General features: G+C 27.8%; 1 protein-coding gene across 2 annotated transcripts; it reads right to left on the minus strand.

Moving 5' to 3' along the window:
• Window positions 1-14,600: 14,600 nt before the first annotated feature.
• On the minus strand, window positions 14,601-115,229 carry LOC107445732 (delta and Notch-like epidermal growth factor-related receptor). Of its 2 annotated transcripts, none has more exons than XM_016060211.3 (10): window positions 114,575-115,229; window positions 44,915-45,015; window positions 28,616-28,791; window positions 27,155-27,291; window positions 24,775-24,928; window positions 20,468-20,692; window positions 18,896-19,132; window positions 16,949-17,077; window positions 16,623-16,869; window positions 14,601-15,073 (listed from the first exon to the last, which is right to left on the minus strand). In XM_016060211.3, exons 1-10 carry the CDS (start codon window positions 114,740-114,742, stop codon window positions 15,031-15,033), a joined length of 1,617 nt encoding a protein of 538 aa, XP_015915697.1. In that variant the 5' UTR covers window positions 114,743-115,229; the 3' UTR covers window positions 14,601-15,030. The 2 variants fall into 2 exon arrangements, with proteins under 2 accessions (XP_015915697.1, XP_015915696.1); XM_016060210.3 differs by having other exon boundaries at window positions 14,601-15,078; window positions 114,575-115,218.
• Window positions 115,230-144,179: the final 28,950 nt, after the last annotated feature.

A 144,179-nucleotide genomic window follows, 5' to 3' on the forward strand; every position in this document is an offset into this window, starting at 1 on the left:
GGAAATTCAAATAGTTGACAATATATAGTTTTTTTTTTAAGATGTCATTATTTCGTAGTTTTATTTTTCAGGAATATCAAGTAAACGCCTTGTTTTAAAACAAATTCCAAACGTACACAAAAAAATTCTTTCTAAAATCATCGTCTGCGATAAATCTAAATTTCTCATGAGATACTCGTAAAACTATTAAAAACAAATATTATCGTATTATATTCTATAAATTTTGACTGATAATATTAAATATTATAATATTTTGAAAGTTAATAATTTTTAAATTACAATGATTTTCTTTAAAAATATGTGAGCAATATTTAAGCTTCTGTCTCAATTTGATTGAAAATAAATTCCTAAAAAAATATCGTTTGCAGACATGCATTACATAATACATTAAAATTGAGTGTTTTCTTTTCATTGGATCAAAAAAATTGATTTTTCTAATATTTTGCATCAGAGTCGTATAAATGCAATTGATTTTAATCAGAAGCAATTAAATCCTTGTATTATACCTGCATGAAAATTTTAAATCGGTAATGATTGGTGGTATTATACATGCTTTCGTTCATAATAAAATGATTTCAAGCAAGTTTCGCAAGCTTGTATCTAACATATTTCCTATGGCTTAAGAGTTTGTCAAGATTCATAAAGTAACTATTTTCTACATAATAATATGGAATGAGAGAATATACATATTTCCTACAACTGATGGCCGAAGATTCATAAAGTAACTATATTTTCTACATAAAATAATGAGACATGAGAGAATAATATGGTAAATTGTAATTAATGTTTTTATTAAAATATAATTTGTTTTACACAAAAATTGTCGCGTTTTTAAATGAAGATTGAAATTAATTTTATATTAACTATGTAAAATAAAAATTATGTATTGTATTCTATTTAAATTGCTTTGGTCATAAACAAAAGTAATTCAAATCTCGTACATATTTGTGCAAGCATCTAAAAGAAAATTATGCTTGGCAATTTTTTATTTGTTTTGGTTCTTAATGAAATGATTTAATGTAAGTTTAGAAAGTCTGTATTTAAGAAAATCAACTGTTAAAAATTTATTCTATCAAAAACTGACTGTTGAAAATTTATTCTAGGCAATTTTAGGTTGTCATATCTTATATTTTAAATATTTCTCAAACATAATTATTCTAAGGTAAATTATAAAGTAATTAGAAATTTATTTCAAACTTTATGTATGGAATGCTCGATGAAAAATTTATTTTTATGCTTTAAATTTTACCAGTTCTGATATTATAACTTAATTTAAGCTTAAATGTTGAAAATATTTAATAAATGTTTTAGAAGTAATGTTCATTGTTAATTGAAAAGTTTTATTTCCTTTCATTAACTAATGAATATTTGTTACGAACTTGAAATGAAATCCGATTTTTGAATTGAAAATACATTTCCAATTTCAATTATCTTCTTACCAATCGCTTAAATGTTAAAAAAATGTAATGCGTTTTTAATGTGTTTTTCTTTTTTATTGAATACGATTATTCTATTTCTTCTTTAGATCCTGCAAAAGCAAACAGCTTCTTTATCAAAAATAAGTTAGAATATCGTTTTTTTTTCTTTTTCTTTATACATGTCATTACGATGTTTTGTTATGCAAATTGCTGAAAAAACCAGGAAATGAAATTTTATTCATAAGTTTAGCCTGTTATTTAAAGAAATAAATATTTAAAAAAAATTCAAATAAAGAATGACTTTTCACATATTACAGATTTTACAGCATTTATGAAGTTTTTAATCTGTTAAAGGAACACAACGCAAAATTGAAAATAAAGTTTATATTTAGCAGAGGCTTTATTAATAAATTTTTTTATTCTAGTTGTCTTAGGAAAAATATTTAAAAAAAATACTATATGTTCATCTTTAGTAAAAACAAAATATCCAATTCACGTTTTTATTATACTTTTATGTTTTATTTGTTTCATTTAGTTTTTTCCTATTACGTTTCTTAATTTTATGTCTAACTAGAACTAAAAAATGTTGAAGATATTTGTTCAAACGTTTTTAAATGTGGTACTGTAAATCAACTAGTAAAGGAAAGGGATATGCTATTTTTATATTTTCAGTAATCAACGAGTAATGTTATTTGTTTGAACAAATTCCTGCTGATTTTAGTAACATGAAAGAAGAAATAAAGTGTACAATATAAGAGAATTACACCCTTAATTAACCTTCGATTTTATAATAAAATTTTTACAAACCAAAACAGAATCTTAATAGTTTGAAGGCTTAATTTTCATTTTGCCAATACATTAGTGCCGACGGTATTTTAAATTACGAAATCTGATACAATAACATAGTTTCTCTGAGTAAGTCTGTCTTTTTTTTTCAACTGTTTTAAATTCTTGACAGCTAAGTTACAGGGGGGGTAGACACAATTTTAAAAAAATATGTTCAAATAGTTTAGTCAGGAGAGTTGCTAAAAATGCAGACCTTTCAATGTTAATTTCACTCTTTATGAATTTCTCTATACCTCGAAAACATACAAAGTGACTTGAAAACGTTTTGAGCACAGTAAAAGTATTCATTAAGTATCATTATTTATTAGAAATAATGTATAATTATTAGTTAATATTTTTACTATTTGTTTAACACTATTTAAAAAGTTTTAAGTTGCAATGCACAAAATTTTTGAATCATTTCAAAGAACACAATTTTACATAACAATAATTGTTTAATTTTTATTATTGTATTCAATATTAATAGAAAGAAAATAAATGTAAGGTTAGAAAACTTTTATATTATTTTAAAATGCTTTATTTTAAATTATAAAATACAAAATTTGAGCATTTCGGGTGAATAATTTTCGAGAAATACAATTCTTTTAAAATATGATTTTTAAAATTCAATCACTTTGAAACTATTCTACACATTTTGTTCAAATTTTGCATTTTTTTAATTAATTTTTCTATAATTTCCATCGCTAAAGCAAGTCTGAACTATATTTGTAAATATATTTTACATACATCTTCCAAAAGTAATATGATCATTAATCAAATCAGTAAACTAAAATTTTTCAAGAGACCACTTTAAGAGTGTTTAGGTGAAAAAAGTTAGAATCTTTAAGTAGACAATAAACTGATAACGTTGCCTTACATAGAAATTAAGGAAACATATGAAGTACCTATGTGGTAACAATATTAATAAACAGTTTGCTCATAAATTTCACCTTTGAAAAAAAAGAGTGTTTTATCACTATATTGATTCAAAAACTTTCAAATTTTTTAAAACCATATTACTATTGCTTATTTTTTTGTTTACTTATTTTACATAATATTTTACATTAAAAATATTTCTTTTTTTTTCACATTATTATTAATCAATTTACGTCATAATACAATATTTAAATATTTTTTTTAAATTTTAAATAGTATTTTTTTCACATTAAAAATATTTCGATTCATTTAAAAAATTCTTTGAAGGCATTTGTCAAAAATCTACGACCTTGATCTTTCTTTAAGAACTCAAAAAAAATGTCAGAGAAAAAAAATATATTAAATGTCTTGTTCAAGCGTGATTGAGTTGGAAACCGATATGTCTTTTTTTCCCGTTATGCAAATACATTTAAGGTTCAACAAAGAATATTAAAATCTGCCCACACAAATATCAACTCGAATTAGTTTTCGGTCGAACTACTCGATTCTACGATCGCTGCTCATTCATGCATGTAAAATATCAGTTATTCAAACAGTCATTTTCTCAGGGGAAAAAAAACGTTTAGGAATATTTTTTCCCTCTCCGTTACCGAGATTTTCTTTCCACTTTTTCTCTATTTTTAAACTATCTGTTTTGAAGACTAAAATATTTCATCATTATATATCACTTACTTAACCCTTAGTTCTTTTTTAAATTTTTTAATCGAAATTTATTTTTAAAAATTATTTTTTTATCAGATTTAGAAAATTTTATCATGTAGTTAAGGTAAAATATTTCCTTCTCGTATTTACAATTATTACTTCTTAGAATTTTATTCCATTGCATTTAATAATTTTTGAAGCATTCAAATGCTTTTTAGATTACAAAAATATAGCTTTGAAATAAAATATGTTGTGTTTGTTTACGAAAATTATTATTTTCCAAGAATTAATTTAAAAATACTTAAAAAAAAACCAAAATGAATAATTACTTTTAGAAATAGCTGTGCAATTAATAAAACTGAAAACTATTTGATGTTCAAAAAAATAGAAAATATCTATTTTACGTTTATTTTTCTGCTGCTTAAATTTTTGGATGATCAAGACAACAAGCGGAAATAAACACGCAGTGAAAGTTTCTCAAAAAATATATATATACTAAATTTTGTTATTTAACTTATATAGTACTTAATTTATATACTTACAAAATTTACAGACGTAATTAAAATAATCCAAAATATAAGAATTTAAAATCATAAGACTATTCAAAAATATTCAAAGTATATTAAAAAATATTCAAAACATATTCAAAAATTTAAAATATTCAAAAGTATATAATCAAAATATTCAAAATATATTCAAAAATTTAAAATATTAAAAAGTATATAATAAAAATAGTTTCCAATATTTAGTCTTAAATACAAAAATATTTTAAATATATTCAGAAATATTCAAAATATATTGAAAACTATTCGAAATACATTAATATTTAAAAATTTAAGACTACTCAAAAATATATTCAAAATGGTCCATATTATACCATTTTATATTCAAAAATATAAGACTAAAAACATTGGACTACAGAAAAATATAAGACTATTAAAAATATAAGAATAAACGTGGCATTGAAAATTTTAACTTAATCAACGTGTTCAGAAAGTAGAAATCTTTCAAATTGTATTTGTAAAGAGAAAAAAACATGACATTTTCATCGTAAAATGCTTGACTTGTTTAAGATTAGAATCATATACTGATAGGCACTTTATGATATCCATCACACAGTATTATGCAAATAAGCAATTACATCGTAGTGTTGCCATTAGATAGCTTCTACTATGTATTTAACTGTTTTGTAGCTGATATATCATAATGAAGAGGGATGCTTTCCACATGAGAATTCCATACTGCTTCTAATGAAAAGGATTAGTTTGAATATCCTGATTGAAACTTCACTCTGTTACTTTCACCACCCCAATCTCCAGATTTAATCTCCGTTCTATTGTGCATTGGTAGAATGACATTCTAAGAGACATTCGTCATCTTGATCCACAATTATCTAGTCTCACACTATTGAAAAGCGCTATTATTGAATACAAACGATCTATCAATCTCTCGTAAATGCCATGCAAAGAAAAACTAACTTTGTTTTAAGCTTTTATAAGGCTATGGGAAGTATACTTCCAGCCAATTTCATTCATTCTTAAGTTTTAAGAAAAGGCTATTTTGCTCCCTATGATTTAAGCTCCATCTGCTGATAACATCAAAAAAATACAAAAAAAGGAAAGACGCTATTTACATAAAAGTCAGTAACAGTAAAGGCTTGTAAGTGGTCAAGAAGAGAGGCCAACAACGGCCAACTATTTTCTCTTGTACGTTATGCTTTCGTACATTTGACCATTTCTTATAAAAAATCAAATTACGAAATCAGATTTCTTTTAGATAATACGATAAGATAATTCTAGATCATCTAGATCTTTCTTTTAATCAATCTCAATCAGAAAAATGTTTTAACATAACATTACTAGAAACAAAAGGCTCTATTAAAGTGAAAGAATGTGATAATGAGAATAAGGTCTAAATAAAACGACCACCCAGTGTATGCGTCCATTCAAAAAATAAATATTTCATTCATTTTTTTTTTTTCAATTTAAGAAATTTTAGTGATTTTGAGAAATTTTTCTCAAAGAAGAATGTTTCCGTATTATGTGGCAGAATAATCAATTTCTTGAAAATACACAGTCGAGTTTTAAATTTTAAATTTTATTATTTACCCTTATAATTAAATTTTTTACGAAAAAAAACTTTACAAAAGTATTAATATAGCATAAAAACACTAATGTAACATAAACCCTCACTATTGCATGCATATTTTTAAACATTTCAAAATCTATTTAAGCCACATTTTTTAATTACCTATTTTGAGCCGTAGTGGCTAAGGGTATAGATCTCTCGCCTCTCAATGAGGAGACTCGGGTTCAAAGTCCCACTATGGCTGGTCGATTCGAATTCCACTCCTGGCTCGCACCGGCCACAGACCTAAAATATCCTCTATATTCTCGCACTGACTTAAAATATCCTTAGTTGTGGATGGATCCTAGGTTAGAAACCCCGTGCTGTCAGGCTTAACGTGAGTGATTTTCGTGATTTTCCTCTCGATGTAACGCAAATTCGATTTAGTTCCTTAAAAAAGTTCTCCGCGATCTCAAATTTCTCCCAATATTTGATCCAGGAGTTCCCTTGTCTTCTGGGCTGGGTCCAAAATTTCAAGACTATGGAGTTGAACGTTAATAGTCGTAAACTCAGAATTGATTCAGCTGTTCAATAATGGTTATAAAATAAAATCTAAAAAAATCTATATTTTAATTTATTTAGTTAAAATGTAAAAAAATCAAATAAACATGTTGCGTTATTACGTAGTGAAAAAAACAACTTTGAAAAAAAAACACACAACCGAGTTCTTTCCATTTTTAATTATAAATTCTATTACTTGACCTTATAATTAAGATTTATTAAGGAAAAAAACTGAACAAAGTATTAATTAAGCGTTAAAAAATCATCAATTATATCCCTTAAACCCATAATATTTAACCCATATTTTTAAACATTTTCAATATCTTTGAAAGACCGTAAGACACAAGATGCTCAAATTCCTAATCTCAATACTCGCTAACCCTTTTTCATTCATTTCTCCGCCTTTTTTTTTAAAAAAAAATGGGACCTTATTTGAACCCCGTTTAGCAAAGAATCTTTCTAGCAATCACGGTGAAAGCTCCAAATCCCGAGAGAAATTCGAGAAACATGGCGAAGAATGCCCAGCCTTATTTCTTCTTCGTTAAGCATCTACGGAACTATAATTTTCTGCTGCCTTTGTTTTACCCAGCTCTTTGGGCATGAATTTTTACTGCTCTCTGCAATTGCACTCCTGAGGATCCATGAATAAAGTGGAGATGGTTTCACTTAAGTACTGGAGTTTGAGCTTCAGAATGATTCTTTTAGAATTTGTCTTAAATTTTGACCGGGAACACATTTACTCTTAAAATATAAAAATGCCAGAGTACTGTTGACTTTGTTTTCATTTGTGAGAAGTAAAGAATGTTGTCTTTTTATAGTTTTAAATAAATATGTGAATGCAAATTTGATGTAAGTCATTAAAAACCGCGCGTAAAGTATAATACTTCAGAAATGTTATTCATTTATTTCCATAACAAGAGCTGAAACACTATACCTCATTAAAAGCTATACCACTGTACTAATATTAAAAGTATAGTTTAAATTTTTATGAATTACGATCTATAACCTTAGTTGGAAATATTTGTCTTAATATTATGTTCAAGAAGAGGCTTCAGCACTAACTCGCTGCACTCTATTCAAACAAACTGCTTTCTCAGTTTTTTTGTTTTATTTCGGATTTATTCGTATTCCAAACCAGTTTTTCTCACTCACTGGATACTAATGCCTTTTAGTCTAGAGTTATATGAACAGTGATATTTCAGTGTAAATAATGCAAGTATGAAATACATATCCCGCTTTAAATAAATTTTGATTTATATATCTTATGGTACTATACAGTTTCGTCAGGCCATTAAAAATTGTTACGGCAGTACCTATTTTAGTATATATTAGGTTCCTATTAGCACAGAACTAATGGTAATTATGGCGTCATTATAGTTTAAAATTTTTTTCTGGCCTTTGAAATATAATAGTACCAACATTTCTCTTGTAAAATGCATATCACATGAAATTTCTACATATTTCAAGTCAGGTATTCTACGTATCCATTACGTACTTATTAATACGTATTTCTACGTATTTCAAAACAACCGTGATATAATGGGGCATGTAAATGTTAATAAAACCTATCGTAACTTAATCAACCAGAATGTAAGGATAAAAAAGGGTAGTTTTTGATGAGGGTTAATTAAGTGAGCGGGCCTATTCCACAACAGTAGAAATAGAACTAAAACATCATAGAATCAATTCTAGCATAATAATAATTTTTGCTCTGTGAGCGTATTATCTACTCTTTAAACACATTTCCGTTACAAAACAGTATTGCTACAATTTGTTTCCGGTAACCTAATTTATTTATAAAAAAGTGTGCATTGAAACGAATTTCATTAAAAAAAAATTTCAGAGATATTGTCCTGGGATTTTAATTACACAGATTTTTTCACTTACATCTTCCAAGACACTGAAACATTAGAAACTCAGTTGGGGTCACTTTGCCATTCGTGTTGTTTCAGAAGGTATGCCTGTGCTTCAAAGCTATTATTTTTTTTTCACTTTTCCTAAATTGTTTCTAAGAACACTGTATCATAATTCCATGAGCTTATCTTGATTATTAAAATAAATAATCATAGAAATACACAAAACATCCAAAAGAGGGCGTTTTGACAGTCATTTTTTCAACTGGGTTTTGTTATTACAAGGTTTTAAATCTTGTTAAGATGATTTGTAGAACAGAAATTAAATCGTCGTGCTAGAAAAAATGTCACGCAATAGTTTCCGCTAAATCATATGGTATCCTAGATTCGATGTTCGAAGTAGCTTAATTAACCTCTTATTTAAATACACATTCGTTATTACGCCTAAAAGAAACCATGCACATGCTGATTATAAATAATTATTTTTGTTATAATCCTGAACCAGAAGGAACTGTTGGTAAATAGTTATTGATTGTAAGTCAGGAAAAATTCCTAGCTTGATGAACAAGGTACGTAACTTTAATTTCAATGTTTTGTTTTCAACTGACATAAAATTTAAAAAAGAATATTTTTGAATGGCATTTTTATTTGTTGAAAAATGGTTACAAATTCAAAAATGGTCCCAACTGAATGACGACTCGGGAGGAAATATTGTGCTCTAAGTATGGAATCACAACTTAACTCCAAACACAGTGGTACTACTGATAAAAAAAATTACCTCAGTAAAACATGCACAGGACTTTTTTTCTGTTTAAAGAAATGCCCATATAATTGGTATTGCATGTCTGAATAAATAAAAAAAATTCTTGTGTTTTGATGGTCACATTTTCGCTAAAAACACTGAATGTATATGAGCAAAATAGAAAGAATATCATAATTCTAAATAGAATTTATGTGGACGTATTTTCAAACAAAAGCATAGAGTAGAAGCCAAGTACTGTCAATAACTACAATCGAACAAAATGACAGACTAGATGCAAAGGAAATATTCTACAGGGTGAAATAGGTCACACTTATTTAACAACGTTTGTGATGTTGCTACCTTCAATTCTTGGATAGTTATCGAGAAATCTTGAAGAGCTACAAATTACTGTTTTGCGCGGCAGACTGCCTCTAAATCATATATTTCGATCTATAAAATAAAAGAAACGTGCCTTTTAACATCACAAAGGACAGTATAAGACTAAATCTCTCATAACTATGAGAAATGCTAGAAATCAATTCGTCAATGTTTTGTTCTCACTTTTACGTCGCGCAGATATATTATAGTACGCCAGAGCTAATGCCTAACTAACAATGGAACTTTCGCATTTTAAAACCTCTTGCATTCTGATGCGTACTGTTTCGTATCGTATCTTGACGTTGCATGACTTGACTATTCCTCGCATGACTTGAGCTGCTGCCAATAAATAACCTGTAATATAACATTACACTATATTGTTATATCGTAGTTTAGTTAATAAAAAATTAACTAAGAAAAATTCGGCTGTACTAGTGTTTAACAATATCCTTGATACAAAATGTATAAGCTAACATTTCAACTTATTTTAACTTTTCTGCCAACAGCTGCTACAAAGACAAGATTTCCCCGAATTAATTTCCTTTCCCGTAACTTGATTCTTGTCTGATATGTTCCGTATATAGCCAAACATAATAGGATTCAATAAAGAAATATGCTTATAAATATTGCAACTATCCCTCTCTCTTTATTTATGGAATATTGTAAATGGTAACTTGGCTTGGTCCTTTAGGCCACAAAGCTTATAATCTAATAAAGGAGTTTTTCTTTATCTACTTTTATCACGCTTAATGAGGTGTAAGCGATCAGTTTTCGTTCAAAAGAAAAATACTGTGAGTGATTGATGATGGTATAAGAGCCTGTAGAATGGATGGAAGATCATTTTTGAAACTTTTTTTTAATTGTTAGATGGAGAAAATATGTTCAAGTATAAATTTTTATCTAAAGACTTTTAATAAGGATGTAACCAAATACTTACATTTTATACTTCTAGCAAGTAAATAAGTTTGTTTTTTAAAATTATGTATATTCCTTAGTTGTAGAATTCGTATTGACATTTCTAATTTAAATGTCTTTCCCGCTAATATAAAAAAAAATTTTGATGAAATTTTTGAATTTTGCTTGATTAAATAAATTTTAAAATATGTCCACGTTTAATATAGTGTTTATCTTTGAATAATCTATTTAACTGAATGAAATAATCAGTAAGATGTTAGTGGACCTTTAAAATCTTTGAAAGAAACTTATTTATTTTAAATATTATTTGTATTGAGGCTAGAAACTTAATTAATTTGGTATGAATTAAAAATAGTTAAGTTTAAAAACTCAATTAATTGTCACAATTCAATTCGTTTAAATACTCCTCACAATATAATTTTTTTTGAATTTATTAATTTTGTATTTTTCGGTCATAAATAAGGTTTCCAACAAATGCTACTTAAATGAATTAAGCAATTAAAATGTAAACTGCATATTCTTTTGTATTTTTAATTTTTGCATTTCTTTGGTCACAAAGCTATGGTTTTGAATAAATGCTACTTAATGAATTAAATAATTAAAATCTAAAGTGCAAATTCTTTAAAAAAAAGCAATTTCTTATAAAACATTTATGGAAAATTAAAATTTTATTATTTTAAAGCATATAAAAACCATTTTAAAATTATTTGTGGTAATTTTTGTAATAAACTTTATTCCATATCAACTTTTTAAAAAAAAATTAATATGATATTTAAAGATTTCTAGTGTGAGAGACTTTTTTAATGAGATGTAAATTAAAAATTTGCTTCTATTTAAATTAATATATTCAGCTTTTTTTAATTATCTCATTTGACGCTTTGTACATACATAACTAACGCACGAAAAATGAGGTTATTGGCATCAAGTATAAGAAAAATCATTTAAAAGGTTCACTTTCCCATTAAGATTCAAACATTTCTCATAGTAAAAACCAAAAAAAAAAGAAACATAAGAGGAACACCTAGATTTGCTAGTGCTACTTGCTGCAGACATTTTGCATAGAGTTTCTATTACGCAAGACGTAACTCTAACATTATTTCTAAGGAAATTTTCGCGCATGTGCTGTGTTGCTCAAACCACGTTAGCGTTAGAGTTATTGTGAAAGGTAGCACATCGCAAAATCTCTCTAATGCCTAACAATAAACACTAGAGTTTACACTACTAGTCAAGAATAGGACATAATTTTTCTGTCATGTTGTTGCTGCTTTAGTAGTTCTTGCTTTCATTTATGAGAAAAAAAATTCTGTTAAGTTGCCAAATTTATATTGTTTTTCAATTTTTATCGCATTGTTTTTGTCAGAGCTTCTCTTGCCAAAACAAATATTTTTTACCTTTGTCTTCGTATTAACATAGTTAGTATTTTTACCAGTACTGCGCAGGTTTTGTTTGCTACTCAACCATCTCACTAAATTACGCCACGCTACATAAAGTGTATGATCACCCATGACCTATAATTTTAGAAATTTTACTCCGGTGGTAAATTTTACAAAAGACAAAAGTTATTGTAAAACAATGCATTAGTGTGCGGCACTCTGTGGATCACTTTCGTAAAGAACATTCGGTACATTTCGGTTAGATTGGCGCATGTGAAAAGTCGCCAAAACCCAATGTCGCCAAACTAAAATAGAACCAACGTATTTTTAAATGTTTTTTTTTAATTTTAAACCTATAAAAATTAAATGAAGTATAAAAATTAGTAAATAAAATAATAGTTGAACTTCCTTGCGCTCAGCTAATCGAAAAGTACCGATGATTCGATGAATTTTTTGTGGAAAATATCAAAAAAGACTCATAAAACTTAAGATGTATTTTATTATCCAAATACAAGCTGCATTAGTTTAAATTAAAATACTAAACGAAGTAATACATCTATGAAATTCAAACAAATTATGAGCATAAAAAGCATCACCATATACCTTTAACTGAGTCATTTTAAATACATCTATTAAATACTTACTACATTCATGTTGACTTTAAGATAAACGAAATTCATTTTAATAACTTGATTCGTATTCATTCTCTTTAACGATTACAATTAAATACAAAAGTTTACGAATGGTATTGTATTCTACGTGCATTCTGTAACTAATTAATAATTTTCTTCGTGAGAATGGCCAAAATAATTGCGATCAACATGCGTTCACTATGCAATTGTAAGCAAAATAAAAATATATACAGATATAAAATATTTAAATATCATTTCCTGTAAGATGAAGATACTTGAGAAAGTTGTACCAGGTTTGTAAATGCATGATTTTTCGCTATCTTGAGAAGATTTTGCGAAAGAAATCTCTGAAACAATTATTTCATCTGCTTTTTTTCCCTCATAGTTTTCAGGCTACCAAAATTTTAAAAACTTATAAAAGTAGCCTTAATTTATTGGGAATTTATTTCATTTGTAAAGAGAAAATTATCAGTCATTAATATCGAATCTAATCATATCTATTATATTATGGGAAAAGGTAATGAGCATATCTTAATTAAGAAACATTTATTAACATATAGGACACTTAACATATAGGAAGAGGCCGTCTGTCTCGTCAGCTTCCATCACATTCGCTGCGAGGGAAGAATCAGAAAATTGACAATCTAACCACTGTTTAGTTAAAGGGTTAGGATGTGCGCAATGGGATGCGTGATGAGATACGCAATGCTGTGCGTGAGCACAAAGTAGCAAATGCGCTTCCTACAATATTGTGAAGTTAAAATCAAAACTTAAATTAAACAGATAAACATCGTTAGTCATTGTCCTTACATAAAATGTGATAAAATTCATTTCACCAATTACCACCAAATACTAAGGCTTGGATCTAAATTTTTCCAGCAGCAAGCAAATTTTTAAATTTGTTTCTTCAAATCTTCATCATTTTAAATTCTTACTTCGAAAACATCTGCCCCACAGTATCCAAATTGTTAATAATTATTCAAATCAAAGCAATTTTTTAAAATTATATCGTTACATGTAGTTTTCAATTTTCGTTAATTTTTTTCATATTTCTCCCTACCTCTACAAGTTTTACTAAAATATATTATTGTTATGAGAAAAGGAGGTTGAATTTGCAATACTGAGGATTCATTACTGATATATACATTATTGATCATCATAATTTTTAATGAAAACTTATAATAATCAGTTTCTAGAATTGGGTTAATAAAACTTTCACTAAGGAAGCTTTATGTCGACTGCTATTTCCAATTTGTATAATCAAGAATATCTTTCCACTTCAGTTTCTTAAGATTATTAGTTTAAAGAAGCTTATTTTAGGCTTAAGAATTAACATCAGGTTAGAAATAGGAAAGAATTTCACTTATATGACTTCATTGTTGAGAAATTTTAAAAGTGACTTCAAATAATTAAGAATCACGAGAGACTTTTACTTTTCTTATTTCATTGTTGATGAAACTTTCAATAAAAAAGTATATTGTTCGGACCACGAATTAATGTCATGTGGAAAATAGGAAGGAATTTAACTTATATGACTTCATTGTTAGGAAATTTTAGCAGTGACATCAAGTAATTAGGAATAAATTATGAGGAGCTTTTACTCTTCTTATTCGTTAATTTTTCGAATCTTCTTATTCGAATTCTTCTTATTCGTTAATGAAATTTTCACTAAAGGAGCTTATTGTTATGACCAAGAATTAACGTGAGGTGAAAAATAAGAAGGAATTTCACTTATGGGACTTCATTGTTAGGAAATTTTAGCAGTGACATCAAATAATTAGGAATAAATTATGAAGGACTTTTACTCTCATTATTCCATTGTTAATGAAATTTTCACTAAAGAAGCTTATTATTATGACCAAGAATTAACGTGAGGTGAAAAATAAGAAGTAATTTCACTTCATTGTTAGACAATTTTAACAGTGACATCAGATAATTAAGAAGCATGAAGGAATTTTACTTATCTGTAATTTCTTTCAGAAGTTATTCTAAAAAATTTTACCTCCACGTAAGAGAATTTAAAAGCGTAGTTTAATCAAGCGAAATTGAATATTCACTTTTTTCTCAATATAAAATGCATTAATTTCTTTTTTTCTCACTTATATTAAAATTTAAAAAAATAATAAATATTATTTAAATTAAATAAATAAATATTATTGAAATTAAATAAATAAATATTATTGAAATTAAATAAATAAATATTATTCAAATTAAATAAGTATTCTCTATCTAATTATTTTTTTACTGTTTGCATAACATTTGCAATTGTGAACGCACGGACTTTAATACAGCCATTTCACTCTTTTAGTACAAAACTGATGGTAAATTACAAATGACATTTCGATAAATATATCCTTTTCTGAAAGATTGTGCCGCCATCTTTCTAATCAAATTGCAACTTTCTTATATAGCTTTGTATGTACAATATTTTCCATTCTTTTAACAAACCAAGATTTTGAAAAGTATGCATATTCCGCGTATGCATACACATTTACGTTTTGAATAAATATGAATATGTATGCATATATCAGTCACACTCCAGTCAACGAAGACAGTGTCATCTTCTCAGTTAAGCGATGGGGTTTTGATGAAAGTGAAAACATAAGGGATTAGCAGATAAGAGGAGCATTGAGGCTGTCTCCAATGTCCACACTTGTAGCCTCGTATGGAGGATCCTTGGGCGGACCCTCAGAAGCGTTCCCACGAAGATTCAATGAAAACTTGCCTCGGTCTTCGCTGGGGAAAAGAATTGTTTTAGTGAGAGGAAAAATATATTGTTAAAAGAACACATTGTGCAATGAAATATTGTCATATACCAGAACAATTTTCAGAGAACAAAAATTTTTAATTTTATTTTAAGAAAAAACATCCTTTTCTCGAGAAGAGAAGACTATTTACTCCTAATTTTGGGTAAAATTGCTATATATTTAACGCTTGGTTCATGATATTTTTAAATTCTAAAATTCTTGTTTTAAAAACCATAAGTTGATTCATTTTATGATAACGTTTTACCATAATAGCATCATATTTTGAGAGGTTTCGTCAAAGTCTGCTTTCATTCCTTTACCCTTTATCAATAGGTTAACGAATGAAGTCACCGAATTTTTACAATTCTTTATTTTAGTTAAGCGTAATGTTATCCTTGCGCTATACGTATTAAGTTAATTTTTTTAAGTTTTTTTTAAAAATGTTAGGAAAGTAGAAAAAAATGGACACTGTCACTTTAATACAATTCCTTTGCCTCGTCTTTCTATACTTGACCTGTTTATATAAAGCACCTAAACTTATTTAAACCAATTTTATTGCTTAACTTCCTTAAAAAGAACTGAAGTTGTTTAACAACAACAATTTTGTATCACAAACTTTATTTGTAAATTAATTCAACTAAATTTTAAAAAAAGTACTATTTAAAAATAAATCTTTGAATAATTATGTTTGCTGATTAAATCTTAAAATGAAGTTTTTAGAGCATTAAGAATAAAAAATGCAAAACTACGCTGCATAAATTTTAAAGAAAAAACTGTTAAAATTTTTTGCATTAAATAATATTTTTACTATTATATGTTTAATAAACTAAATTTAAATCCGTCTAAAAATGGGTAATTTTATAATTACAACGGATTGTAATTTAGTCGGATTTAAATTTAGTAAATAAATAACAAACAATCGGCAATTGACTAAATTCACTACTTGATTTCTACTATTTATAAGCAATACTATGTACTAGTTCCTTGTTCTAGTACTACTAAAACAAAACTATAAATTATGGGGAATGTGAAAATCAAATATAAGGCAAATAATAGCCTTCGTTGTTGTTGCTGTTGCTTCGAATGGCACTTAGAAAAGCCAAGCTCGCCTGCCATTGAATTTTTGCGAATTTAATCGAAAAAGCGTGCATTTTGTTTGACAAGAGAACGTTACAAGAATGAATGTACATCATAGCTCAGAACCCCAAGGTTGGATGGAAGCAATACTCTATTGTGAGGCCACTTCCTCTATTTAGACATAGCTCTGAAGGGGAAGGAAATTTTATCCAGATCTCTGTACCCATGGTACTGCCCAGAGACCAAACACACGACTTTCAATTTCACAGTTAATTCGAGTACGCATATCGTATGTACCCGGTGGGTCTAACCATTCTCATGATCAAATCCCTCTCTAAACCTAAGTCCAATTCTCTAACCTCTGAGATATGACAGCCCCGAATCTTTATTTTAATTTTAATACATGCGTAATGAATGAAACACGAAGAAATATTTTTCTGTTATTCAAATACTCACAGTTTCTGCTGCTTCAAGTCAGAACATGATCTTCCAATTTTTCGAGTAAATCTTTGGTAAGTTTTGTTGATACGGCAGTGACAGACGACAGCTACTAATCCCACCAGAGCGGCTGCCATACTCAGCATCGTTCCAACTAGATACAAATTGTGCCAACGATCTAAACTTTCACCGTGATGCCCCCCTTCATCTGGCTCCCCAGGATCCTCCAGAGTTCTAGGCAAAGGTTGTGCTGCTACCATGGCTTCTGCAAATAAAGTGAATGAGATACAGGTAAATTATGTGAAAGATGGTGCGCGCTGCATTTGAAAATGTGACAAACTCACCCTCGCATAGATCTCCAGTGAACCCTGGATTGCAAGAGCAGAAATATGAATCTAAACTTGGCCAACAGCTTCCACCATTTTGACAAGGATTTGGATAACAAGGATCATAATGCTGGGTGCAACCAGGACCTTAAAAATAATGGTTAAGTTTAAGAAATATCACCTTTCATTAGATTAGTTTAAATTACACACTAATTACGGTCTGTGGACGAACGAAAGGATGTATGAATGGGTTCACCCTGTAAACGGGTGTGACGTATAGGTGTGGCAGAAGTCGAATTTTTGGCCATAGATGGCGCCACTGGAAAACAAGAACAATCGCTCCCCCTCTGACTTAATGGCATACGTCAACAACAAATTACACAGTGTTGACACTTAGGGGTAAAGTTGCCGCCAGTTTTGGTATTCAGGTAAGCTATATTCATTTTAAAGAAAAGAACTGTAGTTATCGTGCAATAATTATATAAAACTGGCAAAATTACAATTGTTTGAAAGAGTTAGTACAGATACAAAGCTGAAAATGTGCATGTCTTTTAAACGAAATGTTATTGCAATGAAGCCATAAATTTACTATGAATGCAAGTGTTGTAAGAATAAAAATTGAATAGATAAAAAATAAAAATTGAATAAATAAATTAAACAATAGCAGGTGAAAATGTAAATAAAAAATGTAGATACATACACTGAAAAAGAAATTACATCAGCACCAAAACTGGAGTCAACTATACACCAAGCAAATTCAATAAGATTTAAAATTTGCGTTTCTGCAAGTCCCCGTGCTGGTGGTTTTTTTCAAATCGTTAAAGATCATTCGGGAATTATAATTCTTTTTTAAGAATAATTTTTCCCCCTTGAAAGGGAAGGTTAGATTTTAATCTCTAATTGGGTATTTTTTTCTCGTCGAGGAAATAAATTGTAAGTTATGATATGCGAATATTTTTCTTCGAAATAGTATTCAAATAATGGCTATCTATCTATAACTTAAGTATAAGTCTTTTTTATCTATCTTTTATAGCTTTAGTATAAATAAAAGTATCCGGCAATAATCCATTATATGAGCCGTTTACTGACCATTTTGATGAACTCCATAAATACAAAAAGTGGAAAATAGGATGGAAAAAATGTTCCTTTCCTTTATAATATAAATTCTGTCATTTAATTGTGAAATACTCAAAAATTAATAATAAGAGTTTCAAAATTATCGGGACCATATTTTCCAGTTTGTGGTTACTCCCCATTTTTTGTGAGAAAAAAAAAGCTACGTCTCTTTAGAAAAGTACGTTTTTGTGATTGATTTCGGCATTTTCTAATTAAAATACTTACACCATTAAATTGAGTCTCAGTACGTAAAATTCCTATTACTTGATCATAGTTATTTAGGGCGGTCACTTTCTTCTTTTGTGTATATTTTGCGTATATTTAGAATGTTTAAAAGTTTTCATTTCGTTAACCAAACAATAGAATTCCTTTAAACATGTAATTAATGAATTGCGATAAAAAATAAAACTTAAATTTTTCAGCAATTTAACCTTATCTTTTCAAAATAAGACTCTTAATAATAGACCTTATACATAATATCTTCGATGAACTAGAATTAAGAGCGTCATATAAAATCTATTATTGTTGTCATTGATGAGACTTTCAATTTTGACGTGAATATTGAAATAACAATTAATAACACTTTTCAATTTCTTTCAACATATAAACTGATTTTGAATTGTTTGAATTTCTTTTTTATTGGTGTAACCTTGATTCTTATTTATTCGCTAGTTTAAACACCGTTTTACAATTTTTATTGTGCAAGGTGACATTACATATCGGTGACAAGACCTAACATTGTAGAAAAGATCACTTAATTCAAAATGCAGATGAAATTAATGAACCCAACTCGTTTTATTAATTTAGATAATTTGATATTTAGATTATTTGATATCCATAATAGATTACCATTGTATCCGGGATGACAGATGCAGCTGTAGTTGTTACCTCTGTCCACGCATTGCGCTGGTGAGAGGCAAGGATTGGGTTGACAGAGATCTACTTTTATCTGACAGCGACGTCCTTGGTAGCCTGGTCCACAGTGGCAACGGTAACCGGCAACTAAATCTTCACAAGCTCCTCCGTTGATGCATGGGCTTGAATCACACTCATCGTACTCGAACTCGCAATGATCACCACCGTAACCTTGAAAACAGAAAATATAAAGAGGACTCAATAACACTGGATGAACTCCATCCTTTGGTTAATTTATTCAGAGAACAATGACATCACGTAAACTAAGAGTAAACCGTGAAGTTTCAAATGTTGAAAAAATATTTTTAAATTGCACACAAACTATCCATAGATTAGGAGCATAATTCTGTGAATTTATACCAGCTTTGGATTTTGATACATTTATGTTTTTTAATGTATAAAAATTCAGGGTTTACTCTATATTTTTCTGAGCTTACTCTTTCTGTAATTTAAGTTTGAAAATACAAATCAGTGTAAAAGAAAATTTTCAATGAAGGACTTCTGTCGTGGTAAAGACTCCTCTTAAGTAATATGGACACTAAAACTGGGATTGAGAAAAACGTATTAATTGATAATTCAATATTACAAATTCAGATTAAACTTTTAAAAATAAAGTTTTAACTCGGGAATCAATTATCTTAATCATTTTTTATAGCCAACAGTTATAAAATAAACTCGAGATACCCGAATATATTTGGAGACAAAAAAATTTGTTTTATTTAGAAAATTTTTCTTATTTTGGTCATTGATGTGGCTACTGTGTAAAACTTCCTAACACACCCTGGACGGGGATGAATAGCTTTAATGATTCGAGCATCATGCCGGGAGGTCCTTGTTTCAAATCTATCTGACAGCCAACGGACATCTTTCTCATACATTTCTCCACCTATGCATTTTGCTCAAAAAATGAGTATAGTCTGTTTCAATTTTGAATACTGCATTTTGCTCAAAAATGAGTATAGTCTGTTTCAATTTTGAATACTGTATTTTACTCGAAAATGAGTATGGTCTGTTTCTATTTTGAATAAAAGACGTTTTCAAATTAAACTGTTATTTGGGTTGGAGCTATTTTGTCATATTTTTGCTCAATTTTGAGGAATCATTTTCACATATTTTGCTAGGTAGGGATTAAAGTTTGCAGAAGACCGCTTTTCCAAGGGTTCCTCCAACGGCGAATTTAACAAATGACAGGCCTCGTTATTAACAAATCCGGATAATTCAGAAGGCAGATAGGACAGAGGGCGAGTAGTCACGAAGCGAATTGTTGGAAGCCTTATGTGCTTTTAAAATAGGGTGGCTTTTCCGAGCAAAATATTTAGTACAGTTGAAGTTCAGAGACTCGGTGCATCTTTTAGTGGGTTAATTTCCGCAGAAAGGAATAATTTAAAGCTACTTTGAGGTCTGATACTTTTCAGAAATAACCTCTTCCCAAGCAATAAATAACTTTTACAACTAATAATCATGAAACAGTATTTTTGTGATCAGTAAATAAATATTGACATTCACCGGGTAAGCAGTAGCACTTATATCCACCGTCACCATCTTCACAAACCCCATGAACACAGGGGTTAGAAAGACATTCATTTACATTAGTTTCGCAGTCAGCGCCAGCAAAACCTTTTGGGCACTCGCATGTGTACTCAGTCTGGTTTCCAGTACATGTTCCATTGTTAAGACAGGGCTTGCGATCACACAAACTCACCTCTCCTTCACAAGATCTGCCACGGTAACCTGAAAAACATTGTTTTAGTCAATTTAATTAATATTTAAGAACTAGATTTGAAATTTTGATCTTTCAAATTTTATTTAAAAATTTTATTAGCCATACATAAATAGTGTCACTCTTAGAGAGGAGGGAGGGGTTTCATTAAATCGTTACGATTTTTCACAATTTAGAGAAGTGGGGTAACAAAATGCGTGAAATCTCATGGTTTGGTTTGAATAAAACCATTTAAATTTACAAATTAAATGTTTTTTTCTTTATTATTTGTTTACATGAATTTATCGTCGAAGTAAATACGCACCCAATCATTATACATTGTAAAAACACTTAGTGAAATTTGACATGCAAGACATGAGGAATGACATGTGTTTTGTTACTAAAAAGCTAGCATATGCTGATTTAATATAGCATGACGTGTGGCAAGGGGGCTAGATGTTATGGAAAGTTAGAAACTTTGCGACAGAAAGAAAAAGAGAGTAAAAAGCACTGAAAAAAGTGGGACATTTTTAATGAACGGCCCCTGTAAAACTAGTTAAAAGAAATATACAAACGTTTTTTGTCAGAAACTCTTATTGCGTAGGCCTCCTTCCTATTAGTACAATTACTATTAGTACTAGTCACCTATTAGTACTTACTAATTAGTACTAGTCATCTATTAGTACTTACTAATTAGTACTATTCACCTATTAGTACTTACTAATTAGTACTTCTCACCTATTAGTACTTACTAATTAGTACTTTGGAAGCTTACTATCACCTACTAACAAAATTGGTTTCCGTAGTAGTTGGAAAAAAGGTGTTTCTACCAAATTATAAATATTTCAGATCTTGATGTTTTATGTGACGAATAAATGGAAAATTCCAGTGCATGTATATTACTCTTTTAACTCTAGTGATATATGGATCAATAATATTAATATGTTTGTCCAAACATATCTAGATTATTTATTTCTATGCATCACGATGTTCAGAAAACTTACATTGCTAGAAATTTCGGATATTGTTGAGCCATAATATCGTTAAGTTTGCTCCAATTAGAATAATAAAATAAAATGTAATTATCTAATTCCTTCCGCTGCAAATAATACAATTTAAGAGTGTAATAAGCTAAAAATAATGTTGTCTTCGTTTCCCATTTATATCAGAAAATGAAGCTTTTTTTCTGTTTTTAAAAATTGAGTGATTAATTGCTTTAAAAAATTACGATTAGTTTCCTTTAATAAATATGGTGAAGGTTAATTTAATGATGTATACATCGGTAATAGATTATGTATTAATATACGCCATCAGGACATAAAACAAATTAGTATGATCATTATTTATCAAGCACATTTTTTTACGAAAACATTTCAATCATTTTAATGGTTTAATATGCATTTTAATGGACCTATTTTGCCATTAATTTCTCGTTTTACAAATGCTTAAAAGATAGAGCATACTGTTTTTTTAATTAATACAATATAATAAAGAGTAAAAAATGACGTTTATAAACTAGCGAGAAATTGTTTCTATATCGTCTAAAGATTAATTTTTTTCATCTTCTTTTTTTACATAGGACCATTCATAAATTGATTATCCAACTTAAAAATATCTTAAATACATAAATAATTGTTATTTCGGAGAAGAGTAATAATTGTATTTGCAACCTACTTAATTTGAAATAAAAATTTGACTAATATTAAAACAAATATATAGATATCGAAAATAAATGTATGTACCTTGCATTCATTTTTCTGTTTAATATGCACTGAGAAAAATGTATGGTTGAAACTACTAGAATTTTGAAAAATTTACCATATTTTTGGCTTTATGGGAACACCAAATATACCGTAATTTTTACATAAGCACTTTTGTAATAATTTTGGTAAATTTAACAATAAAACATTGCTTTATAATGTGTATTAAAATTTATTATGTGTGTTAAAATGTAGGAGCTCTATTATGATACATTAGAGCAAAACCCTTTTTTCAATAATTTTACTTTTCAGTTTTATATTTTGACCAAGAGTATAATAAAAAAACTATAATTTTGAAAACCAGGAATTCTGGTTAACCGTTACCATATGAATGGTTTATATACCACGTACTTATTACCAGAATTACGGGTATTTTATGAGAAATGTCTTTAGCATACAGTACAGTATTTCTTTTCCGTGTGCAATCTCAAGCTGAGGAACTGTTATTCAACTATTAAGAAATAACTATAATTATAAACTCTTATTAAATAACTATAAATAATTAATTTTACGCATGTAATCTTTACTCTAATTTCAAGTGAAAATATTTTAATACCATTAAAATAGAAATTATTAACTTTAGGAAAATGAAAGGAGAATTATGAACTGAATCTGTTTCCAAGAATTTAATTTTAAAAGTTATTGACTTACCTTTTATGACCAAAGTTATTGATGGAGTCTTTTAAGTTCTGTTCTCGATTTAAATTAGATTCTTTAATTGGTATCGTAGCACTACTTTTCAGCTAATAATATTTTTCTCTTCATTTTTTTCTTCTTTAATGATAAACAAGCATTGAGTAAAAATGCCATTTAGAAGTTAAACACATCTAATGGCAGTTCAACAGTTTAATGGTTCAATGTGCATCTAAAATTACCTATTTTGCCAACATTATTAACAGTCTTTTGACAGTTTGACAAATGTTAAATTATCTTCGAAGTCCGTTTTTCGAAAGTAAATTTATTTATACATTCTTAAATTGGTGGTTAGTTTATTTTTTCACCAGTTCTTATGAAGAAGTAAGAAAATTTCCTTGCATATTAAATTTAATGAAATAGTTGCAAATATTTATTTTAATGAAAAAGCTCTGAGCTCTCATGTCATAAAAAAACAACTTCGGTAACTAAGTGGTAAGATTTTACATATAGAAATTTAAAAGAGTTCTCAAAAAGAAAAATTCAAGTTATATTTTTGTAGAGATTCTTAGAAATCATAAAGGAATCAATTATCTTANAAACCTGAGAATGCTCACTCTGGTTATTGTTATCGGGTTGCTCACTACGTGCTCTTGCGCGCCGAATCCAGTACCTTTTTAAAATGAAAACTGTTGCCAGCGCGAGAAAAGAAATATCATCGGTTTTATTGATACATACATACGTACGTATTAGCGTTTTATATAATATATAGATGAAATAGTTGCAAATATTTATTTTAATGAAAAAGCACTGAGCTCTCATGTCATAAAAAACAACTTCGGTAACTAAGCGGTAAGATTTTACATATAGAAATTTAAAAGAGTTCTCAAAAAGAAAAATTCAAGTTATATTTTTGTAGAGATTCTTAGAAATCATAAAATCATTTTTGATTCTAAAATAAATTAAAAATGTTTTTGTTCAAGAAAAAACACAGCTTATTGTTTTATCTATTTCATTTTTATTTTTATTATTATTGTTATCAATATAACCATTTATCAATTTATCTTTGTATTTTTGTATTCAAGGGTTCAAAAAAAAGGTTTTTATGATATATTATACAACGCCAAAAATGTGAGTAATCATAAAAACATTTCAGTTTCTAAATTAATTCAAACAGAAAATGATTTAGTTAAGTAAAAAATCTTCAGAAACTGAAACGGTAAGATATTATTTGATTAAACGAATAGATAATGACTTGATTATACAAATTGGATATAACAGTTGACATGCTTCAAGCGCTCAAAAAGAGACATCCATTTTCAAGGCTTGCCAGACGTGAATTATTTCAAGACATTTGATAACATTTCAGGAGATGTAAAGACATTTAATTCAAGTCTGGAAAGTCTTGTCAAAGAGTGCCTATTTTTCAGCTTTTGAAAAATGTCAACTATTATTTTCAATTTCTGTATTTTTGAAGCGAATGAAGTTTTAACCAAGAAAATGCTTTATTTAATAAAAAAACATTGTTTTCCTTGTTTTATTTTTATCATTATTGTTACTAATATGATCATTACTGTAATACTGCAATTTTTTAAGCAATTTGGTTATTCTAGAATGTCAAAAGTTTTCTCCGTCAAAGCTAAGCAAATCTAATCTCCAGAGACAGACTAAAACCAGATGGTTAAACGACCCAAAAGAGAAAAAAAACATGTTTGTCCTACCATGTGGGCAGAGACATTGAAAAGTAGTTCCCACTAGTCCCTCGGCAATGTCCACGCAAAATCCTCCATGTTGGCAAGGGTTGCCGTAACATCCATCCCTTTCTTCGCAATATTTGCCCACGAATCCAGCACAGCAACGACACGAAAAAGACCCCTGGGAAAAATAAAAAAAAGGCAGACATTAAATGAGATAGAGACAATGGAGAAAGAAACAAAAATAGGGATCTAGGCACGTGTAAAGTTACTGGCGAAATCGAGCAGTAAACAGGGTTCGAAATTACCCGTTAGAAGTTTTTGAAAGGCGCAGAATTAGAGCTTTTAAGCCTTCTTTTATTTAAAGAGTTTCCTTAAAAGTGAATAAAAGGAGTGCAATCAAGCTGATCATTATTTAGAGTGTTCAGGATAATGATATTCTGTGAAGTGGAAATAGAGAGTCGTATTCACGGAATCATTGATTGTCGGGTGTGTTCATCAAATTACTTGATCTTTACTGTGATTAGTTGGACATTACTTTAAAAGAATTCAATCGCAACTAATTAATAATTAGTGAAAAGAGAATATTTTCCAGGAAATAATTTTGTAATAGAAATATGCGTCTAATGTATTGTATTCTTCGCGAAATCTTTTATTCGAGTAAACTCACTTAAATTCTATGACAAATTACAAAAATTTTAAACTTAATGCACATTTAAATGACGTTTATTTTTAAAATCTTAATATACTATTGCGATGATAAACGCAAAGAGAAATGATATGAAGACATTACCGAACTAAAACTGAATAAACGAACTAAAACTAAATAAACGAACCAAAACTAAAGAAATCTAAAATTGTTAGACAAGTAAACGGGTATTAACATAATATTTTTGAATAAAAAAATTTTTTATTTGATTTAATGCATATTAGATATAAAACTTTCATGATATGAAATTAAAAAAATAGTTTTATCTAAACAAAAGCTATTTGATTTGTAACTAAGATAATATCGATGCGTAATAATAGATACGAAGTTTAATATTTTTCACTTAACACTGAAGACTTATTTTCTTTATTTACAGTTATAAGTTTAGACATATGTATTTTTACGGAATTTCTAATTCAATAAACAATCTCGCTAGATGAAGCAAGATTTCTATGTATACAAAAATTATGACATTTGAATATGCACGCCCCTGCAAAAAGTATAATCCGTTGCACGACGATGTTATATTTATACTAATGATTTTCTCCGTCGAAAATAATTTATTAAACATTCGGAAATAATTTAGTAAACATTTTTGTACATTTGAACCATAAAGAAGATTTAAAATGGTTTGCGAGAAGATATAAGTTGATTTAAGTTCAACTATAAACTGAACTACCTTCTTTGAATAGAAAATTAAAAAGAAAAACAAATATTTTAATAACAAAAGAGTAGGAGATTTAACATCAAAAGTATCAATTTTAAATTATAGTATGGCTAAAAATCTCTTTAACCTAGCTTGTTTCAACACAATGCAGACATTTTAATAACTCAACTATAACTCTATCATAATTAAATAGTTTACATTTGCATTAATTATAGAAAAATTTAGTTTGTAAATTAAATTTTGCTATAGTTAATTATTCCCAAAATATTTTGTCATTTTAAGCTCAAAATGAAGTTAAGTGAGTTTTTTGTGTAGAGTGTATTATAATTTTAACAAAATAAATTGAATGCCTAAAAATATGCGTTTATATTCGTTTCTATCCTCAATTTTATTTTTAAATCCACTTTTAGGACTATTCAAAATCATATTTCAAATATTTTTGAAATTGTTTAATTTATTTAAAAATTGTTTAGTTAGTTAAATGTGAAACTATTCTGATGTAAAGTAGAAGTTTTTAAAAAACTATATTCGAAATGGAATTATAAAGAAAATTGATTAATTACAATGTAAATAATTATAACTCAATTTTTTTTTCTCAAAATGTATGCCGAAATCAAAAATATCCATCAGATTAAAAAACTCTTTATGCAATTCTGATTTAAAAATCAGCTTATATTTTACAAATTATCAGTAAATTTCATTAATTTTCATCGACGAGTTTAGGCATCTGTTGTAACAGAAAATAAACACATAGTCAATTATTTTTAATAAATAGAATTATGCATGACTACCGTTTACAGCAGCTATTGGAAAAGAAAAATCTCTGCGTTTAATTGATTAAATACAAATGTTTTGGGAAAATTTTAAAAACGGTTTTAGAGAAATTTTAAATATATTTTGAATTTCACAAATTCTGGATTTATGCTACTGCATACACTGTCTCATATGTGTTGCAAATGCTATTCCCATCTTTAAATTTGCATAATTTATAGCATGTTAAATAATTTATATGAAAAAACAATTATTCTTACCGTGTTGGAAAAATTATCACAGAAACCTTTTCCAGAGCACAAAGATTGATCTTTGCTTTTAGAGCATTCGTGTTCCTGTATTTTGATCTGAAGACTCCACAATATGTCGCATTCTAAACCTTCGTCAGAGAAGTGGACTGGAAGTACAAAATATTTTTTTAATTAGTATTGTATCAGTGGATATCGCCGAAGAAAAATTCCCAACTTTAAAAATTTATCGCTATAGAATTCACATATCGATATAAATGTATTGAATCGTTTTGTGCACAATCTATATATTTTATGTAAATCAATGGAATCGTAAAATTTCTTAACTGGAGCTAAAATTATAGTTTTTTTTAAATGGAACTTTACATAGTACCCACTGCTTTGCAGACCGATTTATGTAAATCTTCTTATAAGAATAATAATTATCTTTATTACATACCTAAAAACATTTGTGCCTTTTATTGGCGAAAATAACTCATGAATGAAGTAAATACATCAGTGCTTGTTGCAACTTTCCAGAATCATTGATATTTTAAATTTTAACTATTGACTAATGGAATGTTGAGCCATGATGGCTCAGGGGATAGAGTGTTCACCATCCAATATGGTTAACCAGATTCGAATATCTGCGATGGCTGGTCAATACGAATTCAGCATCCAGCTTGCGCCGACCACAGTGCTGACGTAAAATATCCTCAATGGAAGACGGATCATGGGTTAGAGTCTCCTTACCATCAGGCTGATCGTAAGTGGTTTTTGTGGTTTTCCTCTCCATGTAACGGACATGTGGGTTAGTTTCATCAAACAGCTCTCCATGAAGGCAATTTCTCCCAATGATTGATCCAGGTGTTCCCTTGTCTTCTGGATTGGGTTGAAGATTACAAGGCTACGGAGTTGATCATTAGTAGTCATAATCCCAAAAAATTGTATCGACTGTTCAATGACGGTATTATAATATAATATAATATAATATAATATAATATAATATAATATAATATANATTATATTATATTATATTATATTATATTATATTATATTATATTATATTATATTATATTATATTATATTATATTATATTATATTATATTATATTATATTATATTATATTATATTATATTATATTATATTATATTATATTATATTATATTATATTATATTATATTATATTATATTATATTATATTATATTATATTATATTATATTATATTATATTATATTACATTATAAAGTAAGAACGGATTCTCGATCACAACCTGAAGTAGTTTTGCTTGTCATAAATTTTAGAAAACGAGCATTTGTATCATTATGCAGACATATGACTCAGTTGTTCATCTATTTGTCTCGTAAAATCACAATTTTTAATAAACACGTATGACAATATTTGTAATTTGAAATTCTGTAAAAGGTTTGCAATTATGCCATACTTAAAAATAATGAAATGCAAATAATTGGCTATCAATAGACATTTCTTACCAAATGCATTCAATTCCCCAGGCTGTAATACGTCATCCCTTAAGGTCATGTTTCTTGAATCTACGCTTAACAATGTTTTATGATGATTGTTATCACACATGGAAGATTCAGGGCGGCTCAACAAAGAGATCTTACTTGTGCCATTATCTGACGTATCATATAGATCTATGAATAACCTAAAGAGACAAGAAAAGATTAGTTAAAACACAAGTATAACTATTGCATAAAGAAAAGGATCCTCTAGCCTTTTTTCTGATATTTATTCCTGTCCTTTTACTCAATTGCATTATGCATCATGTTTGACTTTTAAATGCAAATGAGAAAAAAAAATTTAAAATTGTTTTGTTAAGTTCAATAATTAAGGTTGAAAGTTTATTGTTACAATAATTATCGCTCTGAAAAAGGGGCATGGTCAAAAGTACCAGAATACGATAACATATATTAACCGTGCTTACGGGCTCGATGGAAAGTCCATAAAGCTCGTCAATTTCTAACGAAATGCTTTGGTAATGATTTCAGTAAAATTGACAAAATATTATAATAAGCTATATGCTGTATAATATGTAATAAAATTAAGCAAATGTTGTGATTTATTTTTACCAGAAATGTCATTACAATACAGTACGGTAATTTTACTCGAGTTTTTTCACCGGGCTCGAATCATCATGATTCTTTAAATTTATTAACTTTTTCTTATCTGTAAATATTATGAGTGCTGCAATTTTTACATGTAAATTGCTTAAAATTAGATATTTGATCGTGTTTTTTTTCAATATATTTGATATATTTAAGCTATAATTTCAAAATCCACAATTTCCGCCAAACCGTTACCTTCTGAATGAAAAAATTATTAAATAAATTATTTAAATACTGCATGTTTAACTTTCCATTAGCAGAATTTTTTATTCTTTTTCCAGAAATGTAATTACTGTACATTACAAAAATTTTGCCAAAATTTTTTTCACCGTGCGATTTATAAAAACCAAAATGGATTCAAATATAGTGTATTTTATTTTTAAAATCCAAATAAAATACACTAATTAAGAAAAAAATCATTAAGGCAATCGGATAATTTTTCTTATAAATGCCTTTCGTTTTCAACAAGGCTTTTCAAAACATTTCGGAACAATTTATCTTCAATCTCTAATATAAACCAATATTCTCTAGATAAAATTGCTTTTGAATATAAGTGAAAATTATCTTCTTTTAATAAGGAAATAATTAAATTTTGTATTGGTCAAACAATAACAAAAATTTTATATTTTTTAAAAGAGGAAGATGCTTTGTTTTAATAATTAATTTTACTAATCTCAGTAGCTCAAATTATTAAACACGGAAGCTTATGCTTAAGATACTGATTTTTAAAGTTTCTTTCTGCTATATTAAAAAAAATGTCTCACTTTATTGACTACCTGACATTAGAAGTTAATCTTCATCAAAAAAAATAATAATAATCTCTACTTAAATAATAGTATTAGTTAACAAAGCTGTTAAATTTTTTAGAAAAATTTCAGAATGTATTTTAACAGAAATAAACATGTTTGCCTCTACCTCGCATGGATAATTTGTTTCTTTTTTCTGCGTAGAAATAAACATAATAAACAGGAATTTTTTAAATCTTTAAAAAAAAATGACCGAAAAACTTTTTTTCCGTTTAAGGCTTAAAAAACTTCCTACTTGAAATTCAAAAAAGCTATCGTTTTCAAAGAGAATACCTGATTTTTAAACTCCTATTTTGTTTCGATTTCCTGTACTTCAGGTTTTTCAAACTACTTAACTTTTTTAACTGAATTTTGATTTTTAACTTCTTTCACGTCGTTGATTCCTCTAGAGATGCAATTCATTTTAAGTTTCTCTATAAGTTAAAAAATATCTATTTTAAAAAATTATGTTATACAAGTAATGTTTATATGATCTTTTCATGATAAAGTGGAAATTTCGTGAGCTATATTCGTTGAGAAAAAAGTACTTGTATAAAATAAAATTTGCGTAAAGTGAGTAGCCCAAGCGTGTATAAGTGTTTCAAAAATTAGATTGCAGTTCTATTACTTTTTTAAAACTATTTTATTATTTCAATATTTTTAAGTTTTATTAGAAAACATATCACTTCCATTACAAAATATTTTTTAACACAGAAAGTGTCTTTATAAGCATTTTTTTAATAAAAAAATCTAAAAATACTCACTTTTTAGAACTGAAAAAAGAGAAATTAATTTAATTCTCATTTTCTGAATCAATTATTGAAAAAATATCTTTTTTTATAAAACATGCCAAAACTGTTATTGAAAAATTGATCTTTTATATAAGACAAAATTAAAAAACTCCATTCTTACTTTGAAGTAGGCAAAAGATCCCTTTAGGTTGATAATGTGTTTTTAAGCATTTTATGAATAGTTTTACCAAATGCATATTTAACTACATAGCTAGTTTCGGGGAAATTCTATGACCTTTATTAAATTTCCTTGACAAAATTTAAAATTTAAAATTTTTTTCCATAGCAAAATATAAATAAATAATAAGTTAACCATATATAAAGCCATGGGAGGTGTTCTTCCCATGTACTTAATTATTTTTAAATGCCGATAGGAATATATTTTCATGTGCGGCAATTTGCAGATAACTTCAAAAGACAAAGAAGCAATGATAAAATTTGTTAATATCTGCATTGCATTACTTTGTTAGCTGTTAGTAAAGGTAAGATATTTTCCTTTGTTAGTTATGCACTCGTTCATTTGATCATTTCTTAACAAGCTTATTTGTTGTTATAAATACAGAATTTATTAATTCGGTAATCTATATGCACAGAAGTTTGTGGAGTCGATTCTTTAGAATAGGTTAAATTTCGAATATACTACCCACTTTCTCACCAAACAAAATTAACTCAATCAAATTAGTAATTGTAACCTAAATGTTATTAGCTAAATGAATTTTTTATTATGATTTACTCTCATTCCCAAAGTAATTTAACGTAATATCATTGAAACAAATAGTTTATAAAGGGGTTGAGTAATTAAATATGGAAGCATTTTATGTGTTACTTTAGGTTAATTTGATTGTTATTTAGTTCATTTTTTTAATTAGTTGAAGTATGTTGAATGTTAAACCTTGCACCAATTTTAACCTCGATTTATGATAAATGTTATAGACAATCAACTTAGAATTTTGATGAAAAAAATCCATTATAGTTTTGTTTCATTAAAATTGTTTTGAGCAAATACTGCAGTACTTTTCAGGGAAAAAATAAGTTTTTATTGAAAAACAAGCATGGTTGAAAGTACAACATAGACAGTAACTTGTACCACTATTTGCTGAAACTTCTTTGTTGTATTCCTTACAGAGTTATAATATTTCGGGCTCTTTTATTTTATTTTCTAATCAAATTTATGGGAAAAAATGCTATGTAACTGAAAAATATTAACATCTAACATTTTTGAGTTAAGTTGCTCAGTTGTGGGGCTGGATTGAGTTATGTTGTTCAATTATGTGGAATTATTTCTATTAAATGTATTACGGAGAAAAAAAATTCTGTATTGTAATGATATTTCTTGTAAAATAAGCATAAACCACGATAAAAACCGTTTTTGTAATATGCTCTAATTTATCATGATAAAATTTCCACATTTTATTACATTCAAAAAATTTTATCGCATTTTATATAAAACCATAATTAATTGTTAATTTTACCAAAATCATGAACAAAACATTTTGGTAAAAATTACCGAGCTTTTAAGTATTCTCTAAGAACTAGAAATGTGGTAAATTGTACCATATTATCATCCATTTATTTATGTTCCATTATATCCATACTTTAATTTGACTTTAGTTAAAGTTATGAAACAAATTAAAATTCTAAGCAAGTTTATAAAATAAACAAAATTTTATAAATCTGATTTTATTATTTTCTAATAATTTATTCAATAAAATCAAAAACCGAAAAATAGTAGTAAAATTTTAAGAAAGAAAAAAAAGTAGTTAAAAGTCAATTTTTACATATTTAAGAATTATTTTACTTCAATTATTAAATTGAATTAAACAGTTTAATAAACTATCTCGAAATGTCCGAAATGATTCAAAACTTGTTTTCATGTTTTGAATTAATCATATTATTGTTAAAATATTATTTAAAATTTATCTACCCACAAAATTTGATTTTTGATGAAATATTTTTTTTAAAATTCTCATACTTTAAATTAAATAACATTGTTAGAAAAGAAGTTTTCCAATTTCGATTTGACATTTGATTGATTTTGATTTGCAAATTTTGTTTTGAATATAATGGGAATGTTCGCATATTGATATATTAGCATATTAACTATGATCAAAATTTATTTTGACTTAAGGCAATAAAAACTAAAAATAAAAGATAAAAGGAGGACATCATAGCTTCAGATTTTATCTCAGAAAACACGTGTAATATATTGACAAGCCAGCACAAGAACATTGTTCGTGTCTTCGGTAATAAGAACTCGGTATAAAAGACGAAGATTTTTGTCAACATTATAGCTACAGATTCAATCTCACAAAGCACGTGATGTTCAACACATTGACATGTTAGTACATTAGCATTGTTCATTATTTATTTTGTCTCAGGCAATAAAAATTCGAAAAAAAGACATAGAAGTTTTTCTCGGGATCATAACTGCAGATTTAATCTCACTAAACACATGATGGTTAGCACATTAACCTGTTAACACATTAACATTGTTTAAAATTTATTTTGCCTTAGGAAATAAAAACTCGGAATAAATGACGAAAAGATTTTTCCCGAAACCATAGCTGCAGATTTAATCTCGCAAAATAAAATGTGTCTTGTTATATTTTCCCTCGAAAAACCAATGCAGAGTCTTAATCAAGACTGACAAAAAAAGGTCATTACTTTTTCTTCGCATTTTCTTCGGGTAGTAATAACCGTGTATTTAATTTCCTTTTTTTCCCATCTTTAGAAGTATTAATTTGTTTGCTTCTATTGCGTCAAAGAAATGAAATATCCTTCGGTAAATTGAATAACAAACAATGTCTGGACACTCTGAAACACTTATAAAAAAAACACTAAAACAAGTTTTAATGCATCTTAATTTTAATATAATCGATATTTTTTTCTAAAAAGACTTTCAATTTAGCACTATATGAAGTTAAAACAGAAAACATTATTTTATATATTTACTAATATATATAATTATTATTACATGCATTTATCAATATAAATTACAAATATTTTTACTAGCATTTGCCTTTGATTTTCTAAACCAAATATCAAAAAAATGTTATTGTAACATGGAGAAAAATTTCTGCTGAAATAACCATACAGTATGATAATGACATTTCTGTTTAAATATGACTGATAATTCTGGTTAATATAACCAAAATATACGGTGTTTAAACCATTCAATTGGTATTATTTTTCTTATCATATGGTAACAGTTTACCGGAAATTCTGGTTTAAAAAATAATAGTTCTTACTACTAATATTTTGTAAACCAGATAATATGTACATAGATATGTACATAATATCATTTAGAAAAAAATACAAATCTGAAGGAAGTAAATTTGACCGAATAAATGGTTATTATATCATGCTTTAACTTACCATACATAACAAATTTTACCACTTTTCCAAATTTTATCACATATTAAACCATATTTTATTGTTAATTTTACCAAAATCCTCAAAAAAATGGTTTAGCAAAAATTACTGAGCTAAAAATACGTTAAATTTTTTTATTATTTTGTACTTTACTTACGGTTTTTACTAATATACTTTCTTTCTTAGTGAAGAGAAATACTAATTGTGATAATACAATAGGTATTACACAGATATATTTTATATATATATTTCCTAGCTTCTAAAATTTCTTTAATTTCTTAAACTCATTTTTTAATCATTCCTAATCGAATTTTAATTAAATTAAGTTAAATAGTTAATTTTTATTAAAATTTATAAAACGCAAACATAAAATATTTTTTTCTTTTCTTATCGATCAATGTAACGGCTAGCTTTTCATTTCAATACTAAAGTAGATTGATTTTTTCACTGTCGCGCCTAATCGAGAAGAAAAATCCATTTATAACTCTTTGTTCTTTCTTTCTTACCACAAATATGTCTCAGTTACATGATTATACTAATTCTCACAATCTTGTTGGCGACTCGCGATTGCAAATAGGGAGTTGGCTTTATTTTTGGCGATGTTATCTTTCGATAATTCTCCAACGCTAGATCTCTTCCCCATGCTCCTAACTGTCCGTTGGGAACAAATCAATTCACGTTCAAATTCGAATTTGGGGCTACTGGGGGTGCCCGTTTAGGCCTTCCAGTCCCAATCGTTGAATATTAATCTCAACTGAAAGTTCTCAATGTGGAGAATGTTATCCTGATCCCTTTAAAGGATTTCTTATCTTTATTATTTTTATATTTTAATTGTCGCCATTTTTAGTCTACTAATATTTGCTTAATAATTCAAATTTTTACTTAAAAAATTTTATTCATTTCTTCGAGATAATTATCATTATATTACTTTCAAATTAAGATATATATGTTACTGCCAAAAGTCAATGATGATACTTTAACTACCACTAAAATATTAGTAATGGTGATCACCGCCATAATACTAATAATATTATTTATTCTACGAAATATTCAGGAATGTTGAAAATTAATGTTGAAAATAAAAGAAAAAAACCAAATAATTAAAAGAATTAGACAGATGCTTTATAACTATAAAAAGTAGCATCATCATTGCGATGTCTCAGAATAGTAGAAATTCAATAATGTAGCAAAATTAATCTAAACAGAGCAATACAATAAAGGTCATAAAGAGATGAATTCTGAAAGGTAGTGTAGCAAATTTTGCAAATTTTAAGCATCTCATAAAGTTGTTGAAAATTAATGTTGAAAATGAAAGAAAAAACCAAATAATTAAAAGAATTAGACAGATGCTTTATAACTATAAAAAGTAGCATCATCATTGCGATGTCTCAGAATAGTAGAAATTCAATAATGTAGCAAAATTAATCTAAACAGAGCAATACAATAAAGGTCATAAAGAGATGAATTCTGAAAGGTAGTGTAGCAAATTTTGCAAATTTTAAGCATCTCATAAAGTTGTTGAAAATTAATGTTGAAAATAAAAGAAAAAACCAAATAATTAAAAGAATTAAACAGATGCTTTATAACTGTAAAAAGTAGCACCATCATTGCGATGTCTTAGAATAGTAGAAATTCAATAATGTAAAAAAATTAATCCAAACAGAGCAATACAATAAAGGTCATAAAGAGATGAATTCTGAAAGGTAGTGTAGCAAATTTAGCAAACTTTAAGCATCTCATAAAGTTGTTGAAAATAAAAGAAAAAACCAAATAATTAAAAGAATTAGACAGATGCTTTATAACTATAAAAAGTAGCATCATCATTGCGATGTCTCAGAATAGTAGAAATTCAATAATGTAACAAAATTAATCCAAACAGAGCAATACAATAAAGGTCATAAAGAGATGAATTCTGAAAGGTAGTGTAGCAAATTTAGCAAGCTTTAAGCATCTCATAAAGTTGTTAACTACTCAAGAGCTTTTATTAGAATATGTTAACAAACAGGCGCTATGCTAATCGAAATATACCACTTAGGATAACTAAAATGACTTGAAGCCCATAAAAAATGACACTTAGACGATACCAGTTAAAATAATTTTTAAAAAAATTTCATAACATTATTAAATTATTATTTTTTTGTAATTTTTGTTGAGCGGCGTTGACTCTAAGAATAGAGGGCTCATCTATCAATGAAGTGATTCAATTTTGAATCACTTAAGAGACGAATGAAATTATGCGCCTAAATCCCACCAACCCCATTGCAGACGTAAAACAAACCCATTGGTAGTTGATTTCAAGATTGGAATCCCCTCTCCATTGGGCTAACCATGGGAGGTTATGTTGTTTTCTTCTCTGTGTAACGCTAATGCTAGTTAGTTTCATCAAAAAGTCCTTCAGGGAGGCTAGTTTGTCCCTATCTTCCAGATTGGATTTGAGTTTACCAGGGTATAGAGTCGAACATTGATATTTGTAAACCCAAAAATGGGTTAGTTGCCTAATGTTGGTTATAAAATAAAATATTTGGTTGATTATGAAAGTATTCACAACTTCATATTCAAGTCAATATAAATCCTAAATTGTAGCTAAAATCACGTACAACTAGTTAGTTAAATGAACAATCTGTATATTTTTTAAAAGCACAAAAAATTATTTCTATTTGCTATTCATATAAACTACGTTAAACAGTTAAGAATATTACTCGATTAAATATTTAAAGCAAATAATGCTTTTTAATCAAGTCATATTGTACCGCTATAGTTTCTTCGGATTATTTATTTAACAGTTAAAAGCATTTGCATTTGCTCTGAAAAATAGCAAATTTCTTAAAAGCCCAATCAAACAGAAAAGTAAGAAATTTCGATAAATGAAAGAAGAAAAACAATATCCATTTTTTAGTTTAATTACCTTTCCGATTAGCTAATTACGTCATTGAAAATCTCAATTAAGATATAAGGCTCCAAAAAACCAAGAGCCGCACTTTTTTGAAACATATTTACGGATTATATAAAAAGGTAATTATGGATAAAATTTTTTCGTCGTTAAAATTAATCGATCAGATTTAACAGACTCGTTCAATTACAGGGAACAGAGAGTAACTACTACAATTTAGATGTGCAGTGAAATATGATACCCAATAGTCGTTAAAACTAGTTTTAAAAAAACTTCACCCCAGACGATAATGATGCCTTCAAAATTTATTTCCGAACGAAGCACAAACTTGATTAAGTTGCTGCCACAAACGCCGGGAACCTAACAAAAAGTATTGGGAAAATGGATGTTAAAGTAATATACTGGAAGGAAGAGTTAATCCAAGGGAAATGAAGTGGTGTCGTTAGACAATGATTTAGACAACGCCTTTAAACATTGGCTAAACGTCATCGTGAGGCATACTTCACTAAAAACTAACGAAAATATTTATTTTTTGCAATTTTGTTTTTGATCACAATGTATATTTTTCTAGCTTTATTGTTTTTAATTTACATTGTCTTACGTTTTAAATTTACCTACTATACAAAAACCGTTTAAAAATATTGAGAAAATATACGAACAAGGAGGTGAATACAAGAGAAATGAAGTGGTGTCGTTAAACAATGATTTAGATAACGCCTTTAAACATTGGTTAAACGTCATCATGAGGCATACTTCACTAAAAACTGACGAAAATTTTTATTTTTTGCAATTTTGTTTTTGATCACAATGTATATTTTTCTAGCTTTATTGTTTTTAATTTACATTGTCTTACGTTTTAAATTTACCCCCTATATAAAAACCGTTTAAAAATATTGAGAAAATATACGAACAAGGAGATTAATACAAGAGAAATGAAGTGGTGTCGTTAAACAATGATTTAGACAACGCCTTTAAGCATTGGTTAAACGTCATCATGAGGCATACTTCACTAAAAACTGACGAAAATTTTTATTTTTTGCAATTTTGTTTTTGATCACAATGTATATTTTTCTAGTTTTATTGTTTTTAATTTACATTGTCTTACGTTTTAAATTTACCCACTATATAAAAACCGTTTAAAAATATTGAGAAAATATACGAACAAGGAGGTTAATACAAGAGAAATGAAGTGGTGTCGTTAAACAATGATTTAGACAACGCCTTTAAACATTGGTTAAACGTCATCATGAGCCATACTTCACTAAAAACTGACGAAAATTTTTATTTTTTGCAATTTTGTTTTTGATCACAATGTATATTTTTCTAGTTTTATTGTTTTTAATTTACATTGTTTTACGTTTTAAATTTACCCACTATATAACCATTTAAAAATATTGAGAAAATATACGAACAAGGAGGTTAATACAAGGGAAATGAAGTGGCGTCGTTAGACAATGATTTAAACCACACCTTTAAAAATTGGGCTCTTGCAATTCGAGAAGAAGTGAAGTAATTATGCCTAATTATGCGATTAAAATTAGATTTAATTGGAACCCAAAAGCGACGTCATGCATGAGTTTCGAACTCTATTGGTTTCTAAATCGACAAATGCTAGGATTTGCCAACGAAGACGACACTTGTAGAGATCCAGTTTGTTTAAATTTAACGTGAGATATAGTAAACAAATAATTTTAAGGCACAAATCTTTAAAAAAAAATACAAACATTTTTATTTGTTATGATTTTATGTTTAGTCATAATGTATTTTTTCTTAGCCTATTGTTTATCTCTAACAATGCGTAACGCTTTTTTGTAATTTTCGTTCTACGGAAAAACCTAACAAATTAGTATTGGTAAAAATGAATGTTAACTAACGAGTTGATCCAAGTGATATGAAGTGGTAATAATTGCAAGCAATGATTTAAACACCGCCTTTAATTGCTGGTGCAAATACTAAAGTAAAATATATCGGATAAACAGTTTTATTTAAAAAAAAATTGACGAACATTCTTGTTTTCGATCATAGAGTAATTTGTTTTTCTAAGTTTATTGTTAATAACTTTAAACTTTACAATTCATTTTTTAACTTTTGCACTGTACTCTCTCATAAATAAAACTCACTTTTGATGATTCAGCAATCTTTGAAGTATATTTAATTTATTTTGAGAATCATTTCGTCACGCAATCACGTGATTTTTGACTAAAAGCGAACTCTCAAATATGTGACAAAATATTTTCTCATCTCTGGTCCTCATCTCTGTGCATTGTGCGAAATTGTTAACTAGGAAGAAAACTAAACGATCGAAACTAGAACGATGAAATGAAGCCGACCGACTGTATGATGGTCCAGGAGTTGGTTTGATACCGGGAAGATCCCGAGATCAAATCCCATTTCCGGCACCTGTATGTGAAATTCGGAAAAGTGATTAACATTACCACTCGTTCAATACCAGGAGGCATTACAAATGTTTAAATTTTTCTTTTTTTATTCTAAATGTTTAATTTTTCTTTTGGAAAAAAACTATAATGACGAAATATTTCTTTACTTCTGACGAAATTCGTTTTCTCGGAGAGTTATTTCGTTTCCTTGACAAAATGCTCGCTTGGAGTTTAACGAATTTATTAAAACGAAGAAAGTTTCTTGAAATTTGAGTACCCGCTCCTTACAATGAAAAAAGAACCTGGAAATTTACATTAAAAAGAATTCAATGAAATGTCAGTAATTTTTAACTTAAATATTTTTTCCTTTTTTTTGTAAAACTTTGTAACAGAAAAAATGTGAATAAAGAAATGAGAAGCATGATTCATTCCCGATTAAAAAACCAACATGCCATTCTGCTGTGCATTGTAGACGGTTTTAAGTCCAAAAAACTATTCTTGACGTCACAGTAAATTACCTCGATTGCCATCTATTAATATTAACCTATTTTTTTTGTACAATTAACTGTAAAAATATATTAGTATCGTAAAGATTACGGGTAGAAAACAATTCTGGCAAAATTACCGTACTGAATAGTAATAACATTTCTGGTGAAAAATAAATAAATAAATAAAATAATAAAAATTCCGACAATAAAAACTAAAATAAACTGAGTTCAAACCATTTATTTGGTAATTTTTCCATTTGTATGGTAACGATTTACCGCGAATTGCAGCTTTCAAAATTATTGTTCTTATTAACAAATATTTGGTATAAATACAAGACTGAAAAGTAAATGTAACGAAGGAAATAGGAATTATTTACCATCCTCTAAAGTATCATGACAAGATAAACAAATTATACCTCATTTATCAAATTTTACCATATATTATAAACCATATTTTAGTATTAATTTTAAATAATGAATTAACAAAGCATGGCGGTAAAAAACACCGACCTTTTTTGGATATCCAATAGGGCCAGACTCACGGTATATTTTATTATATTCCAATAGTTTGAAGCATACTTTTTTATTCCTTGCTGTATATTTTTCTGTAATATTTACCCTAAAAACTTTCTGACTCATTTACTTCTTTCTTGCTAATTTATTTACTAATATTAGAGCACACGGAATATTTATTATGCATTATAACCAAAATATATTTATGACCAAAGTAATTGCAACAAAAAATGTTTCATTCTTAAGGATAAATAAGTAAAATTATTTCTCAATTTGAAAAAAATAAAATATTGTCAGTAGTTAGTATTAAGATGTTTTTGCATGTTATTAAAACAGAATTAATATATTTTTTTATTTTCCTTACCAAAATCATTAAATTTTGCGACAGTTAAAATTGAATTAAACTTTACATTTATAAAAATATTCTCATGATTAGAAAAAAATTTAATAAAAAATTATTTATTACTTATTTAATATTCTCTGACTGAAGAGCAAATATTCTAATTTATCAATTTTCTGTTTTCAATTTTAATTCCTTATAGTTTTGAGTTTGAAAATAAACAACTGCTTTCTTTCAAACATTAATAATAGTAAGAAGTCTAAAAATTTGTAAATTACAAAACCACAATTTCTGGACATTGTTGATTCGTTTTTAGACTCCGCTAATACATTATTAATTATGACTAAAATGATTGTGACACGTGTGTGTTTATAAATGCAATAAAAAACATGCTGGTATCTCATATTTATCTGTAAATATATATATACCTAGTTTACAAACATAAAAAGACAATGAAACAAAATTAAAAATTAAGGTTGAACTTTCTTAAAAGGAAAATAACTAGGAAAACTAGGATAAATAGGAAAACTTTTGCCTTTTTTAAGGAGTTTTAGATTGTATGTTAATCGACAATAATTTATCTAACTAAGATAATTTATTCAGTTATAAGTTTTGATAAAACGCTGCAATGTCGGAAATTTTTCGAAAAAAAAATGGTTAAATAACAGTTTATTTAAATGTTATTTTACCATATTCAAACAAAACAGTCAAATAACCAAAATTAAGATGGTATCCAAACTTTTAATTGTGAGAAAAACCATTTACTAACTGCTTTCACCTAATACGGTTAAACACCTTATAATTTTATCACCCCAACTAGGCCCACCTAATGAAGCCACTTAGTATCTTGATCCTAGAAACGTATTATAACTATGAGAGCTAATCCGCCAATCTCATGAAAGAGAGAAGGGTTCGATTCCCAGCATTGACATCACAATATTTCCACCATTTCCTTCAATATATATCTAGAGATTCCAGTCTCCTCAATTTGTGACCATGGACTAATGTAAATCGATACACTAATTAACTCATAGATGGCAGCACCAATAAGGCTGCTGAATACTAAAAGACAATGGGTGAATCAACCAGATTAACTAATTAAACCATATTCTACGATTCATTTGATAAAACACAAATGATCCACAACCTAACTCCACAGCCCATTACCTAATTAAAAGCCTAGCAGCAGTGTTCAGTTAATTTTTTAAGGTTTTGAAACTATGCTGGTTGTAAATGGTTAGAAGAACCGTATAGTTTTGCCTTATGGTTATTTTAACCATACTATTACATTTCCAAATCCTTAAATGTAAAAAAAAATTACCATAAACTTTATGGTTAATTTAATAGACAGATTGCTGCTGATTATTTTGCCCTAATTTTAGAACGAATACTCTAACAGTAAGTTTTGAAAGAAATGTTAAAAATTATAAAAAAAGAACCCTTTTGTGCTTTAAAACTTTATACTTCAAAATATCTGCAAAATTATTAAAAATATTATAAACTTAATGCTTTAATATTTCATTTTGTCATGAAATGCAATTTTTTTTTAAATATCACGTTTTTATTCGTGAATACTTTTTTCTATAAATTTATTTCCCTTTGCTAATATTTTAAGTTTCTTTTTTGAATCATTGCAAATAATATTTCACTCCCGCGGATTCCAAATGAAAATACTTTTATTTTTCTAAATTTAATACCACTAGTGAATATCAATCATAGTTTACATTCTACTCCCCTTTTTGAACAGTTACAAAATCTCTCTGCTACTAAATTAATGACTATAATTTATTTTAAAAATTGCTTCAAAGTCAAAATCTGATAAAAACTATTTTACTAAACTCAAACGCATGAAGTTAAGTAATAAACTTTGCTTAAAGAGAAATTAAAAGCGATAGTTAACAAGATAACAAAATACTGAATATAGTATAGTTTTTATATTGTTATTTATGATTTCCCCTTTAACATATACGATGTTTCTTATTTTTGATCTAAAACATTGCTCATCTCCGCGGTTATATTTTTATCGATATTTTGTAATTGTTCTTTCATGCTTGTTGATTAAACTGTATAAACCTTATTAACAAATTATTACTGCGGAGCAACTATTCTAAAAATGCGTTATAATTTTACTTGAATTAAGTTTCAACATAAATCAAATTCATTTAATAAGTTTATTTTTGTATATTGTTAATGCTATGACGAATCCAACTTTTTTTGATGATGCAGTTTGTTTAAAACTTCAGTTTGTTCAAACTTGTTTCATTTTGCATTGCGACTCTAAATCCTTAACATTTCTTGACTTTTTTCAAATAAAATGTTTGTAGGACAAGATTTCCTAATTAATTGTCGGGTTAGTAATAATTTAATAAAGCAGTAATAGCGAGAAAGACTTATTTTTCTTCCATAAAATTCGTAACAAATATTTTCAACGTTAGAAAAACAATGTTAAAAATACAATAGCAGCGCATGGACTATAAAAACCTTTTACTTTTAACTTCTGTCAATAAAATTCTTAGTAGAATTTGAAGCTGGATATCGGAAAGGAATGTACTGGAATTTAAAGAATTCGTACACAAAAATTTCTATTTTGGTAAAACGACGAGAATTGACAGTGTAAACACTCTTTCTACAAATGTTTTAGTTCTATTTTTTATAGATTTGGTACACAAAACTCTTGAATTCAATAAAAGTAAATAAATTAAATAAATGCTAAAAAAAGTGCTTAATGTTAAGATATTGATTCATTCTTTCCTTTTTATAGAATCCTTTATTTAGAAATAATCATAATGGAACAATTTTGTAAAAGCAATTTTATATCATTTAAGCAAATAAGTCATAAATTAATTAAAAGAAAGCCATCATACAATTTATTATTTTGACATAATTACACATTTTCACATGATGATGAATAATTTTCTAGACTTGTTAAACTAAGTTCTATATTGGTTTAGGTAGAGGAACTAGAACCTGATTGTGAGAGAGAGGTTTATTAAACTGACAGAGGATGTTCCAATATTAAAACGGAAAATATATGAATAAAACTGTATTATTTGATGAGTAAATGACTTTCAATTAATATTTAAATAGCTTGAAATATACTTTTTTTTAAAGAAAATCATTTTAATGATAAAGAACATTCACTCTTAAAGTACTTCTATATAGAATCCGAGGTCTAAATTTTTATTCCTCACAATATATTCTACTTAAAAAAGTATTTTTTACCTATGTTAGAATTTTGAATTGAATGTGGGGTTTAATGGCACAAAGTCCAGAAAAGGACATGCTGCTCCAAACAAATGGGTTTTTTCAACTAATGTAAGATAAAGTATATTTGTTTTGCCAAAATATATTGTTAAAACTATGCATGACATGCAAAACATTCAGAAATCAGTAAAATCAGATAAAAGTGTAAATTGATTGAAATTGCATAAAAGAGGTTAAAACGGCCTATGTCAGAATAAATCGAGTTTTAATTAAGATACTGAGGAGTCTGGAAATTTGAAGAATGTAGTTAAACAAGTCTTTTACTACACTAAGAAAAAAAAGCATTTTCAAAACTAGCAGAGTATGTTTAACGTTAGCATGTTTATAGCTCTATAGAAGCGCAAACTTTTTATCGGAGTGCTTTGGTAATGATTTGGTAAAATTAAGAGCAAAACAACTTTTAATAATACGTATTAAAACTATAGTAAATGTTTTTTGTCATTTTATCATGATACCGTAGAACATGTCATGAAAATTATTTACCTGGTAAAATTTAATTTTTATTTTTTTTTCAAATTGCATGGTAATAAGTGCTATAATTTTGATAACCTAATTTTCCGGTAAACCGCTTCCATATGAGCGGAAAAAATACCAAAAGAATATTTTCAATTGGTTTTATTAACCAGAGTTAGGTTGTTGCTTTTTTAACCAGAATTGTCATTACCATGGAATATGATGATTTTACCAGGATATTTTTTCTCTGTGTAAAAAAAAGGATTGCAGCGAATCTCACTTTTTTAACTTAATTTTTAATTTTGTTAACATTGCTTTCCATTCCTAAATGCCTAAAATTTGTTGAAAACAATGACAAATCACACAAAACGACAATTTTTGACACTTACTCAATCTCATCCCCGCTTTGCACAATGATTGAAACTGTTGAAGTGACTTCTTTGCTTTTCTGACTTTGATTCGAACATTTTTCACCAGAGTAACAAGCAACCTAAAATAAAAAATGAAACTTAACTTATTTATTTAACTTATGAAAGATTTACAATAGTATTAACTTATGAAAGATTTACAATAGTAGAAAGATTACAAGAATACAATTTACATATTATAGAAAGCAATTTTGTAGTTAGAAAACTGAACACAAAACTGACATTATCTAAGATCCCCCACTAAGATAAAAAAAAAATAGAAAAAAGGAGCAATTGAAGGGAAAGAAACTTGAATATGAAATTAGTAAATTTTAAATTTACATTAGAAAATTCGCTGCCATAAAATCATTTTGTAATAAAGAATAAAAATGAATAAAAAATAAATAAAAAATACTTTCTCTAATATCATATCCCATGAGTGCAAATTAAAAAATCTCCTTTTTTTTTTGCAAATACGAAAAATGTTGAAATCGTTTTATAGATATTTATCGCTTTGAAGGTATTTATTACAAAACTCGCACAGGGCAGTCAAGACATACATACTTCTACCCTCAAAAAAGGTATGGTACAAACAACTAGAATTTAATAAAGTATACCCTGTTTCTGGTTCCATGAGAACACCAAAAAGTTCGGTAATTTTCACCGAAGTGCTTAATGTGTGAAAATTAACAATAAATTATTGTTTTATAATGTGTGATAAAAGTTGGAAAATATTGTAGAATTTGGTATTTTAAATGTGATATCTTAGAGCATGGGATAAAACAAAACTTATTCAGTTTAGTTTACTTTTCAGTTTTGCACTTTTGATTAATTGTCTGGGAAATAAGAACTATAGTTTTGAAAACCAGAATTTTTGGTGACCTGTTACCATATGAACGGAAAAGTTATTAATTGAATGGTTTAAATACAGTATGTTTTGTTCCTATTAACCATAATTATGTTTTTATATTCTACAAGAAAATATATCATTACAATACAGTTCTGCAGTTTCAAAAAAAAAAAATTTTATCCATGCATGTCTCCCATTTTCTGTAGATGCCAAAAATGCAATTTATGATTTTTTTCAAATTTATTATCTTAGAATATAAAGCCCCACAGATCAAATTTAAAGTTGTTATAAAATTCTTATAATCGTAATATTTATAGAGGACTTAATATACTAGAAATTTGAGATTAAAATGTGAGAGGAATAGAATTTATATGCTGAATTGTGGGTACTGTTTTTCTCTTTTAAAATTAACTAACTGAGTATATTGATCATAATGTAATTTAGTAAAATTGTATTGACGAGCATTTCAGATCAGAGAACCAAAGGCAAAGACAAACCTGAATTACAAATGCAAGATCTTATACCCATGAACCATTTTAATTTCCTTTGATCAAAAATTAATTACAATAATGTCTATAAGCACTTCTGCAAAGTCTAGAGTCCGGAATTTTCATGAGATGAATAATTTGCAAAATTCGCTTATATATTGTCGAAATATTGTCGAATAATATTGTCGAAAAATTCATTGGTCTAGACGGAGTAAACATTTTGGTAAATTTATCGTGCAGTATAATAATGATATTTCCTGTTAAAAAAATTTAATTTTGGTTTAAAAAAACAAAATAAACGGTATTTAAGCTAATCATTTAGCAATTTTTCATTTCATATCGCAACGCCTTGTAACAGAGGCTCTGATTTTTAAAATTATAGTTTTTACTACCAGGCATTTAGTAAAAAGTACAAAACTGAAAAGTGTATTTAACCGAATAAATAATTTTTAAAACATGATCTGAAGATAAGATTACCGAATTTATCAAATTTTATCATATTTTATGAAACCGTATTTTATTGTTAATTTTTCCAAATTCATTACCAAAACACTTCGATAAAATTATTAAGCTTTATGGTATTTCATATCTTACCGTACTCTGCTAGTTTTTACCATGCATTTGCCATTCTTAGAAATATTAAATAACTGTTTCTTGTGCATTTGTTGTGCTCAAATTCGCATCAAAGTAGATTATTAGTTTAAAAAGCTATTTTTATTATTGATAAATTACAAATACTTCTTATTGTGACATAATATGTATGACTCTATAAAATAAATATAATTCTGAAGTTCTAATTTTGGAAAATTAAAATAATTAATTTTCAGTTCTTTTAAATTCATTTGTTTTGCATAAATTATTTCTCATGAAAGCTTATAAAAATCTTGCCTGATCAGTAGAATTTATTTGAAAAAATCTATCAGTTTCAAAAAAAAAAAAACATTATAATACGCATGTACGCATTTTTTTAAACTTTTTAGACGGAATTTCATTAGTTCATATATTTATTATCCTTATAATCTGCCTAATTTTTTTTTTTATTTTACTTTAGTTTAATTTTTTATTCAATCAAACTTAATAGTTAAGTCTTATCAAACAATAACTGTTACTAATTTAAGACACCAAATATGTCAAACGCGCATCTAGCTGAATGCTGACTCTATTCTTTTTGGATTTAATTTGGAAGAACCATGTATCATTTTAATGGATTTCATCATTCCTTTATTATTCTCAAATATGATCACTTTTGTCATCATTTCTCAATTAATAACAAAGCAAGGGCGTTGGCTCTTCTGTGAGGAAGGTGGAGCAGTCTTGTAGGCTCCGCCCTTGTGAGAAACCTTTCCATCATATTACCACTGAATATTTGAGAATTGTCAAAGTGATAAAAATGAGATAATTTCTCCTTATCGAAACAATTGGTTGATTCCAACGAAACACTTTCTTTTGAGAGGAAATATAGGTTTTAATTAAGCTTCATTACTGAAAATTGACACTCTTAATTAAGAGCTGCCCCATTAATGATTTCCGAATCTAGCTCAGAGATTGAAGTGAAGTATTTAGTAAATTATCTTAAATTTCGACTTTCATTATTTTTAAAGAATTCTGATTAAAAACAAGAAATGTATATGAAGCGTATGAACTCTGCAAATCAAAATAGTATTTAAATTTTTTAATATCAAAATAAAAATGTGAAACAATGCAGCATATTTTAGAAAAAATTTTAAAACATAATTTGTTTATTAAAAATAATTAAAAATAATTCTTACCTTAAATTTTTACTGTAAAAACAGCGTAAATAAAGCACAAATGAAAGTGCATAAATACATACTATAATTTCAGTACTATTTTTAAAAAAACTTTTTTCAGTGTCTAGACGTCAAATGAAGGGTAAAATATAAAGAGAATAACATGTGTAAAGTAGTTAAACCAATAAGGACAGAGGAACAAGTTTGAACAAGTAAATAGGGGAGAGATAAGGAACAGGTGAGAAGGGATTTGGCGATAACCCCAAGGTGCAACAGATTAAATTAAAATATTGCGAAATTGTGGCATTTTTGAAAAATTCTTAGAACGTTAGAAAGAAAGAAAATTCTAATAATTTAGTTGATGATCTTTCAAGTATGACAACGTTTCCCAGTAGTTGGATGTCTATTTTATTCAATCTATTGCGCTCTGAGGTTCTTGCCCAATCCTCTCACACTTGTATCTTACCTCTCCTTGTTATATTCTTGTTCAAACGTGTTCTTCAGTCCCTATTGCTTAAACTACTTTAGACGTGTTTCTCTCTTTACTCCTCTGCCTTCATTTGACGTTTATACCCTTTTGTTTATATTACTGAAATCATAGTATGTTCATTTATGTGCTTCCATTTGCGCCTTATTCACGTTTTATTTATTTGTTTGCTTCAGACTACATAACACTTAGTATATAGTTTGTCTAAAATAAGAACTCCTCCAGAGATTTGTCTGTACTTGTGGCGGTGACTATGGTAACGAGATGTGACTATTTCAAGGAGGGTTGCGAGGTCACTGTTTTGGAGTGGTTTCGGCTCTGGTCGGCCAGAGAAAGGGAATCTCTTTCTTTGGTCCATTGTGTTAGTCCTAGAGTGAAGCTACCCTCCCTAAAATGAGCCATTCTTGTTTCCATAGCACCAGACGGCTTCAGACTTTGTGGTGGGAGGAGTTCTTAGATTAGACAAACTATAGACTACCATTTGTTGAATTATACAGATATTTCTAAAACTTTTATTTAACTTACAAAATACCATAGCTTAATAATCATTGTTATTATATTATTATTATTCTTTTCATTAAAATTATCTTTAAGTAAATGATTCTTATAGGTCAGTAAAATATAAGAATTTCAATCAGATGATGTTGATGAAGTTGAGGTAAGGAATGCAAAATGTTTAAATATACATTGTTTATTTTCATCTACTTCTGTCAGTATATGTTTTTAAAATCTTTGTCAAAAAGGATACGAAATGAGGTATCCTTATTAGTCGAAACTCTAAGAAAGAGGAAAGAAAAATGTTATCGAGTTATGTCGTAGCCCTAGTAAGAAAAGCGAGATATGAATTACATAAAAACTCTTTTACTGCTTAATCAAACTTAAAGGTGCTTCTAATAATCATTTTTAACCCCCTCAGATACCTCAGGTAAACAAATAGGTTTTGTTGTTTTCAATCTCGTTTTTCTCAGTTATTTCATTTCGATAGCAATTTTGTTTTTTTACCAATTAAATATTAATTTTCGACTCCTAATGTTTCGCAATTTCATTTTTGCTAAAAAGTGCCAAATTTTTATGTTAAGGAAAATTATTACGAAAAACACTATATCGTAAGCGTGTATTACGTTTATTATGACCATTAATTTTGAATTTTTTTTTATTTCGTAATAGTTCATAAGACAGACATAAATCTACCGCGAAAAATAATCCATAATAAGATATGCTTTAAATATCCTAAAGCTAAAAGTTGACAACAAGTTTGTGGATTTATGAAAGTGTGAGTAAGTGTGGACTACAAAAATTTCCTCTAAAAAACTAAGAATTAGCATATAACAGATAATGCTAAAAATGTTTATTTTATAGAGAAAAAAACCTGGATTACCATGGCCCCTATACACATAATAAAACTAGAAAACATGAAGGACTGAATTCCTAGAGATGGCTTTAAAATAAATTTAAAATGGGGTAATGTATCGGTAAAATATCGGAAAAAATAGCTCTTTATTAAGCACGCAAAGATTGTGGGACATAAACTACAAATTACAATAAAGATTGTACAATAATGTTCTGTTAGTATTCGAATCCAATGAATCAAATCGTCCCATTCTCAAACATAAAATAATAATAAGTTAAGGCAAAGTTTTAATAAAATATATCCTTTACGTACAAAATTTGAAACTTTGGTTACATATTAAAATGCTACATTTATGTAAATAATGCCTGATTTAGTCAAATTAAATACGATAAATATGAAATCCTTTTTAAAAAAAATATTTCTAAGTCCACATTAAAATAGCAGATGTTAAACTCATAAATAACTTGAAAAAACCAATAACATCTCAATTGTTTTTCAAATTCTGAAATTTATGTTACAGAAAATACAATAGAGACCAAATTTTCGCTGAACTTCACTGTTCTTCGCGAATGTTATCAATCATTTTAACGTTACCCAACTATATTAAGCTGGAATAAAGAATTTAAAAAATATATATTCTTTGGTACTAAATATTTAAAACTTTCCTCAAGGAAAATGGAGATTCTACATTCTTGAAACAAACGGTTGAAATTTTTAGGAAAATACATTATTCATGAATAAAGCATAAAAACGAAAGTTTCAGGGTAGGTGACGTTTCTCAGAACGTTTTTCTCATTGCTGACTTTGAAATCTTTTTTTTAAACCAAGCATATTAAACGTCAGAGTTAGTTATACACAGAGGAAAAGACTTCTGATAAAATTACGATACTGTAATGACATTTCTGGTAAAAAAATAATAACTATTCCTGTTAAGGAAACAAAAATATATGGTTTTTAAACCATATATTTAATGGTTTTTTCAGTTCATATGTTAACGGTTTTCGGAAATTCTATTTTTCAAAATTATAGTTTTTTTTTACCACACATTTAGCACAAAATACAAAACCGTAAAATAAAATTAATCGAATAAATGGTTTTTAACGCCATGCTCTAAAGTTTCGTGATAAAATTACTACATTTTACCTCACCTACCAATTTTTATCTTATGTTATAAATAAGTCATATTTTATAGTTAATTTTACCAAAATTATTACCGGTTGTCATTCGGTAAAAATTACTGAGTTTTTTGGGGTTTTTTCCTCAGAGCCTCAGCGTCTCAAAGGATAGAGCATTCGCCTCCCGATTAGGTGACCAACGTTCGATTAGGTGACCCACGTTCGATTAGGTGACCACGTTCGATTAGGTGACCACGTTCGATTGAGTGAATCACGTTCGATTAGGTGACCCACAGTGGTCGCTAGATGATACGAATTCTGGTCCCGACTCGCACCTAACACAGTGCTGACGTAAAGAAGTCTCAGTGGTTGACGGATCCTGGGTTAGAATCCCCTTGACGGCTGGCTAACCGAGAGAGGTTTTCGTGATTTCTACTCCATGAAACCCAAATGCGGGTTATTTCCAACAAAAAGTCCTCCACTAGGGCTAGTTTGTTCCGTTGCTTGATCCAGGGGTTCTTTTCTCTTCTGAGTTCAAAATTACAAGGCTACGGAGTTGAGCTTAGATAGTCGTAAACTCAAAATTGGGTAGGCTGTCCAATGCCGGTTATAATAAATTAAAAATAAAGTAATGTTTATTGTGTAACTACACATATTTTTTTGTAAAACAATGTTTTATAATTAGATAAACAAACGTATTTTTATAATTACTTCTTTAAAACTTATAAGCTTTAACAACTAGACATTAAAAGTAATGAAATATAATAGTAATAAAAAGTAATAAATAATAATAAAAATAATGAGCAATAATAATTATACAAACCATAAGACAAAGAAAAAAATTCATAAAAATAAGAAATAATAGCAACTTAATTTTAGCATTTAATATGAATACTGTCACATATAGTTAAAAATGAAAAAACGGAATTATTTTAAGTGTAGTTGTGTGACTTAATATTTTATTCTCAAGTGCATTACGTTTATTTAAAAAAAATTCATTTAAATATAATAAGGAATTCAGAGAAATTCTAATTTGTAACTACACTATCTGATCTTCAACACGTTCTGTGCTTGCATTTGTTAATATTCTTTCTGTGTACTAAACTAATCAAACATACTTTAGTTTTCTTAAGTATGTTTAATTTTCATTTCGCTTTCATTTATATAGTTTCATCACGTTTGATTATAATTGAGGTAGCATCAACTGGGATAACTTTAGCATTTGCTGGTCACCTTCGTCAAAAAAAGATTGCATGTGCAGTATTTACTCAGATAAAAAAAAACTCAGATTAAAAATTTCTGGAGAAAATCTAATAACATTTGAACCGTTTTTATGGCTTTTAATTATTTGCATAGTGTTAAATGACTTTAAATTTTATTAATATTTTCAATGATTTCGGTTTATATTTCTAAATTTGGATTTAAGAAATAAGCTGACTACCCTCAAATTTTCTGCAGAATTTTTTTTCTAGAAAGCTTCAGAAATTAACCATTTTTACCTACAAAAATACATCCCAATACCCCTTAAGTATACATCTCAAAACATTAAGCTTTTAAGCCATTTTAAGAAGGCGAAAATACTCGAAATGACTAATAGATGTCTAAGAATACCCTACTGATATTTTAGAGAAAGAATTAATTCTTCTTTAAGAGAAAATTTCTGTTTTTGAAGAAATTTCTAAGTTAATTTCATGAGGTCAACAAAAATGTACTTATTTATTGAATTAAATAAATTGCAATAAATTAGTGATAACCAACAATAACAATATAATTAAAAGAACGTCATACTACTGAATGGAATTTCTGGTTTAGAAAATATTCCCTAAATTTCATGAGAATAGCAAATCATTATTTTTCATAAATAATTACGACTTTACGAAAAAAAAATACTAAACAAGTTACTGAACAAAATAACTAATTTTTCCAGTTTCGAATTATCAGTAAATATTAAAAAAGTACAAAAAATTTATATAATAGGAATTCATTTCAGTTTAAGAATAAAGTAAATTTATTTAAACTTTGTATTTTTTTTATAAAATTTAATTTAACGAAGCAGTAAAAGCATGTTTGAAAACACGCATTTTATAGACAAGGTAATTTATAAAACTAGATTAGTGAAACTAGAACTTTGTAAAACTATCAAATTTCTAAAACTAGATTACATAAGAATAGCTCATCACCCCTATGTGCTTTTTAAGCATACTAATTAATATGTGTATTATATAATCGATCTACTCAGCACCTTTGTGTCATTATATGCACTCACTAATACATCACAATGTAATTAAAGTTTCATTATTAAACTAAGAATAGCTAAAGTGAGAATTCCATAACGCTATATTATGACATTGGTAGGCAAAAATATTTTTTATCTTCCTAATATTCGCATAGACATATCATAAAGCCAAAGAAGTACTCAAAAAGAAAAATGTTGCTACGTAACAGCTTTAAGTCATTATATGTTTTCACTTATGCATGACCAAGATAAAAAAATTTTCACATTGCACTGTAATTGATGTTTGATTATTGAATATAGAACAGTTATGGGGAGAATCCCAAAACGCTTAATTATAGCATTAGTATACAGAAAGAATATTTAGCTCCCTAATAATCACATAGACACTATGTAAGAATCTAAACAATATTTGTGCTGTAACAGACAATTTATTTGCCTTTTCAAAAATAGATTACTATTCAGCTTTTGTTGCATAGACTTTTGGAGACGGATCAACTAATGTTTGTAACAAAACTGGAAAGACTTGTTATTGAAAAGAATAAAATACTCAGCTTTCTGACTGGAATATTTTTGGAATAATAATGAAACAAACACTTGACTCGTTATTTCAGAATAAAACATTTGCCAGTTCTTTTCTCAAAATGGCGTTTGTCTGCCAGATATTCTTTAAGGAAGTGTATGCCAAATTGTTTTGTGCGATCATTTTTATTATGACTCGCTTTGGTGTTTAAAACGCAGTAATTTGATATTTTGCTACTATTTATTAAGCTAAATATTTTTGTAAATTCAAGGCAAATTGAATTAATTATTTTTGTAAAATATGTTGTAACTATTTTTAATGTGACATTAAGTAATATTCAATAATAATTATTCACCAAATTAGATGCATAAAATTTTTTCGTTTAAACCATTTAAAGGTTTAGGAATTTTTCTATCCAATTGATTGAAAATATTGGAAAACATTTTTTTTTTAAAAATTGGTTTAGAATGATGAATCAAATCCGTATATAATTAAAAAAACATTGCATTTTAACTAGCTAATTAATGACCGTGTCTGCACATGCTATGCCTTCGTTTGCATCATGTTCTAAAACAGGCATCTTTCACTGTTGTTTTGCTAGAAATAAATAATTTTGTCATAAATTCAATATACATGATGTAATAAAGTATTATTTAGTATTTGTTTAAAATTGAGTTCAGCCAGAACAAGATGTTTCATCAAAAATTATACAGCTCATAAAATCAGTCTCACAATTAAGTTCTAGAAATAAAAAAATGGACTGCAAAAATACAGAAAGACATTTATAATAATAATTATTATTATTATTGCTGCTTCCATTATTATTTAGAAGAAAAGAAATAGACAAAAAACTAACTAACTGTCAAGAAATATTTCGGTTACTTGGAATAGCATGGTCCTTAAAGGTTACCATAAAATCGATTAATATAAAATTCACACAAAGAAATAAAAATACACATAAAATGGAATATACATAAGTACAAAATCGAAAAGTAAAAAGTATTGAATTATTAAAAACAAGAACTGATTTGCAAGGGAAATGGATTAAAATACCTGTTATCAGCATTTACTAGTATGGTTATGAGAGGGGAGATTTCCTGAAAGCTGTTCGATTATGAAATAACCAATTTTATCCTTTAGAAAACATCATGAAAGTATTAATACAATCAAATTCTTAGTAACAAAAATAACTTAATTCTGATATAACATCATTTTTAATTTCAGCCAAATCATTATGCATTATGCATGAAATGATACAAATTGATATATTATTATACATGAATGATACAGATAATTATACAGAAATGATTATCACTTATACTGAATGATTCATGTCTCACAAATTATTTTTTAAATTTTATTGTGATTTTATTGTTAAAATTAAATTCATAGAAAAATATATGTCTCATTGTTAATTTATTTTTGCTAATGAATTTTTATTTCATATAACCAGCGTAGAATAGTCGACCCGATTCTGAGTTAAAGATTATCGATGTTCAATATTTGCAGCCTTGTAAAATTGAACCCCACCCAAAACACAAGAGAACTTCTAGCAATTAAGCAATCAGTAAATAAGCAATTAAGCCTATCAATCATGTAATTAAGCAAACTTGGCTTCAGAGAGGACTTATTGATGGAACTAATGGGCTTTTGCGTTACATGGAGAGAAAAACTACGAAAACCTCCGATGGTTAGCTCGATGACAAAGAGACTCTAACTTATGATCAATCTACCACTTAGGATATTTTAAGTCAACACTGTTATCGGTGCTAGCCGGGAGCTGAATTTGTATCAATCAGACATCGCTGGAATTCGAACCTGGGACACCTCAATGGGAAACGAACATTCTATTCTCCGCTAATGTTTTTCGTTTTTAAAAATTTCTTTCCGACAAATTTTTTTAATATTAATTTCTATGCCACCGGAGCACTCAAAAGTAAACTAAAAGAGAATTGTGTTAGGAATATAAGTTTAGGTGGATAAAGAAAAAAAATTTTTTTACTATTTTATGCACAGAAATCAGGCTACAAACTATTTCACATAAATGAATTAAAAAAGCAATTTATTTAATTATTGAATTGATTTTTTCCAGTCCTTGAAAAACTAAAGCATTGATTTTGGGAGACAAAAAGCAATGATTTTACTATGGGGACTCCAAAATGAATAAATTCTTTTTATTATAACGATTTAGTTATACAAAAACTATTAAAAATAAAAATAAAAATGATTTTTGTTAATTACTAGTAACTCTTAATTTATTCATTCCCTTTAATTTCATTTGCATCAGCAATCTTTCAAAAATGCATTAGTTTCTAATTTTAATGTAGTAATTTATGACTGAAATGTTCATTAAGAGCTACCTTTAATTTCATTTACTTTTATTCTAACTGTTCATTTACTTTTATGTAACTGTTTCTAATTAAATGTTGAAAGTCAGATATTCAATAAGAGCTAACTTGAAATTACAGCTTTTATATTTTTAACCCTATTACTTACAGCTGATGCGTGTAACATTCGCTAAACGCTAACTTCTGCTTTGTTAACTTAAAAATTTAAAGAATGCCGAGTTTCTGTGTCAACTGTTGCGATAACGTGCACGTATAACTTTCAATAAGATTTTTAATTTAACTTAACATTAATTTAACATTTTTTCGCACAAAACGCAAATTTTCTTGTCATTCTCTATTGGTAAAAATTCGAAAAACCAGTACAAAAACCAGTAAAAATGATACTATAACCAGTATGACCGTACCTAAAATTTAAAACCTGGTAGGAAACTATTCCTGAAATTTTAAGACATGGTATGGCGTCATACTAGAAATTTTAAAGCCAGTATGAATCATACTGGAAATTTTGATGTCTGATTTCACATACACAGGAAAATTTGAAATCAGTATATTAATCAGTATCAGTATATTAATCAGTATACGTAAAATCAGTTGTGTTTCAAATACAATTGAAACACAAAATATTTATTCAATATTAAATAAAGCTCCGTAATAAAATATTACATCCAAAATATTGATTTACAGACAAAAGTCTCTATTTAAACAATTAATTGGACAATTTTCGCTTTATCTCGAATGAAACACAAAACATTGGTTAGGAATTAAATTAAGCGTCAGTAAAATACGTCATGTAAAATATCTATCTACAAACAAAAGCCTTTATTCATGCAATTAATTAGTCAATCTGTAGTACGTAATTACGTGTATATAATATACAATAACTCTATTTCAATTATTTTCTCTTCCTCTCAAAATGAGATTATAAAAATAATCCCTCACTTCCTTAGAACAAAGAATCTATTCGAAAAATATCTGTATCGTTAATATCAGTTTGTCTATATCTGCAAAATATCTGTTAGCTTAAATACTGTATATAATGAAGCTACCCGTATTCATGTATAAATGTTGTCATTTGGCGTGCATTAATTATTATTCCCAAACGAAAAAAAGTAATGAACACGAACATTTGATTCTCGATTTGGTGCTTCCAATTTCACGATTGGTTAAGTTATTCTGCTTTCTGGATAATTGGTCTTTTCGAAAGTTGCAAATGCGGGTGAGAATTGTTATGTATTCTCGGACAAAGATAAATCAAGCTTTACGTGCTCTTGTTGCCTGTATCAATAATTCATGATCTGGGTAATACATTCGAGTGCGTTTTGGTAATTTCCTAGTAATCTGCTACTATTCTCACACGAAAACGAATCGAGGACTTGTGCACAGGGAAAGTATTCGAAAATTAGTATCTTTCTGCCTCCCAATCTGGAGATTGTTTAAGAAATGAATATGTTTCTGTGTCGAACAAGATGAAATGAGTTCTAATTCTGAGAAGTGAATTATTTAGAGAGCGAACCTTCTATGTTTGCATATTTAGAGTTTCAATATGTTTCAAGCATTGTAGCATAATACAGATTTTTTTAGGAACAAATTACATGTTTCAAATATTTTTTTTGAAAAAAAAAATAAAAAGATAAAATATTTTCGATAAAAAGCAACTGTTCTATAGTTTTTACAAAAAAATACTAAAACTAAAAAAAATATTTATACTAAATCGAAATATGAGTTATAGAATTTGAGTAGATATAGTCTCGGTTTATTTTCAATTATTAAGTTCATTTCATAAAAAGTTAATCTTAAATTGTTTTGGAAGAATTTCATATGAACTTAACATACGGAAATGTCAGCAGTTTATTTGATGTTAATATTGTAAATCTAACAACGCCGAATTTTCATGTGCTATCTTTAAAATTTTATAAGAAATTCTTGCAACACATTTTACTATAAACTTTATATAAAATGACCATAAAACTTAGGTAATTAACAAATTCAGTTATATTATTGGTTACAACCAATTCCATTTCTTATTTAATTTTTAAATTATTTCATTTCGTGCTTTTTTGTTTGGATTCAATGAAACATTGAAATAAAATTAATTTTTTCGAATACTTTCTCGTTCCACTGATATAAGACTGCGTTCAAATAAAATCACCGAAGTCAAGCATCACTGGCAGAAGTCAGTGAGCGGGTGGGTGACCACTTTGAGAAGCTTGTGAAGGGTTAGCGGTTAGCGATATCGGTCCTCGTTGAACTGCTCTACTCGAAATTCCTCAGCTTCGCAGGTTATTAAACTAATTAAATACTACTGCAAAAATAACTGTATATTATTTTCCGGTAAAAATGAATTTTACTGTAAAATGAAGTTTATAGATGATGCATCTAAATTGTCGGGACTTTATACCGTAGTTTGATCCAGAATTTTTTACGGTGTACTTGCTATGCATTAGACTTGTGTTGGCTAAAATTTTATGAAAAAAGTTCCTTTCGAAGAAAAAGAATATGCGCATTGCCACCACCTTTTTCACAACACCAAGCGATATAAAAGGAATAAAAAATGCTATTTATAGGATGATTTTATTCCATTTCATAACCGCCATTGAATAAACGACTACCTGTGCTCAACTGCGTAGTCTTGTAATTTTTAACCCAATGAAGAAGACAAGGGAACTTCTGGATCAGGTATTGGGAGAAATTCACCTTCGTGGAGGACTTTTTGGCGGAACTAACCTGCATTTGCGTTGTATGGAGAGGAAAACCACGAAAATCTCCCGCGGTTAGCCTGAGCGCAGGGGTACTCTTAGCAATGATCGGTGTACCACTGAGGTTGGTGCAAGCAGGTGCCGAATTCGTATCGACCTGTCATCGCTGGGATTTGAAAGCGGTTCACCTTATTGGAAGGCGAACGCTCTATCCCCTGAGCCATCACGGCTATTATAAGCTGATTATTAAATTTTACGTAACTAGCAATTTTTCAGGTGAGTCATAATAGTGGAGATTCAGTCAACAATGTAATAAAGAGTGAAAAAGAAAACAAAAATTGCTTTTTTTTCACTGGTCTATGTTTACTAAAGAGAATTATGGTGGCTTTAACATTGTAGTGTTTAGTTCGTAAAGTTTAAATTTCATCCAATAGTTCTAAGTATTACAGAAACCATCATCTTCTAAAAGTGGTTTTAAGAGTTTTCATTCCATTTCACTTTCCCTTTCTGTTTTTATTTATCACATTCAATTTTGTCCTTGGTTTCGTATGAATAAATTTATTTGACTTCTTCAAAATTTTTTGCATCAGTTAATGTATCCTTCAAAAACTATTTGTGAATTCTTTCAAGTTTATCTCAGCGTTTTATTACTTTTAAAGTAATGTTCCTTTTCCCAAAAATAAAATAACTAGAAATAAAAACTGATTATTTTCACAATTGCAAGTTAGCTTAAATCATGACTTTGTTGATTAAAACAAAATGCACGCGTATTGAGATCACTTTCAAAAAACTCAGGTTTATTACAAGTGGTACTCAACGAAAAAGAATTTAGAAGACTATTGAGGGATTCCATTGAATTGCATTGATTTCTTAGTCTATTTTTGTAATAAATTTTACTAAATTCTGATGGTTTTGAACATATTTATTAAATTTCATGATTTATCATAGCATATTTTTAATTAAATTTTACTAAATTCTGATGGTTTTGAACATATTTATTAAATTTCATGATTTATTATAGCATAATTTTTATTAAATTTTACCTTGTTCTGGTAGTCTTGACCATGCTTTTTTTCTTAGAGTACTAATGAGTTTTCTTAGAGTAATTCCAAAGCAAAATTAAACCATGTGGTTGAGAGGGACACTTATATATTAATTACCATTTTATTGAATTCCAGAAATAATAAAATATTATTAGTTTTTATAGAAAAATGTTAGAATTTCTGCATAGCATAAATCTTAAAATAACTATTTGAAAAATATGAAAAAAATACGTTATTGAAACCACAATTATGATCTTAGTAACATAATTTACGGAATATTGTTTAATTCTATTAAATTTTATAGATTCTTTTGTATTTCTTATTAAGTTATATTATATTCTGGTAACTTTGATCATGCTTTTTTCTCAGTGCTGTAAATGTGATTTCAAAATAAAATTTTAAAAAAAGAAATAAGTAAAGTTTTTGAGAGAGACATTTATGCATGTCATTGAATTGCAGAAGAAATAGTTTTTGCAGAAAAAAGTTAGAATATCTGCGTGGCATTAACCTTAAAATAAATAGTTGAACAATATTATAATAGATTATTAATTAAAACCACAATCATAATTTTAGTAACACAATCTATTGAATATTGAGGAAAATTTTTATTGTATTTTATTGTAATTTTTAATTAAATTTCAGTATATTCCGGTAGTTTTGACCATACTTTTTTTGAAAGTGCAGATGATTTTCAATCGTGACTTCAAAACAAAATTTAAAAAATTTAATAAAAAGTGTTTGATCTTAATAACACAATCCATTCAATGTTGACGAATTCTACTGAATTTTAATTATTTTTTACTGTATATCATTGTGTTTTGTACTATATTCTGGCAGTTTTAACCATTTTTCAGTGTAATTGGGATTTCAAAACGTAAAATCAAACTTTCCATAAAATTCGTTGCAATTACCCAAACTTGAAATCCTTTATGTTTATGGAAATTAATTTAAGAATGTTTATAGTTATTATTTTATCTTTTTTGCAACAAAAGACAATAAAAGCAAGATTTGAAATTCTTTATAAGTATAATTGATTTGAAGTGTAAAATTTTAGCTATTTTACACCATTGTTTAAGAATTAAATATTCGTTTATATAAATTAAATCAAGCAAAAATAAAATACTTACATCATACAATCAAAACTAACTGTTTTATAAATATTAACACCCATGAAGACATAATTTGTATCTGCTAATTACTTAAGTTTCTTACTATGCATTATATATTTATTTAAGATAATATCGCATTATTTTATCAGATTTTTCTAGAAAACTGATAAGAATATTATCATAAAAATAATGTAAATCTGCTCAGAAGCTTAGTTTTATGAGTTATTTTCCCTGCTGCCAAAAACGCCATTTGCCTGATGGAACTTTTGCGGAAACGATGCACATATCCTCTAAGCACAGGATGGCTTTTGTATACATCAATTGTTGCATAAAATTCTGAATAGCAATTTAGAATGCCTGATCTGTGATCGTTTGGCAAACGATAGTTTTGCCTTGTTTCTTGGCCGTCAATCACTAAGAGAAAACCATATCGTTAATCACTTTTAGAGCAGATTGGTTGCTCCGTGATGAGAATTTAGTTTCTGTCTCTTTCTGGCATGAATATAACAGTTTATATATTCTTTTTATTAACCTCAATAAACAAAGAGAAGATGAAAAATAACGTTGGAAAATAGCCAAATATCGATTCTAAGAAGCTCTTTTCAGTGATAAGAGGATAAGCAAACATCTTTTTTGTGTGTGTTTTGGCAACATTTATTTTTGGTTCATACGTTAGAATACATTTTTTATAGTAATCGCTTTAGAAGTTATCAAACAATATGAAATAAAATTCATTTAAATATGTTAAGAATTTTTAAAAAGTATATTTTTTAATGATTATATTCAGGGGCTTATAAATAATTGTCATGGCAAAAACTTTATTTATTGCTGTTATTGGCGGTTTATGGCTATTTATAGCTGTTATTATTATTATTGAAAATTTGAAAATAATTGTTATGGTAAAAGCTTTATTTATAGCAGCTTTTATCTTCATTAAGTGTATGAAAATTCTACATGGAAATTCAGTGTAAAAAATTACGACTAATTTCTTAATTTTGTATAAATGTATGATATTCTGTAATAAGATTTTAGTAAGGAATTTCAAAGATTCTACTTTCAAATCTAAATTCTTGAATGATATTTCTTTCTACTGATTTATTATGTTATTAAGATCATTGTTGAGGTTCAAATAAATATTTTTTTATTTTCGAAATTGTTATTTTAAGATTAATGTTATGCAGAAATTCTTGTATTTTTCTATAAGAACTAAATATAATTTATCTTGTCGGCAATTCAATTCGTACAATGTCGTTAATGATTTTAAAGCTACGACTTCTGGTAAAACATGATGCGAATTATGGATTCAAGTGTTTATTTATGTTTTAATGAGGATATTTTATAATTAAAAAGGAAAAATAACACATTTAGCTGTTGTATTTTGTTTGTAAATAAAAATGATGGTTTGTTTTTGAAATTTGAATTTTAAGTGATGATATCCAATAACTGTTTTTTTTTCAAATGATAATCGTCATTTTAAAAACAAATGTTATAAAAATAAAATACCTTGAAGATTTTTACACTTATACTATTTTATATTTATTATCGTAAGTTTTTATTTTTAAGAATAAGTAAAATATGATTTTTAATTTAAAAAAATACACTCAGATAGAAACTTTAAAATGCTAAATATTTACAAAGTGTAAATTTATTTTTATCAATTGATTAAATTAAATTATTTCACCTTCATTTAAGCTTCTTACTTTTTTTAAATTCCTTACACTTAAAAAAACCCTTAGTAAAATTTGCGCAGATTTAAGAAAAAAATAAGAAAAAATTTTATCTTCAATTTTTATATTTCAAATACTAATCATGAATAATACTGGATATATAACTCTTAGTTTTATCACAAGGGCAAATGTAAAGATAAAACTATAAGCCATTCTATTTAAGCTTAATATTGATTTAATTCATATGCGGATAAAATAAATTCGGTATAATTACCACACTGCATAATGACGTTTCTGGTTAAAATAAGGAATTAAATAAATAAAAACGTAATTATGGTTAATCATACCAAAATATACGGTATTTAAATCATTCAGTTGATAATTTTTCCGTTCATATGGTAATAGTTCACAGGGAATTCTGGTTTACAAAATATAGTTCTTTTATATTATAGTTTATATGTTGCTATTATAGTTTTTATTACCACACATTTAGTCGTACAAGACTAAATAGTAAAATTAGAGAAAAAAAATTAATTCATGCCCGGATCTGAAGTAGCATGACAAAATTTTAAAGAATTAACATACTTATCAAACTTTTTTGCATATTTTAGTGCATATTATATGCATATTATAGTGCCAGAATGGCTAAATATTTAAGGCACTTGGTCGTTATCGTTTAGGGAAGGGCTTCCATCCCTGGAGTTGATTAAAATTAACCCCAGATAGCAATCGATGGATAAAAGCTTGTATGTTGTTTTTTCTACGGACACTTGCAAATACTAGCAAGCCTGCTTAGTAAACCCAAGCAAAATTAAAGTAGAGGGTACGTTTCTTGTTTTTCAGTTGTGTTCAGTTTGTTCAAAAATACGTCTGGAGTTATACACACACGTACCACCACAGATCGTAATTTTTACCTGAACCAGAGAAAAATCAATTTCTCCCCCAGAGATAAAGCTTGTTTACAAATTAGAAACATCTAGATCGTATTACTGACAACAATGGAACCTTAAGCTTCGTCATCCTCTTTGTTAACAACTAGTTGTTGAAGTACTTTTCCCAAAGTTTAGGCCAGGTTAGAATAAAATTTAGTTCTTTTTCCTTATGATACTCATTGAGAAAATCAATGAGCAACTGCTACTTAATAAATTCGGGGATTTTTGTTTTGTACTAAGACTTTCTGTCAAATTGATGGACATGTAAAAAACTCTTTGATTTTTTAAATTTTTAAGTAAAAAATATAACGTTTGTAATTTTTTAATTCAGTGATAAATTGCTTCGTTTCGAAAACCTCTGTACAAATACATAAAAAAATCTGCCTTTATCTAGCCCTTGCACTGTCTAAACTTTGAGAATTATTATTTTTATGTCTAAGCACAAATAAAATTTTTATGAAGTGCGAAAAGTGATTATTACAAATTTGAGTGGTGAAAAATAATTATTTTTAGAACATATATTATTTTATGAAATGAAAAAACAACTTTAAAAAGGGTTATATATTTGATTATTACAAATTCAGGTTTTATAAACTAATCTGTTTGTAAGACGTTTTGCCTTATAAAATGCTGATTTTAAATTACTTTATAAAAATAAACTATAATTAAAGATAAAGGTAATGAAAAAAGCCATTAAAATAGCCATTTTCATTAGTTACAAAGGGGGGTCTAAAAATCCATAAAATGTTTTAATTAAAAAAGAAGTCATACAATTCTGACAGTCCATAATGTTGCAAAATTAAAGCAGATAAAAAATTAAACCAAATAAACGATATTTTTTCTTATACACAGAGTGCATATTTTACATAATACACATAGATTAATCTCTAAGTGTCCTTGCTTGTCTGCGAGTTCCAATATATCTTGGTAATATCTCCGTTATTCTGCGAGTTTCTATAAGGACCATGGTAAATCAAGAAATGGTCCGAATCCATAATGCTTGCAAATTCGACTCGCAGAAACCACTGTGCTGAGACGAAATATTCTCAGTGATTGATAGAAAATGGATTAGAATTCCTTTTACTCTTCAATATATAACTATATTATAGCTTTATAGCTTTCAAAGCTATATTATAACTTTGAAAAGCTGTAAAGCTAGTCTAGCTATATTATAGCTAGCTGTATTATAGCTTTATAGCTTTTCAAAGTTTTTCTCTTTCTTTGCGACCCAAACGCAAGTTTGTTTCATCAAAAGGTCATCCATAAAGATTAGTTAGACCCATTGGTTAATCTAGAAATTTCTTTGTCTTGCTTCCTTGTCTCCGAAGCCTTATTCAAAATAACAAGGCTATGGAGTTGAGCACTGATATCCGTATACCGAAACATGGGTCTGGAGTTCAGTACCAGTTATAAAATTTAAAACAAATAAGATGCTTGTTGATCGGACACATGTTTAAAGAATTTTTTTACAGTCTCAGAAAATGTATACTTAGCAGTCATGTCTGGTCGTTAGTTTAGTTATTTTTGTCCATAAATATAAAAATGCACGGAATTAGTAATAAAAACATTCCATTTAGTCTACGGCAGTGATTCCCAAAGTGGTCTATATCGACCCCCAGGGGTCGACGACAGCCTACAAGGGGTCCATGTCAAGTGAAAAAATATTGGGGATCCATGAAATGAAAATGGGGGACAATGATAGGGGATCTCATATAATCAGGTCGAGACTTAAATTTTGGCATTTCCTGAATTGAATAATCAACATATACTGATAGTACCTATTTATTTACATTATACTACCTTATAAAGACACATATCTATCAGCATTCTGGATAATTTATAAAAGAAGCTATGAAGTAAGAATTTTAATAAAATTTATGTTATTAGGATTATTTTCTGATATATGAAACTAAATTATTATAAACTAGCAGTTGCATGCAGCTCCGCCTGCATACGTTTTTATTTTCTCTGCGTATAAGGTTTTAGTTTGTAACAAAAAAAGTATTTTTCCTCGGTAAACTGGTTTCTGGTAAATTAATTGGATTGGTAAATTAATTTAAATTTAATTAATAAATGTATAAAATTAACATGTGTTTTTTTCTAAATTTTTCACACTACACTTCACTACAGTTCGAAATTTAAATCTGTCACAGTGAGTAGCACTATACCAGCTGTCAAAAATACATTGAAAGTTGATGAATTTACAAAAAACCAATATCAGGTAAGCAGGGGGTCTACCTGAAACTGAAAAACATGGCAAGTGGTCTACGAGACAAAAAGTTCAGGAACCACAGTCTACGGTAATGATTGCTGGCAATAAATTGAATTGCAAACTATATTGATCAAGCAGTTTGAATTGTATATTCAATATTTTTCTAAAGGAAAACAAATGCGAAAGCTTAATATCAAAAGCAAAATATCAAGTTTTCTTCAAAAGCAGAAGCTTTATCATGAAAAGCTAAAGTATACAACACGTTGACTAGAAATGTATGCTTTTGTAGAGCATTGAAAAGACTTGGATAGAAACCAAATATTACAATATATCTCCAAAAGAGCCCTTACAACTATAATTTATATTTGACCTCGCTTCTTCCTTATTCAGTTACTTTTTGACACCTTCTTTTCCTCCCAGAAACTTCCTATATATGAAAAGAACTTTCCTCCATTTTGTTTTCTCCGCTGAACAGAAATATATTTTTTCGGAAGTAAAACATACATGGATCTTTGCAGAAACTCTCTATAAATCAAGGAAGCTTTTTAACCTGTTTCGGTCAAACGAACGTAAGGGCGGAAGAAAAATGTTGAGATAATGTTGCCAAGGGAGAAAAAAAGGACATAAAAGAAAAGAAAAAGTGAAAAGGAACAGTGCTTGATCTTTTTGATCGTATAGAATCAGCCGCTATTTGTTCTCCGGCATTTACTCGCAGACAACATTATTTGTTGGCAGAATTGTCTTTGTTATTGTAAGGTCGATGTGGGATTATGATTTTGCCAAGTAATTTAGCCAGCAATACGTTTGATTTGTAATTAAACGTTAATGCTGTCATTTTAAACAGGGTTTGACTTTGATACTGTTTCTTAAAGCTTATTATGGTTCCTGTATTGAATTTGAAAAAAAGTAAATCATGGTAAGAATAATAATAATTGCAGATCTTAATAAATATTTTTGTTCACAGCAATAAAAGGAGTTTATCCAGAAATACTAATAATACTTATCAAAAAATGTATTTTATTTAACTTAATGTTTTAAACAATTTTTCTAATTCAATTTGTTTTTGCTTTGCCTTTCTAAGAACTTCTGGTCCCGCAGTGGACTGATCATCGAAGAGCAGATCACCGAAGTTAAGCATCACTGGCTGATGTCAGTGTGCGGGTGGGTGACCACTTGGATCAGTCTGCGTAGGGACCGAGGGTGTGCGGTATTGATCCTCGTTAAACTGTGCTACCGTAAAGTGCTCGTCTTCGCGTGCAGGTCGTTGGGCTACCGAAGCGGGGGTGCCATCCCCTCTGCAGAGGATCAAAATTGTGATGGCATGTCTTCGGATCATCCTCATTGATGTTTCCCAGACCGTCGCCAATAGCCCATTGTGCAGCTTTAGTGCGACGTAAATGAACTACAACAACAACCAAAAATACTATTAATTCTTACCAAAGAATTTATTTTATTTAACTTAATGTTTTAAAAAAAATTTCTAATTTAGTTTGTTTTTGTTTTGCCTTTCTAAGAGTTTCTCCGTTACAAATTTTATGGAACCATTTGATACGTAAAACTCCTCTTAACTGTTGTTAATAAATGCATGAAGAATCATACTGAAAATTAATAAACGGAAATGAAATGGATTGGTCTTGTTCTACGTAAAGTTTTTGATTGGAAACCTCCGGGCAATGGAAAAAGACCCAAAAATACTTGGCACAGGGTGATTGTAAGTGAATTGAAAACCATAGGGTAGACGTACAAAATGGCTAAATATCTGACCTCAAATAGAGTGAGATTGAGAGCTATAATAGAAGTCCTATGCTCCAATTCAAAGTGAAAAGGAATATGCATGTGTATGTGTCGAAACAATTTTCACTTGCAACTTTTTTCCCAATTTAATGCGGAGAAATTATTAACTACGAAACCTGTCACTTCAACAAATTTAGAAGCATTTATTTTTTAAACAATAAAACTACAAAGTAGTCAAGTTTTCATTATTTGATCGATTCCCTTAAAATTAAGAAGTTTTTCTGAAAAACTGATGCAAGCATTATTAATCCTTACATTAAAATTTTATTTTCAGGTTTTAGATAAGCAAGTTAGTTTTATAGAATGCTTGTAACAAACTAGATTTATGATTGTCAACAAATATTTTTGACTTTCTTAAGCCTTTCAAAATTACGGCATAATATTTAACTCTAAAATTAAAATTAAAGTGTTCGAACCTTAAATGTCTGTCATAACCAAACAATTGTAATGTTATTTCCTATATTTTGAAAGGTCGTCAAAGCTTATACATCGAATTTTTCAATATAAATTTTTCAGACAAAAGGCGTTTTTGTGTCTGTTTTCAATACGTAAGATATCACCTGTATTTATCATTCATCATATTTATGACTGAACTTTCGATTTTCAAGATTGAACTTTATTACATAAAAATTCTGTTATTAGTGTAAGAGTTATTCAGAGTTTTTTTATTTTTTTCCATTTGATAAAAATCTATTTGAGACTGTATTACTGTTTAGACTTGCACAAACTAATTTGGAAAATAATGGAAACTTAATTCAAACTTATAAACTCTGGATCTTTAAACTGTTTGAAATTGTATTACTGAATTGAAAATAAAATTTATTTTGTTTCTGTTTTTGTCTCTCAAGAGCATTTTAGTTTAGTTATTTAATAAAAAATAAGTTCATTAACCAATGCTAAACAAATGCTTCCGACGTAAATATTAAAATGAGTTGTATGCAACTGTACTTCAACACGAATATTTTAAATTAGAAATAGGTTAAAATAAACTTTCTTATGTCACAAAATTTAAAAATATTTTTGCACAGCATTTTAAGATCAAATTATAATATTTTATTCAAAAATATGAACTAAAAAAGGCAATAGCTTATGTTATGCCGAGAAATATGCAACAATATCGCAACAATTGATTCAAATGTGTAACTTCTACGAATGAAATAAAAAGTTACCTTAAAAAAGCATTAGAGCGAAACTATATCTTTACTATTTGTAGTTTAAGTTAGTTTAAATCTATTGCAGTTTGTAATCTAAATCTTTAAAATAGCCTTCTAAAAGTCATTGTGATAGTATTTCGTGAATAGGACCTGAATTCCTTTGCGTTTACCCAATATTCTAAACGCATAAGAAGTTTAAATAGATTTTATCCGTTTAAAGAGGAAGTAAAATGTCTTTATCCCTTTCTAAATAAATATAAACCTTTATAAAATCCAAACAGTGTGTCAGGTAAAAAATAGGTTGGATGATTATATAGCATTTGTAAAAGTAAAAACTGAAATCTTGTTCTTTTCTTAGTATCTTTGTTTAAATTTTCAAATATTTATTGATTCATGGAAATAGGTTAAATCCTATCCCTTTACTAAAAATATTTTTATAAATTTGTCTTTAATTTTCGTTATTTTCTTTGGTTGCATTGCTAAGAATTATCATTTAATTACATGCTTTTTTTAAAAATTTTGATTTCCAAATTAATGAAATTCAAATTCAGAAAGTTTTAAGTCGACTCAATTTTCTAGTGTTTATCCTATTTTTCTTTCTTCCTGAACTTTGTTTTCCTGCTTGAATCATGAAATTGATGAAAAATCTTGACATATAGGAATTTTTATGTATACATTCAATTGTTAATTAATTTAAAAAATTTTGAATTTCAAATTAAATAAAAAAAATAAAAATTGAAAGTATTGGAAAAAATGTGGCAGTTTTAAGAAGACAAAGGAAACACATTCAATTTATATTAATTTATATTCTAATTTTAACAATATTGATACCAGTTTGTGTTAAAATACGTTTTAACAAATTCTTACGTTCTCTTACCAATTGGTCACCGGAATTTGTTTACCAAGCGTAGTTTCTATAAATTAGCATTTAAAATTTAAAACTTTAGTCTGTCCAGAATCTCCCGTAAATATTTTATTTTATAAGTTGTGCTATTTCATCCTGATTATAAAACGTCTTAATCAACATTTTTGATTGCGCAGCATTTTTAAATGTGAGAAACATTTCAAACAATTTGCTCTCAGAAAATACACTTCCTTGACAACGTATTTGATAAACGAAAAAAAGAAGAGATGTAATATGAGCAAAATTAAATGAATATGCATCGTATTTTGAAAACTTAAAAAATATAGAAATGATCTTATATTTTGTAATATTCTCACTAATTATCCTGTAATAAAATGAAACATTTCATTCTGTTGGGACCTTATCTTGCAGAAGCAGTTATGACACTTCTTCCCCAGAGCTTAAATTATCATGGACATATTCTTAACCATTACAAAAATTAATAACGATATCAAATTTTGTCATAATTAAGAAGATTTATATATGCAATTCTCCTTTTATTTGATTGTGTATGAGCGTTATCACGTTAACCATTAAGACTATCCCAGGTTTTCTAATGAGTTTTTCCAAAATATCATTAATATTTATGGATTCAAATAAAAATAAGTTGTTAAATAACTTGCTCTCTTTGATGACCAAATAAAATGAGCATAATATCAGAATTGTTTTATTTAATTTTCTCTAAAGCTTATTTACTGCATTTTCTACTTAAAAGAAAAGAGCTTATAGGAGATGGAAAAGTATTTTTACTTAATTTTTCTTTTCTCTCTACTATTTAGAAGCAAAGTAACTAAATTTGTTATTTTTGGCCATCCACTGCTCTTAATTATAAAATTAGAGAAAATTTCGCATAATGTGAATGTGTCGATTTCAGCTTAGCAGGAATTTTTTTTCTTTTTATAAGGGTAATTTATTTGGGTTTTTTAATTGCAAAGTAAATACATTTACTTCCCTATGGTCATGTATTGATTTTAATTCTAATATTAGAGAAAATTTAAATATTATTTTAAGGTATCGATTTCAGTTTGGCATTATTATTTGTAAATAGAACGAAAAAAACGACACTGAATATTATGCAATAAATTGAAGTAGTATTGTAGCGTATCTACCACTACAAAATATAATTCCAATTCACTAGTATATAAGACATGTTAACTCGATTCTATGGTGGGGTACCTTTTCATAGATGAAGGTTGACATGGTCTGTAACAACACTATCCCCATATTGGTGACCTTCGGACGTGATGTGAACATGCCCTTCTTGACAGTAACGCCCACTTCGATCTGAGTACGCCTACTTCGATGGATGGTCCACATTAAAACAGTTGACTTGCTACTTGTGACTGCGACATTATCCACCTTCTCGCACTGTTGCTACTCAGTCTCGTCTCGATCACGCACAACGTCGGCTTGTATACACTCGACTGCTAACGGCAACACAGGAGCGACAACGACCGTGATCTTAATACAGCTCTCACGATCATCAAAAAGTACGGTGATCTTAATGCAGCTCTCCCGGCTTCTCACAAAACAGCAATGAATCAACTAGTAGTATCCGTGCATCGAATTCTATCACAGATATAATTCTGGTGGGGAAGTACTGTAGCGTATCTACCACTACAAAAATATAATTCCAATTCACTAGTATATAAGACATGTTAACTCGATTCTATGGTGGGGTACCTTTTCATAGATGAAGGTTGACATGGTCTGTAACAACACTATCCCCATAGTATAATTTTGAGCTTCAGATTTACTTCGAATGTGAAATATTTAAAATCCATTATTATGTTTTGTTGCTATTTAATTACGTCATCATTCCTTACTTTACAGATCGAACTCGTAACAACTCGTTGCTTGTCAGACCTTCATGGAGGTTGCACCTCAACAATGTCTTGACAGATGGTATAATTTTTACAATGAGGTAAGCATTGTGCGCAATGCAAACTTTACTTCTTTAACAAGCTTGTGTCTTCCATCTGAAGCAGGGAGAGCTTTAAACCATTACTGGGAATCGAACCCCAGTCGTTCATAAATCAGTGCCTTTAACCATAGACAAATAGGGGGAAATATGGCTATTTTTTCTCATTAAAAACGCCTTTTTTTTTAAATAGATGCTTTTGAAACAAAACAGCCGCGTCTAGATATGTTAATAAATTTGCTTTAATATATTAATAAAGTTTGTTTAAAATTTTTAGTATAATAAATCCAACAGTACTCTTAAAATATTTTTTTATATTTGTTTTAAACTAAAAATAAATGGTTCTTTCTTGAACAGTTTCTCGTTATTAAATCTCATCAGAAGAAACTCACAATGTAATTCCACGTTCGTTAAGAACAACGAAAAAACACTGTTTTAATTACGAGCAAAAGATTTAATCCCCGTTTTGTCGAAATTTCCTCATTATTTCAGGAATGTTCGAACGTCTAAAACTTCTAATGATAGAATGCTGATAATATGGTAATAATGCTATGCTTAAAATTATATTAACAATGGCTAAGAAAAACAAAACACAGGACTGAAATTAATGAGATTATTAAAATTTTAATTAGAGCATAAAACCTTATAGACTTGCTTATAGCTTTCTGATAAGATTCACTAAAACATGCCAACCGCTATTGCATTTTTTAAATAAACTGTAGAAAAAGAACTTGTTGTGTATATAGATCTGAAATACAAAATCCTTGTTTTTACTTTCAAAACTTTCAAAATACTTTAAGGTATTTTGATAATATAAACATTACTTTACTTTTAAAACTATCTGAAGTACTGTTTAGAATCGTTTTTTTTTTTTAAATTTTTAAAAGATTATATTAATGATGCTTACCAACTTACAGCTCTATTTAAACAAAAAAAAAGAGTTTATCTGAACGTTATGTGAGAATTAAATATTATTTATTCATTATTTTAGGTAAGGTCAATGATCAACGTGAATGGCATGTGAGCTACTCACCGAATTAATATTTCTAAAATTATCTGAAACAGTACGATTTTTTTTTAATTGTAACAAATTTAAAATTTCAATTATAGTTTCGTAGTAAAAGTAATTGACAAAACTATGAATGTGCTAACTAATGCATTAAAGAGCAGAATTCATCGAGAAAGGGTACATATTTATCTCAGAGACCTCAAAAAATTAACATACTAACCATACTACAATTACTCCTAATTAATTTAGGTAATTGGTACTACAGAGGTATAATGGTAATGCGTGATATTTTAGTAGGTACAAAACAGACCAAAATGGGAATTTAATGCAGGTACTGAGATACCTAATATAGGTACTGTGAACTGAGAAAAAAGTATGATTAAAACCTGGTAATATTAAATGGTAATATTTACCGTGTTTCTGGCTCAATGGAAACACCAAAAAGCTGCGTACTTTTTACCGAACCGCTTCGGTAATGATTTCGGAAAAATTAACAATAAGATATGGTTAGAAAATTTGGTAATTTTAACATGATACCTTCTGGCATGGCACGAAAACTTTTTATTCGGTTAATTTTACTTTTCAGTTTTATATCATTTACTAAATGTGTGGTAATAAGAACTATAATTTTGAAAACCAAAATTTTCAGAAAATTGTAATAATATGAATGGAAAGATTAATTAATTAATGGTTTAAATATCGTATATTTTGGTTTTGTTATCCAGTTGCATTGCATGTTCTTACCAGATACCTCATTACTATAGAGTACGGTTGTTTTACCGGAATTTTTTTCTCTGTTTACATAAATGAGTGCAATGATTTTGTCTTCAAAGGAAATATAATAGATTATTTTTCATTAAAATTACATTAAGGAGGAGTAAATTTAAACTGCACTATAAAAATACATTGGTTATTTTTACACCTACTTTATTATTCTTCATGTCGCAGCAAACTTTGCGCAAATCTGAGGTCTTAATTTTTTTTTCTAAATCTCGTTTTAAAAGAAATCTTTTTACCTAACTGTTCTTCTTTCGCGAATCTTCTAATGTGGAATACTTTTTTTTTCTTTACTTATTCCATCGAAAACTCAATATGGTAAACTCCATACTGCAGTTCCCATCTAATTTCATGCGTGTTCCGCAAATCTCTAAAGTATTCAGGTACGTACTAACACGTGTTTCAAAAATACACTAGGGGAAACACTTTTTAACTGTTGTTATTTCACTGCTTGTAAAATTACTTAAAGTTTTTTCCGAGAAAAAAATCTTACTTCTCTTTCGGTAAGAATTCTTTTTTTAGTCTCGAGCCATTCCCCAAGGTATTTACGTTCGATAGAAAGTTTTCATTTTCAATTTTTTTTCCTCGTAAAATTAAGTTTATAGTCTGAGTTCTTCCTTTTAAGAACTCGGCAGGAATAGAAATGTGCAGGTCTAAAGATTGCAGTGAATAGTTTATGTACGTGTATACTTTGACTTCATTGAAAGAGGACAACGCAAGGAATCAAATTTGAAGATTCAAACATGAAAATTTTGAATGAAAAAACGCAAAGAAACACCCAAGTTTTATAGTTATTCATTAGACGTTGCTCATATCATCGAAAGTATTTATTAAAATAAATTTTAATAACTAATTTAATTTTAAAATTCTCCTTAAGACAAAATCATCCCTCTTCAGGGGTCTGTCTAGAAAAATCCTTTTATAAAAACGGACCCTTCACAAAATATTTTAACTTAAAAACGGACCCTTCACAAAATAATTTATCTTTTAATCGGACCCTTCACAAATTTTTTTTATCTTCATTATTGTTTTGTTAATCGAATAAACCATTCCCAGGAAGGGGGGGATGAAAGACAGATGTAAACGAACTGAGTTTAGTCTTGGGCAGATGCTTCTTCCTTTATTCGTCCGAAATTAATATTCTGCTGCAGCAGTATAGGCTAAATACCAAATGTTTGTATGCTGCATCTCTAATTTAGTAGCAGCAATTGCCGTTATTTTTTTGAAATTTAATTTTTTACAGTGTTGAGCATAATCCTCGGTATGCCTTTACAGTTTAAAAACTCCTTGAAAAAGTTTTTTCCATTAACAGGATCCTATTTGCACAAATTCACAAAAGCAGGACCCTGATTGAAAGAATGTGACTTAAAGTTTATTTTATATTCACAAATCACGAGTGATTTTTTCACAATTTTGCAAAAATGGACCTTTCACAAAATGTCTGGACAGACCCCAGCTCTTTAATAAGAATACTTCTGCTGTTTAACAAATTCAACGTAAATGTGCAATTAAAAGTTAATTGCTACTGGAGACACTTATTTTGTACTGTTTCCCACTTTGAATTAGTGGTGTTTTTTTCCCTTGCTTTTTATTTTAGTAACTATGCATTTTTTTTTAAAGCAAAATTAAGTTAAGAATAATGTTAAAGAGAACGTTTTTCATATTAATGTGGTTTAAAACAAATGAGTAATACGCTTTAGTTGAAGCATGCATGGAGAAAACAGTTCTTCTAAAATTACCATGTAAGAGGTTATAAAATTCTTGATAAAAAATATAATTATGGTAATAAAACCAAAAAATACGGCATATATATGATTCATAAGGTAATTTTTCATTTGCGTGGTCACGGTTTACTGGAAATTCTTGAAAATCCGTAATTATAGTTAATAGAGCCGAAATATAAGACATTTAAATCATTCATTTCGTAATTTCACATTACATTTACCAGAAACGTCATGGTAATGACATTCCTGGTTAAAAAAAATAATAATTCTGTTTAATTAAGCCAAAATATATGGAATATAAAGCATTAATTTGTTAATTTTTTCCTTCATATGGTAATGGTTTACCGAAAATTCTGGTTTTCAAAATTATAGTTATTATTACCACACATTTGATAGCGAAAATGCAAAACTGAGAAGTAAATTGAACCCAATAATTGGTTTTCATGGTATTCCCCAGGCGTCGTGATAAAGTTATGAATGTATCACATCCGGGTCACCAATGTGGGGATTTAATTTTTGACTGTATCAACCTTCATCTATCAAAAGGTACCTTAAGATAGAATCGAGTTAACCTGTCTTATATACTAGCGATGTGGTATTTAATATTTGTAGTGGTAGTTAGTTACGCCACACTCTCCTGAAACTAATGGATAATATTTCCCAGACTAAGAGTATCGCCTATTATTTTTTTGGAAGGGTGAGGGTCGGAAATCTGAAAAACTCGAAAAAAAAAACATGTTTATTCAGAGAAAGTACGTTTTTGTGTCTGATTTTGTAACTTAAAATATAGTCTGCACTAATTGATTAGCATATTTGAAGTCACCCCTTTGGACCACTAAGTTTGAGCCATAAAACGAGAAGATCAGATCATTAGATCAAAAGTTACGCTGAGTGGTCCATTTTTTTGCGCATTGTGCACTAAACATATTAAAACAATAATTGTAGGTTATTGTAATATGTTTAAAATCCATTTAACCAAATATTATGAAAATCGTATTATTTTTTAAACAAAAATAAGACATTGACATCAGTCTTTAGATATTACATGAGCATTGCATTTTGAAGTACATTAGGTCAAAACACATAATTTCCTGAAAATAACAGTTAAGAATAGTACCATGTTTACTATTTGAATAAATATTCACAGCTATATTGATGATCAAAGAAAGTTTTATTTACTTGCAACTCATGCATATTTCATTAAATGCAAAAGAAGTTAACTCTGTCAACAATATCCAGCTTATCACAATTCAAGAATGTTTCTTTGTACTATAAATTTAAAAAAATAGGGTAAACTCTGTACTCGAGTGGATAGAAATAAGCAAACAATTGGAGTGGCTTGAACAATTGAAGTGCTTTTTTATTCATAGCACTTATTGTCGGTCTCGCTCCTCAGGGAGTCTTTGATGGCAAAGAAATTCCAGAGATGTACCTTTAGTCGGTTTAAGAATGATTAATGAAGCTCTGGAGGGAATTTGCAATTGTTCTTTGTCGATTGCTTGCGGTTTTCTAAAAATATTCTGTTGGGGATTTAAGATTTACAAAAGACGACCTGAATAAATTGAGATCGATTGCGTTATTTTTTTTTTCTCATTAATGCAATTAAAATAATCCGATCAGCTTTTAAAGCTATCTATTTTGTAACTGACTTTTCGTTGGTTTAAAAAGTTAATATTTTCTAACTGACAGGTGTTAAATTTTAGTTAGCTGTATCAATAGTCGTTTTATTTTAATCATTGTTGATATGCTAAAAAATTATGGATCAAATTATAGTTTTAATCACGGCCACGTTGGGCGGATTACTCGTAAAATCCATTTTTTCTAAAAATCCATTTTTACCATAAAATTCCTTTTTACCTAAAATATTATAACGTAACTTTTACGGTAATATTTATTTAATTGGAGAGAATGGGTAATTTTACGGAAATTAGTACTGAAATGTTTACGGTATATCAGATTTTTCGTTCCGTAACATAATCAGGTAAAAATGGATTTTGTGGTAGAAAGTACAGGCTCACTTATTTCCAATACTTCTTAACGTAATTTGATCTGCATTTTTTTTTTTTTTTTTACAGAGAACGGCAAATCACTTATTGGTTTAATGGTTTCAATATCCTAATTGGTTTCAATATCCTAAGAGTAATATGTAAACTCCATATACATATTTAAAACAAAATATACTCGGAAATACTATTTAAAAATTTAAATTCTTCTTTTTAATCTTTTTTGCCTCCCAATAATTTTGCAGATAGTCAGATTTGTTATTTTATATTTATAGACAACTGTTTTACAATATGGCTCATGTGTACTGGTTTCCTTTACGTTTTTCTTTTAATTTTTTTTTCTTGTTTGTTTTGCGTAGTTTCACTTATGTTTATCTTAGTTTCACTTAAACATGTGTTTAATTCATATAACTTACTTCACTTTTGTTTTTATTTACTTATGTTTCTTGCTCACGCTTACGAACGCATAGTTTAAAGTGATTAGTGATTATTATTGCAAAGAGACACCGCCTTATTAATTTCTAAATTTTTACTTTTTTTCGAATAAATGTGCTAAAAAATACGTTATTTTCTTCTTATATTTAAAACTTGATGAGTTACAGCCATGAATACCGTGCAGAATTCGTAAATACAATTTTTTTTTATTTTCATGTCTTATGTTTCGCAGCATATATTCATTTGTTTTCAATTCTGGTTTTATTTGTTTTTAGTAATCAAAATCTCTAAAATGCAGCCTAGGATGTTTTGATAATGTTATGTATTTTTAATTAAAATTTTGAATTTCTCGCCAATTTCTGTGTAAAAACAAATAGTTAAAATATAAATATAGAAAGCTTTAACGCTATTTTCAAGTAAGTTTTATTGCTTATATTCTCATAAAAATATAAATTACATTAAGAGATTGAGGGGAATCGATGGGACGTGGTTAAAAAGTAGAATTTCTCTGAAACGCAAATGAAATTAACACACAATTTTAAATTAATCGTTTAATCATACCGAAAGCCCCATGACAAAAACATTTAACTCATCATTTTAAAGAATGTAAGCTTTGAAGAAGTGCAAAATAGCAACAAAAAAAAGTTTTGTTATTTTTTATGCAATTTTATTTCATATATTGCAACGCTGAAAAAAAGTATGTTAGAAACTACTAGTATATGATAAAATTTACCGTTCTTCTGGCCTTAAGGGAATACCAGAAAGTTCAGTGATTTTTACCGAAGCAGTTTGATAATGATTTTGGTAAAACTAAAGATAAAATATGGCTTTATTACATGAGATAAAATTTGGTAACTGTGGTAAAAGAACTTGCCAATATAGATGGATGATCCACATTAGACAGTTGATTTGCTTAAAAATAAACTGCTAAAATAAATCCGGTGAAGTAAATAAAGTCTCTTGGTCATTGAACAAAAAATTAAGAATAATAACAATCAAAAAAATGCTGTTATCACAAAAATGAAGAAAAAAATAATGAGCGAAATACAATGAAGTAAAAATATAATGAGCAAAATATGACATAAATAAAAAAAAAATAGCATGAATCAACTATTGGTATCAGTTCATCGAATTCTATCACAGATAAAATTCTGGAAGGGGAGTAATGTGGCATAACTAACTACCACTACAAATATTAAATACCAAATCGCTAGTATATAAGACATGTTAACTCGATTCTATCCTGAGGTACCTTTTGATAGATGAAGGTTTTGTTATACTGGGATGCATCGAAAACATTATATTAATTAAATCCCCACAAGAGCGATCCAAAGTTTGGACCCATTTATTTTATTTTTACTTTTTGAGTATTTCACCATATCTGGAGAACATTAAAAGCAAACTACACAATTACAAAATTCATTTATCCAAAAATAATTTCATGCAGAAATAACTTTCAGTAAATATTTATTATTTTATTCAAATAATAGACGGAGAGCTTTTGAATCGTAAGGTATGCCATTTTTACATAATTTTAAAGAATGCAATTTTACATGGCAAAATGCGAAATTTGAGCAAAATTGGTCGAATAGATTCTGAAAAATCTAATTTTAAAAATACGACTTTTTCAAAATTCAATTCATCAGGAACTATTCGACCGATTTTTGCACAAATTTAATATTTTGCCATTTAAAATTTAATTTTTCAAAATGATGTAAAATTTTTATATATTACTATTCAAAATTCTATCGACTTTTATTAAATTAAATAAAAGAAAAAAATAAATATTTGGAAAAATTATTTTTTTAGTTATCTTTATAAACGCAATATATATTTGTGTGCAGAAGTTTTTAACTCTCTTAAAATGTTCTCGAGATATGGTGAAATACGCAAAAAGTAAAATTAACATTAAGGGGTCCAATCCTTGGACAGCCCTCATGAATAAACTATTGGGACCATATTCCCCAGATTGCGGCTACCCCTTATATTTTGGGAGTCAAAACTCCAAATCCGTCGAGGAAAAGGTGTGTTTATTCAGAGAAGGTACGTTTTTGTATCTGATTTCAAAACTTAAAATTTCGTCTGCACTAATTAAGTAACATATTTGAAGTCCCCACCTTAAACTGATAAAATCGAGACCTAAAACTTGAAGATCCGATCATTAGCCAAGAAGGTGCGGAGTTCGAATCCCTCTTCGGGCAAGGGTGTAATTTATCTATATATCTTTGTTGTGTCGTGCCGTTTATGTAGTGCCAGAGTTAAAGTCGATTATCAAAAAAATTGGATACATTGAGGATACTATAAGGAATTTTAGGTGAAAAATGGAAGGATGAAATATCTCTTTAATTTTGACGAAATTCGTTTCCTCGAAGAAGTGACGATAATTATTTCGACACTTTAATGACATTTTGATTCGGAGCATATACTAGAAAATAGTTTTGTTAAAAACGAAGAAAGTTTCGTGATAATCAAGTATCCATTTTTTACTGTGCACGCATCTTTAACTTCGCTTATTTTCGGAAACATGCATTTCGACTTATGTCTATTATCATAAACTTTAATTTCAAGCTGTGTCAAGATTTAAGCACTCACCGACAAAATGTAACTTATAAGCTCACCTCATTCCAAACGCAAAAACATTCTTACAGCCACGATAAATTCTTTAAATTTAATCTTAAAAATAACCAACTGTGGAAACATGTTTCAGAAAAATAGCCAGCGTCAAAACAGGTGTCAAAAATACTTCCCCATTAAACACCAAAATACTCCTGTTTTATTTCAACGTTTGAAAGTTTACAATCTTGTTACATTATTTAAAACTTCTTTTCTTGTGAAAAGTTCCGGGAAAATAGTGTTTCGTTAACTATGCATCACAGCAAAGGTGATCGAAACTTTCTAATAAAACGACGAAACTTTTTAAATATTCCAGCGGTGATAAATGATGGAGTCTTTAATTGGATACCGGATACTTAAGAGGGAAGCAGACATGACACGTTTTTTTAAGTTAAAGTAAAATGACGTTTCATAATTTAACTATAAATCATTCTTGCCTCCATATTCTAGAATAAACTTGTAAGGTATCGTTATTTATTTGTACTATATAAGAATATTTATATCATTATTTCAAAATTTGCAATGCTTTTATAAATAGCTTGTGAACATTTGAAATTTTATTTTCGGAAGAAGTATTCTAAATTTCTAATTATTTGTATTATTCTAAAATTAAAATGTATTATTCATGAATTTTATCTTTTGTTATTTTATATTTTTTATCTATAATTTTTTCCTATTTATGTAAACACTCACTTTTACCATAAAATTATAGTATTTTAACTAACTTTTTCTGCGTAATGTGTTTTGGTACATTTGAAATCAAATGAAGATCAGCAGAAAAGAATGATTTATGTCCATGGGAACTGATTCTGTGAGAAAATGAATTCTGAACAAGAACATGTATCGATTTTTACAAGCATGGCCCATCTTCACTGTATAATAACTCTCGGGAAAAACCTATTTTTAATTACTATATTTATTTTTCAAAACTTAGCAATACTCAAAATACAATAGATGACGATCTTATCGTCATCTATTGCGTTATAAAAAGTAAAAAAGTTTAAATGTTATTATATTTATTTTTGAAATAAGTTTGACTGTTTATATTTTAATTCTTTAGAAAGATTTTTATTCAAATATTTTTATTCAAATATATTTATCAAAAATTTATATGTTATATTCTATACTGAAATATCTAATAAATTAAAGGCTTCCCACACAGCCCATGGTTCAAGGGGGTCGTACAACTTCGTGATTTTTTTTCTTACGGCAATATTGTGAATGCGATGTATAATCCAAACAAATGCAATTAATGTGATGGCTACCAGTTTGAGTGGGCATAAATCAGCCTCTGAGAATGAGACTCCAGTTTTTGCCCTTGTCCACTAAATCATTGCGGCTCTTTGAAAATATATAACAATATAAATATTGCTAATAATATTTAAAGATAGCTACTTTACTAAGTATTTATACATTAAATAAATAAATAACTACATACAGTTGACAAAATAATAAAAGCCAAAATCTTAAAAGCTTTTTATTTAATGAACGAATTTAGAGCTTTAAGATGGATGCAATCTAAACGGTTCGAATAACATAACTTTAAATACGCTAAAATATTTGTGTAGACGATATTTTAAGTTATAAAATTTAAATTTTTCTGACGGATTTAGATTTTTTTATGTCTTAAAATGTGTAGGGATAGCTAAAATCTGGACAACATAATCATAATAATTTAAACAGTACGGAGAAAAAATTCTAGTAAAATTGACGTATATAACGTATTAACGTATAATAGCGTATAGCATGATAAGTAATTATACGTGACATTTCTAGTAAAATCCATAATTTTGGAGAAAAAGCCAAAATATACGGTACATAAGACACTAATTTGGTAGTTTTTTAGTTTATATAGTTATGTTTTGCCGGTAATTTTGGTTTTCAAAATTATAGCACTTCTAACCGCACATTTGCTAGAAAATACAAAACTGAACTGTAAAATACAAAACTTACAGTAAAAAGTTCCGGCGCCCTGACTATCGGTACTTTTTACCATAATTTTTCCGAAGTATTTAATAGTGTAGCTAAGACGATTAGATAAAAAATAGTTTATACATTTATTAATTTATAAAAGCTTTCGATTATAAAAGTTCAAAAAAGTACTCTTAGAAATGATAAACACTTTTCATATAGTTTCAGTTTTTATCAGTTTTTAGATTTAAATTTAGACAAAATACTCTTTGATAAAATCTGAATATATAACAGTGTTCTTTTTCTTTTTCTTATAAGTTTAGATGACTATTTCAATAAAAAATATTTTTAAAAAATATATCTATTATTACAACTTTTCTTTTGTTAATTATTTCATTAATTCATTTTAATTATTTGCTACAACGAAGAATATTGTATAATTGAAATTCAGAATTTGACTTAATTATGCTAAAGCACGATACTGAGTACTAATTTAAAAACTCATGCAGAGGCATTTTGAAATTTAAATAAAATCATGTTCATGCTCTACGTTTTAACTAAATTTTAAAAAAAATTATTGTCATTTGTGCTTTTATCGCATATTTTGGCAGCTTTGTAATGTTGCATTAATTTTTTTCAGGCTTTTTTCAATTTTGAAAATGCAATTATCAATCTCCATTATATATATGCGTTTAAGTGTTTAAAAATAAGTATGAAAAATAAAAAATAAAAATAATTGGATTATACTGTTTCGTATCATTCAAGTCAAACAGAAGAAATTATGGTATATTTTACGCAAATAGTAATTAAATTTAAAATGAATATTTATACCCTTATCATTCCAAATACACTTCTAGAAATGGTTCAGTAAAAACGGTAAAATAAATATTTAATTGTTATTTTTCCATATTTAAACAAAACAGTAAAATAACTATAAATAAGACAGTATTCAAACTGTTAACTGTGCGAAAAACCGTTCATTTACTGCTTTCACCTAATATGGTTAAATAACCAGAATTTTATCTCCAAAAACTAGACCCAACTAATGAAGCCATCCTTTAGTTCTTTGCTGATAGGTACATATTATATCCGAGACTATGTATATGTCATTCTCATGACCGAGAGAACGATGGTTCGAGTCCTAACGTTGATACCACAATCTTTCCCCCGTTATCTTAAACACATGAAAAGTTTCCAATGTTCTGCATCCCCTAATTTGTGACCCTGGTTTGTTAGAATACGATACTCTCATTTGCGCATAAATAGCAGTACCATAAAGATGCTAAAACAATTCCAATGCGCAGTTAAATTTCTCTTTTACGGTTTTGAAGCCATTCTAGTGGTAAATATTTAAAACCAATATAATTTTGTATTCATGGTTTTTGACCATGCTAGTTGTTAACGGTATCAAAACCACAAAAGTAAAAAATGTTCTTTACCGCAAACCTTGCGGTTAATTGGATGGACAGACTGCTGCCAGTTATTTTACCATAATTTTAAAATCAAAATTCTAGCAGTGTACTTCGATAATTTATATAAATAAGATTATAATTTAAAATTTATAACATAATAAAAACATTTTGTAGTTAAATGAAGAAATTAAATAAATATTACTGAAAAAATTAAACATTAAATATGTTAATAAGTAATGAGTTAATAATTAAATAAGTAATAATATACTCCTTCCTAGACGGCGAGTAAATAAAAATGCTATCTTCCTTTCGTTTCTTTTCGAAAAAATAACATACTTTTAGGTAATTTAATGCTCTTAAAACGTAATAAAATCACTTCTCTGTAATGCGGCAAAATTTTATACGAATGTCTTGAACAACTCTTTCAACCACTGTATAGAATATTTCATGGCCGTGGGGAAAATGAATTGAATTCTTGTCATGTTTTTTCAGTCAAGTAAGGCAGTTGATGTTTTTCCGAGAACTTGGACTCATTTCTTCGAGAAGAATAAATATACTGCAAATGGATTTAAAAAGTTATTTAATGGCTGACAAAAAAATAAATATAAATTTTGAAACTTCTGGCCTGTGGTTGTGTTTTATTTATCTTTTTAAGAAGAAAAGTTATTTATCTTAGATAAAAACTTAATGGACTTCCACAAACTTGTTCACGGTGCAACTATTTGCTTATTAAGGTTATCATTCGTTAAACATCTTATTTTTTCTACAATTCAGTTTATTTTTCTTAAATGCGGTAATAGCTTGAGATATAAGATCTAATTCAAAACACATTGTTTCAATTTATGTGTTTTGCTGTTGTCGCAACCGATGAAAAAGAAAGCTTAAAAATATTTTATAATTTGTCAAGATAGTTGAATAGTTAATGTATCCTACTGGTAAAAATAAAACTTTTTTTTCACCCTCAGCATTTCTCACTGTTTTTATATTCTAATTTAAGGTGCCGCAAAAATGACGAAAAAACTTATTTATCGATAAAAATTTCAAGAAATAATAATAAAATACACGATAATGTCTTATTTGAATGAAAAAATAATCTTAAATTTATTGTTGCAATGCGCAAAATATTGCTTTCAAAATTTCGAAACTTAAGTAGCAATAAAAAAAAGTTTTTAGACGAAAAAATATTCACATTTCTGATATTAAAAAACCAAATTGGCAAATAAAGTTTTGCATCGTTATAAGAAGCATTTAACTTTGTGTTTCTAATACAAAATTAATACTGTTTAAATATTTTTACAGAATCTTAGTTTTAGAGCTAAATATATTTTTCAGCTCATATTTTTAATCTGTGTAAGTTTAATTTATTTACCTTGAATTCATAACTAAGTTTTAAAGTTCAAAAAAAAAAACACTGCAGTGAATATGTACTTAGTTTTCAGTTTCAGTTTACTTTAAATTAGGTAACAATTAGAACTTATATCTTAATTCAATTGAATTATTAAAGTGTTTTTATCAAATAACAAAATATATTATAGAATAACAAAAAAATTTATAAACATTGCAGAAAAAATTTAAGTTTGTATTCAAACACAAATTTGACTACAACTTTACGCTTTGTCGAAAGAATACTATGAATTATATAGTATATAGTATATTTTTATTTTAATTTTAATCAAATTTTTGCATCACTTTTTTTGAAATTTAAGATCTTTCATAAATATACTACGTCTTTAAAAAAAACTTTTGTATTAGGTAAGAACAAATAATTAACAAAACTGTAAAAAAAAGTTAAAAAGTGAAAATAAAGTTAAAAACTTTTCTAAAATTCACCAGTTTCTTTCTAATATATTATTTCACACTCAGACTCTCTAGTGTAAGCATTATGATTTTTTAAATTTCTATTGCAAACTTTTCTGGTAAAATTAAAATTATAAGTTAACTAGACGTGTCTCCCATTTTAAACTGTAAGTGAAAACAACGTAAATTTAAACATACTCAACATCCATGCCATTTATTATTTCAAAATGCTAGCAATCTCCAAAAAGATCCATTCTATCCACTAGGAAGCAGAAACTTACGATAGAAATATGTAAATTTGGGGTACGTGTTTTGCAAAAGTTTTTTAATCAATGGTTTTGAAATTCTTTTCATACAATTTGCACGTTATAAATATTTGAAAATGCATATGATTTCTTAACGTGTGTATTTTAATAATTATTGTACTGTTTGAGCTAAAAGCTTGATTTTAAGGCATCGAGTTATAAAGCATAATTAACAAAACTCACAAATTTATATATTTAATAAGAACTTTTCGGAGCAGGTAAATATTAATTTTTTTATTTATTTACTGAACGCAATTGCGCCTGACTAACTAAAACGGTTATATTTTTATATTCTAGCTCTCTCAATGGGTTGTTTTATTTTTTACATTTAAATACTTTTTATTATAAAATAAATAATTATTCAACTTCTTTTTAGCAAATTTAATATTAACTTCCTCTACAATTAAAGAAATTTAACGAGTCATTACTAAAAAAGTATTAAACCACTTTTGTTATTTATTTTTCTTTGCTAAAACTACGTTTATGCTTTTATTTACTTATCAGTATTGACTAGGAATATTTTTAAATGTAATATTAAAGATTTCTCTTAAAAATAATTTTATTCCATTTTCTGCATACAATAAAAAAATAAGCTTACAAAAACCTTTTATTTCGACTTTTTTCAAAATAATTTTTCTGATATTATGAAGCCAACTTTAGATACTTAATTGTAAACTCCAGCCAAGGGATATACTAGCCAAGGTCCTTATCCAGCCAAGCACCCTATTTTTAAAAGCTTGATGTAAATTATCTTATTTAAAAATAGTGTTCTACATTCTAACTTTCGCAAAAATTTTTTAATTAGTCTAATTAATTTGTGATACTCTTTTCACGCATTCAATGAATTATTTCAAAACTAAACTAAAGCATTTTTAAAATAATTCTTTTTTATTTATTTCTCTCTCAAAAGTATTTAAAAACATGTGTCCATTATACAAAAAAAAAGACTTCACTATCGAAAAGGAATAAAGATATTTTCTCAGTAGGTAATTTCTCTAAAAGTCGATAGTTAAGTAGGAGTACAGCTGTTTTTCACGATGATATAATCTCAACTAAACATTTTCTTTCTGCAAATGAAATATTATTTTATTGTAAAGTGATGAAGACATGAAATTCTACCATTTACAACGAAACTTTTTTTTTTCAATGCTTACAATCAGCTTCCGTTTAAAATTCGTTCATGTACCTAGTCAAAAGTATAATAATGCCTTCTTTAGTGTTTTAGTTTCTTTAGAGAAATTTGAAGAAATAATCGTATATCTCGACAAAATATTAGTTTCTGAATTTGACAAAAGTTTTCTGTTATTCTACATGTAGGTTCATTCAAAGGGTAAATTATTTCTTGATAAATTTATATTGAACTAACGAGCCTTTTGAAAATTTAATGCGCAGGAAACCAAATACAATATTTACAAATAAATATATTTTGTTAGATAAACTCATGATATTTTGATAAAATTATCGGAGTTTTTTTCCACTTTTATAATGAAAGAAATGATAAATGCTACACTATTAAACAAAACAAAAAAAAACTTTTAAAACTTAACAACTTTTGCAATAAATGACTTGTAAGTAATGTACATGATGTAGGTAACTTGTAAATAATTTCAATAATATATATATAACTTGTTAGACCGTTGTTGGTCAGTGGTTAGAGAATCGGAGGGGTCAGGATTCGATCCTGGACTCCACTAAGACCCCCGAGTACCTGTGATAAGAGTATTTCACGCACTTTCACCCTCGGTAGGTCTTACAGTGATCCACTTCTGAACTGTTAGGTTTTCGCAAGTACTTTCACCCTCGTGGTGCTCTCTTGTCAAACGAAAGGCGCACTTTCTTGATTTATTTACAAAAGGCCAAGGCTGGCGAGTTTGATTTATCCAAGCGTCATTAAAAACAAAAAATATAATTTGTAAAATAATGTATACAACTTGAAAATAATGCATCTAACTTGTAAATAATGCACATAACTTGCAAATAATGTATATAGCTTGTAGATAAAGTATGTATGTAAATAATCATGATCAATAGCCATTTGAATTTATCGCCATTTATCATTTTTTGGGTCTGTGTTATTAAATAATTACAAATCATATGATTACAACAACATGAATAGTATCGTGTGCTAGCTTATAAATTACAAACTTTCACAACTATTAATAATTTTTAAAAAAAAAGTTTATATTATCAGATAAATAAATATTTTTTCAGAAACTCGTTACCTTCTTTATTCCGTTTTCGGAATTGTGAATAAAAGATCCATTTAAATCAGTCCGTAAACATCCCCAGGAAAATCGTCTCACTTCAGAAGCGATAGAAATTTAAACTAACACAGTAAAGCTCTTACGATGGCAGCTTTGTTTTACTCTCTGAGACGAGATGTATTTTTATTTTCCCATTTTACAGTTCAATAGAAGCAAATAAAATATTCAGTGTTCACAAAATTTACAGCTTGAACTTTTATTAACTATAATATTTTAAATATCTGTGATAAAATTAAATGAATCTATATCTTGGGTTATAACGGGTATAAAAAAGTTTTATGGCATTATTTTTGAATTAAAAATAATAGTTTTCTAGCGAATAAAAATAAATAGCTATGCTTGCTTTTATTTTATTTTCCGAAAATGTATTTTTAAGTGTTTAATTAAATATATAAGCTAAAACACGATGGCTAATGAGAAATATTTACTGATAATTAATGTATATTGTCGGAATTTTCATTCTAAAAATATGTTTAAAAAAGCAACAGCAGTCAGTTCATCCAAATAACCGTTTTGCTTACGGGGAGGAACATTTTTTTACCTTTACAGTTTTGAAACCGTTTACAACTAGTATGGTTAAAACACCATAAATACAGAACTATGCGGATTTTTAACCATTTGCAACTAGCATGGTTTCAAAAGCGTAACAAAGAAACTTAAATGGACATAGAAGCTTGACTTTTGCGTTAATAGGCGTTGAAGAGAGCAGGACACAAATTTAAGAGTGTGGACATGTGTTGAACCTATTCATGTGTTGAAGGGAATATTGCGGTGTCAACGCCTGGACTCGAACCTCAGCTATGTCGGCCATGAGATTAAACGATTAGCCCTCTTGGCAATAGTATGCGCCCAGAAGTACTGAGTGGCTTCATTGGGTGGGTCTACTTGGTGCTATAAAATTCTGACTGTTTAACTGTTTAAGGTGAAAGTAGTTAATCAACTGTTTTTCAAGCAGTTAACCGTTTGAATACCATCTTATATGTAGTTATTTGACTTTTTTGATTGAACATAGAGAAATAACAATTAAACAAATTGTTATTTAACCATTTTTTCCGTGAAATTTAATATAGTGTGATAAATGCACATTGTATAGTGCTATAGCCGAGTAGTGGGGAAAAATAAAACATATCAATGCGATAAACAAATTGAATTTTTTGAATTGTGTTTGTGGAAATTAATAATAGTAATCACTACCTTAACCTATTATTTTAATACATTTTCTATGGAACTATTTTAATTATTATTATTTTAGTTCTTTCTACTGTTTAAGTTTTTGATTTTTTAAATTCGTATTCCATATTTAAGTTTTGCAATTTCAGTTCTTGATGAATTATGTAGAAATAAGCTGCCTGAAAATCATTATTTATTATCCATCGATATTCATTAATTATTAATAATCATTACTCGTTAATTATTATTACTAAGTCCATAAAATGATAGTTCTATGTTAAAAACTATTACTGTTTTATAGCAAAACTTTTTTTAATGAGCATGATTTAATTCTGCGATAAATATAAATAATATAAAGTACAGTCTTTGAAGGTACATAAATAATACAATGTGTATCATAAACGCGCATATAATAAACAGGAATATAAATAATAAAACAGGCTTTGAAGGATCTTTTAAACTATATTCTGAAAGTGCCAGTAAAAAGTTTATGACTAGATTTCGTCCCGAGGTTAATTTACTTTCTTATACTAAATACCATATTGTTAATATAGTTCCACGCAAACTCTTTATTTGACTAGAATTTTTGTACTTAATTGTTTAACATGTCGTCCATATTATTTAAATGATAATTTATTTAAATAATAAGAGCGTGCTTTTTAGAAAATACCGCAACATGATTTTAAACACTAATAAGTCATGAAAAGTAATAACACAAATAATTTTACGGCCATTTAAATGCTTATTAAAAAAAATGTGCTTCCTTTAAGAAATTACCTTTTCTCAAAAGATCAATGGATAAAATTAAGTCTACTATTTATGGTCCTTATATTGTAAACAGCAGTGAGTTAATCTAATTCAAAATTCTTTCAGCAAAATAGTAAATTTGTAATTAACTAGTCGTATCTCACTACTGAAGTTGAATTTAATGATAACATTCAAAACTTTAATAGTAATACTCAAATGTATTAGCTTTGATTTTTTTTTGTTTATATCACCTATAAAATCTCCGAATAAAGCTTTTACCGTTGAATGTAATCGCAGCAGATTCGAAAGGGTTTGATTTTATTAATGGCTGAGTTCATTAATGATATAAAACTTTCTCCTTTTTTTAGAGTTGCAAATATAAATATATAATTGGATTCTCAAAAGCAAATTAAATTTTATTTAGAAATCTTAATACAGTAAGTGAAGCTATTTTGAATTAAATTTATTTAAGATCTAAGTTTCTCAAATTGAAGTCACTACTTTTCATTGATTCCTTAATGATAATAAAAATGAAAGTAACTCCTTGTTAACTATTTACCGATTTAGTTAGAAAGAAGTGAGCATTTCTTATTTCAGTTTTTGAAGGGCATGTTTCGAAAGATAAGGACTGATGTCCCCTACACCATTACAAGTAGCTCTTCTATGTTCTAACAAATTCGAAATCTTATCTCTCTAAAGTGATAAAAAAATAATTCGTCCCCAAGGTTAATAGCATTGTTACACGACTTATAAAAATGGATAGTTTTAATAAAAAGTAGCCGTTGGGCACTGATGTTTTTAACCCTTACGCACAAACATTCCATTCTACCTTTACTAAATTTCGATGAATGTCCAAACTGTTATCAATCAGATATCTAGGGGTGGGCCGGGATTCTAATAACTGAAGAGTAATGTCATTATTACCATATATAAAACATACCGATATTGAAAATTTGATGAAAATAAGCGTCTTTTAGCATAAAAGTCCTACTTTTAATAAAACTGGAAAACACTCGTCAAATGTTAAGATGCCGGCGAATTCTGAAAGATGCCAAACTCTAATCAGGGCTGTTGAGCCAATGAAGAAGAAAAAAAAAGGACTAAGTACACTAACCGGTGAGTTAAAAACTGTTGTGGTAATATATTCAAAAAACAAAATTTTATAAATTTGAATTTGGAAGCAAAATAACGTGTACACTATATTATTCAATATGATTTGGCGTAGAAGCTTACTTGCTATATCAGGAAATTTTTTATGTTAAATAATATTTTTTCACCATGCGTAAAAGCTTCCTTGCTATATCAAGCAATTTTTTTTATGTTGGCTAAATAATTTTTGCACTGGGCATCGAAACTTATTTGCTATGTCAGGCAATATTTGTTTTACCCCAGGTGCTGAAGTTTACTTGCTATATCATCCAATTTCTGAAATTAACCAATTATATGCACTAGGCGTAGAAGCTTACATGCTATATGAGACAATTTGTTTTTTAAATTAACGAAAGATTTTTTGAAACCAAACTAAAAATTTTAAGAATATCTTTATTGCATCTATACCTTAAACTCAGAATTCTTGTTAACAAATCTGTCCTTACATTTAACTTTCAAGCATAAACTGTATATACTTTAACAATAGAATAAGATTTCTTATAAAAACCCATTCAAAAGACAAATATGTCCACATTATTGACATAAGAAGATAAGAGAATGCAAGCTCATTATACGAGTCTTAAGCAAACACACAATCTGTTAAATATATTACCTGTAAAAGTTTGGTTTGAGTATACATCAAAGAAAAATAAAACAGTTTATTGGAAATAGAAACACAAGGCACACTATCCGGACTTTCAATGCTATTTGTCTTACTAGCTTACTAGCCTCGCTAGATTAAATAAATGTTTTCTGTATCAAAACAAAAGGATTTCAAATATCGGCTGTCTTTATGCTGCCGTGAAAAGAGAGGACTAATGGCATTTTCGATCTTGGCGAAAATGTTCTTAAGGTTTCCTCCAAAATGAGAAAGATAACTTTTGAATGATGTCTTCAGTTTGTATCCGTATGCGAAAGATCTGGTTCAAAATGTAGAAGATAAATGATTTGGAAAAGGACTCCGTCTCTCTGAAGTAATTTGTTTTTGGGAAAATAGTAATGCTATTTGGTAAGATTGCTAACAGGATCGTGTTACTTTTGTAGAAATGCTAGGTTGTTTGTCAAAGAAACCGATAAGCTGTTTTGTTTTCTTGACTCATATGTAAAAAGTAATGGTTGTTATATTAAGAAGCAAGCATTAATGTAGAGAAATAGCCTGCGTAAGGATAATTAACATGTGTAATTTTGGAAATGAATTTTAATCAAGACAACTAAAATATCTGTTCTATTTAACATACTTAAAAGGAAAAATTTTCTTTTCTAGATATTATTCTTGGCACATGTATAAAATATAATGATCATTAAAATGCGAAACTAACATAGAAAAATAGCATGTACAAGATAATTAAAATACGTAATATTTTAAGAATATACTTTAAGAATATAAATTAATAAAAACATCGAAAACGTTGGATAACAGGACATTGATCTTGTCGTAAATGCTCCTAAAACTTACACTCTCTCTCCAAACTGGAAAAGATATGTTTTGAATGATGTCTTCAGTTTGTATCCGTTTGCGAAAGATCTGGTTCAGAATGTAGAAGATAAATGATTTGGAAAAAGACTCCGTCTCTCTGAAGTAATTTGTTTTGGGGAAAATAGTAATGTTATTTGGTAAGATTACTAACAGGATCGCTTTACTTTTGTAGAAACGCTGAGTTGTTTATCAAAGAAACCGATAAGCTATTTTGTTTTCTTGACACATAAATAATAAATAATGCTTGTTATATTAAGAAACAGGCATTTATATTGAAAAATAGCATGCGTGGGGATAATTAAAACGTGTAATTTTCAAAAAGATTTTAATCAAGACATATGAAACAGCCAGATTGTATTTAACATATTTAAAGGAAAACTTTTCCTTTCTTAATATTATTCCCGACATATAAATGACTTTAAGAACATATATTTTTAAGAATATATATTACTCAAGACATTGGAAACATCTGGATTCCATTATTCATATAAAAGGGAATATTTTTGGTTTTTTAACGTTAAAAATATTATTGACTTATATATAAAATATACTGGTTTTCATATTAGGAAGCAAACGTTATAAAGAAACAGTTTGCGCAGAATAATTAAAACTTGCCATTTAAAGACTTTTAATCAGAACAAGTAAACCATCTGGATTGCATTAAGCGCATTAAGAGGTATAATTTTCGTCCTTTATAATTTTTCCTTTTAACACTATTCTTGACTCATAGATAAAACATGATGATATTTAAGCGAGTCAACAAACAGTAATAGAGCAAAACAATTTCTGTAAAGGAATTAAAATATGCAATTAAAAAAATGTATTTCAATCTGGACTTCTAAATTATGTAGATTCCGTTAAACATGATAAAGAGAAAAGGTTTCACTTTCTTCTCTTAATAAGAAAATTATAGTAAAAATGTACAAAATTAGAGAACACATATCTTAAAGTAGTAAGCATATTAACGTGCACTTTGGTTTTTAACTAAATTGGATTTAAACTAAATTGGATTTATTATGCTTCATGCTGAACAGAGTGTCTCTATATCAAATGCGAAACCTAAAATGAAATTTTAAGAATTTTGTATAGTGCTGTCAAAATAATTAAAAAATTTTAAAAAATCTATGTTTAGTTTAATCTAGGGGAAAAGTTTTTTGAGTACTTTAACTTTTCTTAGTATTTTCTTAAAAGGAAAAGGAAAAAATAAACTTAGCTTTAAAGAAAAAGAAAATTCCATGGTTTTCTTAAAAGCATCGTATTATTATTGCGCATTATTCAGAGTTACATACAGCACTGCTATCTAGAAAAAGAAGCATTTAAACTCATCATACATGCATAATTTATTTTTAATACTTAGTGTTAATAAAGGGTGCTAAAATTTGTTTAATTTAAAAATTTGAGTTATAATTATTGAAAATTATATTATAACCATTTAATAAAGTAATTAACAAGGACTAAGCTTCACGTAAGCCTTGATTATTTCTGCTACTAACACTATTTTTCTACTACAAAAACAGATACTTTGCATATTTTTATATCTAAAACAGATACTTTGTATATTTCATTAAATATTAAGATTGAAAGATATAAAACTATTACATATGTTTGTTATTCTTTGGTATCTGAAATAATTAGATATATCTTTCAAACTTCCTAAAAATTACATAAAATTATTGGAATAATTAAAAAAAAAAGTATGGATAATGTTTTCTATCTTTTAAATGATTTTTAATTTTTTCATAAAAAATACATATATACATATATTTTTGCAGATATTTTTTCACAAAATATTCAATATACATATATCATATTTAGTTCAAAATAACTAGGCATCTTCAATAAAGAAAATAAGTAGTGTAATATGTATTGCAATAAACATGCGAGTTTGCATACGGTACTACAATAAGTAGCAAGCTTTGAAAATCTTCTTTGTCAGGTTTGTAAACCACCACAATACATCTCAGTTCGTATTGAAATTTGATGTTGGTCTGTAATAGAAAGTACTACTAACCCTGCTCATTGCATTCAAGTCTAGTGAAAGATCAATAAGATTTATCTGCTCAAGCACGCCAATTTTGGCGCAAAATCGTCCTTCGCCAACTGCGACGATTAGGGAAAAAAACTTTGGGATATCATAAAGAAGACACACAACATCCACCCATAATATTTAATCCATATAAAGGGTATTCAGTAATTATCATCCTTTATCTATATCATAGAATTCTTACGAAAACTGAAATTAAAAATCTGCGCCATTGAAGGCCGGGGATTAATACTTAAATGAGAAAAAGAATGAAAACGTAGTCAGAAACTGTGAATTAGACGGGATCAAAAACATCAAAACATGTTTGATTTTCTGGTGAAAATGAAAGGACGTGAAAAGCTATCTAAAGCAAACACATTTAGATTCCCCAAATCAAATTGATTTTAATTCTGTCATCATCATTAATTATTCAGCGAGTTATGCTGATATTTTCGTTTCCTGCTGAAATATTTATCTGTGGATCCTAGAGTATACATTTTTAGACTTGAAAGTGTTCTAAAAGTAAAGAACAGTTGTATATATTTACGAATAGATTGATAAACTTTAAACGTATGATAATTCAAGTTACAAAATCAGACACAAAAACGAATATTTGTTAATAAATATGGCAATTTTTCTGAGAAATCTAATGTTTTTACGCTTAAATTAAAGGGGTAACCACAATCTGGAAAATGTGATCTTTATAGTTAAGTCAGAAAAGTGGTTAAAAGTTCAAGATCCTTAATGTTTATTTCACTGTTCGCTTTCTTAGCCATATCTATGAAAGTATTTAAGAAAATCAAGACATTTTTAGAAACAATAGTAAAACTCACCTATTCCAGGGTAATTTCAAGCAGAATATATTTTTTTAGGATTTAATTTAATAGTTTTCAGAGATTTTTTTAATTGAAAAGTATACAAGTTTTTACCACATTTAAGCTATGTGGTAAACTTAGAGTTGACCCTCAAATTCTTACGATTGCAGCTTTTTTTAGAGATTGCATCTTACTTTAAGATTGAAAGTTATAACGTTATTCCTTTTTCTTGCATTCTGCACACCTCCTACAACTGTACAATCAATCTCAAATTTGGAAAAAAATAATTTTAATAAGCGTCTAAATTGCACTTTCAAAATCTCTAAAATTTAATAAATTCCGGATCACAATACGGTTAAAAACATCAACACTCAGAGCGCAAGGTTTATCAGAAATTGAAACGAGACAAAAAATCTGATATACCGTGATTTTTGCAGTAACTATTACCGTAAATCACTGAATCACCCTCAATAAATAAATGTTATTGTAAAAATTACGGTTTAATATTTTACAATAAGAATGGATTTAAACTTAAAATGGATTTTGCAAATGATACACTCAAATTGCCGGTACTTTATTCGGTAATTTAATGAAGAATTTTTTACGATGCATGGGCCTAAAGCAATTTAAATATCTAACTCATTTCAATGAGTACGATTTTTATGAAATATTAATTTGTTGTTCCATAGCGTTATATTGTGAATAAATATATAATTTTAGTACTTATGGTATGTAACGCTTAAACTATATATAAGCAAATCAAACTTTTAAACAATCATTATTCTTTAAAAATAAATGAAAAATACCACAATATGCATTTAGATTATTTTTAAAAAAAATTCCTTTTGTGTAGAATTATAGCACAGATTACAAGCAATCTATTTGTTTTCATATTATATTATTAATTTTGAGTTCCTGAAAGTTTTGAACAATAACATCAACAGCCGTTAGATACCATCCCACCCATTAGATGCCATAAGGAACTAGGAGTGTTAAAAAATGGCAAAAAAAATACCATGAGGCACTATAAGTGCGTAGAGGGTATTTTTTTATATTTTTATTTTTTTCCTATTTATTTTTTATTTATTTGTATTTTTTGAAAAATTGAATAGAACGGCGAAATATTTCCTCCTTTTGACGAAATTCATTTCCTTGAAAAAGTGACGATAGTTAATTTGTCACTTTGACAAAATCTTTACTCGGAGCATATACCAAGAAATAGTTTTGGCAAAAATGAAGAAAGTTTCATGAAATATGAGTATCCATTTTTTTACAGTGTGCCCTATTTTCTCTCTTGGTTAAAACTTTTAGGGTATTTATACAAAACTTATGCAATAATATCATTAGACAAAATAATAAATTACACTAAAATTTTTGCAACGAATTTTATTTAAATTTAATTGCTGTCATAGTTTTAAGTTCTGATCTATGTTATGCTCCCACTTTTTAAAACTGCTGTTATATTAATGAAATCCGAGCCTACGCTTTAATAATGGTTTATCAGTGTAAAAAAATGAATACTTCACGAAACCTTTTTCGTTTTTGCCAAAAGCGTTTCCTGGTATGTGCTCCGAATAAGCATTTTGTCAATGTGACGAAGTCACTTCCGTCACTTTTTCGAGGAATCCCATTTCGTCAAACGTAAGGAAATACTTCGTCATTCTAGTATTGATCGTTTAGTCTTCATTTAGTTTCATACTTCCAGCTCTGTCATTCTAGGCAACAATCACTCTTAATATAGTACAATGATGTTCCGAGTTGAGGAAACATTTTCTTTATATATTTGAGAGTTCGCGCTTCGTCACAAATCGAGGGATTTCGTGACGAAATGATTTTCAAAGTCAGTGAAATATAGCTCAAAGATTGTTGAATCGTCAAAAATTAGAGTTTTGTTTCTACGAATGCGGTTAAGACCGAAATGCATGGATGTAAATATCTAGAATAAGATAATTTAATAATTTTGAACAGCAAAGAAATTAATTCTTCTCAATCAAAACAACTTAATCAGCGCAACAGAGAAAGCCATACATTTCAAAGATTTTCTTCATTCCCAAATAAGAAAACTAATTTAACTCAAAATAAATATCGTGTTTGAAGAATTATTATTAGAATGCTATTGAACTAAATATTGCTACATTTTACGAACATTTACTCAGAGCCATTTGATATTTTTCATTGAAAATTTTCGCAATCAGAATATGTTGATAATTATGACTAAGTTTCATCAATAAATAGATTTTGAACTTGTTAAATGAAGATAAATTATTAAAATTAAGCTTGCCTGATTTACACTGCGAACTTGTTCCACTCAATTTTACCTACAAATTTTAACTTCTTTCAAAAAATTTTAAAACTTCCATAAAGTTTCTTTGCACTTGTTCTGTCACGTTTTGTTTTACTTGAAAAAAAGGTTTTAATTTTCAAAATCAATATCTATGAATTATTTTGTCAATATTAAAGAAGATTCAAATATCTAGATTTCGAAATTAATATCTCTGAATTATTTTGTCAATATTAAAGAAGATTAACTGTTTCTTTTTTACACGTTGAAAAAAAATTTATTCCGCAAAATTTCATAAATAGAAGAACATTCCATTTTAAATTCCTGATGTGAATAGAATCTATTTTTTCTTAAAAAACCAAACGAGTATTTATTGATCCATATGCTTTTCAGAATAAAATTTTTCAGACATTAACTTACTTCCCTTTTTATTGGTTAAAAGCATTTCTTTGCAATAACTTCCGGAAAAAAAATTTCCTTAAAATAACCTTTCTTATTTCACATATTTCTTATTTCTACAATTTATTTAGTACCGGGGTTTTGTGAGTTTGAGGCTGGTTCAAACATCTGTGAACGTGTTGAGTTGGATTGAAAGTATGGGACTCAGAGGAGCTGTTGAATAATTTTGACTGGAATAAGGGGCCCCTGAATAATCAGCTATTTTTAATTTTACGGAAATGATTTGATTACTACATTTCATTAGAAACTTTAAGCTTTTTAAGCAAGCTAAATATTACATGTTTCATTTTAAAAAACTTTCTTTTTTAATTTAGTTTACAAATATTCTTGAAAATTGAAGTTGTTTTTATAAATAATGGAATTACTTTAATTGATTCTTAACAGAGCTATTAATAAAATACATAACAGGAAGCAAGTTGTGGGTAGTTTTGTTTTATAATACAAAGATGAAGTGTCACTTTACATTACAATACTTTTCTCTTTTCTTTCTTCCATTTTTTAAGAACACCTCTGGACTTCAATATTTATTCGGAGTAGTCCAAATTTAGTCTCTAACCTTGCATTAGGCTGTGGTGCTGTTTCCCGGTGACGCTTTCTCACGTCATCAGTCAGATACATTATAAATGGTTCTGTTAAAATATTTCTTTCATAATGATAAAAATAAAAAAACACAATAAAATATGATAAATTTTTTTTCTTTGATCTTTTCAATTTAAAATTAATATTGGGTATCTAAGTACTTAGGCCTTGACCTCAAAGAACGGCCTATCATAATAATTGGCTTTCAAGAGATATCACTATTCTAGGACCAGGAACAGTCCGATCCTGTTAAAGTATGAAGAAAAATCCTCAAAACTATTTTCAATGAAAGCAATCATTCTTAAAGTCTAACTATTTCATTTTTATGTGTAGAAATTAATTTTTTCCTGCAAATTTTCATAAAAAAAACCGTTTTAAATGTCTGAAATGAATAGACCAACTTTTTTTTAACTGCACACGTATTTTATGATCCATGCGCTTTTCTAAATAAAAATTTTTATATACTAACTTTCTTCTATTTTTTTCATTGGTTAAAAGCATTTATTTAGAATAAAAGCTGCAAATAATGAACCCTTTTTTTTTTAATTTTTGTTTAAAAATACTGATTTACAAAGACAGAAACTTATTTGCACAATTTATTCAATACTAAAACAGTATGAGTTTAAAGCTGGTTTAAAATCTGTGAACGTCTAATGAAAAAACCCTGAAAATTTATTTCAAAGAAAACAATCAATAAAAGTAAACTTTAGTGTTTTGTTTTGCATGTTCAAATAAACTTTTTCCTGCACACTTTCATAAAAAGGACAAACATCTTATTCAAAATTGCTGGGGTGTATAGAATAGCGTTTTCTAGCACGCGCGTAATTATATCTATTGATCCATACGCTTTTCAGAGCAAATGTTTTCAGACATTAACTTACTTCTCTTTTTATTGGTTGAAGGCATTTATTTGTAATAAAATTTATTAAAAAAGAAATTTTTACTTTAAAATACCATCCTCTAAAGGCGGAATCTTATTTCCTAAATGTATTCGGTTAAAGAGACTTATGAGCTTGAAGCTGCCTTAAAATCTGTGAAAGTATAACGGAAAAAATAAATCCCATCTTCATTTCCATTCCACGCACGATGCTGCATTATTCCACGGTATCGAATGATTTTTTTTCCCCTTCCCTCGTTGCCCGGATGAGATGACGGAAGAAAGCAAGTGGAGACAGCATCCCGTCTTCCATGTCGATCACACGAAACCCAACTCGATTGAATTGCCTCCGTCATCGCCATCCATTCTCAATATTCCACCCAAGAAGAAGAAAAAAGAAAGAAAGAAAAAAAGATGCCCACCGCAGACACAATTTGTCGAAAAATACTGCTGCATTCTCGGCGCCTCTCTTCAAATCACACGTCGTTGAACAAAATCGCAATTCCCTACCCTATTCAATCATAAAGAATGAGAGTGTACCCGGGTAAGAGGGGAGTTTGAAAAGGGAATTTGAAACGAGAAAGAGGGTGTTTTTAAATAGGATACCTTACTAAAACTTCATCCGAAAGTGTGTTTTATTTTTTCCTTATCCCCGAAAAATACATGCTTTGATTGAAGCATTTTAAAAGGAAGAAGAATGAATTTATCTTCCAAACCTGGAGGTGAAGTGGGTGTTATTCTTTCACAGGAGATAAAAATCTTTTCGAAGAACTTCGGTGTGTTCTATAGAAGGTCCTTAAGCTGGGTTTTAGGAGAAAAAGTTTTTCTTAATCTTTTCTTAGCAAAAATCTATGGATTTGAAAGAGCAGATTTTAATTGAAATTTTTATATTTTTTGGGATGCGAAAAGTTTCTAGAAAACGATAGTTTAAATTTGTAAAATAAACAGTGAAATTTTACGCCTCTTTAAGATTTATCGTTGATATTTTAAAGCCTCAAAATAAAAAGGACTCAAACGCTTAAATAATTGAAATGATGCCTCGATCTTCTTCTTTTATTGAGTAATAATAACATATATTTTATTTAGACTCTCCTTTTTTCATTAACTTATATTCTAGTTTAAAGAAACCAGTGCCCTTTATTTAAAGTTTATAAATTATAAATATATATATATATACATCTATATATATATATATATATATAGATATAAATATAAACATACAATAAGGAGACGAAAAGAATTAAAGAAAAAAGAATTCACGTGGAAGATTAAAAAAACTATACTTTAATATCAGGTTTTAATAATATTTAACATTAAATAATATTAAATAGATGTTAGCAGTATGTAAATGGACGTGCTGATCTCGCTAATAGCTGTATTTGCTAACTTTTGCGTTTCATTTTATTTATTTTTTTTGAATTTTCATTTTAATTTGGATTTTTCTTGAAAATTCATTTTATTTTGCATTTTTTATATTTTATGTTTTTATATTTAATGTTTTTAATATTTTGTATTTTTTATATTTTGTATTTTTCATATTTTCGTGTTTTGCTTCATAAATTTCATTTTCGTATCTAATGTTTCGGTGCTTCTCACACGATTGTATTAATCTATTTTATTTATGTTCTCATATATGTATTAATACATTTTGTTTTAGCAATATTAGAACTATATTAAAAATCACTCTAATTTGAGAATCGTGGGAGCCTATGACGACCTTATATAATTTTNTATATATATATATATAACCGTATATATATATATATATATATATATATATATATATAAATTTTTGGTCCCCTTCTGATTCAGGTTAGCACCTTGCTTCAGTTTTATCAATTGCTAATAATTCAAATACTAAATTTAAATGTAAGGATAATAGATTTTATTCCTCTTCTTTGTGTTTACATATATATATCCGGAGATTTCCGGACTATGTTGAATTTTAACAAATATTTATTTTTGCGACAGTCATAATAAAATAATCAATGCACTCATGCATGGATACGTGAGATTGACCATACGCTCGTTATGATTTAATAACAAGAGTTAAAATGGGTGCATTTAATGAAAAGGTGCTATGCACTACACGATGTCACCATTTAACAATTTGAGTATCCATGTTCATTTTAAAAAATCGTGAACTTTCTTTTCCATTTGAGCATCTTGCAAAACATAATTTAAAATAAATGCGGTGCATGAAAAAGTTTTGGATATTTTTTTTTCAACCCCAAAAAGTTAAGCGCGAAAAGTATGTTAAAATCTAAAGTTAGAAGAAACACCTTTTAAAACAATATTCTTTTTAGAGCATTTTGTTTAAATAGAAGAAATCACGACACTTTTTGGTTGAAAGTTGAGAAAATTTTAAAATTTAAAATTAATATATTTTTTATAAACGAAAAAAAGATAAGTCTTCCTGATTTATAATATTAATAGACATCACTCTTGATGTATTGATTTGCATTATTTTGCTATTTTTATTAAAAATGTAATAAAAAGATTACGTTTACTAACACAATGAAAACTTCAATAGCTTAAAAACTTCGACAAATGAATTTTTTTCAAACTTAATTTATGAAAAAGGGATGTAACGTAGCAGGTTCCCTCGTGCTGTTCCTTGTCAAACACTAAATCTTCTACAAATGTGCTCCTCTCTAGACTTTTGTCCATTTGATTATGAAAATCTCTTTATCAACTATTGAGAACCAATATATATCGGAAATTTGGACACACGTATATACTGACTATTCTCTGATGAATGACGTGAAAGAAGCAGGCGCGGGAGTTTTCAATTATCTTTTTTTTCCTTTTACATCCCTGTTTGTGCTCATCTCTCTCATTTGACGGGAAATTGGAGCTGTTTATATTGCCCTGTAGCAAACGACTGATACGAAAATATGTTTTCAATCGAGTTGAGATTCTCTAAGATACTAAATCTGCTTTCCAAACTCTAACAAACAATAACGAGACTGCTAACTCGCGTACCTTCAACTGTTAAAAATATTCCGAAAGATCAGGTCAATTTTGTTATTTTGCAGAAGATTCCTTCGCTCTGTGGAACGAAATGGCTGCTTTTCTAACAAAGAAAGAAACGACAGTCATCGCGACTCTTCAGGCTTTTGTCTTTTCACTCGATTTTTTTTTTTTAATTTAAACGACTTAAAACTCCTCATGCACCACAAAGTATAGCATGAGGCTAACGAGTACAGTTGTTGTACTCGATTTTTCACTCGATTGAAGTATAAATAAAAAAAATGGAAATTCTCAAATGTATGCCTTTACACGGAGAACAAATAATTGGATATACACCTTCATATGGACGATCTGGTTCCAGACTGTCCTAGAATTGCAGGTGTTGCATTTTTTAGACTCTTTAGACTTTTGACCGGCAATGATTGTTTGCCTGTCTACTTGCTTTGTTTTAAATTTATAGACTCTTTTTTACATTATTTATACAACTCTGAACAAGTTTTCAAAACTGATAATCTGGACAATTGCAAAGCACTTACAAATTTAATGATCAGCCTCAAAAGTATTAGAGAGCTTCAGAAATAATTGATGAGCTCGAGAACTAATCATTATAGTCAAAGGTTAGCATTTGACAACATTTGGCAACAACAACTTAGTTCAAAAACACACCTCAGTAAAAATTTTTAAAAAAATACACTTTTTCCCCCTAAGCCTACTTTTCCTAGCTATAACAGAAAAAATTAAAATAAAACGAAGTATTGAAACATAAACTGCTACTTCTAAAATTGGTGAACTTTCTTGAAGCACTTCTGAGAGTTCGTATTTAAATGAATGAAAATAATACATTTATAATTTCAGATATTTCGAACTAAAATAATTCATAATACAATTGAATTTTATGTCTTCAAACAATTTAAATTCATAAACAATTTAAATTCTTAACGTACATTTTCGAAATTAATAATAACATGACGAAAGCTTATTAAAATCACAAAAGAAATAATTTGAATAACAGTTATAACAAAACATCTAGAAAACATGCATTCTACTACACAATGAAAAATTTGTTTGCAAAATTATGCAATTAATTAGAATGCAATTTATTAGAATTATTCAATTTATTAGAATTTTAATTGTTTTCAAACAATTTAAATTTTTAAACAACGTACTTTTTCGAAATTACTAATAACATGACGAAAGCTTATTAAAATCACAAAAGAAATAATTTGAATAACAGTTATAACAAAACTTCTAGAAAACATGCATTCTACTACACAATGAAAAATTTGTTTGCAAAATTATGCAAACATTCAAAAAAACTTTCTGATTTATGGCTATATACCGTAATGCTTTAAAGATATATGACTTCATTTGCTTTATGCATGCTTGAAAAGTGTCATTTGGTACACTTTTCTTTCTTTGCTAATGACTTTCCTGGCATAACAGAAAAGAGAAAACTAAAGTTTGGACATTAGAATGAAACTTGCTCTTAACACGGCAGCCCATTAGACGTAGGAGGAGGCGCGTGATGCCTCCCCGTGACATAAAATCAATTTTTATGAGTTGTGTCTTGTCACTTTGAGTTTGTCGTGTTAGTATAAAACTGACAGTGGACTTGACTCAAAATATATTACATTGAAAGGAAAATACGTCGACAAATAAGGACACCTAGTAAGACAAATTATGAAAGGTACGCATGAAATGAGGGGAATTTTAAAAAGCTCTTTAAAGTAAAATTACGAGCAGATGTCGTTGGCACATACAAAATCTTGTTTTAGTATTTCTTTATGGTGATTTCAAAAATTAAGATGACAGAAGCAACAAAAATTCTATTAGTTACTATTTGTCTACTGTGTAATATATTTATATACTTGTGGTGGGCAAAAATTAGTTTAAAGTAACAACAAAATATTAAATAAATAATCTGAAGAAACTGAAATGGTAAGACATTACCCGATTAAAAACTTCTATCGCTTCAAAATGGGAAATAATATAAACAGGAAATAACAGTCGACTTTTTTCAAGCGCTCAAAAACAAGCACCCATTTTTAAAACTTGGCAGGTGTGAATGAGAAGAAAAAATGATTTTAAATATAAAGCGAAAAGTTGCCAACGAAAGCAAGTCACATCAGCTCATCTTGATGCCTGGGAATTTTGTTTTATTCATACAAATGCTGATTCCATTGTAAACGACATTAATTCCTTACCACCTCTTCATATCACGTGGAAAGGCATCTTACCCTGATTTGCCCCGTTCGGCCACTGTGGGTTTTCTTGTTCTGTTTTTAAAATTTTTTCTCTCTCGGCTACTGTGGTTTTTCTAACTTTGGTTAATTAAAAATCATTTTCTTTTAATGGTAATCAGTCTTCATCTTATTTTTGTTGGAAATAACGCTATTTAATGAAGTATAATATTTCATTGGTAATAACAGACATCGAATAAGTTGCTATTGATAGATTAAAAATAGAATCAAAAATAATTTCTGCCTTATTATGATGATCATTTTTTTTTAAATCACCGTCTTTGGGAGCAGAAAAACATACATTAAAAAACTTCACATAACGTTTCTAGACCTAGGTTCATCTCTGCGTTAGGGATACATACATTAAAAAAACTTCACATAGCGTTTCTGGACCTAGGTTCATCTCAGCGTTAGGGGTTCGGGGAGTTCGAGGGTGGTTAAATAGGGTATATTTTATAAGTAAAAAAAGGAGTTTTTAAAACATCAACGAAGTAGGAGTTACTCTATTGTTTACGCTATTAGTAAATAGTGTAAACAATATTTTTAGTGCTCAAAATATTTTTTTCTACTTCAGTATTAATTCTAGAGAAAAATTTAATTTGTTTCAAAAATTGACAATTTAGGTCAAATTTCACAATCAAGTAATAATTTTCAAGTAAACAAATTTGGAACAAAGCATGTATGATTACTCATTTTATGTTAAATGTATCGATCTACATGTTTTATATTCCCGCTTTTTTAATACAGAACGTTGTTAATGAGAAAAAATTCTTATTTTTAGTTACGATTTTTCTCTTTGAAGAGTAAAAACTTAGCTTATTCATAGTGATACATTATCACGGCGACTAAAACAAAATAAAACCTCTGTCGGCATTTTTTTCCGTATTGGGCTTGTTATTTCTTAACTACTGAGAACTAATGTGACCTTGATTTACTACAGTGGATTAAATATCCTCATGTAAAAAATAAATAAAGAAAAAAAAACATGTTAAATTAGAAAATAAAATGAAACAGTATACTTGTCTTTAGCATTTTAACCTAAAAATAGGAAACATTCAACAGCGCTTCATTTACATTTTTTGAAGGTGCCTAAAAAAATCCAGCGACAAATAAAAAATAATTAATTTTTTCGGGTGAAAATACTTCCATACGATTTCTTTTTTATTTTGACAAAAAATTGCAGCAAAGCAGTGATAAAATGTGACTGTTTGCTTTTTTTTATCGATAAAGTGTAAGATATTCTTTGTTAATTTTTTATTTTATGCTTCTTCTCGAATTTTTCTTTACCGAAATATACTTGATTTAGTACAACGGGTGAAATGATCAAAATAAATAAAAATAAATAAATTTGTAAAAAATAAATACCATATTAAATTAGAAAATAAAACTATACAGCGACTATACTTGTCTTAATTATTTCAATTTAAATGTAAGAAGAATTAAATTACTTTATTTATATTTTCAAGGACACTCCATAGACAAAAGTTAGCAACGTGGAAAAGTTAGAAATTTTGGATGAAAATTGCACCACTGTCTCTTTTATTTAATCTGCAAATTGGGGATAGGCAGAAAAAAAATGTAATTTTACTTGATACCATGTAGCATTATGGTGATCATTAGCGAAATAAATGTTTAAATATAAAAAAATAGGTTAAAAAAATTACTTCTACTGACAAACCTACTCTCAAGATCTTCTTAATTGTATAAGTTAAGCATTGTAGTATTTCACAAAGCCATAATAAACTTTTAATGATACTTACAATATTTTTTTTCAGTTTTTATTAATTACTAAACTGCTTTGTGGAAAATAAATTATCTAACTACCATTTTCTCAGTTTCTATTATTTTACGTCGACTTGTAAATTTTTTCATAAAATATTATAAAGTTGAGTAGGGTAAACTAACCAGTGAAGGAACACTTAAGCTTCGCTTGCCTTTTAAAAAATCATATTAATTTCAAAATTCGTAATCTTAGTTAAATGACAGTGTCAACATATTTACTACTAATTGCAAATTACGTAAAAAAATTTTAGAGAACTTGCATAATATTGTTTTAAAGTTTTGGAGGTTCAAATAACAAGTAGTAAGAAGATCAAGTGAAGGAACAGCTCTTAGCAGTGAAGGAACACAAAACACTTAATTTTGGTTATTTTTTTCAATGCTCTTTATGAATTTATATGCCATACAGATATCTAAAAACAAGCCTATTCTTTAAATTATAACATACAAATACTTGGCAAATGCTAACTTTTTTTGTAATCATGAATTGTAAAGTAAAGTGTCAACATATTAACACATACTGTTCATTCACTGGGAAATCTATACCCAGTAAAGGAACATGCCTGCTCCTTCACTGGTTAGAAGTTGTTTTTTGTATTTTTAACATGCTTTTGATGCAAAACATCACTAAAGGTATAAGAAAATTAAAGTTTTTCTTTCATTTTCATTAACTTAGAAAAAACCCAGTGAAGGAACACTTGTTCCTTCACTGGTTCTTCATCGTTTGGTGATCCAGTGAATAAACACCCTCATATCTCAGTACTTTATTACGCTATGATGCTTAAAAAAAATAAAACGTAACTTAAATAACTATATTTTGAATTCTTATTTTCACAGTGAGAAAAATAAAACTATTACATGCAATTAATTCCACTTCAAACATAAAAATACAAACACTCACCTTATAATTTTTTCAAAGAAGCAAGGTGTTGCAGAGATAATAACAAATTTAAAAATTTTTCGAGAGAAGTCTATGTGACCAGGTAATCCAAAACATTGCTAGATGACTTCCTACTGTTTGGCAGTGAGCTATTTTTACTCATCAATCTAAAGAAAAACTTTCAAATTCTTATTTTTAATCAATATATATGAAATGTTTCTTCACTGGGTAGTGTTCCTTCACTGGTTGGTTCACCCTGCTTGAGTATTAAATACGTGATAAAAACATCAAATATTTAAAGAAACTTATAAACTGAACAATACTATTTTTAGATATTTTGGTAAGTGTATAACTAAGATTCTGAAACTAGATGATTTACTCATCAACCACAATAAAAGTCAAAAATATTGTTTGAACTATTAATAAAACATCTTCAAAAATAAGATTTTTGAAGAAAATTTAAAATGCTTGTTTTTTTATACTGAGCACGTGCGTAATAAATACTCGTATATATTTAAATGTACTGAGCATATTTCATTCAAACTGTAATAAAAAAATCCACTTTGATACAGTTTCTTCAGGGAAAAAAAAACTCCTCCAAAATTTTCTTTCTCCGAAATTTCTTTCTCTTTACCTCTTAAAAGAAGCAGCCAACTAATGATTTATAGCACCAATAATTCTTGATATTTCTCCCAAGAGAAAAATAACTTTTAATCTTTATAAAAGAAAAATAATAGGATGCCATTCTCATTCACGTATTCACATGTCAATCAGTAGAAATTTTTTACTTTTATTTTATTTCTCTAAACAATGTACACTAAAGTTATCTGTACTAAATATTCCCCCATCAATTTTTACAATTTTTGCAATCAATTTGTACAGTTTTATATGTAAAGATTGATATTTTTAAATTAGTGATATATAATTTAAAATAATTTTGAATGCTAAGTATTTTTTTTTAAATTTTTCAATTTAAAAATATGTAATCTTAGTATAAAAATAGCTATAATTAAGATATGCAATTTTCCTTGATACAATGTCAATTATCTCAAATTACTGTTAGTCAAGGTACACATACAAATAGAGCACAGTTTTTTTCACTTAATACAAATACTAAACAAAATACCTATATATTATGTGATTAAAAGTTTTAACTTTTCAGAGATTTTCCTCGCATAAAAAGAATAAAATTCTTAAAAAATTTTCATAAGAAGGTTTGTACGTCTTTTATTGAATAATTTGCTTTCAAACTAACCAAAATTTAATATAGGAAATCTTTCGCGTGAACCGATATACATACTTTCTTTTTACAATATAAGTACATGTAGTATTTTGTCATTACAAACTTAAAATGGATTACGTAATAACTAATTTTTAATAAAAATTTTTGTAATGTTTTTCCTCTCGTAACTAAGGCATGTGCAAACTCTGTGAATATTTATGATCTACTCTAGTGAATATTCTTTTATTCCAAGTAAATTCATTGATTCTTCTGAAAATTTAATGAGGCAATTGCTTTAAAACATAAAACAAATTTCGAAATTAATTAGCATAATTCACATTTCGAATTTCCTTCATGAATGTTTAATAGATATGTTTGGAGGTAACATATTTTTTTACGCATCTGAAACGAAAATAAAATATAGTTAGTTTTTAGTCACATATAACGAAAAGAATATCAAATCTAAAATTGAAAAATAAGTCGCAAACTTAATCTTAAAAATGAACAAACTAATATGATATTCTTTTACGTTTGAGGACTTTTGATTAGACATTAAGTTTAATGTATTACACATATATTAATTTCGTATAAGAATGAAGTATACATAGAAAATAAAATAAAAATTCATGAATGCGAAAGAATTTTGCTTATAAAATTTTCGTCACATGCAAAAAGAACATTTTTGCGCATTCTTTAGCTTTGTAGCTTTAATTATTTATTTATTTTAATCTTTAAAACTTCCCAGCACCCATACTTAAGACCTTACACTCTTCACAAATATATCTTTGTGACACATATTCATAACTCAAAATGCTTGTTACTATTCTTCTTAAAGATTTAGTTTACAATAAGCTTTTGCAACCTCTTTATCTGTTAGATTACTTTTTCCTTAATGAAGATTTAAGCAAATTGCACATGCATATTTGCACATTCTTTAGCTTTATTTATTTATTTTAGTTTTTAAAACTCCCCGGTACCCATTCTTGAGACCATATACTCTTCACAAACATATCTTTGTGACACATATTCATAGTTCAAAATACCTGTTACTATTCCTCGTAAAGTTCTAGTTTACTATAAGCTTTTAAAACTTCTTTATCTATTAGATTACTTTTCTCTTATTGAAGTATTTTAGCAAATTTCAATTATTTTAGGCATCTGCTCAAAACCTTAAGATATTAGTTTCAAATGGAAATTAAAAATTTTCCAACAAACGTAAATTTTTTTTGGATTATTAGTTAATATTTTCAATTAAAATTCCGTCTTTTCTAGTACATTTTCGTATATTCTGCTTTAAATGTACTTTAAAATCTGTGTTGTGATACGTATCCAACTTTGGTGCTAAAATGCTCCAAAAACTATGTAAGTGAATACTTTATTTTAAGTTAATACCGAATCGCGAGTTCATATACAATTTTAAAGAGCACAGTTTCTAAATGTCATCTTATGACAAATCTTACATAAAGATCGATTCTATTTATTCCATTCATAAATTGCTTCCGCCAAATTTGGCGTGCGTTTGTAAGCCGTCAGGTGGCAAAGGTAAATTTTTTTACAAATTGAAGGCGAAAATTTACCTCGTTCACTGCTGAACGTTTTGCTAAATCAACGCTTCAGTTTTTTTAAGCCTAGTTTGAATTCATAATAATATACACTCTCTTGGCTTTGTGCATGTTTGCTTGAAAAACTAATTTTATTGTAAAAAGTATTTTACATATACATCCTAAATTAATGATTCTTTATCTTAGGAATAATTTTACGGAATCGTCCTTACTGAATCTATTGAATATCTATCATATCTTACAGTAATTATAAATTTTAATACTTCTCCGGGATAAAACTGGTGGCAGGGACTTTACATCATGTTATTTACTGTATCAATTCGGTGTAAAGTAGATAACACCAGTTTTAGTGTTTAGATATTCTAAACTTTTTTATAGTCTGAGGAGAAAGACTTTAAAAACAAATAAAACCATTTCTTTTCCTTACCGATAAGGTTTAATGAAAAATCTCTTCAGATAAACAATTTGGAAAACTATAAAAAAAGATATACTAAAATTGCAAATCGAAATAGAATTTTTTAGAATTGGATCAAAAAACCTTTTTTTTTAATAGCTTTTTAGCCTTCAAGGCGATAAAAAGTTGTCACTGTGGTCAGATATTCAATAAAAGAATTCTTCGTCTAATGGAAAAATATGTAGGTCTCCCGAAACATGCCCAAGATTTCGTGTTTTTTTTTTTTTTTTGGTCAAAAGTGTATATTTAAAATTTTAGAAGCATAAATGCATTACAAATTATAGTTTGCAAATAACGTTTAGATTCTAAAATATCATTAAAAAATTAAAAAATTACAAGTGAATAGTAAAAGCTAGGTCTCTGGAATCCACATGAAAACCTTAATTTTCATTTTCAAACACATATGTTTTCATTTTCCTGATTAAACTTTAGATTTGTTTTAAGCTTAAATTCTTGATTAGGTTTGGATTTTCATCTGTATTTTTGATGGTACAACTCATATATAATTTTTTTAAGATTTTTGATCTTGAAAAACAAACTTTTTATGACATTTATGCTTTAAAAAAAGACTAAAGTTGACGTTAGTTGGAGTCAAAAATCTCAAAAGACTAACGTTTTTTGACTCGGATATTTTTTAATTTAAATTTTTACCATTACATTCCATTTTACTGATCCATTTCATGTTACGAAACAAACAAACGGTGTACCATAATTTTTTAAGGTAATAATTACCGCGGAATCACTGAATCACTCTAATTAAATAAATACTACTGAAAAAATTACTATATAATATTCACGATAAAGTGGATAGTACGGATGATGCACCTAAAATACCAGTACTTTATGCGGTAATTTGATCCTGTATTTCTTACAGTGCATTTTCTTAAATCCCTTAACGTATTTTCTTAAATTAGTCTTTTTTGAAAAGACTTTAAAAGTCAACAATTATTTTTACAAGATTGTCTATAAATTTAAAATAATGGTAGTAAATTGTCGTTGAATGTATTTTAATTTTCTAAAAACCAATTTATCGTTAAACGTTCTGAGTGAGAAGATATCACCTGAAAACTTAAATCAGTAATATAATCATCACTCCCGACCTCGAAGTCTGAAACTTTGCCCCATAATGATTATGCTTAGCGTTTGAAATAGTAAAGAAAATTAAGTACAAAGTCTCTTGCTATCGTCGTTAAATTTCATTTGAAAAATAAAAGGGTATATTTTTTTTCTATTTTCTTAAACACGCATTTTGACCTGTGTCCATTTTATTAAACATGTATTTCAAACTATGTTCAAAAGAGCTATGCTCATCGACGGGATATTAGAGGACGAGGAACAATATATGATATGTAACTTTTTTTTGCTATACAATCTTGCTTCGCTTATTTCTTTTCTTAACGATAAGATTTATAGACTTGCATAACCTTTGTCCTATATTTTTGTAAAAATATATGGTATTTACCATGTTTTTGCTACAGTTGTCTTTTAGTTTGCGATTAAGAAGAAAGCAAGCATTTTTCTCCAGAAGACAATTTATTATGGATCGAGAGAAAACATTTGAAAAAGGTCATACTTTTTTGAGTGAATTTGACAAAAAAAATTTATTACATAACGCAAGTAATTTCTTTTATGTTAAAGAAAAAATATGTAGTTTGAAAGAATATTTAATGATTTACTTAGCTCTCAAAGTATATAAATACTATAATATTAGAAATGCAACCTGTAGGAAAAATATAATGCTTTGAGTTTTTTCATTTAGATAGGTTTTTTCATTAGATTTAACTGTTTTTGAAAACGAAGGTCTAGAACGAAAGTTAAACGCAATCACACTTTTAGCCCTTAAACAGTTGAACTTAGCCTCAGTGACAAGTATGATTGTTTTCTTGTAAAGAAGTTCACTATATTTTCTTTTATTTCGTTAAAAAATAAGTCGCAAACACGGTTACAAAATTTAATCCCTTTCACACTTTAAACCATTAAATTGTTAAACTCAGTAAGTGGATGGTAGAATTGCCTTCTTGCAAAATAAATAACTGTGCTTTATTTTGTTACGTAATACATCACAAACTCGTTTACAAAATTTAATCGGTGCTACACTTTTAACCCTTAAAACACAGAATTTGACATCGATGAAGGGTAGGATCACTTCCTTGCAAAACAAACAACTAAACTTCCTTTTATCATAAGACAAAAACTCGTTCACAAACTTTTGTCAGAGTCACACACACGTTTAACTCTTAAATCATTGAACTAGACTTCAATGCAAGGTAGAGTTGCTTCTTTTAAAATCAAGCCATCATTCCCCATTTTATTATTTAATATGACACAAGCTCGTTAACGAAGCTTGATTATAGTAAGGCTTTAAGAACTTAAGCACTTAAACTTGACTTTAAGGCAAAGTAGGGTTGTTTTCATGGAAAACACTCTCTCCGGAATTTTCTCATGTTAATCAATTAAATCAAACGTCCATAGAGAAATTGTCTCGGGAATTTGAAAATAGTTCGACGATTTATTGAGCTGTTTGAGAAACAAAAAAATTAAAAACTAAAAAAAAAAACTGCGTCATGTAACATTTATATCATTCTCTATAGTAACAATATACTTTATAGATTTTATAGACTTTTATTGCCTTTTTAAAATATTTAGACTTTTTTTGATACTATCCGAAATTGGACTTATTTTTTAAAACATTTGCAAAATATATGATTATGATTTAAATTCTTTGATAGATTAAATCGATAACATATTTAATAATTCCATAACTCTTATATTTAATATTACTTTAACTTACAAATGTATTTTTTTGAGTACCATAAGAAATATTTTAATTTCAAAAAAATACCGTGGATTTATTTTAGCGATACCGGGGTTATTTTGTCAAGTGTTTTTCTTGATTAAATTTATATATACCAAAATCTCTAATATTACGCCAATAATTAAAAAGAACATAAGATATAACAAAATATTTTGCGCATGTACTCTCATTTGATACTTAATAAATTTGTGAATATAATACTAAATTTGGATACTTCAATATTTTTTTAATTTCAAGTTATGTAAAGTAAACACGGTAGAATTGACATACATTATCGGTTTCATATTTAACTATTCATAATGTCTTATAAGTATACACTTGCAGCATATTATCAAGCAAAACTGCATGTTGTTTTTATCTATCTGCAATTTCCAATAAAATCAAGGAAAAAACGCATTGAGAATCTTCAACACATTGAAGTATCATAGTTTTTTTATCCCAAAAATAGTTTTACTACAAGATCGATTTTGTATCAAATCATTCAATTTTCATCATTCATTTTTTTGTATCAAATTAATAATTTGACATTCAAATACATAGGAAAAAAATTGAATTCCTTATGCTCTCCTCCCGTATGCTTGCTATTTGTTTCCAATTTTACCTTTAGTGTGTTTTTTTGTACTTACATTTTATCTGTACAAAAAAAAATTATAACAAAATAGTGGTTATATTTGATAACAAAATGGTGTCGAAGAACGAGGTTAAGTATAAGGTATTGTTCTATTTCAATGATATTAACAGATAACTATGTCAAAAAGAAAAAAGAGAAGTGGAAAAAAGGAAAATAGAAAAGTTCTCAATAAAGAAGAAAAATACAGTAATATGATTGTCATAAAATATGTTAGCGTACTGAATTAAACTAAACTTCAATTATTAATTTAAGTTAAGATTCATTATTTTCCATAAATAAATAAATATTTTTTTAAGACTTCTTCTTTCTCGTAGTAATATAAACTTCCTAAAACATTTAGATTTAGTTGAATAGGATTTAACATACATAGGTATAGGGTTTAATTTCTCTTTTAATTCACAAAAAAAATTATTGCTCTTTTAATTTCCATACTTCATACTTTTTAAACCTTATAACCCGATATCCATAGTTCAAATTATCCGAAAACATGGCACAACTCATACAAATTTAATGGCTAATTTTTCTAAATTGGGTTAAATTTGTTCTTATTATGGTTCAAAATATTGTTTATTGGATTCAAAGTTTAATTAATGATAGTTAATAACTCAGAAAACTGTTCACATTTTACATTATTTTAAAATTAAAATAAGCAATGTGATAAGAATATGAAAGTATATCACTTACATTTGAAGAATTTAAAGTGAGAGTAAATGTCTGTTTCTCAACTCTCCATTCGACTCTTGAATTATTTTTATTTCGAACACACTCTGGAAGAGAATCCACTGCTGTAGATACAGTCTCCAAACTTACGTAAACCAAAATTAAAATCCACAAGAGCTTTAAGCTCTCCATTGCTTAGAACAAATGAAACGGTAAATGAAATCGTCTGCGTTTAAAGTTTTCAATATAAAATCGTCCGTAAGTAAAAACACAATTTTTAGCAAACGATTAATTTTCAGTATTTTGCATTTGAAAATATTTATAAACTTTTCTCAGTTCTTAAAAAGAATTGAATATCGTTTCAAGTAGAATTTTTTTAATGAATTTAATCCGTAGAAATGTTTAAAATTTTAAATCATATTCTTCATTTTTCTTTATTCAGAATATTTAAAAAAAGCATTTATTTGTTATTTTCAATGATAAATTCATTAGAATTTTAACTTGATCTTTCCAACATCACAAAACTTTTGATGCAGTTATCGATGAACTGAATCAAACGAAATCCTGCAGTTGCAACACAAAACAAGCCTCGCCAGAAGTGCTTATCGGAACAGGATTTGCGACCGTGTTTCCCGCTCAAAATCCGGGCTAGAAATGATTTCTCACCCAGCCATCCTTCGAAAGGGAACACCAGGAAAAGCTCTTACTCTCCCACTTTCTCCTGCTTCTCCGGTTTTGGGGTTTTCCGGTACAGGGAAATAAATTCAAAGAACGCTGCCTGGAAATAAAAAAAGTTTATGGTCTGAAAAAGAGAAGAAAAAAATTTAAAACACAAAAACTCAAGGAATAAAAGAACTTAATTACCATAAAGTATTTTTAATGAAAAAACAGTCACATAAATTGTTTCACCCTTAGATTTAGAGATATGTCTCATTACACTGACTCTCTTACATACAATTTTACATTCTCTTACATACAATTATATACAGTTTTATTTTTAAAAAAAACTTTAAACTACTTGATATTATTAATACAATTTTTAAAAATCTTTACACTAAATCATTTTAACTAAATTAAATCATTATGTTAGCTACATGTAATAGAATTTATAATTAAAGTAGAAAATACTGTGCTTTTATTTACTTTTGTGGTAATTATGATAAAAATAAAATTAATTACGTCTCCATAAACCCTTAAATTTAAGGATTTTTAAAAAATAGTTACAAAACAAATTCTGAAACGATTTTTAAAAAAAGCAAACTGAAGAAATAAATGAAATCTCCTTCAAATCTAATATGAATGAGGTCTAAAACGATCATGAAAATAATGTTTCTTCACAAACGAAAAAATTCCAAAAGAGAATATTTTAACTGTTAGGAAAAAGAAAAAACTTGCTTAAATGATACTAAATATGTATTATAACATTAAATTAAATATTTCGAATCACTAACATTAAATTATAATAATGAACTAAATTTCAAGTTCATAGTTATAATGTTTTCTATTACTTACACAAAATGTTTACAAATCTCTGATAAGAATTTTAAAAAAATTTAAACTTCTGAAACTGTTGTTTCTATTTAAAAAAGAATATTAATATTAATGTAATTCAATATTAAAAGGTTTTCTACAAGAAACTACGGATTTTGAAAAATATTTCTACAATACCCCTATTTATTATGTTTAAACGGATCTGCGTAATAAATGAATGAACAATAAACACAAAAGAAATTTCGATTTACTACTCTTGCTTCACATTTCTAGTTAACAGATCTTGTTTTTATAGCTGCAATTAGTCATTAGATGTCCAGTGTGTTTTTAGTCTATTTATGTGATAGAATAATGTGACAATGATACATCCGAGGTTTCAAAAGAAGGCATCTGAAACATTGTATAAACTTTGTACTAGAGTTAAGTACTATGATAACGTGCAACCAACACGTATGGAGTTAAATTTACATCATTATTATAACAGATGATAAAGAGCCAAAGTAGTTACTCTTACACTACACTGTTAGAATTTCCATCCTAAAATTATAACAAAATAACCAGCAACAGTCGGGCCATCCAATTCACTGTAAAGTTTAGGGTAAAGAACATTTTTTACTTTTACGGTTTTGAAACCGTTTACAACTAATATAGTTTCAAAACCATGAATACTGAAATATATTTTTTTATAATTATCTGCAACTAGAATTGTTTAAAAACCGTGAAAAAGAAATATAAGCAAAGCTTTTCCTAAGGTATAGGGTACTGGAGAGTACAGAATTCCAACTGGGGAATACAAGACACTAGAAACTTTTCAGGTGTTGAAGGGAGGGGAGAAAATATTGTGATGTCAACACTGGAACTCGAACCCCAGTTCTGTCGGTTATGAGATTAACAGACTATCCCTCTCGGTTATAATATGTACGCAGTTTCAAGGAAGTAGGTAGCGTTATTAAAAGTGTCTAGTTGGTACGATTCCGGTTGTTTAACCGTATTAGGTGAAAGCTGTTAATAAATAGTTTTTCTCACAGTTCCCAGTTTAATAATCATCTTATTTACGGTCATTTTACTGTATCATTTGAATATGGTTAAATAACAAATTAATAAATAGTTACTCAATCATTTTTTCCGAGAAATTTCTAACGGGTAGTAATAAAATTAAAACATTCTTCTATGAACTCATTTTTCAAACTTCAAGAAATCAACAAGAAGATTTGCTTCAAGAATGCATTTTAAATTGTTTAAAGCATTAATTATGTAATGACTTAAGTCCTATATCGACGCATGATTCCGTAACCAAAATTAAATGCTTTGCTCTTAACAATTAGCTTTATGTTAAGAAAATCCAGTGTTGAGTGAATGAAGAGGTTATTTAAACAGCGGAAGAGTTAATCACTACGAAAAAAGTGAAAACTTATCAGAAAAAACTATAAACTAATAAAAGGAAGTAAGAATTTTCTGGAATAATTTAAATAATAAGAATGATTTCATTTTACGTACATTTCATACAAAAAATCCTTTTTATTGAGGTGGAATTCGAAGAGATTGCAATATTATTATCTCAATAAGCTAAGCTCAATTGAAGGAACATGAAAAAATGCTGCAATTTAAATGCTTTAGATCTAATTGAAGCGATTATAGTTTCAATTATTTTAAGCTGTAAAACACCTAGCATTGCAAACTTTTTATTTAACCGTTTATTGCTGTCTTTCACCAATCTATGTAAAATGCACAAAAAAAATTGCTCCCTGCATGACTTTTGATCTAATGTTCAGATTTTTACTTACTGGGACTCAATCTTAATGGTTTGGGGTAGTGAACTTAAATATTTAAATTAATTAGTGCAGACGATATTTTATGCTGTGAAATCAGATACAAAAACGTTCTTTCTATACAAAAACATAGTTTTTTTCAACGGATTTGCATATCTTACCTTCTAAATACAGAAGGTAGTCGCAATCTGAGAAGTGTGTCAGAAGTGCTTAGTCAGGAGAGGCCCTGATTTTGGCAATTAATGTCAATTTTACTTTTAGCTATATCTAGATTATTTCACTATATCTTGAGAATTTTCAAGCGATTTGAAACATTTTTGTGCAAAATTATAAAATTTGCTAATGTGAAAAGAATTTCATGCAAAAAATAAATTTTAATAATTATTTTGCAAAATTTTATTATTATATTTTTAAATAGTTGAAAAATTTTTAAATTGTAAGATATACAAGTCTTTAACATCAATTTAAAATGTAATTTTGCATAGAAAAAAAGCAAAATTTGAGTAGTTCCGGAGAAACTGAACTCAAATATTTAAAATTCAATATAGGAAAAAGAGGCACGCTTGAAGGATTTTTTTGAAAAACTGATATTTTATACAATTAAAATTTATATAAATATTTTAATTAATTTTCTTATAAATTATTTTAAGTAATATTATTAATATTAATTAAAATTTTGTGCTTTACAAATGCTTATAAGTTTTCGTATCTTATGAATCCATAACAGAAAATCTTCTAACCAGGGAAACTAGGGAAGTGTGACTCGCCAATTTTGAAATAAACTAGTGGGATGTATGCTTTATGAGGAATAATTTTAGGGGGCAACATTCGTTTCGGCCCATAGAAGGTCCTGTGAGAGATAAAAAATAATTCTATAGAAAAATCGGTATTTTATTACTTCAATGCAGACTATTAGTTATTGTAATTGTCTCATACTCCTATTAATTTGTAATTAATTGGTTAATTGATTAATTTGCTAACTAATAAATTAACTAGCAAATTAAGCAATTAATTAATAATTAATTATTAATTAATTAATTGATTTGCAATTACATACTCCAATTAATTTGGAAAATTTTTTGAAAAAAAAAATTTAAAAATTTGATGTCAATTTTTTTTAAAATTAACCTAACAAGTTCTTCTGAAAAACTACAGATATATAAAATTTTCGAAATCAATTTTGGCAATAAATATGCATTATATAGTACATGAAAGTACCTCAAAATTAATTGGAGTATGAGATAATTACAATAACTAATAATCTGCATTGAAGTAATAAAATACCGATTTTTCTATATATTGAATTATTTTTTCTCTCACAGGACCTTTTATGGGCCGAAACGAATATTGCCCCCTAAAACTATTCCTCATAAAGCATACATCCCACTAGTTTATTTCAAAATTGGTGAGTCACACTTCCCCAGTTTCCCTGGTTAGAAAATAAAAAAAGTTATAAAGCGATTAAAAATTTGGAAATATTTAATCAAAGCTGCTCATCGGTAAGACACCTTTGAACAATTTAATAAATAATCACTAAATTACTATGCTAATTATTCTCTTAAAGGCTTGTAAAATTCGCTCTAGGATGTTCTTTCCCCGCTTCTTTCATCAGAGTCAGTATTATTTTATTATGTATATATTTCTAAATATGCATTTTTGTATCAAATTTCTTAAGGAAATGTCATCTTTTAATTGTTACTGTAATTTCACATTCTATTCAGTATTTGTTCTTGAAGCGACAATTTACATATTATTTACTTTACTTTTACTTTAATTTTATTTTACTATTTTATTAATTCTCCAATTTAGAAATACTAAACTAAAGGAAGACATAGTTCAATGATTTGTTCCGGTATAAAATCCCCAAATAATTATTATGCCAATCCCTTAGCAAAAATTATAAAATGCTTGTTTATTTTGTTCCGAGAAACATATAATGCACATTAAAGATTAACTTTAAGTAAATAAAACAAGTCTATTACATTTGTTTTGAAACAAAATAGTAGTGATTATTAAAATCAAACTTACTTTTACGCTTGATATTTCTAACGTTGTGAAAATTTATGTGAAATAGAAAACTATAGTTCTTTCAACTAGTTCTGTAAATTAATATTTGCCAAATAGAATACAATATTTTTCTCGCATTTTATCTAGCAGTTTTCATAATAAATTATAAACATTTTCTTTTTCTTTTGAGCAATCTTGAGACCTTTCGTATTTTCCTGGCATTGATAAAATATAAAATTACCTCCTTGTATAACAATAGCAAATAGTGAAACATTTCTATTTTCAATAAAAATTGTTATAAAGTCATACAATAAAATATTTTAATTTCAAGTTTATTATAGAAAATGCAATTTGAATTCTTGTTTCGAAAATATTTGATTTCTTGAAATCATTTTTCAGGTGAACAGAAAATATTTTATTCGCCTTTTTAAACTCTTTTTAATTTAAAGGACTTTAAAGGTACAACTATATTAACTTATTATAAATAGGATGCATTGTTGTTTTTTCCCACCAATTTACCTTTTGCTTTTTTCAAAAATATGATGAGTTTATCTAGAAAAAAAATTATACTGCTAATTGATCAATTGATTAAATAGCTAAACACTTACACTTAGTAGAGTTTAAAGAGGTAACTGAAAGTATTTGGGAGCTGTTAAAAAATTTTGGGATAAAATGGTTAACCCACTGACGGTTCTGCACGTAAAAAGTCGCATTTTAACCTGCAGTCTTCTCTGCATAGCAAAACCGGTTTTCCCATGTTAATAGATAGGGGAACTGTGTGTAGGGGAGAAACATTCTCCCAATTTTGCCCATTTCCTTAACCGCCAGTGGGTTAAACAATAATTTATTTAATTGCTATTTTGCTATATTAAAAAAACAGTCAAATAACCATAAATAAGATAGTAACCAAATTGTCAGATGTGAAAAAAAACAGCTTATTAACTGTTTTCATCTAATACGGTTAAACAACCAGAATTTTATCGTATTATCTAAGCCCACCTAATGAAACCATTTAGTTCCTTACAATAGCGTAAGTACTATAGCAGAGAGGGCTAATCTGTCAGTCTCATGACCGACAGAATTGTGGCTCGAGATGAATTGTGGATTAACTGTTTTCATCTAATACGGTAAAGCAACCAGAATTTCATCACACCAACTAAGCCCACCTAATGAAACCACTTAGTTCCTTGCAACAGTGAACTTATTATAACCAAAAGGCTAATCTGTCAAGCTCATGACCATCAGAACTGTGTTATAATATTTCCTCCATTCCCTTCAACACTAGAAGATTTTGCAGTGTCCTGCACTCCCTAATTTAGATCTTGCATTCCCCAATGCCCTATCTCTAATGCTCAGTCAAATTTCGTTTTTACTGTTTTGAAACATTCTAGTTGTAAATGGTTGAAAAACCATATAGTTTTTGAATTCATGGTTTTTAAACCATACTAGTTGCAAATGGTTTCAAAACCATAAAGATAAAACTGTCCTTTACCGTAAAAGTTACGGTTAATAGGATAGACAGGCTGCTGCCAGTTATTTTATCCTTATTTTAGAAGAAAATTGTAGCACTGTGAGTGAATTTTAAACGTCAATTTTCTACGTTTATTCATAATTTTAGTAATCAATTTTGTGATTTTAAATCATGTTAAATATAATTTCAAACGATTCTTTCATTGCTGGTTTGCTTCATTGATTAAATTTGATTGAATTTTATTTCCTCTCATATTTCTTTACACTATAAAAATTGTTCTTAAAACTGTAAAAAATTATTTCTTAAAATTGAAACAAAATGTGTCTAAATAGCTCGTTCTTATTACTACACACGCAAACCCTATTATTGAGTACAGATACAGGCTAAAAATGATCAATTATGAATATATAGTCGATAATACATGCAAACAGTATAAAAATTCTGGTAAAATTATCATAGTGTATGGTACTGACAGTTTTTGAGAAAAATCCAAAATTCTGATTAATAAAATTATTACATACGGTATACCATTCATTTGGTAATTTTTCCTTTCATACGGTAACGGGTTACTGTAAATTCTGATTTTCAAAAATATCGTTCTTATTACCACACGTTATTGAAAATACAAACTGAAAAATAAATTTAAACGAATTAATACTTTGATGCTTTACTTCTCTAAGGTATCATGATAAAATTACCACATTTACCAAATCTTATCACGCATTATGAAAACCATATTTTATTGTTAATTTTATGAGAATGCTTCGATAAGAATAACCGAACATTTTGTCGCTTCTATAGAGCCAGAAACGCGGTAAATTTTATCATATTATGATATATTTGAACAGTTTTCTCAGAGTTCTTTAAGGAACACCATAGAAAACTCTGAATATTTTTGTAGCAAATTAGAGGTTAAAGGTAAACAAATTATAACGAAATTTAAAAATAAACAACATGACATCTTTGGTTTCTACTTTTACTTAATTTCTTAATTTCCTGTAATGAAAAGATAAAAAAAACTTTTGACATTTTACTGTTACAAATAAATATTTTAAAGAGATATTTAAATATTTTACTGTTACAAATATTATTCATCTGTTTTAGCCCATTGTTACTATCTTATAAACAAACATAAGCCAAATATTAAATTCTTTCCTATAATAAACTTGAATTTGTCAATTTTCGATAACTATCTTTATTTTTACATTTTCCTTTTAAAACTTAAATTTTCAACAATGAAACAACTTTAGACAGATAATTGTTACATAAATCTCTACAAATACAACAAATTAAATTAAAATATAAGTTAAAAATTTCTTTTAGAGTAAGATCTATGATGAATTTTCCTATAACTGTACATAAACTGATAACCATTGCAATAAGATTCTTTTTTTACACGATTCTATTTGATAAAAACGATTATCCAATAAATATCTTGCCCATTGTTGCATATCAAGGAATATACATGATGAATGTCTTTAATCGATTAGATCAAATGCTTTGATGTTTGCGACATGACATCTCTCGAGCTTTTCTCCTAAAACTTACTGAATATATGATACTGGCCGACTAAGATGAAATATAGACATATCTTTGCGTCATTAGATGATATTAATCAAAGATCACTATTATTATGGAGAAATTAATTCTGTTCATTGTTGTGATATCTCTCATATTAATGGGATATGCCTCATTAACTCATTAGTTTTAATAAGTTGCAAAGGTGTACAAATACAATATCTTTCCTATTCTTAAATACTTTAAAGAATTTTTCTCTTCTCAAATATTTTAAAGATTTATTTATATTCAATTATGACAATTTTGTTTTGATTAATTATTTCAAAAAATCGTTAATTATATAAGACTATTTATTTATTTAATTTTGATATTTTTTCTAAATTTTGCTGAATTTTAATATAAATTACTTTAGACCACAAATATTTTTCTTAATTTATACAAATACTTGACTTTGTTTAATTCGAGTGCTGGGATTTCAAATCGAAATTTTTTTTTTCTCCTAAAGCTACAGATTTGTTATTTAAAAAACTGTAGCTTGTATAGAGAAAACGATAGCAGATTTGAAATTGGCAATGTATAATATCCAAAATCTGTTTTAAAAAAATCTCATACAATAGAAAACAGAAGAAATGTTTCCCTGGAGTTTTTAATTACAATTTTATTCTTGTATTGCTTTATAACTTCCTTTATTAAATAATTTTTTAACATGGTAATTTAAAAAAAATTAATACTTGTAATTCATATAATGCCAGAAAAGTATTGCAGACACATGTTAGTTCATAAATATCTATTTCAATGGGAGTGACATACATTAATTAGCATGATAAAAACATAAGTTTTTAATTACAACGAAAAAAGTAAAGCATTCTTTCAATAATCCGTCACGAACAAGTTATAAACATTTCAGCTTTACAATTTTGTATATTTGTTGTTGTCATTTTGAAAATGTGACCAGAATTGCACCACGACTTAACCAAAAAAGTTTCGACTGTAAGGTGGCTAGGCTAAAAGCCACCGTAGGGGACTGAATCCCAGTCCTTATGGAATGATATCACTGTGCCTTAGCTACTGTGACATCACTACGTAAGTACACAGATAATCATAATTATTTTTACGTCGAAACAATCCAACCATCCAACAGCTGTATTTTGCTGTTTTGGACAACCATTGTGCCATTATATCACGTGAACTTTAACCTCACTCGCGTTTTATTCCAGTATATTTTAGGTACTCTCCCAAAAAAAAGCCTTAAATCTTTTTTTAAAAACTGTTTTCACAGAATGACTGAAAGGTAAGTGTTTTTTCATTGGATCATAGTTTTCTAGGCGTTATTCCTGGTAATGACTCCTATAATTTTATGCTGCATTTTTTAAATCAATTGCGTCAACCCTTTAACACAGATTGGGCACAGGTGTCCATTTTATGTATATATATTTTCTCACTCTCTAATTACAAGAAAAAATATTTTTTTATGTTTTTAATTAATAAAAAAAAGTCTAATAGTTACTAAAAATATCTGTTAGATTATCGGTATTACATGTATACTGAAATATAAAAGCAGAACAATTTAGTTTTAAAAGAAATTATTCATGTTCAAACACTTATAAATAATTGATTTTAAAAGTTTACAAAATTTAAATTATAAACAACTTTTTTTCCTAAATTTAAATAACTGCAAATAAGTGCAAATTTAAACAACAATTACTGTTTCGAAGTGAGCTTGGTTTGGAAGATTCTACCTTTAAAGCAGAAAAAGACACCTGTGATTCATGCTGTATTTAATATCTATAAATTATTAAAACTCTAAATACAATATTTTTCACTTATTTTGACCTAAATTGATGAAAAACAATGAAAAAATATGAAAAATTTGTTTAATAAAAAATTGTGCGACAAAGGGTTCATCAAAGTGCTGTGTTGAAAAGTATCGATTTTGACAAAATTCATATCCACTAACACGAGGGGATAATAGTTTCCTCAATAAAATGAAATTTTGCTGAGAACATTCATCAAGAAATGATTTCGCAAATAATGAAGAAACTTTCGCAAATTTTGATCTTTAACATACTACAGTTCGAATTCTTTTTCATTTAATGCTAATGACAGTTAAACTTTCAAATATTTCTTGAATTCAATCTGTAAAAGAAACACAAAATCATAATGATACTTTTATTTTCATGATACAAATAATCCTACATATTAATGAAAGATAAATAAATGCGTTAGAATTTTCTTATCAGCAAAAGACAAGTGATGCTATGCATTATTCTTATTTTATTCTTTGCGTACAGATAAAAAAAATTAAGCACGGTACTAAAAATCTTATATAAACTTAGATATTCATTACTAAATATTAACTAAATAAACCTGCAGTATTACAGCTTAAAATGTATTTGATTACTTTTCAAATATCAGATAAGCCTACTCCTCTATAAATCAATTCCTTAATCCATTGGTCTTTCGGCTTTTCTCCAGAATTTGAAAATAATATAGAATGCGATAAAAAGGAAAGTTTTAAACTTCAAAGCTACTTTATTAAACTTTTCTTTTTTTGTAAGTAAATAAAAAAAGTATATTTGTTTTTTACTCAATTTTTAAATAACGATGCAATGAAATAATAAAAAGAATTTCACCTTAAAAACCATTTAACACTTATGTATCAAAGATGAAGAAACAAAGCTTAAAATCGATACATCGATATAGGAATCTCTTCTGATAACGATAATGCGTCTAAAAATAAGTATACACACAATGATCGATAATCGATATTCCAGCTCTACGGTTATTCTTTTACACTTTGTTGCCTTTCCCCCACAATAATATCATTTATTTATTTTTATTATTTCTTTAAATCGATTTTTGATGGAAAGGATCACAAGTGCGTAAGATAACACTTTAACCTCTTACAATAGACTTGGAAGATTTTTTTTTTCTGCAAGTAAGTTGACTAATAAAAAATATTGTTATAAAATGTACTTTCTTTTGATCATATCTTTAAGCATTGGTTAACTTGAATGGGGAAATAAATGTTTTTATCAGAACGTTTTTTATAAGTTCATTAAACTTTGGTATTAAAAATATTGTATCGAACATACTGATAAATTGAGTATTTTTTTTATCCTATGTTTTCAATTGATGTTTTAATGCGATTACGGTGTTACGCAAATATATTAATGAAAAATTTAATAATTTTCACAAGGTTTTCAAAAATATTGATCAGGGTTGCAGAAGAGAGCTCTTAGTCAATTTTTAAGAGAAGGAAAAATGTGTGTCGTTACCAATACTATAAAAAATTCCGCATCAAATCACTGTATAAAGTTTCAGCACTTACAGGTGTATTGTCCATAAGACTCTTTTTACCAAAAAATTCATTTTACCGTAAAATATTCAACAGTTGTATTTATTTAATTAGAATAATTCAGTGATTTTACAGTGATTATTATTGTAAAATGTACGGTATATCAAATTTTTTGTTCCGAAACATGTTCCCGTAGAAATAAATGTTACTTTAAAAAGTTTTTAAGACTAGTAAGAAAAGTATCATTAAGTCTAGTGCATATTAATATTCTAAAAAAGAAATTTTGTGATTTGAGATTTTTTGTGAGTAATAAAGAAATTTATTTATTGTTATATAGCTTTTAAAAATATTTTTACGGAATGTTATATTAACCTTACTTGGCATAAATATTAAATAGCACTTCTCAAGTAAAGCTTACTGAAATGCTGAAGGGGATGTGTAATTTAATTCTATCAAAGTCCATTTAGAAGGACTTCGCGGAATAAGTAATTACTTTAATAAGCTCAGATTGTAATAATCTGAAGGACTATAAATTTGGGAAACAGGGTTTATGTTAAATCAAGAGTAGATGAGCAAATATTGCTGAAGGCATTAAGACCTCAAAGTCGCAGAAAGTAAAAATGAACAAAATAGAAAATAAAAGTCTACTTCAATAATGCATAAAAATAAATTGTTACTAAATTGAAAGCGACGACTATGCGAAATTATGAATTTTTTGATGAAGCAAATCGTTAATTAAATAAATTTGAACATGAAAGTGCCTTATAAAGAAGTTTGATCACAGCAAATATTTATCTCTATAAGCATATAAATATTTAAATGCTTTGTTAGTAATGCGCTTATTTATCTTGGAGGAAGTCTTTTTTTTAATCATGCTATTGATAGGTTATTCTTACGTGAAACTGAATCCATGCACAAATAAAATGAAATATTCATAACCCAAGTTTAAAATTTGAATATTAAAGCTGAAATCAAAACTTTCTTAATCAAGTATGTAACGAAATTTCGGTAATCAAGATTAAAAAGCATTAAGTATTCTAGTGTAAAGATAAATTTTTAAAATATCAAATAAAAAATGAATAATGATTTAATCGTTTTTTATCATTTTATTTTTATCATAAAATATTAAATTCATCTTCTCGTAATGAAAATGACATAACTGGATTTAAAAATAAAGAAAAAAATTAGTTATGCTGATTTTCTTCAACTTTGTTCCACCGGTTTAAAATTATTTTATATTATAATTTGGAAACGTTTATTATTCCTTTTCTAACAAATTCTTTTGATTTCTGAATTGAGTTTGAAGTTTCAAGGACGTGAAAATAAATTAATAAAAGAGTTTTCATTGAGCGCGAAGAAAAATAAATCCAGTAAAATTACTAAACTGTCTGATAGGGATATCTGTGGTAAGAAAAAATATATAAGTTTTTTTTAAATAAAAACAAAATATACCGTATTTAAATCTTTCATTTGGTAATTTTTTTGTTCACATAGTAACGGTTTAACGAAGATTTTGGCTTTCCAAATTATAGTTCTTTTTACCACACAATCAGTAAAAAAATCCAAAACTAGAAAGTAAATTTAACGTATTTAATAGTTTTTATTCCATGCTCTAAGGAGATAAAATTGCCAAATTTTACTACGTTTACCAAATTTTATCACATATTGCAAAACCATATTTCAGTTTTACCAAAATCATTTCCAAAGCACTTCAGTAAAAATTAACAAGCTATTTTGTGTTTCCATAGAGCCAGAAATACGGTAATTTTTATCGTATTCTTGTAGTTTTGATCATACTTTTTTTAAATGCGAAATCAATCCATTTATTCATTTATTTTACTTGTTAATTTAACATTTATTTATTATATTCTTTACTTTTCCATCATGTTGTTTTTCTTTCATTTGAAAAGTCATAATTTTTGATGCATTTAACGTCACAATCAACATTTAATAAACGATATTTAATACATAACACACAATCACTATTCAAAAATCAACATTGCACAACCAATATTAACATTCATGTCACAATCAACATTTAATCAAGTATAAATGTTAAAATACATAATTCATCATGTCCCAAAACCTTTATAGCTGTTTCATTACGGTGGCATATAGAAACTTCTGGATTTCTATAGAACTGAATTTTTTGTTGTTTCCATAGAGCCAGAAGCACTGTAAATTTTCTCATATGTTGTTGCTGATGTTGGTAGTTTTTACCATACATGCATGATTGTTGTCTCATGCTGGTAGTTTTTACCATACTTTTCTCAGTGTATAACATTTTCTTAAAGAAAATGGGAAAAAAAATCAGTAATTTAAGTTAATTATAGTAAGTTAGTTTAAGTAATTTAAGTTTCAAAATTGCTTCGTGGCCATAAAATTATTCTATTTAACAACTTGGAAACGTATATTATTCCTCTCCTCTCGAGTTCTTTTATTTTCGGAATTGAGTATAAAACTTCAAGAGCATTAAAATAAATTACAAAAATAGTTTTTATTATGTCATTATTTAGTGTATAGGAAACAATACGCCACAATTTAGATCTATGGGTGAACCATGCGTCAATATTTCTAACTCTAAAACCGCTGGCGGCATTGTATCAGAATGGATTCCTGCACACTAAACACATGATTGGAAAAGCTGAAAATTCGATCAGACTACGCTTCCTTTGATCATAAGGACAAACCTGAACCTTTCAACTCCAAACTATATATCTATAGTTTTAAATAATAGGAAATTATAGGTTAGTGTTTGAACAAAAACAAAAAACGCACGGAGAAAAAAATGTTGGTAAAATTAGATTACGGTATGGTAATGACATTTCTGGTGATAAAAACATTGCGGTTAATAAAAATAAAATATACAGTATTTAAACTATTTATTTGGTAAACCTGTTCATATGATAACGATTTACCAGAAATTCTGGTTTTCAGAACAACTTCTACACATTTAGTAAATACAAAAGGGAAAAGTAAATTTAACCGAATAAATGGTGTTTATGCCATGCTCTGAGAAATCATGATAGACATATTATAACACTATTATTTATTGTTAATTTAAAAAATCTCATTATCGAACCGCTTTGATAAAAATTATTGATCTTTTTGGTGTTCCTAAAGAGCCACAAGCACTGCTAATTGTACCGTTTTCTGCCAGTTTTAACCATAATTTTTTCTCATTGTGTTTTCCGTCAGTGCTTAGTTATTTTATCTGTAAAACTGTTTCCCTGCAACCGTGCTTTTTCGCAGTGAAGAAAAGCAATTCCACACAACGTGAGGGATGTATCATAAGCTCATATTAATAATACAAATTAAGTTTTTTATAAATATGAATTAGAAGGTTTTTTCAATTCCCATTTTTACAAACATATTTTACACTTCATTCTTCACAAAGATTTTTCTACCGTGATTAAAATGATTCTTAAAATAATTAAGGTAATTAGAATTATTCTAATACTGATAACATTACTGTACAGTAATGACATTTTTAGTAAAAAGGAGAAGAAAAAAAACATAATTTTGGATTATAACACCAAACCAAATCTGTAAAGAAAATAGCAAATGACGAATTTTATAGGAATGGTTTACCGAAATTCTGGTTTTCAAAAGTATAGTTCTTATTGCCAAACATTCAGAAAAAACTCCGAAACTGAAAAGTAAATATCATCAAATAAAAGTTTTTTACGCCATGCTCTGAGAAATCATGATTAAATTGTCGAATTTTGCCCCATCTACTAAATTGTATCACATGTAATCACTATTATTTATGATTATTTCTCCCAAAATCACAACTAAAGCCCATCAGTAAAAATTACTGAGCTTTATGGTGTTCCCAAAGGGTAGGAAACATGGTAAATGTAGCCACATTCAGGTAGCTTTGGACATACTTCTTTTTTCAGTGCATGAAAACAGATCATTAAACTTTCAATTTTTGTCTTCATCATACTTTATAGCTTCAATTCAATAAATATTGTCTTCAAGTATAGCAACAAGTTTGACAAAGTATAAACAGCAAACACATTTAGTTCTTTCAGAAAATAAGTAATTGTCCTGTCCTGAAACTAAGGAATTATACTTAATTTGATGATGGAATTATTTTTATAATATTGTTAATTTTCTCCACTGCATAAATTCATCTTATCAGTTTTATAGTTCACAAAATTTTTCAAGTTTTTAAATTATCATATTATTTCTCCAAAACTCATCATATAATTAGGAAGGATAATTAGGAATGGTGCCACTCATATACTTCTTTTGAAAATTAAGGAGCTTTAGAAGTAAAACATTGTAATTTAAATAAAGTAATTAAATTAAGACTGACATTTTAATCTTTTTCAGAAGGAATTTTAAACATTGTTTTACAAAACGCATTCCATGAGTAACTTCAGTTGCACTTCAGGGAAAAATATGTTGTAATAAATACATGTCAGAAATAATCCTTGAAAATACAAAAATATATTAAATTATATTAAATTTAATTCGCGTGCTAATTAATACAGACTAATTTCATATCAAGAAGTAAGGATTTATAGCCTGCTTATAAAATACTTTTAATTAAGTATTCTGTCTCATGCTTGATTTCCTAGCCAGCTTCTCCAATTTCAACACGATTATTGTTCTTTTGGACTATAAACTGATTGTCACAAAAAAATTTAAATTTATTCAATTGAAAGACGCCAAATGTAATTTTTATTGGCATTTTGGTTCCACAGATGAGGATTTTGATTTTATTAAGATAAATTTAAATTTAATCCTACTGCCCAGTTACTATTGAAATTTCGTACACAAACCTGTTTTTTTTTAAAATTGCATTTCATATTTGTTTGCTGAGAAAGCTCCAAAAATGTTTTTCGACAAGAGATTATGCAACAAAATTGCAAAAAGTTGATTCGTAATATTGCTTAACAATTTCAAATAGTTTCATTTTTTCATTTTTTTTAATTGCATATGTTGACTGGACGCAGTAATGTAGATTATTGAAAAAAAAGTCGTATATTTAAAATCGATATCTCATAAAATATTCGACCGATTTCACTCAAAATTTGAATTTAATCATGTACTACATACAGTATTTAATCATGCATTACCTTCTCTAAAAAGATTTATATCTTCTAATTAAAAAGCAACCATTATAACTATTAACTGTAATTATATTATTAATAATAATTATATGTTAATTTTACGTTAATAACTATATATTAATTGATAATTAGATGTTAATTTTACATTAGTAATTATATATTAATTGGTAAATATATATTAATTAGTAATTATAATTATATATTAATTAATAATAATTTTATATTAATTACAGGCTGTTATAACTATAAATTTTTCACTTATTATAAAATTATAAATACTTACTGAAAGTTATTTTTTGCCATAAATTATCTTTGTATAAAAGTATCTTTGCATAAAAGTGTGATTGGTAATTATACATTAATTAGTAATTATAATTATATATTAATTAATAATAATTTTATATTAATTACAAGCTGTTATAACTATAAATTTTTCACTTATTATAAAATGATAAATACTTACTGAAAGTTATTTTTTGCCATAAATTATCTTTGTATAAAAGTATCTTTGCATAAAAGTGTCTTTGTATAAACGTATTTAATAATTGGGTGAAAAATTTTTTCAATTCGAATGAAAAGTTTTCGAGATGTGGCGAAATATGAAAAAAGTAAAGTTAACATTAAGGGATACAAACTTCGGATCTCTCTCCTGATCAGACTATGGGGACCATATTTCCCAGATTGCGGCGAATATGTGAGGGATCAGAAATTGATTTCCACCAAGAGAAAGATATGCTATTCGAAAAATTTAAGTCTTTCTGTCTGATTTCGTAACATAAATATCGCCTGCTCAAATTAATCAGTTTATTTAAAGATAAAAATCATTATGATTGAGTCCTAGAACGTAAAGCAATCATTGTAATAAAAGCTATTCGAAGTGGTTCGGGTTTTTTCTTTGAGCACATTGTACATCTTTGACACATTATAAGAAAATAATTTTTGTTACATTAATGAAAAAAAGCCCTATTAATGGCTCATGTATGCATATTTTTGTGTTTTTACCGGTCCTGACCATTAAGATTAACAAATTAAAGTAGTATTATAATTTAATTAAAGAAAAATACATGTAACATATTTTAAAGTTAAATTTAAAAACTTCATCAAAAAAAAGTAGAAAAACCAATCAATACCTGAGTGAAATTCACGCATGTGTTCGATTACTAAGTATTTAATTTCTGAAAAAGCCTTCAAAAAATACTACCTGCGAAAAAAAAATCGATTTAAATAAAACTACGATGCTTCACCATTTGAACAAACAACTTAATCATGACCACTTTGGATAAATTTGAAACTAAAGAAAGCATTTTGAAAATAGTAGGCATTGTTTCACTAATAACTACACATTCAGATCTAGAGCATAAAATACTTTATATTTGATCTAATAAATTACGAACATGTGTTCTTTGCAAAAGTTTGAGCCAACAGAATTGCTGACATACTTCCTCTGTAGCCAGCATGGACGAACTAACGTCAGGTGAATGCTAAAAGTCAGGTGAATGCTAATTTATCATGAATGAAGTTTGATCGATGCTAAATTAATTAGCAAATATTGTTTATGAAAATATTTTCGTTTTAAATAGTGCATCTAATCCTCTCGTTTAATTGAAATCATAAGTAAAAAGTAAAGTTAAAAGTTCTGTAAGAAGTATAGTGTGTTAAAATGTCTTTAGAATTAAAATGTGTTAGATGCTTTCATTAGAAATTTATGCCCCCTTTCACTTACTTTTGGAAAGGCAGAATTTTCATGAGATTAAACGATTTTAACTTCCTTAAAGAACATTAAAAAGTGACCTAAGCTTGGATTAAGGGGATTTGTTATTATATGCAAATAAAAGTTAAAATCTATTTCTAGACATTTTGTACAATGTGCAAATAAACTATTCCGAATAACTTTTGATCTAATGATCGAATTTTTAAATTCTGGCACTCACTTTTAATGTTTCGAGTACGTTACTTAAAATATGCTTAATTACTTAGTGTAAACGATATTAACTATGTATAGTGTAAAGGAAGTTATGAAATCAGACACAAAAATACACAAGCGTGGAATAAACATGCATTGTTTAGATGGATTATGATGTGATTTCCATCTTCCTAAATACATGGGATAGCCGCAATCTTGGAATTATGGTGCAAAGTTTGGACAAAATTTTACATATGATTATAAAATTCATTAATCCAAAGAAAATTCCATGCATAAATATTTTTTAATAATTATGTATTATTTTTTATTATTTTATTTACCAATAGTCGAAAACATTTTGAATCGTAAAGTATACAAATTTTACGTCAATTGAAAAAATTTAATTTTGTATGAAAAATACAAAATTTGGTAAACAGCTCCTAAGAAATCAAATTTTAAAAACTTCTGACTTTATAAATTTATTTGAGTTCAGAATGCTTGTGGTTCATTTAAGAAGTTCTACAGTTATTGTGAGATGCGTAAAAAATTGCACTAACAGTATGGGTGTCAAACTTTTAAATGCTCCCCCGACTAAACTGTTGAAACTATATTTTTTATTTAACTGATCGCTCTATCCCTCTCCCATAAAATTTGAGGGCGAGGAATTCCCATTTATCGGAAAAAAGTATGTTTATTCGGAGAAAGTAAGTTTTCCGTTTGATATCGGGGTTTGAAATATTGTATACACAATTTTATTATCCTATTTATAGTTCAGTCCTTGAACCATTAAAATTGATTGTTCGCAGAAATCCGATCATTAGTTCAATTTTCTGTTCAAATTTTTTATTTTGCCTTACAAAATCATGTTTTTTAAAATGGCATAAACGCTTGCATACCTTAAAATTCAAAACTTTTTCAACTGTTATTAAAGGAAATAATAAATAATAAAATAAATAATTGCCGAAAATTATTTTTCTTCATCAAATTATCCTTGGATAAACACATTTTATAATCTTGCTCAAAAGTTTTCAACTCGCTTTTAAAGTTATCGAGATATGATGAAGTACGTAAAAAGTAAAATTAACATTGGTCAAAATGGATAGTTCACGTTTTACCTATAGTATTCGAAACCTTATTTTTCTGCATTTTGTCAATATCATGTCGGTAGTTATTTTTCAATAGATGACATTTACTTTCATAACATCATTATTGTCAAATTAATAGCATAATTCATTAGAAAAAAAAATATTTTGTGAATTTTTTTAGGTAAACGTATCTTAGTTATAAGAATTAACTCGGATTGAGAATTAATTAAGAATAATTAAGAATTAATAATATATAAAAATTAACTCGGGTGTTACGTCTTCACGCGCTATTTATGCACCATTCTCTTAAAAATTCAAGACAAAAACATTGAAACATTCTTTTTTGGTCGCAAAAACCTCCAGGTAAGAAAATATTTTTTGTTGTTTAAATATTCATTGGGAACTATTTTCTTTTTTGATTTCATTAATTATATTAAATAGTAAACTTTGAGCCACTAACGTGGTTCAAAGTTTACTATTTAATGAGGTGAGGTTGCCTAATGAGGTGAGGTAAGGTCCCAGCGGTGGCTGGATGATACGAATTCCACACCTGGATTGCACCGACCACAATACTGACGCAAAATATCATCAGTGGTAGACGGATCATGAGTTAGAGTCCCCTTGCCGTAGGGTTAAACGTGAGAGGTTTTCGTGGTTTTTCTTCCCATGCTGCACAAATGCGATTCAGTTCCCTCAAACAGTCCTCTACAAGGGTAAATTTTCCCCAATCATTGATCCAAGATTTCTTATCTTTTGGATTGGGTTCATAATTAAAGAGTTGAACGTTAGTAGTCGTACACTCAAAATTGTGTAGGCTCTTTAACCCCGATTTTAAAATAAAAAACAATTAACTTAAGGCATTTAATTTTACATGCAATTTTTCTCGACATCTACTTCAGAAATAAGAAAGACTACATTAGACAATCTACTCTAACAGTATCCTACATAACTCTTTGATTTATACCGAAACTCATATCCCTTCATCTGTATACAGTTTTATCTTATCGTTATTTAAAATCAAGTCGGTACAGCATGTTCACGGATCTCACACCCATGTCAAACTCCACTTTTCATAGAGCTACACGTGATGACGCTAAATTAGCCTCATTTAACAACGTCACTCGGGCGTTATAGCCGTGCAGAGAGAGTTACTCAATTCCACCCATTCCAAGAGATTACACGTTGTCCAGCCCAACCCTCTGTCGATGAAGGGAAACTGGCAATAATCAGAGAATTAGATGTTGGGGGTATGATTTGGGGAATGTCTGCTGGAATACGATTAAGGTTTAGAACTCCATAATTAAGCACACATACATTAGCTGATGGCAGATAAATCTTAGATTGTTATATTCTACTGGCAACTAGGGAAAAAGACAGATCATTATAAGCAGAGATAGAGCAAATCCTATCCAGAATAAGTCTTGAATTTCGATTTAAATATTACAATGTGAAACTTTAATAATTATTGTATGTTTAATAATGATTTTATGGTGTGATATATTATGCTCTATATAATATATTTAAGATAAATTTAAATTTTTTTAATGTCATGTCATTCTAGGTATTTTATGATTCCTAGTTCCTTTATTTAATTTATTTTGTAAATTTCTGTTCAAATCTTTTCTCAATATAATCAACAGATAACAAATTTTCATGTAAAATCAGATTCTAAATATCAAATTCTAAAAATAGATGCTCATTTGGTTACTTAAACAGATTAGCATAAAAATTAAATTTCAGTAAATGTTTGTCGTAAGTTGTTACATTCTTCAGCTTTAATCTTTCGTCAAACAACTTCAAATTTACAAACCCATCTTTATTAGTTTAATTTGATTAAAGTGTAGAACTTTTTTTTCTGCAGGGTGAGATTTTTTAACACATCTTATATTGCTTCCGCATTGCTGATTTCAAATGTGTAATCGCCTTCTCTCTCCCAGTTACAGTTTTTTATGACATTTTAGTGAGATGTTGATGAAATGCATACGCTTAAAAATGCGTATTAAGGTTAATATCTATACGCATGAGCATAAATATTAACCATACCAGGGGGTCTCAAAAATGTTGAGACAAAAGTCTAAAACCTTTCCTATTATGAGTTGAAACACATCACCTGGATAGAAATTGATTAGTAACCTAATGCCCAGAAATGTCGTCATACGCCACAAGAGGCACTTCCTTATCACGAATAATTTCGTCGTATGCTTCTGAACATAATAAGGAATAATGTTCATAACAGGAAAACACCCCTAACCAAGTCCGATGACATTTCCAGGCATGGGTTTCTATTCAATTTTAATTCAAATGATGTGCCTTTACTTAGTAACCTAAAATTCTGAGTAACCCAGAATTTTGTTACAACATCAACGTGACTCCATGTTATATATAGCATTTTTAAGCTTGTACATTTTGACAAAAAAAGAATACAAATGTCATTTTTGAAGACAATCTGCAGCTTCAGAGACAAAACTAATTACAGATTTTAAATCTCTATATCCAAGTAGGCAAGATCAAGTATTTATATGAATGCCACAAAAAATTTTCTGTCCAGTAGATACACTATTAAAAAACTATATATACCATTTAAACTAGCCATTTTTTTTAGCTTTGGGAAACTACATCCTTTGTCCAACGTATGAAACTACATGCGTATTCGTCAATATTTAGGGAAAAAACATTTCTGTGACGAACTAAGTAAGAAATATGTTTGTAAAACATATGAATTGAAATTTATTCATTCAAATTCAATCGCAATTCATATTTATCAAAAAAACCTAAATTGTATTATAAATTTGAATTTATGATTCATCCCGCACTCTATGAGGAGTTGCACATTGACATCTTTTCTTCACTGCTTTTAAAGTTCCCTCGCAGAAAAACAGTTTTACAGATACAATAACTAAGCACTGTCGGAAAACGCGCTGAGAAAAAATATTTTATCAAAATTACCAGAATGTTTTACCGTGTTTCTGTCACTATGGAAACAAAAAAAAAGTCAGTAATTTTTACTGAAACAGATTGGTAATGATTTTTATTTAATTAACCATAAATAATAGCATTACAATATCTGATAAAATGTAGTATATCTAGCCAAATTCGGTTGATTTTACCATGATTTCTTATAGCATGGCACTAAACCCATCTATTCACTTAAATGCACTGTTCAGTTTTGTATTTTTTACTAAATCTGATTATTAAAGACAATAATTTTAAAAACTGTAAGTTCCGGGAAACAGTTACCAAATGAATGATATAAATATTTTATATCTTGGTTTTTTTAACCAGAATTCTGATTTTCTTTATTATAAATGTCATTCACACACAGTGCGGTAATTTTACCAGAATTTCTTTTTCCGTGCGAAGAAATATTAAATGTATCTTGGTTAATTTGATCTGTTTGACAATGGAGTGTAATAATTTCTTTTGTGAAAAATAAATATTTTAGTAGCTTTATAATGCATGAAGTATTAGAAATTATCTTATGAAATCACCCTGAAAAGCAAATTCTAGAATACTTTTTGCATTTTTACAATTTCGTAACTCGAAATAAACTTTTAAGGAAAAGTAAATATCGCCATAAATACTTCTCTGTTTTCTGAACAAACATTATAATTACTTTATTTTATTTATATGTAATTTAAATAACCAAAATACTAAAAACATCGAAATGCACAAAAATTAGTTGCACTTTTGAGGTGGTCGCAAGGAATTTATTTGATCTCTAGAACAGAATCATGATTCTTTTAAAATTTTGAAAAAAATTCTTGATTGTCATTATTAAATTATTAATAAGTGTTGAAATACTTCTAAAACAAACTTTTAATTTCGCTTTTAACTGTTAATTATTCATATTATAATTTTATGTCAAAGGATATAAATTTTTCCACTGGTAAACGTCAAAATAAATATTTATTCACCTACCAGCTACATTCAATAAATACATTAGTATTTAGTATTTTCCATTTTAAATTAATTAACATGTTTACCTGAATTGAATTACCGGAATTAAAATATTTGCTTTCTAGAACTTTTTTAAAAAAACACTTTAATGTACTTTTCTATAAACTCTATTTTTATTTTGATATGAAGTAAATATACAGTCAAAAGACTGAATGCTAGTAAGAGAATTTTAAAGCATGTTTTAAGGGAATTAAGCATATTTTTTAAATTTAACTAGAAAACATAACAAATTATACGCCGGTTGAAAAGTAAATTGCATATATTTCAGTTTAATTTAAGAGATGCACTTAAATTTAAATATATAATTTTTCTCGCCATGTTTGTTTTTCTTATTTTAATCATTGCATCATGTGTTCTGAAGTAAATTAACGAATAAATCAGAATAATAATATTCCATTAATATTTTTTTTAAAAATATTCATCATACTAACCAGTCTACAAAATAAATACTAATACAGCTTTTCCGAAGTAAATGAAGTTTTACAAAAATATTTTTAAAACATACTTTTATTCTGAGATTTAAAATGCACATAGAATAATATATATTCATTTGCAGAACTTTCGTGATTAAAACAAAATATAAAAATATGTTTCAGCAATACTCTTACAAATTTTTTTAAAATTATGTCCCTTAAAGCTAAGTGTAGGTAAAATTTTATTTCATTTTCTGTAAGAAATTAAATAAATTCATAACTAATTATTAATAAATTTTTCATGTCACATCAAGATTTTTGATATATAAATGCTTCTACAGAAATAGTTCGAAAAAATACCCTCTTTATCATATTATTTTATAACGAAATGATTTGATTTTTTATGAAAATTTAATATTTTTGCAACCGTTTTCTCGAACAAACATGTTATTTTTGTTTTATATATTATTATAACTATAGACGAAGCAAACCTAGCCTTTAAGCATTGTATACATAATTATAGGCAACGTTCCGCCATTAAAAAATAGTTTTCTTAAAAATTATTCATATTTTTAAAAGAAAAAAAATATATAAATACAGATTCTTTTATTAAATATTAGTAGTAGTTAGGCAAAATTTAATCATAAATAACATCCAAATCTGTTAAGTTTATTGTAAGAAAAACCTCTTAATATGCACACATTAAGAAAAAAGCATGATCAAAGCCACCAGAATATGGTAAACTTTACTATAATATGGATATAGTTTACCAGAATATGGTAAACTTTACTATAAACTTTACTATGGCTCTAAAAAAACACCTAAGAGCACTTGCCGAAGCACCTTAGCACTGACGATTTAATATGGTAAAAATAACAATGAAACATCGATTCATAATATATAATTAAATCTAAGTAATATTGAAGTAAAATTTGGCAATGTTATCCTGAAACCTTATTGCATGGCATAAAAACCATTTATCGGTTAAAAGTTCACTTTTTAGATTTGTAATTTTTTTTTTAATGTGCGATAAAAAGTACCCTAATTTTGAAAACCAGAATTTCCGGTAAGCCGTTACCATATGAACAGTAAAATTACAAAATTGATGGTTTAAATACCCTATATTTAGGTTTTATTAACTAGAATTATAGATTTTTTTTATTGGAAATGTCATTACCATACAGTACGGTAATTTCTTTTAAATTTTTTCTCAGTGTATGAAAACCAGGTGGCGTGCTTATCAGAATGAGTTCGTTTCAAAGATTTTTTTAAATTTTTTTTTTTTATGTTTCAAATTCGATTATTTTCAAAAGTCCGCATTTTGATTTTTTATCCATTAAATATACAGTAAAACTATTCTTGTAATTTAAAACTACAAAAAAAATTTAACATTGTCTGATATCGCATTCATAAGTATTCGATTATTATTCCTGCAAATTTAAATATTTAAACGTTGGTTTTCTTTCACTAATGTCTCATAGGAGACGATAAAAAAGTAATTTTTTTTATTCATGTATTATATATGCTTGAGCATTATTTGAGTAAACGCTCTTGTCAGGAATTTTTATTTTAAATAAAATTTACATTAAAACTTTATCAAAAGCTATTTTTGCCATTTCAGTTTTGGTATATTTCAGAACTGAGAACTTCATACAGCTGCTTATCATACAGCTGCTTATTATCATTTTATAATAGAGGGTTATGATATGGATAGTATAGTATACTGTAAAAATACCGAAACAATGTTCGGGAAACAGTGGCATCCCGGGGGAGTCTATTTTTAACGTAAAATTTTACAGTAATATTAGTTTAACTACAGTGTTTCTGTAATTTCATATTAAATGCTGCACTGAAAAAATATTAGTGTAACATGCATGGAAAATCTATTTTAAATGTAAAATTTTGCACCGTAAATTTTACAGTAATGTTCATTTAATTACAGTTTCTTAGCAATTTCATAGTAAAGGTTGTACTGAAAAAAATTAAGTGTACCATACAAATAAAATCCATTTTTACTGTAAAATTTTACAGTAATATTTATTTAATTACAGTGTTTCAGTAATTTTATTGAAAATGCTGCACTGGAAAAAAATTTGGTGCATTTTCGTGCAAAGAATAGGGACAACTACTTTACACCAAAGATGTGTAGTGAAAAGCCATACAAAACTCTTAGATCTGGTGTTTCACTACACCAATGTTCTTTTACACTATTTGGTGTAAAGTAGTCACCACTATTTTTATTATTGAATAGCAATAAAATTTATAATTACTGCAAGAGGCTCATAAGAGTCATTATTTACAATGCAATATAAAATAAGAATCATTAATTAAAAATTCATATATGCACTAATTTACTAAAAAAGAACTAGTTTGTAAATCAAACATCCGCGTAACACAAAGAGAATTTTAAAACGAATTTGAATTAGGCTTAGCAGAACGAAAGTGAATAGAAATTGTTTATTATAAAATCAGCCAATACAGTTATCAGAGATTTGAAAATTAAAGTATAATTATCCTTATTACTCAACTAAAAACATACATACATATTAAAGGCAATTTTTTTTTTATTTCCGCTGATGAATATCAGTTTCGAAAATTACTACAAACTCTTGCCAGCTTATTTCAGTTTGTGCATTAACTACTTGCGATATTCTTTTTGGCGTTTCCTGATATTTAAAGCTCGCCAAATGCCAATCTCGATGTTTTCGAAACTAAAAATATTTCTCATATGGTGTCATAAAGTTCGGTGTAAGATTATTCAATTTTAAGAGTTTAAATTTAAATTACACCTTTTAAAAAAATTCAATTTGTGGTTAACACGGAATAAAATTTTCCTTCGCACAATTTTTAAGATTATTCAACATCTTACTTCAAGAGATGTTACACCACAGTTTTTTCAGTATATTGTAAAAATTGAGGTACATCATATACATCACATTTGCGGTAAAAATGGATTCGACCATAAAAAAACTAGCACCTAAATTACCTGCATTGTTTTACCTAAATTTAATCAGGAATTTTGTACACTGTAATTGTTCACAAGCTACATATATATCAACTCTACATTTACCTTGATCATCAATAAAAAATGCAACTCACACTAAATAGAGTAAATGTAAGTAATGAATATTGATCTATATTTCACACCAATTAGTAAAAGTGTTATATTTTAACTGTTTATTATTCTAATTTTAATTATCTTAGTGCATTTGTCATGAATTATTTTTAATTTTTAAATATAACCAAGCTAAGAATAAGAAGCATTAATTGATATACCCTTTAGAAAATGATGTAAACAGGCCGTTTTAGCCTTGAGAGTGCTTAAATTTTAAATTCCCTTAGAGTATACTAAAACTAAACTAAACTCAGCGGCGCGACAGCCCATAGAGGGCCAAGGCCTACTGTGCTCAGTTTTCTTGACCTTGGGCTCTGGGGTGCAGGAGCAAGTGTTCCGGTTAGGTGTTCAGCCGAACGTGAAACCCCCAGTGTTTAGTTTCCAAGCATGCTTGGAACTCATTTATCGACCCACTGAAGTGAAGAAGGGCTGAGTCAACCTTGCCCGGCCCGAGGATCGAACCCAGGACTTGTGGCACGGGAGCGCAAGGCGGTTACCACTCAGCCATCCATAGAGTATACGCAAGTTGCATAAGTATGCTTTTTGATTTACATTGTAAGAAATTCTGGATCAAATTACGGTAAAAAGTACTGGCTTCCAGGGTGCTTGAAATTTTTAGAGTTCAAACCATTTATACTGTAAAATTTTGAGTAACAAAAATTTTATATATCTTAATATTTATAGTAATATTTACTGTAAAACCACTGTAATTAAATAAATATTACTGTAAAAATCACGGAATAATAATTTATGGTGAAAATAGTTTTTACAGATGATGCACTCAAAGTTCCGGTACTTTAACTGTGATTTGATCCGGTATCTATTTTACTGTGAGCAAATTATTCTACTAATTTTGTCTGCAAATTTTGAAAGCTAATTTTAACAAATCTACTATTAAAAAATGGAGAATCTCTTATTTTTTATAATTTGGAGAAAATAGCTTTAGAATTTAATACTAAATCATAATGAATATTCTCTTAAACTGTTTCAATAAACTTACAGATATTCATCAAAATCTACACAAGTTAGTATAACGGAAAGAGTCAATAACGTTTAATTCAATAACTCCTTAAAGACCTTTAATTCTTTCATGAATAAAGCCAATTTTCGAATCCTTACCAAATCTCGAACAATGAGCAGGGCATTAAGATTAATACACTATACGCAAGAGTAGTTTTATAATGGACAAAAGCCTGCAATTCACTTTGATGTATGTCCATCCAATAGGACATTATTGGAATCGTCCTCCAAATGACACCGTGTTCATAATTTAAGCACGATTGACAAATGATTCTTTTGGCTTAAGTGTCCTTTTTCCAGAGTCCTCCATAAATCTTTGACAGTAGAAAATTAAACTGCTGTCTTAACGGACAGCCGGGCCTGCTATTCAGAACGGTGTAGAAGCTATCGTGATTGTGTGTCGGCCATTAATAAATCAACAGCTCTCACTGCCAGCAGATGTGAGTTAAATATATCAAATTTAGGCACGTGTGAGATTTATTTGAAGTAACGAGAGAATTTATTATTTGTTATGTGTTTAAAACTTAAAACGTAACTAAAATAGTTTCGTTTTGAAGCTGATATACACAATACTGCTTTGTGTTATAAGAAAGTTTCCTTAAGAATTATTAAAATTTAAATCTTAAGTAAATTAAGAGCACAATAATTAAATATTTAAAATAATAAGCAACTTTTTTAAAAGTCGCAAATTAGAAATACGTTTGATAGGAAGTAATACTTTTGGCAGTAATGAATTATTAGTACAGAAGTAATGAACCTTTAGAAATAATGAATTACTTTTAAAGTACTCTTCTAGAGAATATCTTTTATTTTAAAGCAGAACCAGAAAGTCACCATCTTACACTGTAAAAGAAATCCAGATGAAATTACTGTATAAGGCACTATCATTTTGGATGCATCGTCCGTAAAATTCATTTTGCCGTAAAATCCCTTTTTACTGTAAAATTTTATATTGTAATTTTTACAGTAATATTTGAATTAGAGTGATTCAGTGTTTTACGGTAGTTATTTCTGCCTAAATTACAGTATATCAGATTATGTTCCCTGATATGATGCAATAAAATTAATTTTACATTAAAAAGTACCGGTACTGTAAGTACCAGCAGTCTTTTTACCGTAATTTGATCCAAAACTTTTTGCAGTGTAGTTCTTTCGCATTGTTTCTAATTATATAAGATTCAACCATAATTTTCAATCGCATTAATATTGGACTGAATAAAATTTGTTAAACTTAATTCTGCTATAAAAAAACATAACATAAATTATGATAGATGGTTCTCCCTTGCATTAATTTTTCGTACAAATATTAAATATTGGCTGCTTGAGCAAAAATTATATTGATTCAAATTTTTTAATCAAAAAGTTAATTCTGACAATAAGAGATTCCTCAATTACTAAAATAACCTCATTCATAGCATAAACAGAAAGAAAATATGATATATGAAAAATTCTTGTTTTTGCAATATATCATTAAATTATTGATGAATAAAAAACGAAC

The sequence above is a fragment of the Parasteatoda tepidariorum genome, chromosome 2 (assembly GCF_043381705.1).
Source record: "Parasteatoda tepidariorum isolate YZ-2023 chromosome 2, CAS_Ptep_4.0, whole genome shotgun sequence".
NCBI lineage: Eukaryota > Metazoa > Arthropoda > Arachnida > Araneae > Theridiidae > Parasteatoda > Parasteatoda tepidariorum.

Bases quoted from the DNA above. Each gene is read 5' to 3' on its own strand.
- LOC107445732 (XM_016060210.3), bottom strand. From the start codon at position 114,742: ATGGAGAGCTTAAAGCTCTTGTGGATTTTAATTTTGGTTTACGTAAGT. The intron at 17,078-18,895 runs GTAATCTATTAT...ATTATTTTTAAG, and splicing joins CTGTCATCCCGGATACAATG to GTCCTGGTTGCACCCAGCAT. The intron at 16,870-16,948 runs GTGAGTTTGTCA...CTTTATTTGCAG, and splicing joins CACTGGAGATCTATGCGAGG to AAGCCATGGTAGCAGCACAA.